The following is a 144,179-nucleotide window of genomic DNA, read 5'->3' as shown; positions in this document are numbered from 1 at the left end:
GGCATATGTCCAGTCATACCAAATACAGTAGTCTTTAAATAACGTTCATGTCCAGCTAAGTCAATAAAGGTAATTACTTTGGTTGATTTCTCACATATTTTTACCCAATCCAATGATCCATGTTCTGGTCTATTCACTACTTCCCCTGTGCTATCAAAACCAAGAATATCATTGCCTACAGAGCTTGTTCGTCCAGATTCCATTTCATGTTTGTGTCTAAATAGTTTTAACCTTGCATGGCCTCGACCATTATCTAATTCACCGTGAGTCAAAACTCCCAATAATGTTGATTTTCCAGCATCAACATTTCCTACAACCGCTACCCTAAATTAAAAATTACATGAATTTTTTATTCGTAAAATGTTTAATCACTAGTTACCGTATCTCAAGAAAGTCTTGGGATTCTAATCGTTTTCTAACGAGATACTGTGCAGTACTAGTTCCACCTTCTACTCTTTCTCTAAGAAGAACACAGTCTGCATCTTGAGTTGCTGCTAATGAATGTAGTGTAGCCACAGAAGCTTCAAACTCATCATTTGTTAAGCCGCTACCGTCGTCTCCAATACCTACATCATAAATAGTTTCGCCATGACCTTCTTCAATTAGCTCTTTGAGTCTATGCTGCAATGTTTCAAATTGCTCTTCTGACGGACTAACCAGACTTGACTAAAAATAGAAAATGGAAAAGGCGAAATCAATTTTTAATGCCATATTTTACTCATGAAATATAAATTATTAGATATATGCATTGTTAGAAATAAAAAATATAATTTATCTTTAATTATATAATAATAGTTTATTAATTATGATTAAAAAACATTAATATTGAATATTAATTTAAAAAAACAAAATTACCTTTCCTCGAACAATGGAATAATCAACTTTTTTTGTTTCCTTTTCATCTAATTGACATCCATTCAACAAGGAAATGGCTTTATCTGCTGTATTTGGAGTTTGTTCAACTATGTTCGCCATTTAAATGTGCTACAGTTGGACAATTGTTCTCAAGTATTATTTAGCAAATATAACGGACAGGAACGCCATTATAGGTCAAAATATCATTCTACAGCAAAAGCTGTTATTAGTAACAGTTATTTAAAAGTTATACAGTTATCAATTGAAAAAATATATAACTACTTCTTAATACAAAGTACCTCAAAATCGAATGACAGCCAATATTAACTTAGCAGATCCGAAACTAATGCAATAATTTACTGGCGTACAGCTACGATGGTCATTTGTCGTCAAACAAAATTAGTATTTACTATTTATCAAGAGTAAGTCATTCTAATTCTAAACATAAATATTTTAACACCTTGTCAGTTGTAACTATTATTATTATATATTATAAATATTATTATTATTATTGTCGAGTTGTTATCAAAACGTTGTTCGACGATGTAAACATTGTAAACGTATTAGTATTTGTCAGTGCAGGTCGCAATGAGTAGAAATAACGAAAGCTCCCCCACCTGTACACTAAAATTAAAATACTAAATTAATATAAATCTTTCGAGTTTCAAATGTCACGCTTTTTTTGGTTGCCAGTTTATTCTTTACTATCAATTTAGATGAAAATGTTCAACTGAGACTTGTTGTTGATATAATTACTAATTACTGTTCTCCGTTAGCGATTGAGAATAAAACCAAGTATTATAAAAATTATATAATCTATAAAAACATAAAAATTCAGTATTGAAAAAAAAAAATGGTAAGTTAAATTTATACCATTGATTATAGAATAGACTATAATATATATAGTCTATTCTATAATCAATGTTTATACCAATCATCGAATAATTTATAAATCAGTGTCACCACATTTAAAATAATATGTCTCTCATGTATTAAAGATTACGATGGGACAATTTCTGTAGTTCCACATAACATTTGTTCCAATAATCATATTTTGTTCTACAACACTAAAATCGATTTTTTTAAATTTATAAACAGTAGTTTTTAACGTGATAATAAGATAGGGTTTATTACTCTATGGTTTTAATCAGTAGTTGATAAGAATAAAGATTTGATAAAATTATATTTTGTTATAGGAGGGGATTGATATTGTTAAACGCATATTATAATCATTATTCATTTCTGAATTAGTTATTTCTATTTTCTAGTAACTTTTTATTTTGTTCACTATTAATTTGTCACTGATTAAATCTATTATTGTAACTGATTTTTTAATTAATTTCATTCATTATTAGTAGTTTTTTTTTTTTTCATGATAAAAGTATTTTGTAAATTGTAAAAATCGTGTGGATAAATATTTTGATCTTTATCATTTTCTGCTTTCGACTCGTAGTTCATACCTCGTGTAATGAAAATCCAAAATATTATTTCTCTATAGAAATGCAAATTTAATCCATCGACAATTTTGGTTAGCTCTAAGTGCTTGCACCCTGTTCTTGACAGTCAATCGTCTTTTAGTATATAATAGATTACCAATGGAGGAGTATTCCAAAGAAATCTTTTGCTGTTCTCAGTGGATCAAAAACGAAAAATTCGAAAAAGTAATTCAATCTGGACAGTTGTCCTGTAAACCTTATTCGTAACATTTCAATATGATAATATTATTCATGTTGTATTGCATATTATATAGGTATGCATTCAATTACCGGACTACATGTTGTGCAAAAGTGTATTTATTTCATCAGAATTTGAAAGGCTGCTGGATCGCCGTGTATATATACTTGGCGATACTTCTTATGGCAGGTGATCATTAATAATATTGCTGTTTATTCAAATACTATGATTATCCACATTAATACTAATGCTATTTACACTGGTAGTCTGATATGATTATATAGTTTTTTTCATAACAATTTCAGCTGTTGTGTCGATGAAACAGCTGCTCAACATATAGCTGCTGATTGTGTTGTTCATTTTGGACGGTCATGTCTAACACCAAATCGTCACCTTCCTGTTTATTACATTCTTCCTAAACAGCCCTTAGACTATATTCAATGTGCCAATTCGATAATTAAAACCTTTGAAACTAAAGAAGGACTGGTTTTGGTACTGTATGATGTGTCTTATCATCATATCCGCGGTAAATTCTTAATCAATATTATATTTTAGAATTTATTATAATATCCAATAATAATGATTTTTTTTTTTCATTCTAGACAATTTGGCCAAATCATTATCATCTAATAAGTCGATAATATTATCTGACTTAGATTTAAAAATACACAATACAACTAGTTATACTGTACCCGATGACCGTGAATATACAAGCATATTTGGAAGACGATTTCTTAACTTAAATTACAAAAATATTGTTTATATAATTAATGATAATTACATGAATAATGTCGATAGATTTATATTAGAGAACAAAGGTACAAGTATTAGGTTTTACTATGATATAGATAATTTACAATTATTTTATATGCATAAATTTGTTTTATAGAATGTCAAGTATATATTTATCAAAATAATTGTAATGTATTGACACAACGAACTTTAACATCAGTAATAAAAAAAAAAAATTTTATTAAAGAAAAGATTAAAGATTCTACTCATATTGGAATACTCATATGCAGTTTAAGCATCAAAGATTTAATCGAGCGTATTAATAAAGTTAAATGTTTATGCAAAAAGACGAACAAAAAATGTTATATTTTTTCTGTTGGACGTCCTAATGTTGCCAAATTAGCTAATTTTCCAGAAGTAATATATTTCATGCTAATGGTTAACTGTATGCAATGACTATTTATTTATACATTTATTTAGATCGAAATATTTGTGAATATTACTTGTGCAGAAGGAGTAATAGAAAATCAAAAAGAATATTTGCAACCAATTGTTAATATTGATGACATTGAATTAGCTTTGGGAACTGAAAACGCTAGCGGTACTTAATATTTATATACTGTTCTTATTCTTATATAGTAATTTAGTAATTTATTTATAACAATTTTATTTTATTTTAGATTCACCAGATATATCTTTAGTAACTAACAAATTAAGAAACATTACAATGCCTAAAGAGGAAATCGAGTTATCTTCAGCATTAAATTTCAGAAGAGATATGTCATTATCGATGGTCACTCAAAATAGAACATGGACGGGACTTAATCCACATGATGAACGACCGCCGGTTATAATAGCTACAGAAGGAAGAAAAGGCACTCCAAGTTCTGGATATATCACATCTGATTCAGAATATCGTAGTTAAAGAAAATTGTTTATGAATGTTTTTTCCAAAACATTAACATATTATTTCTATTTAGTTAAAGAACACAATGAAATAATATTGTTCAAATTATTGGTATAGGATTTGTTATTAGGCAATAATTATTGATAATAAAGTAATAATAATTTCTTACTTTCAAATTAAATATTTAATATATTTTTTTATTTATTTTATAAATAATTTATTAAATATATAAAAAATACTGCCATTTTATAATAGTTGATATTTATATGATTTTAATATACTAAGTTCAAAGTATCTTCTAGTCATTAAAAAGAATAATGTTTTAATTCTTTTCTTGTACATCAATGGCATTTTAATTGTTTATGAAATGTAGAAATTACTACTTATCTATTATTTAGTTTTTATTAAAATTGATTTTACGATTAAGAACTGAAAGTGTACAAATACAACTTTAATAGTTGTGTTAAGCTTTATTACTCTTTGTTTACGAGGAAACTATTTTATTTATTAAATGAGGTAATATTTAATAATTTATCATATTTCGACAGATGATCACATTAATTAAATAATATGATACATTTTATTTTTTCCTGGTAGGTATAATATTCCTCAGATATTTTTACACCTATAACTATTAACAAAAATTTAAGTTTTTTTCTTTTAGAAACCTCTCAGCTTTAAAAATATTCGGAAGAAAATATTCACACTATTTGGCAATTAAGAGTATTGATGTTGAATTATATGCAATATTTTTAGCGGAGTTGGTTCAACTTATTGAATTAAGCAAATAATAATTTTATAACAAAACAAAAACAATCCACATGGTAAAATATTTTTAATCTACTGTATTTTTCGTTCAAAATTGTTTTTTATGTTCAATAATTATTTATTATTAAATTCAAGTTTAACACATCTATTAATTAAGTATACAAAATATATTCAATCTATGCTTAGTTAATGACGAGATTCACTTGAACCCTATGAGAATACAATAGAGCATGATTATCGATCTTATTAATTTAGTCCTATGTGGTTAGGTGCTTAGATCCTTATTTCGTGAATCTTCTAGCAGTTCAGTCTATCATCAAGAAAAATTAAGATGTAAAAATATCCTACATTCCTATCAATTACAAAACAACGTCTATTATTTGTACACATTAACAATACAAAACTAATTTAATTAAAAAAAAATTAACTATTAAACTAGTTTATGTTAACTTTAGCACAATATACCTATTCAAAAAAGTGATAAAACTAATTATATATTTAATGTCAAACAAATGGTACCAAAATTAATTTAGAAAAATCACGTGTGATTAAAAGAAAAAAAATTATAATTTTGCAGTTACTTAATTAAATTCAATTACTTCCTACTTCCTTTACAAGTATATTATATTGCATAGCTACCATAATCGGAAATTTTGTGAAATTTCTGAAGAGACTGAGCAATGAGCATTATATACTCGTTACACATATAAGTAGATACGACTGTAAATACTAAAGCAACTCAAAATTATTAATTTCAACAATACAATTATTTATTACAAAACAAATCTTTAACCATAAATCATAATAAAGTACAAAAACAATTGGATGCCTTATCTGATATCTCAAATATTTCAAAAGTATTCTAAACAGAAATTATTAGGTAGTTAAATTATAACCAATTTAGTATCTGTTCAAACCAAAAATGCCAAGTTTATGACATAATAAGTATAATACGTTAATGTTTTATCAAAAAAATATCAACTTGGTATGTCATTATCATTTATATTATTTAATATTTATGACAGAAGGTCATAGAATCTATTTTCAACCACTGTAGATAGCATCCAAGTTTTTATTCTGTACATTACTGAAAAAGAGCGCTCATATGTGGCCGAACTAATTGATAAAGTTAAATTCACATAGGCGCAACTAAGATAAAAATTCTTGAGGGAAGGGGCAAACAAATTTATTCGCTTCCATTTTAAATGTCATATTATTTATTTATAGTCAAAAAATAAATACAAATAATAATTGTTATTCTATATTCGTTGGCTTTTTAATTTATTATATTTTTCTAATATGTCATTATTATTTATATTATTGGACTTATCTCTCTAAATAGTTATCATGACTAAATTTGAAAACCTATCTTGCACCATTTATATATAATATGTTTTTAACCAATTTTTAATAGGTCTCATACAAGAAAAGGATCGTTCGCACGTTGTCGAACTTATTGGTATGGTTAGAGCTATTTGTAACATGTATCCTTCTTCACAATTTATTTGATGGTGTCTAATTCAAAATCGTTTTTTAAACTTAATACACAATTTTTAGCAACGAGTATCTCCGCCTTTAAATCATCTAAAAAACACGAAATTTTCAATTAATATGAATTTTTATGTATTAAATAAATATTTTTAAATTTTCAAAATTTACCTGATATTGATTTATAAAATATTCACTGTTTTTTAAAATTTTAAATCCATTTTGAGAAAACTATTTAAAGAATTGGCTAATAATTAGCTTACAGTTGAAATAAAACACAATATGCAACATTAATAAAAGACATTTTTATGATCATTGATAACTTAACATTATTGATAAATTATCAACTAAATTTGAACAAAATAAATTAAAATCACATGACACTCAATGACAGAAAAACCGGGAGGCTATTTGGCAAACTAGGGGGACTAAGTCCAACTTACCCCCTAATTGCGCCTAGTAAGTCTACCTATAGAAGTTTGTTAGAAACTTTAACAAATTCCAGAAATTGTTCTGCAATATTAAGGCCAACAGTATATCTTACATATCAAAATACTTATTCTTGCTAAAAATACCTTAAATTAGTTTAATTAAAATAACGAAATCCAACTATAAAAATAGTCGACAATGAAAAATCATTGCCTTAGCCTTTGGGTTATAATCAAAATAATTGTTTTATCTTTATTAAATTGAATATTTTAGGTGTACTTGTAATTTACATTAGATTTTTACTTAACTTCATCATACATTATTATAAACACTTTTGTGTCTTTAATGTCTTTTGTAATTTTAAATATCTGATGTTCTCAGTATATCAACTAGTCAACTCATCTTGCACAGAAAAATTAGTGTGATTGGTAATATTTTGATACTTTTCTTCAAATTTCTTTAATATTTTTTGTGGCAAGAATTTTTAATATATGTCTAAAGTGGAAAACGTATCTGATATTTTAAAATTGATTGAAGTACCTATTAGATAACATTTTAACAATGAACAAATTGTAATTTAAAGTTATTATTTTATTATTTGTTTACATTTAATATGTTATACCTACACACTAATATTATTTGAATAAGTTACAGAATAACTGCCAACGAAACGATAGCTTGATTACCGAGAGCTACAATACCTGCAGCAATGACCTATTTTTTTCACTTTCAAACATTTATGCGATAATCTATCTTGTCAAAAAATAATAATTACATCATATTATATAAACGTGATTATCTGTTAGTAGGTATGAAATTTTTAAAATAGTATTAACAATATACCTAAATAATGCTTTTAAATAATCATACTTTTAATTAATTAACACTAATAAATAAATTATAATAAGATAGTATAGGTAGTCACATACCTTGGTAAATGTGTGAATTTCAAGTATAAAATATTAAAATAATAACAATTACTTTAAAGTTGCCATCACAATAAAGGTATAGTTACTCACCTATGTGACTATATTATACTTTTGATAACATATCTATTTATATAGTTTGATAACTATATAAAATAAAAAGGGTAAAGAGGTTATAATTTTGAATTGACAATTTAAATTTCAAACTATATAGTTCATATATTAGTATTTTATCTATCAAATAGAAATATTTTATCATATAGTACCTACCTAGTCATTACTCAGTACAAGTATGATACATTAAATTCACAGAGTATTTATGTTATCTTTACTAATTCACTTAAAAACAAATGCTGTTTTACCGATATATTTTTAGACTTATTAGCTTATTTTAAACAGTTTAGCTTGAAGGCCACCTATTTCAGTTCCAAAAATGTCTATCCCCATCGCTTTATCTTTTAATTAAAATATAGAAGTATCTTACAAAATGACACGGTTAAGAATTTGTTTTGTAACTTATCAATGGTATTCAAAAATTTTACTTTCACTTCTTCCGAATTACATCGTTGAAATGTCTTCATGACTTTTTTACTACAAACGAAATTATATCATTTTTTTATCATTAATATGCTTGTAAAACAATTTTAATCTTACTGAAAATTATTTGATATCCGAGTACATATCTAGTAGTAATTTTTCTTTTCCTTATAATTTTACATCTAATTATAAAAAAATGTGATAATGTCAATTGAAAAAGCAAGGTTGAGTATCCAATTTTTATAAGACAATCGGGGAATATTTTTTTTTCTTTTTAATTAATAAATTTATTATTTACTCCCCGAGAATAAAAAGCGTTTTAAAAATGCACTCCTATTTAACCAACGAACTTCTGTGAAATAAATAACATTATCATAATTAGCTTAAATTTTTTCCAAAAACTGTTGGAATTGTCGATGAGCCAACCCATTTTTTCTTAAATATAATTACGGTTGATACAACCATATCCATGATATTTTTCTAAGCCAAGACTTTGCAACATAGTGCCTCTTGGTGTATGATACACTGAAATAAGCATTTCGAATTTACTATCAATCATTTTAGTCTTGATTCTCCCAAAAAAGCCTTCATTTATGCTACTCATATTTTTTCCTCCGTCAGTAGTAATATTTATCAATGTTTTCAATGAAAGCCCTATTTTTCGAATGAGTTTTCGATGTATTTAAATATATATCTTCATCTGTTGTAGTATGCCTTTTATACTACACATATCGACTAACTCTTCATAAACATCAAACTCCTTATCAATACCACGTATAAAATATAAATATTAAAAATTAAGCTTAGCCCCCCAAATATTAAAAAATATTTTATTTTGGTTTTTCTTAATGCCTCGGTTAATTTTTCAAATTGTACGTTATGCTCATTTTCATAGTGTCACCTGATGTTTCTTTTCTCTCATTACCGTTATTGTTTTATTAGATACAATGTACAAATTAAACATAATGACTTACCACTGTGTTTGATAAAAAATGAAAATTTCGGTCCAATCTTCTTTGAAAATACGATGTTTATCGTTAATTTTTCGTTTTGGAGCCATAGCATTAATAAGTATAAAAATATCACACACACAGAGAATACTGTAGTCATATTTCATTGCGTATGCATACTTCATTTAATTTCAACAACAAAATTATCATAAAAAATATCAGTTTTTTATCAATAAATATAATGTATAGTATACAAGTGTGCAATATTTTAATATTAATTACAAATCGCTATCGCGAGCCGCGGGTTGATAACCCCTGCAGTTTTAGGATACTCGACCTTAAAAATTTATAAAATAATAATTTAAAAAAATTACCGAATTAACGAAAATATTTTCGTGTATCTTTAAAAAAAAGATGAACGTGAATTAATTCGTTTTTTACACATTGAACGTCTAAAAATATTCAATTTTCTAGTGCATTTTCCTAACACTACATCACGGCTAAAAATATTAAAACTAGATGTTGAGTATAGGTATTAAGTTTTTAACATTTCTATTACTTCCACTTCTAATGCAAGAGTATTTGGAAATTAATATTAGTTGAAATTGAGATTTACAACTATCAGTACTGATAGTTCAGCCAAATCTCTGTTTTCTATCTGAAAACGTGTAATAGATTAAAAATTAAAATACTAGTATGTATATCGTATATAGTTTCATAACTTTATGATATAGAATTATAAAACATATCCTTGAATTGAATTTTAACAATCAATTTTTTAATAAAAAAAAAATATATATATATAGTATACTTACGTGACTATATTGACTAAAAATGACTAAAATATTGATTAAATTTAAAAAAATATTGTTATGTATGTTAAAAATAATGTCGTTAAGTAGGTACCGTTCTGCTAAATATTATTGTCAATAAGTACCACCTATACTCAATTTAATGTTTCAATATGTTCAATATGACACTTATATTACTTATAATAATTTAAATATAACCTTTCCAAAATTAGTATATATCTAATTTAGATATACGGTATACCTGCATATTAAATTCTCAAGTTTTAAACTTAATTTTTCACAATTTTACTAAATTAATAGAAAAAATATTTTTTTAATGTGATATAGTTGTTATTCAAATAAAAAAAAATAAATACTAAGTATAATAACATTTTATTTGTGTAAAAATTTCTTAATGTTTTTAGAAGCTTTGGCTTTATAATACTCTGTTTTGATACTTACTATACTACAATTATATATTTTCTACAGAATTTCGTAAATTTGTATGTGAGTAGGTCTATACAAATTGAAGTGGAAGTATTATACTGACGCACTCCCCACCGAAGTTTTGATTACACGAGAAAAAAGATACATACAAATAAAAGTACAGACTACCGTTATTTTGATTTTGGATTATATAAGTACTCTCTATTTAACATGTTATTAAACTCTTTGTCTATAGTGAAAACAGTAATATTTTACTATAACTGCATGTCTGCTATATACATGATTACATGTTAGTAATTAGAGATATGTAAGGAACTAAGGAATATACGTTTCAAGGTATACCAAGTGTTGAAGTGTAGTAACACTAGTAACCAGTCTGTGCTCTCACCACTTGGTCGCTGCACGCTTCTTCTACTACGATGGCACGTAAACGTTACAGTGTCGGTTAAGGTTGAGGTTGATTAAGTTAACACAAAATTTATTTTTACAAAGGAATTACTTATTAAATTTAAGAATTACTGGGATAAAAATCTCTGAAGACCTATAAAACAGAGGTTTCTATTAACATGGAACATGCAGTGATTACAGAAGAGGATGATTAACGTAATTTAACATTTTGTTGTTGTGCTAACTAAACGTTAGCCAATGAGATGGTAGCATCAGTGGATTAATTCAATAATTAGGGTGTGATGTTGTTAAAGTCTTATACTTTAGACCTACGTTCTAAAACGCGGGTTTACCACACAAGAAAACAAAATACGGAAATAATTATATTGGATATAATATTAAACTCATATTAATTAGTTATAAATTACAATTAATTTAAATTTAAAACAATACGTCATTCATATAGTATAGTATTATAGGCATACACAGTATACATAAGGATTTCATCAAACACACTCATCCTCACCTTTTCATTTAATAATAAATTTATTCAAATTGTATTTTAAATCTTCAAATTTTATGTAAAAACGATATTTTATTTAAAGTATATTTAAAAATTACAAAAATCTTATTTTAAATAACTGAATTATTGAAGAAAAACAAGGGAGAATGCTTGGTGGATAACTTTGTATATTATTATATATGCTTTTGTAGTATTGTCGTGGTATATATAATTTAGTTGATTGCATAATTTTATAATTTTGTTTACTTGTCGTAGATATCTACATCACTAATAAATTGGAAACATGTGCATTGACCGGTTCAGTTAATGTTGTCAAGTAAACTAGTTCATAATGTTATGTCTGTTGATATAATAATAATCAATAATAATAACCAATGATAATAATATATAGTTAGGTACGCATTACATAATAGTCATAATATATACGACTATACATACTACTATATTATGTTTAGGTACTACCTATTCTATTACTAATTGTGTATTAAAAATTTAAATTTCGATTAAATTAATATTATAATGACTTAAACATTAGGTATTATTTATTTAACAAATAGTATTTGTATTACAATTACAGTATAATAAAATGTATATATTTATATTAAATACAGAATAGTGCTTATTTAGTACATTTTTTAAGAATTTTTTTTAATATTCTTGAATTTTAATGTTAGAGAGATTGGAGGTTATAGGAACCCTGAAGTTATTATAAAAAATTCTTACTACTTAGTTTATTCACACATTAACAATCACGAGAAATTAATCAATAAGAACAAATATTAATTAATAAATTATAAATTAAATATATGAGGTGTTACTGAGAACCAACTAAAAATTGGCATTCTCATAAGTAGGGCTCGGAAATTGGTACACTTAAAAAGTACTAAACATATATGCAACATGCATTTATGCGCGCGTAATAGTGCAATTAATATGCTTTAAAAATATGTACTTATTATTTTTCCTACTCACAATTTTCATAAGTAAAAATATTTTTATATTTTATAATTTTTTCTAAATATTTAATAAAAAAAAAGAAATTTTATATCAACTAAGGATTTAATAAACACGATACAATAATACTTAGTGAAAACCCTCAAAATTAAATATACATTATAAAGTATTTTTTTTTTTTTTTATTGTCAAATTTTCATATTATATTATAAATATATTATTATAATCATAGTTTATGATTCATAAAATACCTATACTTTGAAAAATGGTAAAATTGAAAAATATGCTCTTAAAATTAAAAAATCACTAAATATGCAAAAGTATACACTATAAACCTATGATACTATTATGTTAATAGAATCATAAAATTAATTTCAAGCTTACTTAGCAACAAATCTAATAACTCAAAAAAAAAAAAAAAACATGCAAATTCAATAATATCCGAACCATACCTACTAATAAGTAATATAGTAGTGGATAACAACATGCATTAAATGGCGTCATAATAGTATAAAAATAATATTGTAAATATTAATATTTTATTATGTATTACTTATTGTATTTAGTACATACCGCAATTTAACCATTGTCTAAAAATTGTAAATATTCCCAGGTATATAATAAATGAATTTTTCTTCAGCTTTTTTTTTTTAAATTATAATAAAATATTAAAATACGTTAATACGTTATTATAATTATTATTTATTATTATTGACTATAATAATTTTAAACATTAAAAAAAAGTTCGTCTTTCAAATTCGTTCGTTATTTTACACGTAAATATCGCACAATTCTCCAAAAAATACACCATTAAATAGGCAACGTACGCAGACTGTTAATACTGTAATAATAAAAAAAATAATAAATTAAATATATTATCAAATAGGCGTAAAACAAAAATTAGACAAGGTTCTATAAAATTCGTGATGTACTTTTTATACCATTTATCTAAACTTATCAAAAAATAAACTTTTTATAACATAATATTATAATTTATAAATATTTATATACATCAAAATGTTTATACAAATATTTTTATTAAAATCTATCAAATTATTCAATTAAAAATATAAATAATTAAAAAACAAGAAGTTAATTAAGTTATAGTGGTTTCACCAATAAAAATAAGGAAAATGTAATCAAATTTTGCAAAATATATATTTCGTGTTTATAGTTTACGTTACATAGGTGCTATTATTGAATTATTTGTATTATATTTATAATAATATATATTATAATCACGATATAAAATATGTATAATATATAATATTATATAATATGTACTTGCAGCCTGCAGGCTGTAGTTCGGACAATAGCTAATAATGTGACGATTGTCGAGCTTGCTGTCTTTGATATTTAATATTTTCACTGATACCTACAATATAATAATAATAATATGTATTATGTATAGCGTTTATTATAAGGTAGAACGTCTTATTACATATTATTATTTTTATTATTGTACGTATCTACTATTAGCACTATTATATTATGTATAACATTATCGCGTCGGTTATAGAAGTTTCTTTCTCTCTTTCTCCACGGGTGGTGACGACAACATGCTGCCAGATACTGAAGTTCGGTATGTAGTATGTACACTCTTCTACACTTGATCGAGACTGTGAAATTATTGCATATTATTTTTATGATTACGCATTACGCGACGATATTCAGTACGCTTATAATAATAATTATTATTATTATTGTATATTACTTATGTACTGGCTCTACTTACCATACCTACAGTATAGGTATAGTTGTTTATAAACACACGCCCCTCGAATACTAAACCACCTTGGCCCACAGACCCAGTAGGTCATACATCGAGCTCTAAACACAATATGCGCAGTGGACCGCAGACTCCATACCTATAATAGTGATTGCCTATGTTATATTGTTGTAGTATACCTATAGTGAAAATTTAATTCATTTAAATTTAAATTTTATAAATAAGAAAAAAAATTGGTAACTCGCCGTTCTGATCTATAGCAAATTTCGAGTAAACCTACTTTATTATTTAGTAGGTCACTATAAATAGATGTGTTAAATTTGAATCCAAATATCCCATGTAATAAATTATTGTACCTAAACAGATCCGAAAAAACGATTCTGAGCGAAAGAAATAGGAGGATTGACTAAAAACTGTTATTAGTTAATGTTATAGCTTATAATATTAATAACGATATTCACATTATCAAGCCACATAGCTTTATAATTAAATATCATCATAATATTACTTATTATTTCATCTTAATGCATAAGTAAATAACCATATCCATAAACAATATTATAAGTTATAACAATCAAAATTATATCATTAATATTTATATTTATAATTATACTATAAATTACAATAGTTAACAAATTACCAATAACACCTAATAAACACGTATACTTACGAACTACAATAATATATTAAAATAATTACCAAAAAATTAGTAATAATATAATATTAATTTTTTACGTAATTTGTATCATAAAAAACATGTTTTCATAATATAAATGTAGGTACTTACATAAAATAAACAATAACAAATTAAAACAGAACAACAAGTAAAAGATCAAGTCTATAAGTAGTATATCCATTCTGACATTCAAGTCAGTCAAGTTTCCATTAATAATTCTGTCACCACCGTGTAATCTATATTCAGCCATCAGCCTGTCTTCAGAGAAATACACCGTATTATTTTCAAAGGCAAGAAAATAATAATTTAACAGTCTAATTGATCTTTTATTAGCTGCAAAATTTTAAATTAATGTCATAAATCGTATTTGAATTATTGTTTTAATTTTGTTCATTTAATGTTTATTAAATTCACGTCTTAATCTTATTATCACCCGATCATCAACGCTTATCAGGTAAGAAAATATATCAATGGACTTTAATACATAAAGAGCAAAAATAAAATTATCATTAGAAGTAAAAATAATACACGTAGATACTCCGATGTTCCAATAAGAAAGTAAAAATAATCTATATTAATAAATCTGTATTCACAATCCCGAATAAAATCGTAATGATAATATATAGGCTCTAATAAATTATAAACGAAGAAGCAAAAGAACGTGCACACTCGTAGCTCCATCGTTTATGTTTGAAAGAATCTAACTATAAACATCTAAAAAGTTAATATATTATAATATATGATACATCTATGCAATATTTGAGATTATGAAAACGATAGCTAAAAAAAAAACAATATTATCCTTATATATTATTATTTATTTTTTTTTTTTTATTAAAATATTATTGTCAATTATATACCTAATTTTTATAATTCAACTTATTAGTTATAACCAACTTTTTTCCACTACGTAAGTTTTAATTTTAAATTTCTTCTTTCTTTTCCCGATACGACGACCCCACCGACCGTGAACGAGAAATACGAGGACAACGTTGCTATATAGGTAGAAATCGACGCGCCGTGTATCAAAAATTTCAAATCAGTGGCAGTAGTAACCAGACGCTCGTTGAAACGATTGCAAATTTGCGCGCGCGCGCCAATGGATTACCTAACATCAACTTACCTAAATAGTGATAATAACTTTATTGGCACCATAAATAATATTAAATGATATCGGGCAAAATATAAAACATCCACAGTCAACATTTTAAAATACGTTTTTTATTTTTTAAATTGAACAAATTTGAAGACCACCAATATGAATCGGTGGAAAGGCAAAGTGGCGTTAGTGACCGGCGCCAATGGAGGTATAGGCATGGCAATCACTAAGAGACTATTGGACTTGGACCTTGCAGTTGTAGCTATTGACAAGCAGACAGAACTCTTATTGGTAAATATCCACATAGATTAAACTGCAGTAGCTTATTGCTTGTTAATTTATGATGGAGTTTTTATATTTATATTATATACTAGTCACTATAGGTATACCGTATACAGTAGAATTTTTAACTTTTTCTGCCTAATTGGTAATGTTTATATACTAAATAATAAGTATAACCACAGGACTCTCACATTTATATTAATAAAAAATATGCCAGAATGTTAAATGTTTATCGTAACAATTAATATTTTATACTTATCGTTCACGCATAAGTTCCCAAAACATATGTCATCAAAAAATTTGAATTGGGTTGAAAAACTTTAAAGTCACTCTATGGCAAGAGCGGATCCCAAGAGCATTGGAGGAAAGTTCCAATCCCGTTGAAAAAAAATAATATTAAAATTTTTTATATTAGTGGGGGAGCTATATCTATATTATATATTTTTTCCTTTAAAGTGTCGGGACTATAAATATATGCTGGATCCACCCTTGCTCTGTGGATCTCTGAGTACCAATCAACAAACCATTAATTAAGTATATAATATATGTTTTTTGTTCGTTGTATTATAATATACTGTATACTTAACCTAACCTAACCTTTTCAGCTACGTGAAACAACACAGATAATGAATTGGGTCCGGTCAAAATAAATAATATAAGTTAACATTTATATTGCATGATTTTAGGTAAAACAATATTTTCATTAGTTTTGAAATCAGTAACATTACAAGACAATTGATAATAACATTATTTTTATAAATAATACAAGATACGAGTAGAAATAACATCGGTTTGTGATTTAGTATCTAGTAAATAAAAGTTAATTTAAAATATACATCCAAAATTAACGTCATTTCTCCAGTTTAATAATGCAGATATTGCAGATATTTTTATTGCCATATAATCATAATGCATTCCACTATAATCTATATTAAAATTCAAAACTATTTTTTTCTAATTTTTCTTAAAACAAGTAGGAATAATATACGTTTAAAATAATAAATAAAGCAAAGTATAGACATCAATATCTTTTAAATATTAATAAAATTATCAAAAAAATGAATACAAATAAAATTTGATAAAATTTTGAGTGCCAATACGAATAATAAATTATTTATTTTGTACTTGAATGTTTAAAACTTTTTACTGTTTAATATATTATTTAGCTCTGGGGTGCAACTAAAATATCCAATTTTAAACATATTCAAAAAAACAATCAAAAATTCTTCGTACCGTTTCAAAAGTTCTATTTTATATTTCCAACAAATCCCTCTTTTCTGACCTAAAAATACCAACTGCAGCCATTGAAATAGCTAAACTACATTATAAGCATTTCAATAGCTGTTTAATCAGTAATCACAATACCCAAAATCTCTTATAATTCAACTCTGATCCGCAACCATTCCAGGCAATTCTCAAAAGAGATTAAAAAGACAATGGTATCGTAATCTGCTAAGATAAATTAGAAGAAAAAAATTGAAAAAAAAACAAAAATAATATAGGTACTTTAATTTTTAACTTTTATCCCGACAAAGTATCTCCAAAGGGAAATCTTTTCATTCCTTTATTTTTGCAATTATTTAATAGTAACAATCAAGTTTATTATTCATTATTGTAACAGATTGCTGAATATAGAATTATACTAAAAAAAAATGTATTCATATATATTATTTAGAAATTATAAAATATCAACAGCTTCAAAATGTTTAATGAATTACATGTAACTTATTGATCTATCATACATTTATACTGTTTATTAAAATAAACAGCAATATTTAAAAATCATAAAAGTAATGGAAAGTGAAGACATAATAATTACATTATTTTTATAATTTGTTATCACTTATCATATAATTTTTATACGTAGGTACTATCAACACTTTACTGATATCTGTTATGACATCTTAATACTTACTCCTTCTTGTAGAATAACCGGTTAAACGCAATAGGTACATTTAAGTTAGGTACTACAATATTTCATCGCAACTATTTTGATTTACATACCAAATTGTTATTATGTCAAGAATAAAGACCAATAAAAAATCATTAATAAAACACACGTCAAATATGCATTTAGGGAGTAATATGAAATTCTAGCCCCCTGCGGCAATAGGGCTCACGCTCAAATGAACGGGTTTCTATATTTGTGTAGTTACGTAAGTCACGTATAATATTATGTGTGCATGCATCGTATGTACCGAGAAAAAGTAAAATCTGTCTTGAAAGAATCTGGTCCCGTCGCTCTTCTTCGTTTCATTTTTATAGTATATGGTGTGTTGTTTCAGTGTTTTTAAAATGTAAACAAGACATCTGTTACAGTTTTTACTACTTACTAGTTACTAGTTACTGTTAACAACCTATATGGCTTTTAGCTATTATAATATATATTATATTATTGATATATATTAAGCAAGAATATGTTCCTATATATATAAATATATATATAGATATATGTTGTGAAATCGCAATGTACATAACGAGTATAATAAATAGGTATACCGACATTAAATTAAATTAAATGGTTTAATGGTTTAATGAATTATATATTATTTTAATTTAAAAAAACAATTATCTTCTTAAAAATTGCAGTGATACAATGTACGTGATCATATAAATTAGTTGACTAGGTCAGTGGTCTTTAACCTTTTTGGACTCGCAACCCAATTTTTTAGGTCTGAATTTTTCGCGACCTACGTAAACTTTGTACAAAAACAAAAAAAAGCTACAATATCTTAGTAGTTTTTGTAATAGTACTATTTTAACTAAATAAATAAAAATTGCATTTTAGTAGGTAGAATATTTAATAATTATTAGTTGAAAATATATAAAATTCATTCGAAAAAATATAATAAAATAAAAATGAAATAAAATACTATACAACAAATTTAATGTGATAGTTGTCCTTGAGTTTTTTACATAATAAATTCCATCTTGGCTCAATTTGACTAAGTACAACCCGTAAATCATCTTCAGTTTCAACTTTCAAATTTATGTTGTTTTGACGTTTTTCAATTTGCCATTGTAGAAAACCATTTTTCACATAAATATGTTGTTGGAAATATTAATAAAATTGAGATGGCTATAGCTGCTAATTCTATGAAACTTTCCGTGCTCAAGTATGCCCAAAATATGTCTAATGAAGTTATAGCACTCATTTATTTAACATTTATTTCATCTATTAAACTAATTTTTATTTTAAAAAGAAGACTTATCACGACCCAGAAGTTGAAGACCACTGAACTAGGTAATAGTTAATAGGTATAATCCTTATATATAAAAGAACAGGCTTTTTTTATTTTTCATTTTGTGACGATACTATTTAACATTTTTCTAATTTTTTCACAGGGTTGTACCGAATACTCCTACGAGTGATCTATTATTCACAATTTAATTTTATTCATCATTAGTTTAAAGACCAAAATTATATGCACAAATAATTGAAAAATATGTTCAAATATGCATCATAAATTTATATTATTTTAAACAACTACAAACACTAGAACAAATAAAACAAATAAATATAACAAAATTAAGAATGTTGGACCTTTCAACATCTAAATATATAAACAAAAAAAATAAATATAAAAAAAACATCATTATATGTTTTTAAAACAATTTAAACAAATAAAATATATCAAAATTTGCAGTATTGCCAATAAATGAATGTTAAATTTTATCCCAACTTTAAAATTAATTTGATTTGTCAGATAATAGTTTATCAACACGGTATCAAACTAGAGAAAATAATAAAATTCTATACTGTGTTAGCGGTAATTGTTTTTACCAGTATGGCAGTATTTAAAAATTATAATTTCCAAAATAAAACATGAAATAATTTGAATATTTACTAAAATTGTAAAAAATATGCATTTTATATACATTTATGAAAAAATATGCCCCAACCTTCCAAATATGCCATTTTATGAAAAATTAAATTTGGTCTATGGAAATGGAATCAATTGGGTCTGAATCACCCACATTTCAAACCTTTGTAAAGTGCATAAACTCAATATTCTGAACATACAAATACATAAAATTCTGGTCTCTAGCATTCATTACAGTCATTTTGAGAAATCACAAATTACACATGGGCGAAGCTGGGTAATTCATCTAGTATTATATTTAATGTATAAATTAAATTGTTTATTTGTAGTTGACTGAAACTATTATATGACGAAAATTAGGTTAAAAATTGGTAAGATTTAATTATTTAAATATAACTATAGATACACAAGACACATTAACTTAGTACTACAGTAAATGTTCACTCAGTATTTAAGTTGGTACTTATTTATATTATATAGGTGTATTTTAGAATCTATTATTGTATCATTATGTATTTTATAGATTACATATTTACATATATAAAGGTACCTAAATTAACTGAATTAACAAATTAACTGTTGATTGATCACATTGCAAGTATCCAATAAATACCCATTATATATTTATATAGGTACTTTTATTAAATCCTAGTATAATATAGGTAATGGCAAGGGCATCCTCAAGGTGGGGGGCGAATGGAGCAGTCGCCCCCTCCATGACCTCTATTTTCTTTCTTAAAATGTTCATAATTTATATTAAAATATAGTAATTGGTGTATTTTCATATATATATATAGGTGATGTATGAAGTTCGCCCCCCCCCCTATAAAAGAGTCTAGGGATGCCACTGGGTAATGGTGTAAAATAAAATAATGAGTACACGATATGAACATAATATTATTTACTATTTATGTAACCATAATGGTTATTAATAAAATCAGTTTATTAACTAATTATAATAAATTATATGTATACTGTATAGATACTATATGTCTATATATATGATACACATCTAATTAACATGGTTTCAATCAGTGGTCTGCTGAAATAGACTTTTTTAAGGCAATTACCTTAAGACCAAAATGGGTGGGTGAGTATAGGTGGGTACTGATTTAGTGCGATAAAAAAGGTTTAAAAATAATATTTATGTTATAAAAAAAAAAAAAAATGTAAACTAAAAGCTGTTGGTGTATGGGTGGTGAAATGGTGTCTCTAGTCAGAAACAATAACGTTATTGGTTTCAATAGCTTCATATTAGATAGGTATGACATTAATTTTGTACGATGATGGTTGTTTTAAAAAAAATTAATTCAAAAATATTATTTAAGTATAATACTCATTGAACTTTATATAGCATATTATTTGGTAAATATGTTTATATTTAATTGTGTATAGGAACTGAAAGATGAAAAAAAAACGAAAAACCTCTACCCGTTAAACGTGGACCTATGTCATGAGGAAGAGATCATACGAGCGTTTCAATGGGTTGAAGAAACGTTCGGCGGCGTTGACGTACTCATAAACAACGCTGGCGTCGGCGGACAGTCTACACTCATAGGTAAATGCATACATTAACTATCAAACGATGTTAAATAAATAAACGTTGATACCTAGTTTATAGTTACCAGCAGCAATCGCTGTGTTCTAGCCGAACAGTGCTATCTCTGAAAATTCCGTCAGCAATTTAAAACATGAGTTTTGATAATAATATAAGTTCACTCTTATTTGTTAAACATTAATGTTTAAAAAAACTTTAATACGAGTAATACAATTAAAGCTGTATGCAATATATACTATATTGTATATTTGTATATGTATAGTAGGTACCAAAGTCGCCACTTATTGGACTCATAATGGACTTATTTGCCTATTGAACTCAAATAACTGCCTAGTCCCTATTTAAATATTACACGTATACATAGGAAAAAATCGGCTATTGAAATCATGACATTGATAAATGGGTCAATGTAAATTTTTTGTCCATCTTTCTGATTTTGTACATATTTTAAAATCAAATATAAAATAACACTTTTAAAGAAAAAAAATATTTTTTTTTTTATTTTAACTGTAATATATTTAATTTATTTTTCTTATATGAATGACAAAATACATTTAAAGTATATAAGTAAATAAATTTATATACATAATGAATATTTATTATCATTTATTAGGAGGTACATGGCCAAATTCAATTTTTTGTTACAATACATACCTAATGGATGTATATTTTTTACTCTTGGATTCTTTTCACCTTATTGACTTATTTAATTAGATTAAGTTTGGTTAAATAATAAATATCTATTCTGGACCCAAAATGAGTCCAACAATTAGAAAATACTACAAGTTTATGCTTGTATAGTATATACACTGTATACTAATTGTATTTTGTAAAAGTATATTTATGTAGAAGACAGAGCTAAATATTACCTATCACTATACTCCTGGTGAAATCGAAATACTTATAAATACAATAGTACAGAGTACCTAACAGTAATATGTATTTTACAATTATTTTATGTGTACTAAGTACCTACTACTTACACAATAGTATGATACAACATTTAATATTTCAAATTATTATTTATTACTCATTGTCACACTAGATTAAATATATAAAGGTTCCAATGGTACTATTACTATACAGACATACAGTGATAAATTTATTTAAAAACCATCGTTAAATGATGTGTTATATCACATTTTAAAATAGTATCCGTCCATCATGAGTGCCGGATAGGTATACAAATATTAAATAAAATAGACGAGGATATACCGATATACGACGACAAAACTCGTAGTTTGTAGGTACTGTAAATATATAATTTATATGTAATTAAATATTTCTGAAAAAAAATGTGCTATGTTTTGATTACCTATGGTATTTAATTAAGAATCTAAACTGAAAATTATAAACACCACAAATATTCATTGAATCATTTCTAATGATTGCAATTAACATCTAGAAAAGCACTGAAACCATGTGTTCATGATGTAAATAAATTAAAACGCATTGCCTAACAACAATGTTTATCCTCCACCTGATATATTATCATTACTTTCCACTTGGTACTGGCATGATCATATTAAATAAATTAAGTCCATATTAAAGTTAGTTATGCAAAATCAAATTGTTCAATTGTCAGAAAGAAAAAGCAAGATGATTGTGAAATATTGGTGACTGGTATGAGAGGGTACTTTAAATTCATTATTTTTTGCCCTACATTTAACCATTATGTATCTACGCATTATACTTTGGCGCCATCAATTTAACATCATATAATAATAAATGATACAATACCTATGTTATATTATTTTAATTCATTATATTGTAGGTTACCAGATCTCTATTTTATATATTAACTTTGTACCAACTGCAACCAATTTGGTAATTTTTGCGTCATAAAACGTTTCATAACTTGTTCTAATATAATATAAGCACTTAATAAATGTATTAGGTATAGTTAACAGTGTTAACACACACATATACATATATATATATATGTTACGGGTAATGTTAACATTCGGATAATGTCGACATTATCCGGCTAATGTCGACATTAGCCATCCATGTTGGCTAATGTGTAATTTTTCGTTTATAAACTTGAAATATCAACATTATCCGGATAATGTTAACCTTAGCCAGTCAATTTTGGATAATGTTAAAAGTTATGTACTATTTAATTTATTTAAGTTTCATCACTGCTTGGTATATTAATTTAACGTGACCACTGACCCCAGCTTATCTTACCGATAATCAATCGATAATAATAGAAAAAATTCTGAAATTTGTTTGATAAATCAAGCTGAAAAAATGAAATTTAGGTTTATCCATAAGTTTCCCCCAGCTAACGTCGGAGATAGTGTGAGAGTCACTTTACCCGATGTCGACAGAGGACGAGCAGACCCAAAAAATATTTTATTTGCAGTTGTGGCTATTGAGGACGAACAATATTATAAACTTGGTAATAAATATGGTACTTTGCCACAGTTATATACCAGAAACCAGTTTGGTGTTTGTCCGATATCATTAATACCGCTTGATGAGGTGGTACCTATAGAAAAATCATTGAGGGAAATTGCTGGTCTAATATCAGACGGTAGTGGTGGTCAAGGATACAAAAGGTGTTCATGCAAAGGTAAATGTGATACCAATCGTTGTAAGTGTAAATCATCTAATATTTTGTGTGATTCAAAATGTCATGGAAGTATGCCATGTAATAATAAATAATAACACATTCATTCTATTCTTAAATACTATTTAAAAAAAAATCTTAAAATATAAAATAAAATTTAATATTGTATTATTAGTAGATTAGGTTATTAAAAATGAAAAATAAGCTCATTTAAATTATACTCGTATTATGTATTTTATGGTAATTAGTAATTATTGTATCTTTTTTTTTTGGCATATGGTTAATTGTATCTAAAATATATTTAATATTGCTAATAATTTAAAATGATTTCCTATCATGCATGATGCAATTTTATAGTTGTTAAGACATTATCCATAAGTCCTTGGCTAATGTCATATTAACCGGTTAATGTTAACATTAGCCGGCATTTAATAATATTCATGGCGGGTAATGTTAACATATGGCTAATGTCGACATTAGCCGGATAATGTCGACATTATCCGAATGTTAACATTACCCGTGACATATATACATATGCCTTATGCTTCTAGTTAAATGACCATGAATAATTTACTGATGACCGGGAATAAAATTTGGAACCTTATAGGTGGGAACCGGAGGAATCTTGACGACCAACAAGCCAAGGAAAATACGTTTAAATGTAAAATACATTTTAATAAAAACTACAAATATTAGATACCTACTAACTTATACTATTATAATGAACAGAAGAACTTTGAAATACAAATTAAAATATTTGTAAGAATAACACTATAATAATACTAAGATAATAGGTAGGTATTATTGAATAACTAACTAAATATGTACCTAATTAAATATTAAGTAAATAATATAATTAAGGTACAGGTACCTTACCCATATTATTTTGATGACCGTTCAATTCTTGAAATTTCGCACGTTCAGCAATCCCGACAGCATTCAGCCCATCATGAAGTTTATTTAAATCCTAAAATCGTTATTTTTGTATAACTAGTTACATAACATCTGTATATTGTGCTAATATAATATAAAAAAAAAAACACTGGTAATTAGTATAAATGGTATATCTATCGATATGCTGATACTTTAAAATTTAAATTATTGACTATATAAAATATTAAAATATAAATAATGCATATAATTAGTCCATCGATGTAACTAAAGAGATAAATACTGGGGTGCTAAAATTATGGGTAGGTAGTAGGTAGTAGGTACCAATCAATTTTTAAAGCTATAGATACCAACCTAAAAGTATACATTTTAACATCGTTAAGTGTAGTTGGTCTAAATTATTAACTCTTATTTTTAATAATTATTTAATAATTAGATATTATTATCCAGAGGACACCACTTTAAAAATTCTCAGTACCTAATAAGTGGGCGACCAATGAAAGGTTAGCTAACCTAATAATAATAAACAGCGATATTTTGATTTTTGTTTGTTATTTAGTGTTACTAAAAAAAAAAAATAAATAATTAATACTATATAGACAAAAATATTATTAGCTTTTTTTTTTATTTCAAAATTATAGATATGTGTAACTATAAACTATTTTATCAATGATTAATTTTGTCTTTTTCTTACAGATGGTACAGTATCAGAATGGAAAAGAATATTGGACGTTAACGTTATAGCATTAAGTGTTTGCTCACGCGAGGCAGTGAGATCCATGAATAGTCGCAACTTAGAAGATGCTCACATTATTCATTTGAGCAGGTACAAAGAAAAAATATAAAAACAAACCATTAATTATACTTGTATACAGTTTATTTAATTTACTATTTTATACTGGCATATAGTAATCTAGCGCATTATGTTCCTTCATATGGTCCATTCCACTTCTATTCTGCGACCAAACATGCTGTAAGAGCGCTCACAGAAGGGTTGCGACAAGAATTAAGAGCATTGAAAAGTTCAATCAAGGTCACGTGTCTCAGTCCTGGTCTTGTGAAATCGTCAATTTTCAAGAACTCACTGGGAGAAAATTTTGATAAACATATATATGAAGCGTACCCCAGTATTTCTCCAGCAGATATAGCATCTACCATTGAATTTGTATTGGCCACTCCTCCACACGTACAAGTAATATCATTTATTACAAATTTATTTTTTATTAATACATTGTTTTTGAACAATACTAAAATCTTTTTATTTAAGTATACTCCTTATGTTCATAAGAATTTTTTTGATTATCATCAAATTATCAATACAACCATGCAATTCAGTTTATTTATTAATAAAACATTTGAAAAATGTATATTTTCAAATTATTTCCAGATATTTAAGTAAATATAGTTTATAAATTTAAAACAAATTATTTCAAGAAACTATTTTTATTTATTTTTATTTTGGCCTTATAAAATATAAGTATTCCATAAAAAGTACAATAGTCCTGGAATCAAACAACCTTCTCTTAACTGTTGCAATATAGGCTCATTAATTCTTAAAAACTAACATAATTTTCATACAATGGATTTAAAAATACATTTTACTTTTACTTATTCATATTTCGTATAGTGATATACAAAATGCTTCTATGTAATAATTGCAATCACTCAAAAATATATAATATACATACATATATATTATACATTATACAAAATACAAATAATGCAAAATAATAGCAAAAGAAACAACAATTATTTTAATAAATAAAAAAAAAAATAGTATAAAATGGTTTTCAGAGAAAAAAGTATGTATATATTTATATATATACACGAAATTATAAAAGAATAAAAATAATTCATAAAATAATATGTTAAAATGTAAGGAAAACAATACAATTAATGGATGATTACAATCTACAAATGTCTTCTGTACAGTGATTGATTTTAGTTAAGTAAAATGTAAATTTTAAGTGAAAATGTTTAACAATACAAGAATAAATCGTATACTATAAAATATAATATATAAATGTTATCACAGTCACAACACAGAAGACTAATAATTAACATGATATCTTGCAAACACATTAGTTGGCATACAAAAACATTTTACACATTAAAATACAAAGTTTTGATTTATCATCAAAATGTATATTAACTCTTAGAGAACCATTTTCTAAAATGTCATGTATTAGAAAATAATAAATATTCAATGTACAATTTTTTTTATAGTTTAATAGTTAAATAATTTGTTTCAGGTGCAAGATATAATCATCAAACCTATAGGTTCAGAGGCATGATTGAAATTATACTCAAATCACAAGCACAATGTCATAGATTTATCTCAAAATACAATAAAAATGTATTGGTAAATCATATTTTTCATTAAAATACAAAGTCTATGATTTATAAATATAAATATGTATATATAATACATACATAATTATATATATATATTTATAAGAAAAGGAAAAAACAATAATAAAATAATGATTCTTAATATTACAATATTTTACTTGATATTTACAAAAAAATTTAAATTAAAATTAAATCAATAGTTAGAAGAAAACAAAATAAACATTGATGTTCATTAGATAATTTAAATATGTAATACATAAAGTAAATCACAGTTACTAAACTCATTTGTGCTATTTAGTTAAGTTATTTTGTAAGTGATATCCTTAGATGTTAATGTTATATATAAAAATGTTTATTTTGTGTTTTATACAACAACCTAGAGTTCAATCACATTTATCCATTGGTTTTATTACCAGCTGTTATATAAATTATGCAATACATAAAATAAATATATGTATGCAAAAAATCTAAACAAAAATTAAGTTTGTTTTTTCTTTCTTTCTTGTTATTTTTTTTCTCGTTTCTTCAAGTTTACCATATTAATCCAATCAAATAATGAATAATCCTGTAATGAGCATATGACGATGCAATAAAAAATAGATGTAATATTAGGAACCGTACGCAATCCTGTTGGATAACAGCTGTTTGACGTGATCCTTTATGACTGGGGAATTCACCAGTAGAATAGAATGTCTCCAGAAGACGTTCTTTTTCTTCCCAGCGATCAAACAACCATTTAGTCATTTCTTCTTGTTCTCTAGGAACCTGAAAATTTTATTTTATTATGACTAATGCAATCAAAATGATATTTTTAAAAATCGACATACAAGTGAACTAGGAAATAATCTATAGTACATATGTGTACGGCAAGCTCTTCTTTGACCCATAATAATAGTGGGTAAATCTAAAGGTCTTCCTTCTGAATATGCAACTGTTATATCCAAAATCCATGCTAATTTGTCAGTATTTTCATCTATAATTAAGTATTAAAATGAAATTAAGAGTTAGTAAAAAAAAAATGTTATTCTATGTTGGTAAAAAACAATATTGCTTTCAACAATAATATTAATACATATTTATATAAAAATTATTATTGCTTACTGAATTCGGTATTATTGTTAGTCACACCACCATATTTTGTTTGTTTTGGTGAAAGTTCATCAATGATAGCTGAAAAAGCTCCTAATCTTGGTAATGTAACATGTTCTAATAAAGGTAAATTATTTTTCTGCGCATACCTTTAATTAATAATTATTAATCAATATTTATATGCTTAATAATCTAATTATTTAATTGATTTACCTTTGACTAGCTTCTCGTCTTTTTCTTAAAAATCCTCCTTCTGGAAATAAAATAATTAATTTTCGTTGACGAGGTAAATATGATCCACGGATATGAGTCCTTAATTCTTTAACAGCTTGTTCTCTTTGATCTTTACCCTAATAAAAATTAAATAGTGAACAATAGATTTTTGAAGTTAAAAAGAATAAAAAAAGCAATATTTACCGATAAGATAAAAAAATCCTGATGAATAATAGAAACAATACCAAAATTAGTAAACTTGAATATCCTGTCCATGATCCACATAATATTAGGTAACACTCCGGCCTTGGAATTGAAATTTGTCATTAGCATTGGCACATCTGCTGTAGACTGATGATTAACTAACACTAGAGTACGATCATTCAAACACAATCTAATATCATCACCCATTTCAACAACTATAAAAAAATTAAACATTAAATTTAAATATGTTTAATTAATTGAAATAAAAAACATATCATATTTTAAAAATCTAAAAATTAATCAATTTTAATAAAAGTTACTAAATAAAAGTTTTTATTAAAAAGAATATTTACAATCTATACCAAGGATAGGCATACAAAATACTAGAGGGCCAATTTTTAGAAAATTAAAATCTAGCAGGCTAAAATATAGAAAGCAAAAAAACAAGTTATTTAAAATATGCATTTTAATTAGCATTTATTATGTTAATAATGTAAATTTAATTTTTAACTTTAATATTGTATGATGTAATTTTAAAATGTAGCACGGGTCAGATAAAAGGCTCACAGGCCGCCTGGTGCCCACCCCTGATCTATACTGATATATGATAATGAAAAAATTAGAAAAATAATTAACTAAAAAAAATATGTATGAAGAGGGGACAACCCAGCATCTCTGAGATAATGAAAGCAAAATATAGAGCCAAAATTAGGGTATTCAAAAATAATGAAGTTTTATGTGAAATAGATAATAGAAGACATTACTTACTGTCATAACCAGCTGACCAAGACCACATAGAAACCATAGCTAATAACCAGTGGAAAAATAAGCCTTCAAGTTTCCAATATAGATTTGGATGAATTTTCCGCAAAGGGAAAAATATTATCATCCAAACACAGTATGTTGGTATACAATAAATATTGTTTATGAGTACAAATAATATGCGGATAATAACTTTGCAGGTTACTGTAGCTCTAAAAATAAAATAAAAATATTATAATTAAAAATAAAATATATATTTATAAAAATACTAAATTTCAACAATCAAAGGAATACATGATAAAAATAAAATGAGAAATAGCGAATAGATTAAAAATACAATATTTATCAGATAGAGTAGTATTAGTAAAGCAAGAATCAGTGAAGTATTTGACTTAATGAAAGGAGGTAGATGATATTTTGTTTGTGAACTATATGCAGTATAGTTTACTGAAATAATCTAAAAAACAACAATGGCATTCACAAAAGACTGGGGACTGTCTACCTTAATAAATGCTAGTTCATAAACAGATTCCAGAGCCCCAGCCTGGTAGGTGGTGATGGGGTTTTTTTTTTATATCTAGTGGCTAGTTTATATGGTTCAAGTAAATGAAGATTAGTAAATTACATAATAAGAATTTATTATAACAACATGTGTATTGTGTATAGTGTATATAGTAATGCAATAGTAAATATCTCATTGATAATTAAATGTATATGTACAGTTAATAATTATCTAGAAGTAACATTGAATATATTTTTATTTACCGAAAACTGGAAATGAAAAACAATACTAAGAATACTAATATGATAATTTCTAAACTATAATATCAAATACATAACATTATCGGTATAATGTTGATTTTAAAATAAATTTAAGAAAGTTACAACAATAATTATTTATCAAACATAAAAAAACAAATAGTAAATCAAAAGTTACAAATAAATAAAATTAACATTATATTCTGTTAAAGTAAGGAAACACCGTCAGAGACAACCAGTATTTTGGTGGACAGGGGGGGGATTAGACAACATATGTTTGTCTACACCTAACTTAGTCATCTATCATCTTAGTTGCTCACCAACTATGCTACTTAACTTAAACAAGGTATTTTTTTAACTATTTTATTTAGTTTTCAACAAATCGAACAGAGTATCAACAATGATAATTATTTTCACAACAATATTTTTTCATTTGTCATTTTACAAATAAACTATATTTACAACAGAAAGATTGTAAAAAAAAATACTAGATACTAACCATGAGTAATAAAATATATATATTATGTATTATATAATATATAATATATATTGAAGCTAGAGGATTTTATGTAAAATGCAAAATAATAGTAAATGACAATTTATTAATAATAATAAAATACCTTATATAATCTTATTTTAATCAGCCTTGGAAATAAAATAATTATTTAGATTATTTAGAAATATCTACTTAACATTATCCTCTAGAAAACATAAATATATTCATATAATATATAATTTATTTTTTAATTTAATTGTTTGATACAATATACTTCAAGGTTTGTTATGTTGTGGTAGGTATGTAAAACATTAAAAACAACTTCATATTTAGAGATTAGTTAGACGTGGACATTAATTGTTATGAAAGAATTATTAGATTAGGTACCTTTAAATTAAATTTCATGTATATATATATATATATATATATATAACATAAAAGGGGAATGAAATGTATTGAAAAACAAATTTATTTTATTTATTTTGAAGTGGAAATTATATAAAATTTAATGAATAGATAACGATAACATAAAATCTAGATATGAATTATTATAAAATAATTAAACAGGCAATTTTAGATATTATTAATAATATAATTTGAAACAAAGTAGTAAAAAAGGCTCTTTAAATATTAATTACTAAGTATACAATTTTTAGAAAATTGAATTACAGTTTGATTACTAAGAATCATTGTATTGATATAAATAAAGAATAAATTGTTAAGTATATTTCAAATTAGTACTATAAAAAAATCAGATAGTTAAATATCAACTATAGGGTATATAATACATAGTAACGGCTCTTAACCTTTTGTAGATCACGGACCCTTGATCAAAGATTTTCAGAAATCACAGACCTCCTTACCAACTTTTTTCGAATACTTTTCTTTTACAATATGTCATGTATTGACGTATGTTATATGTTAAGGCTGCTGCGGACTTCCAACATGGGTATCACAGAGCCCCAGGGGGCACGGACCACAGGTTTTAAGAACCGCTGATATATAGATTTTGACTGAAAGTGTGTAAAATATTTCGATAATAGGTACTTTAGGCAGAAATCTTAATTTCTTAATTAATTCTGTTATTTTACTCTGAAGTATTTATTCTGTTAATATATTTTATTTATAACCAATGAATATACAAATTGTAGATATAATTGTAAATTATAATAAACAAATTATTATTATTACCATAATAATTATATTTCTTTCTTTTCCAATCAATAAATAAATATAAAACAAGGGAATAAAATATAAAAAGTTATAGGTAAAAATGTATTTATATAGGGGATATGAATTTATTGATGTTATTTATTATTGGAGTAAATTGTATAGTTAATGCTTAAGTTTTCCAATTCCATAAAAATTTATATAAGTATACAAAGTTCAAGTTTAGTCAAGAAAATTATAACCTCTAAAGACTAACTAAAATTGTTATAAATAATACTTTTAGTATATGAATTCTGTATCATGTTTTGTCTTCTTACCTACCTTAATAAACTAAATTACCTACCAAAAGTGAACAAATTATAAATGTTAGTTATAAACATTAATTAAGTAGAAAATTTTTACAAGATTTAAAATGTTTCATGAATCACACAAAACATACAGTATTTTAATTATAATATGTACCCATAGCTCATTACTTTAAGATAAAATGTATATATACTGTGTACCAAAGATGTCTAGATTAAGATTCATTAATTGTATAATATAACAAAAAATATGTAAAAGCAAAGAGTAGGAAAATAAAGGAAAACAATTAAAACTTACAAAAGAAATCAATACATGACAAATATGTTAAGTTAAGTAAGATATTGTTAAGAATCAAAAAATAATTATATACTTAAATAATACATCAAAACACTATATTTTTTTCTATAAATTGTAGATAAAATTAGATAAATATTATATTTATATTTCTTTGAATACATATTTTTATTATGTTCAAATTATAATTTTATTAGTAAAAATGTTTTACATCTAATGATAGCACAATCCGCATGACTTTATGATGCAAGAAGCTGTAATTTGGTCTACCCAGCTATATAATATTACTAGTATAATAAAACAATATTGGCAGTTGTCCATAATTTTTAAGTTATTAAATTATATGAATATTGGTTATTATTTAATATTTAATTATATAATATTATATATATACATCAATACTAAAACGTTAACTTGTAGTATAAAGCAGATTATAATGTACTGAAAAATCATTAAATATACATTTAAAAATATCTATCGAAAAAGTTTAAGTGTTGTTTCTATGATAAAATTGACCAGAAAAAATATGCAAGTCTTCGCTCTACTTATAACTAATCTAGAAATAAAATTTAGATCTAAATTGTTTAATTGAAAAATACAAATTTCATATTTAAGTATTTTATTTTTATAATTATTTTATAATTTGACTGATAAATGCTAAAGACGAATTATGTTACATTAACACAAAGAATAGGCCGCCATGTTATCTTTATGGAAAAACATAGTGGCCAGTGGCCCACCTAACATAAAATTCATTTTTTATCAATTGTGTACTGTTATTCTATGTCTGAGAGATATTTGATCCTTACAATGAAAATATCTTCGATAACTCTATTCTTAAAATTATAAAAAATTGAAATAGATAAGAGATAATGCTCTCTCTTTAAGTTGGATAATAGGTCAATGTGCTCTAAAACTTAAGCAATAACACAACATTAGCTCGACATTAGTACTACCGAAAAGAAATTTTCTATGTTACATGTTTATAAAACGGAGATAAGACATGTGGGTGCAGAATTTTCTTAACAGACCACCAAGTATTTAACTTTCTTTAATATATAATAAATAATAATTTTAAGTATTTTTTATTAAGTTCCAAAAGAAACATAAATAAATGTAAATAAACATTAATACTAATTAAGTATGCACATGTATTGCAAAATAATAGGCAATAGATAATTATAAATAATAGTTAAAATACGTACCTAAACATAAATAATTAATAATCATGGGGTGCCAATTAAATTTAACAAAATTTAAAAAAAAAATAAACAATTAAAAGATTTATAGAACAGGCACATAACAATCAAATATGAAGAAGGTTATTAGTATTATTACATTTTGGTAAAGATAATTAACGTAACGTGCAAATTTTAATATAATTATTTGGCCTTGAAAATAACTATAATCCTACCAATAATTTTCCCATCAATTCAAATTATTGTAAATCCATGAAAACGTTGAAACTCAAATAAATTTCTACCACTTTTAAAATAATCATTTTGTATGTGTATTATTTAATAGTTTATACAACTTATTTAGATTGGTAAATTTATAGGAACAATTTAAAAGGATATGGTATCTAACACCTTTCTACCTAAAAAGCAATTATATACATTTGTCATGTTGTCATGTACCTAAGTAGATAGGAATACATACAGATATACATTTCAAATTTTACCTACCTAAAGTAAAAATATAAATAATTTACTTTAGCAAATTTCCTATAGAAATGTTTATCACGCTTACACCTACCTACACGACAATAAAAGGAATGATTTGGTAAATAAGAATAGATAAATAATTTCAATTTAAAGTATTAATGATGACTAATGATTAATAATAAACCAATAATTTTACTAATAAGTAATGCACAGTACAAAATAAAAGTATATTCAACTCTAGAACCTTTCCTGTGAAAAAATCAAATTCTAAATCATCGCTGCTTACGTACAGTTAATTTCTGTAAACTGAAACAACCAAAAACTATGTACAAACCTGTAACCAAATTTTTTCAGCCGTCCGTCTGGCATCTCTATGCTCAAGTCGGTTTTCATGTCAATTACAGCATGCGAAAAAAAATTTCAAGAAGTGTTAACTGAAAGTTAAATTGGATTTTCTGGATGTAGGTAGCACACACGTCGGTTCGTTTGGAATATTATTGTAATAAATATATAAAATACAAAGTCACTATAGCATCAGATACTGGGATAGGCGCGTGTACTAGCGCGAGGGGAGAGGCACTACCGCCCAACGAACAAAAAATTGGCTTGCCGATGGCCGCGGATCACATCATTTTCACTCTTCGTACGTCCGAAGTCTGCGGGTGGGAGGAATGACGAGCGGGTGGTAACGCGTGTCGGATAACGTGTCGTTTGACAAATTTTTCACGTTCTAGTGGCGAGACACGATTCAAACGTCTCGTGTCGAAAGGGCTGTTGAAAACTTTCGACAAGAAGAGCACTTTCGGATGTAATTCACTACTAATAAGTAATAACAGTACAAGAGCAGACTGGACTGACCACAAACTGACGAACGTTTTTATCAACGACGAGCACTGTGTGGCACGTACAGAACACTGAGTACTGACTAGTGACTACTGAGTAGTGAGTACCGACTATTGAGTAATGACTAATGAGTATTGAAAATAATTAAAACGTATTATCTACAAAATATAACATATAGGTACTACTAACTATGCAGACGAAAATAAATGACCTTAACGTTAACATTTAACACACTTTAACAACCGCGAGATGGGTATCTGATACCTACTACCATGGTAACCCACCAGGCAGCGGCAGCCGAATTTTTTATTGACGTAATCGTTGGTTGATCCGTTGGTTAATTATAAGTGATAACATGCACGACGCCGACATTGAACTCTATACCCTATACAAATACAATAATGTTATCAGAGTTCAATGGCGAATTGGCGACAATGACGGTTTAAACTTAAAAATTTACTTACATAGGATCTTTATTCTTTGCATACAGTTTTTAGTAATAAGTGTAGGCATTGGTTATTGAATAGTTTAATCGACTATCAATGGTATTAGTATCTAATATCTAATATCTATATGACTATTATATCTATGACATACATTGTATGTAGTAATTTTGGTATTTTAATGAATCTAGTGTCCATGTCTGTATATCAAATACTGATTTCTTCAAAAACAAAAAAAGTGCACGGTTATGTTAATAATTTGTAGATTGAATCTATCAACAGTAGTCAAACGTCAATAGTTCATAGAGTTTGGCCATTGTTCAGAGTGATTAGACTTGATGAAATGGTCAGACTTTATGGTAGGACTTTAGTCAATTGAATCTAGAATCCACTTTAGATTAAACTATAAATTATGAAGAGAAATTTTTAATTATTCTCAATTTTTACTTTAAAACCATATAATCTGAAAGTAACTTTATATTTTTTTTTAAACGGCTATCTAATATATCTTAGGTAGATATTATTTATAAGAACACACATTTCTGAGAACTTGAGTATTACCTGAAAAAATGAACATAATATGCTTTACAAATCAAAATAAAACAATAATTATAAACGAATACTTTAAATGAGTCATACTCATTAGGTATTTGCTTAATTTTATTCATCACTTATCAGTAACGAGTAATGACAATTGACTAAATGACCTCTTTATCATGGAAATACGATCACGCACATAATTCATATTATAATCATTTTATCAATGAATAATTATCATTATTCATTATTAAAAAATCAAAAGTAAATCAAATAACACATTTCTTTTATAGTACTAATAATTTAATATTTTAACTCGCTCATAAAAATGTTTTGGTTTGCATTAGAATATGCCCAACAAATTTGAAATTAATATTTTAAATATTAGTGTTCAATTATGTATTATTAAGGCATTTTTTATATTTTTAGGTTTATCAAAAAAATATTTTTTAATTTAACAATTTTCTTCCAAATTTAATTTCTTAATGTATTTAAAATATATTCACTATAGCTTTAAGTGTCAATGATTGATTGATTTAATATTTTTCTTTTAGAACAAAATCAAAATTTGTTACATAAATTCATATAGTGTCATACGATATACCATTTGTTTTATTTAGTTCCAATAATTATTGCACTCATAAGAATACATTTTTGGTTCTTAATTGTATTCTTATTAGAAAATATAGTTTACTAGCAAAAATGTTTTCACATTTAATTTTATGAGTCTTTTTCAAAGACAATTTATTATTAAATTATGAAATTCTGAGACTTTTAACTTATTACCAGAACTATTAAAAAATATTTTAATTTAAAATGACATTATTTAAGATATTACACAATAAATCAATAACCATTAACCAAACACTTTGTTAATGTGTTCAAAGCAGAGACAATGGTCGATCCCTCTTGTATCCTAGCAACCATTAAGAAGAAATAACAAACAATTATTTATTTAGAAATAAAAGTTAATTTAGTATTATTTTAAATATGGCTCCTTCTTTACATTACCAAGTTATTCTTTATTTTAATCGTTATTATTTTTTGTTGTATTACATTCTAGAAATGATAGTTTGTATTTTAAAATCTTATAAATTACCATATCCAACCAGGATAGCAGTTGTTGAATGGTTCATTCTTGCATTATTGTACCCAGTACAAAGAAGCCGTATAGCTTTGGGCAGCAAAGGAAACCTTACTGATAAAGCACCACCTATTGTTATATCATCAATACTTAACATTACAACCATCTTGGGTACACTATATTTAATTAGATGGCAAACATATGTAATTTATTTAGAAATAATTATTGGTTATATAGAATTAACTTTTGAGTCAATTTGTTTTGTATTAGGATTTATTCATTTATTAACTCAAAAATCTAATATGTATTGAAATATAAGTATTATACTTTATTGTTTTGTACAAAATAATTTTTTTTTTTTATGTAATTTGTATTAATAATTATACTTTAAAATTTAATTTAAATTTAAACATTCATCTTCTGATGAATCCATGGTTGATGAATTTGTGTCACAATCCATGGTAGATGAATTTGTGTCACTACTGTAGTATGAAGTACTAACACCACTATCTTCTACAATTTTATCAATAAATAATTCTTGTAATTTATCTATTTCTTCATTAGCCCGTCTATTATATGCATTTAAAATTGCGTGTAGTTCATAATTGGATCTTTTGACCAAGGCTGTATGTAGTGTGAGTAAATGGACTTTTTCAACTAAGCACTTATAATTAGGTCTATTAGAAGTAAAATCTCGTTCAAAGTCAGTTAATCCATCACAAGCAGTTTCCCAATTTATTTCAACTTTGCTTTTACGTAATTTCCTAAAAAAAAGATAAAATATGTAAGACAAAATAAACAGTAAAATATATTTATATTAGATATATACTCTTTCAAATGAATTTGTTCTTCTTGTTTACTAGATACCAATTTTGGATATTCTTGTTTGCGGCTTATCAATTTTTCAGTATATCTAAGGAATATGTTTACCGTTAAAAAAATACATAATAAATTTAAAACTTTTATAATAATCAATATGATATTTAATTTTTCACATTAATATTAGAAATATTATAAATCACTTGAAAATATAATTGTGTTTGTATTAAAATATATGCTTACATTATGGTCTTTCAGAAAGTATTAATTTTAACTTTTTCATTTAATATGACGTATGTGATACATACACTGTTGAATAGGTTTGTATAACATTATATTTTATTTCATGGTACAATGGAGTCTATTTTATTTTTTAAATTGAATAATAAAGCTCAAATTTCAAAAGTAAATCTTTAACTTTGTATTTTTTAAATAAAAAGTGAAATTTTTATTAGCTTTTAATGACATGTGCATTGTATTGTTTAATATTCATTATTGAATTAAATCAATTCAAAAATATTCTCTCTGAAAATGTTGTTAAGCTTATTACAATACTTACTATTCAACAAGTATAATAGTTTAATATTATTAAACATATTTTTGTACGTTCAGAAAAAAAAGATGTTTATCGATAAATAATTTCTAATTTTTTTCAATAAAATAGTTTAACTTTCTTAAATATTAAAATAATCTTTTTAATAAACTTCTGAAAATAAATAATTCTTAGGTTATTTTTAAAGAAATTATTTTGATTAAAATGAAATTTTGATAGTTTTTAGATTATTTAAACCCAGATCTACATTTTACCTATCAATTCCACATAGCGTTTCACAGCAAGTTAAGTCTCAATTTAATTTTTATAATAAGGAAAGCAATAATATTAACCAATTAGACTGAGGATTTTTAATATATATATAGAACACAAAATAACTTTGATAACATTGAATGTATACTATCATAAAATTATAGTTTTTGAAAATCATAGTTCAAAAACACCATACATTTTTACTATATAAAAAAATATATTAAAAGCATAGTTTCAAAGTATAAACTCACTCTTGTAATGCTTGTTTTCCTTGACCACCAAATAAACTTGAATTAAAAAATATATTTTCTTTTTCTTCATTTACCCAATATATATCCTTAAACAGTTCCAATTGTTTTTCAGGATTATCTGGAACAAAGATTTTATATTTTACTAAATAGGTAGTTAAAAACACAAGTATAATAATTATTGTAACAAAAAACACCTTCAACTGGTTTTGGGAAAAAACTAGAACGGCGTTTTCGTGTGTCAGACATTGTTTGATTATTTAAATATTTTTTACAGTCGACCAATACTACAGTATTCAATGCAATCAACTATATTATAGTTAATACCAATGAAACAATCTAATCAATTAATTAAAACAATACTTTGAAGCAATATTTATTATCAATCTTCGAATGTATAAAATGTAAATTCAAATTTAATAACACTGTTTTACCAAATTATTATTTACTTTGTCAATGTTAAACATCAATAACGATCATTATGAAGTTTTAATATAATACTAGATACTAAAAAAAAATAGTAGTTAGTAGTTTAAGGCCTTAAGAGTTAAGAGTGTTAAGAGTTATGACTAAATAGTTAGATCACTTTACAACATCTAAGTTTCAAACAATTCTAACTGAAATAGTATAATCAGTAACTGTTATCAGTTATCACCGTTTTTTTTGTAACGGTTGACGGAATAAAAATTAATAAATATTTTGTTTGAACCACGATAAACCGTCTATAACCGTGGTTTATACATTGAAAAAGATAAGAAACGACCAACGAAAAACAAATTTATTGTAAAATAATAAATACTTATAAAATACTTCTGGTGAGCAAAAAATAATCTGTATCTGTTTAGTATTATAATAAAATAAAAATAGGTACCTAGGTGTAAACTCAACCTAGTAACCTATAGAATTAGATTAAGTTTAAGTGCGTCATATAGGTACTGTTGTTTAATGTTTACGACATATTGATTCTAATGATGCTTTCAAATGATTTTAAATTACAAAAAAATCTTGTTTGTATGGTTGGTAGACCTCAACCTTTATGACTACACTATGGTACAGTTTGAAAATTGAAACTTTTTTAAACATTGAAGCTTACGAGAGAATTAATTGTTGAAATATAACTGTATCAGAATTAGAAGTAATAGAACAATCATCTAGATTCTCAGAATGCATAATTTGTTCATACATTTTTATAAATTTCATAAAAGGTTTAACGAAAAAATTAAATTTTTATTTTATGTGTCTGTCAACACATTTTCTCTTATAATTTTTTATTATTCAGAGACTCGACAGTTTAGTTTCAAAAAAAGTTTTCAAATCATGGCTGGTTATAAATTACCATATTTGTGTATGAAAAATTTGAGCCTGAAAACGTTAACCAATGTTATTTCTGCATTTCAAACCGTATAAGTTTATGTATAACATAGTTTAATATTATATATAGAATAAAACTTAAAAGTAAGTAGATATTGAAACACGTAACATAATATTTTTAATATTATTTTAATAAATTACCTAGTACCCTTAAACATTAATTTTTATTTGTATAATGTTTCTTTAATTGCTCAAGATGCTTAAGCTTTCAAAAGCGCTTAATACACTGTGCAAATATTTGTACCCTTAGCATTCTAACATTTCTAACGCTAAATGACGCTAAGTATTCTCGAAGTTGAGTTAGAAATAGAAGGTTTTATTGTTTAAGAAATCAGGCCTGTTGCTGACTTTCAGCTCACTGCGTTGAGTTTTGAACATCAGAAACCTAGGTCAGATCATTTGTAAAGTAATAGAAACGATGTTTACAATATTTTTATTATGGCAATCCGTTCAATACCATAACAGTCTAAAGTCTTAATTAAACTAATTATGTAGTAATAGTCAATAGAAAACTTCCGTACCTATTGTGATCAATTCTATTTTAAATGCTTAATCGTTCAATGGCTAATTTCATCAATGCCATGATTGCACCTAATTATATGCATTTAATTCATTCTGTACGAAAAACCAATCCGATTACTATAACCTTATGTTTATATATTAAGATGCTGTTTTAAATCCAATTTTAAATCTGATTTTGGTTAAAAAGGATGAAACTTAGAATAAAAAGATATTTGAAAAAAATTATAGTAAACTAAGGCTCTGTGCACGAGCACCAACTTCATCGTATATTAGTTCGTAACTCATATGTAGCATTTTTTTTATAATATTATAAACTTACTTATTTTTAGGTCCCCCTTCTAAAAAAAAAAAAAAAAATTAAAATTACGCTACTGTAACTACTTATATAACTATATTATTTTATAGTATTTTGTATTATGTATATAATATGAACTTTGCGTAGTTAGAAGTTTTTATACTTGAAACTTGAGTCTTAGACTCTTTTTTAAATTTTTAAAAATGTGATAAAAATAATAATAATTATTATCAATTGCGCACATACATTTTTAATACCTCTGATAAATGACCCAAACGTAGGATTCGTTTGCACTTTGCGTTCATAAACTATAGCAAAAGTCCACTAAAACTCAAAAGAACTTACAAAAATATAATGTTAACTTACTAACTTGCTTTGTAAGATTGTTTTCGAGCATCTTTCTTCTTACTTTTATAGACTTAGGACTAGGAGTTAGGACTATCTATACACAAAATGTCTTTTTTTTTTTTTTTTTTTATATATTTTAAATTAAATTTGTCATGTTATTTTATTAATTTAAAATTTAAATTTTGATTCTCATTGAATTTGTAATATTTTGTCTATAACTAGGTAGATGTTTGAATGTGACGAGTGAAATTAACTATTGTAATATTATAATATCTCCTATGAAACGTATCATAGTATGTACTATGCAGGCATGCGCTAAGAGTGGAGTTGAAGTTCTAGTGAAAAAAAAAATAATAATAACAACTTGTGTTCAATACTTGATATAGGTAATAAAAATATTGAGATAAGTCGATATCGGTCGGCGTCGCCGTGCCGAGTCGTTTTATCTTCAGTTTACCGTCAACTTTAGTGTAGACTCATTGTGGTGTTTTTTCAACTGTCAAATAGTAAATCCAAACCGTCTTTTGATTAAATATAACTGATGTGGTTAAAGTAAAAAAAATATATAAAAATAAAAAGGCATTGTGTGTACGAATCGTTAAAATACAATTTAAAATTTTTCTTTATTTTAACTAAATATTCTCACAAAGGTGCCTCGACAACTTGAGTATTGTCTTATGTATTTAAAAACTTAACGTACTAGTTAAAGCCATCTAAAACTCATACTATCTCTTCTTATTACTGTCCTCGCGATCTTTTACTATTAATAATGTCAAAAATTAATTCATTCATAATTCCGCCTCTCAGTCATAAATCTTAAGTCTTAACTTAACTATTTATGAAACGCAAAAATGTATAATACGTGAATTAAATTTTTAAGCATCAAAGATCAAAGGTTTATATTCATACTAAAAAGTTAAATACTTTAAAGAATCTAAAAAAGAACTTAAATCTTACCTGTATAAAGCTCGAAACCCTAATTTTATCGTTCCAATTATATTTTATACTAATACTAGTGACACCCTACAGCATTTTATTCACGAGACCACTTCTAAGGTTTTTTTTGCCAAATATGGTTTGTGGACCGTGGTCATGGGTTAAGCATCATATTTTTTTGCTCCTTATATACATATATTAACTAACCTATAGAAGTTTCTATAGAAACATACTAAACAGATAATGTAGGTAGGTAACTATACTATTTTTTATAATAATTCTCAAAAATTTTTTTTTATCAAAATTCAATAAAATAAATCAAAATGGGCTATTTTAATATAATTCCAAAGAAATCAAGTACGTTACTCAGTATAAAAAAGAAGATTCATGTAAATTCAATAGTTACATTGGTACGTTTTCTTACATAATAAAAATATTGTTATCAATTTATATCAGCGTAGTATTTGTTTTCTTTTTTCGACCAACGAGATACGCTAATACCTACATAACAATATTCTATTCACTACAACCAATATTGTGTTAAAAGTTGTTAACTTTAATATAAAAGTTTATTGACTTATCATCAAATATTATCTGTATTTTTATATTGATTTTTAACAATATTTAAATTTTTCTATGATTCATGAACATTTTTAGTTTTTTGATATTTTACTTTTACAACGTCTTATAATTTACATTTTTATATTTTATATATAGTGCCATTGTATTATTGTTTTCTTTTGGATTATTTGTACTAGTCCATGGCCGAGTGATTTTAGAGGTAATACTAACTTAATTTTAAAATACCAAAATTATTATTAATAATATTAATATACTATAGAGACTGAGTATTATTAAAATATTAATTTACTTTTTTTTTTTGCGTAAAAAATATAGATCACGGTTTTCACGTTTTACTAAATTTGTTGATATATTTATTTATTATTAATTTATTGAACTGTTTGTTCTTGTACGACGAAGTGAGTCAGTATCATAATAATTAATATTGTATTATATTTTTAATTGAATATTTAGTTGCTAAACTAAATGTATACGTATAAGTTATTATAGATATTTTGTTAGCTGAATTTTTTTTTTTCATAAATAAATTTAATCGTGTATAAAGCATGTAGAAAAAAAGAGTGAAAACGAAGAATATGGACCAACATTCAATTTATGTAAAACAATTAGACACATACTATTTTGGATACTTGGTGTCTATACGCATATATCGGTGATTAGAATTGGGCTGCACAAACTGAATATTGCGTAAGTTTAATTAAATAATTTAATGCATTTTTCAAGGGTGTAGGTTCATCTTGAACAGATCAAGTGTAATTTTTAGGTAAGAATTAGTGTTTTAAATTAAATATAAAAATTTGTGTAATTACTGGTTATTATAAAATCAACATTTTATTTTGTTAAAAAAATTATTTATGTAAGATGTATTTATATAATTCTATCAAGTTTTTAATTAATTTGATTTTAATGAAATTCTAAATATAAGATATATTATTGAGCACTGATAAATTGAATGCATGTGATTAATCAGTAGCGAATTTTGTTTGTTTCTAGGAGGGGGAGATAATATCCTTTTGGTCTAAAAATTATACTTCTAATTCTTTAACCATTTAGTCCAATATATAGAAGAAAAAACACGTATCCAATAGTAAAATTTGTAGATAAAAATTTAAAATAAATAGTTATATTAAACAATGAAAAAAAAAAATGTACAGTCGACTCTTGATAATTCAAATCTTCGATAATTTGAAATAAATTCTCGTTCTTTTGAAAATCTTGAGATAATTCAAATAAAAACTATTCATTTAAGTATGCTAGTAATTTGAAATCGACTTTTGGGAAAACTGGCCACTAAAACATTCGGTGATTCAAAGTTTATTCATCAAATTTATTTCTTATAATCTTTTTGATGATAATTTACTATACCGCCTGATTTGCTGAATTATTTAATAATTATGTAATATGTACAATAATAAAAAACAACATTTTTTCTCAAATCTCAGTAATTCGACTTTATTTTTTGCTCTCGATATTTCGAACTACTCAGCAATTCAAACTCTTAGTAATTCGAAATTTTTCAAAATTCTGCCAATTTCGAATTATCAAGATTTGACTCTATATGGTTTTTTACTTACAATATATAGATGCGCCCCCCTTTAACCTGCACCAGTGATCAATAGTTATGTTCTCTAATATTCTTATTAATTATACTTTTTGACATAACTATCGTATCAATCAATACTACATTAGAACAGCAGCTCAATGTCTCCAAAAATATTTAAATCTCATACATATCTAGAGTATAATAACTGGCTGATTAAAGTTATTGAACTAAAATTCTGTCAATTCACTTTGGTACTTAAGCCTGATATAATATATTAATCTTTAAAGAAACCAAGTACCTACATCTTTTTATAATTTTAGATAAGCGCCTAACTTAGGAATCTCGTCATATACAAAACAAAAGGAAACTTACTAATAGCAGTCTTCTAAAAGTAAATAAATAAATCTAAATTAACTTAATTTCAAAAAAAAAAACGATTAAATCTGATCAACACGGAATGGCGTATCTTTATTGCTTTTTTTTTAGATCATGTAATACCTACTAGATGTTTTAATATCATTATAAAGCACGCTTTTTGCGTAGGTATACCAAGAAAAGTTTACTAAAACCGTATTGACCATAATTTTATGTCAAAAATGTTTAATATTTACTAAAATGTTTCCTTCTATCACTAATCGAATTTTTGAACGGTTTAGTGTTTCTGGTACCTCCAATAATATATATCTTAATGATAATCTATTTTCTGTTTATTTTGATGTTGAATAAATTTCATATTCGTATAAATAAACAAACAACTAACAGTTGGCTTTCGTTACTTCAGCGAAAAATCGCTTGCTATTTATATTTTGTAATATTTCATTAATTATGTTAATAATTTAAAAATATATATATTAATAGCATAATTTAAAATATAATAATATATAGCTAGTTGGCTATAAGTTATAACAATAACTGAAGTTCTAAAAAAGAGGTATTGCTTTCAATAGTTCTCTCGATTACGCAGCTATGGTTTATCATTTTATCAACGTATGCAATGTGATAGGAACGTTCTTTTTTATTTAAAAGTAAACAGAATCTGTGTACTTTGATTTTTCTAATTCGACGGGTTTCTTGAAAATAAAAAATCGAGTTTTTAATTACACACATATTATAAAATTAATTATTATGATTTATGAGTGATGAAACGTGGGTATTTGAATGTGATTCTGAAACCAAAGTTAAATCGTATAATTCTAGAATTAAAATGAGAACATTCGTAATGTGATGTGATAGAATAACTAAAAAAAATACAAAAATATTTGCAAAAGTGGTAAAACCGCTGAAAGCACGCATGTATAAAAGCTAAATAACACTACTTTGAAGACGATCCATTTAAATAGAAACTGTAGTTTTTAAAAACAATTTTGTTTGTATATTAATTTAAAATACGCCTCATGCATTCAAATTGGCTTAAAAATAAACTTAAATATTAAATGGATATACTTATAAATTATTATACATACCTACGTACTATCCAGACTACTTATATCGATTGAGAATTTATGGGATTAGTATTGTTTTTAACGCATACCTATAATATTTATGATTATAATCTTTTACTAAAATATTGTACCTTATAAGGTATTCTTGTTTATTGTCCTAACTATACAAAACTAGTGGTATATTATAATTATAACTAGTCTAGACTTAAGAATACCTAGAATCTAAATAATGCTTTTATACATATTAATATATTATGTACCAGGGACACCTCCAGTAAATTCTCAATTAATACAAGAACTCATACTATATATTTTAGTTATAATTATTTTAAATGTATAATATATATAGTATTATATCGTATGTTTGAAATATATCATACTATAACATGTTTTTAATTCGATTTTTTAGTATCAAATTAGAATTGGTCAGATTATACGTACCACGAGTGTGTTTTTTAATTTGGAGTGTATTTTTTTTTTGTAAGTTTACACTTAATTGTAACATATACTCGTGAAATATAATTATCATTCTATCATATTACGAATAATAAATGTTCCATTATTCTACTTATATTATAGCCATTGACGTGTATTGGCTAATGAAAACATGTGTAGGTATATCATCAAATAACTAATGCGGAAATAGAAAATACAGATCAATATTTAATAACAGTCAAGTCAAATAAATGAAATATTGAATATTAAAACAATAATTTACCTATTACATTTATATATTTTAAGATTTTATACTTAAATTTTATTTTCATCATCAAGTAAAATATGTAAGTATTTTCTATGTACTTACATAAAAGTATATTATACTAATACTGCAAAACAGAGAAATGACTTATACATAAGCATTAAGCTGTATTTAATGTTAATAATAACAAACACTGTTCTTAAACCACCAGAACTATCAACTTTGATTTAAAAGTAGGTACAAAAGGATTTATAATACGTCGGATAAATTATAAATATTTAGAGTCTAAATATTAATGGTAAGTCTTATGCAATAATGTTTATGTTTATACTTTTGTAGTGAATTAGTGAAATATTAGTTCAACTTCTTGTCAATAAGTGGATTTTTCAGATTTTTGGTTAACCTGCAATTAAAATAATAACTATAATAAAGTTAATTTTAAAAAAGTATTTTTTTTTTTTAGTGTTTATTTAAGAGCATTCAGTATTGCTTTTGTTTTCAATATCAAAATAAACCTAATAAGATTTCATCAATATTGAAAAAATATTTTATAAATGTCTAATTAAGTTCAAAGCAAAGGGGATTTTAAGACTTAATATGGATATCTAATCTATACGAAGTTGAGTATCAATAATTACAAACAGTAAAGAAATTAATTTCTTTAGTACGCTGCAGTAAACATCTAATTTAAAAAATCTTTATATCAAAATAAAGGTAAATTTATAGTATTAAATAATAAAATACTATAGATGTTATAAAGTATAAATTATTAACAGCACTGAAGCGTTTGGAAAAATTTGTTGATACCATATCTTCCCAATTTCAATTAATAACAACCACTGAGACATATAATAATTATTTATTATTATACTCAATATTAATCATTCGTAAATCGTGTTTATTTATCTTTATTGATAGAATTTTTTAATCATAAAATGCTAGCTCATAGCCGAGATTCAGTACCTAATGGCGGGCCCTCCCACTTACAAAATCTACATTAATTATCACAGATAAATTGGGTTATCGGTGCCACTGTATATATTAAGTAGTAAATATAATTATATTTTAATTTAAATCTAATATTGCGTATATATATTATATTGTCTTACTTGACTTTTATATGAAATCCTTGAATACATAATAGAATAATCTATTTTTCTATAGTTTTATTTTTACAATACAGATCATTTAATACATCAGGTAAGGTTTTTGTTTGAAATAACTGCTTAAAAAACTGTAATGATTTTTTTGGATATCTAGAACGATTCTGATCGTTAAAATCAACTTTGTATATTCCAAACTTTTCCCTAAAACAATAAAGTATTTATACAAATATTATGTTTTAAATATTATAATATTATTGTAATTTATAACAATTTAGATCCCATAATTTGTATGGTAAATTGATTTTTTTATATTACATTCTGAATAAAGCTCACTGTATTGATTTTACAATGTGTTTTGCTTTTAGTCTGTCATCACCTTTAGTAGCAGTAAAAATGCTTAGATTTTCAACTTGGAAGGTAGTTTCCGGTAGAAAATTGAATTAAATTGGTACTTAAAGGACAGGGGTAAAAATCAAAAAGCCTTAATCCTTAATAACCGGAAAAAAAAATAAAAACAAGAATTTTTACACTTAACCAGTTTTTGATAAAACTGATTTCATTTAAAGAAATAACCGTAGAAACTTGTAATTTTCAGTGTTTTTAACATTATTTCTCATAAATGAAATAATTTTCAAAATATTTTGATTATTTTTACCTTTATAAATAAACAATTCGATTTAAAAAATTTTTCTATAAATGCTGATAAATAATTTATGAATGAGTGAAACTGCTTTAAAATTTAATACAAGATCCTTTAAACAATGTTTATTTACTAACTACCAAACATCAACAATTAAGGAATACAATATATTTTAATATAAGCGTTTAAAGTTAAAATGTTGATAAAATCTCGAAAATAACGAATAATTTCGTTTAATTATATTGTATAAATATATTTAATGAATTAATTATAACCGTTTGACCTTTAAAGTTCAAATGTTTACCCGTATAACAACTATTTACACAAAATTCGTTATAAAATCACAATTTATTTTATAGTTAACAATTCATAATTTTTTTTTTTTTTGTTTTGTATCAACGTTTTAAAAATTGAATACAACAATTAGTTCATACTGAAACTATAAAAATCTATAAAATATATAAAAGGTAATTATCTAATCGACATCTAACATACAGTAGAGCGATACTTACTTGCCTATTTTTTTTTTAAATGAATTTAATAACTTTACCTGTATCCAAAAAACCACTCTAATGAATCCAAAAATGACCAAACTTCATAACCAATCACATTACATCCATCCTCGTATATTGCATTGAGAACAGCACTTAAATAGCCCTAAAAATTCAATATTTTCATTTTATTTAGTAAGTAACTATAATACATTTAGGCGTATATAACATTTTTTTATCTGAAGTATATTTATCTAAGCAATTAACTTATTTTTAAATGACAATTAAACACATTTGTATTACAAAATGTAAACAACTAAATTTTTTTTTTTAATTTGAATAAAATACTTCAATGTATTTTTACATAATGATATCTTATTTTAATAAATGTATCCTCATCTTCGTTTCGTCCTTTGGTTGAAACGCCGTTTTCAGTAATAATAATCTTAGGATTTCCATATGTATCTCTAATCCAACACAATAAATTACGCATGCCTTTGGGAGTTTCCTAAATAAATATTCACAAAGGAATAAAATAAAATCATACATTTTCAATTTGGATACTTACTTTTATCCACATGGGATCTGAATACGGAAATTCTTTAATTAATGATAACTCAAAATTAGAATCTAAAGTCTTTAGTGGTTGATTCTGGGTTGATTGTAACTTTGTTGCGCACACCGAAAAATAATGATTGATACCCAAAAAATCTAATGTTCCTAAGAATAAGATAAAATATTATTTGAATTAATATAATAATTTTCTAATCAAATCTCAAAATCAAACTAACAATAGATATTTTTTAATCTCATAGACTATTATAATATATTTAAAGTAATTAATAGACTACTTTAAAATATGTTAAATTAATGAGTTAAACTAAACTAAATTATTACAGATGCTCTGTAATTTATATTAATATTAAGGAATCAGAAAAGATTTTGTTGACTGTACTCAAATTTAACCAGTTCAAAAATTATAAATGTTCTTATTAAGTGAAAAAAAATTGTATACTAATTTACTGTATTTGTGATATTTATTTATAGCAAACAAGTATAGTAAAAACGAATACAGAAATCATGCAGGTAAATTTTATACGTAAACCGTATTATTAAATATCCATATTATGCGTATTAAATACCTTTGATTTTATGTTTTTCGTTCTCACTAAAATCAAGCAGTCGTTTCAATGATATCCCATTAGATTTATTAATTTCCTTAACTCCTTGTTTTATATCTTCTGGATAGTCTCCGAAAAATAACGGATGAGCAAACACTCCAAACTGCCACATACGAGCTCTGTGTGCAGCGTAATGATCTTCTAAGGAACTTACATTTTTCGGATAATACCACTCCATGTTTAAGCTTATACCTATTTGACCTACAATGCCATTCTAGTTAATAATTTTGAATAAACATAAAATTGTTGGTATATAAGATAATTAAAATACCCTAGTCGTATATACATGATGAATAGTGATATTTCTTTCCTGGGTAGAAAATTCCTAAATACAGCCTGATTATAATTATATCTTTTTATACTTTAAAAGAAGACTTTAGTTTTGAGTCATTAAAAAATAAAGTTGATTAGATCTAATAACCTTCTAGAACATCAAAACTGCATGCATTTTTAATGTGACCAAGGTAAAAAACAATAACCAGTTTGGCCAATTAACTAGGTAGTTTTGTTCCATGTTAATTGCAGGTCATCGTCTTAACTTGGTCGGATTATAGTTTGATGGATTTTAAATTTTAAAACGGAGTTATCAATTAATTTTATTATTATTATAAAACGAACAGTTTTGAAAATATTTAAAATTAATTTTTTAACACAATGAACTTTTTAAAGAATTAAAATCTTTTTAACAAAATTCTATAGTTTTGTCTAATTTTCCGATATTATATTTTGTATTTTTATACCACTTCAAATACCTAGTTAAAAAATAGACGCAATATTGACTATAATATCAATAATTAGCATATGCCTGTACAAATGGTATTTAACTGATTAAAAACAAACAATGTATTTATACGAATGATATAATTTTTAAATTAGACTCACAAGGAGACATACATTAATATTAATTTAATTATCGGTTGTCATAGCTGACGAGCGACAAAATTATAAATCACCAAAATTATACCATATCAATTTGCCTATATTTGGCTTCTGTAAACACAACCGATTTCAGTCACCCTCTCCTCTTAGTCAGGATACTAACCATTTTGTAATGGTCTAAATTCTCGATTGTATGTATGATAAGCAGTGGCGTGTGCTAATATTGTATGATGTATGGCTAAGTAATCGCCAAAACCACTTTTGCTTAATGCAGGTGCTCCGCTTATATTTCCATAACTTTCTGATACCAAGTAAGGTTCATTGATAGTTATCCAGTATTTCACCTAAAATAAATTATGTTTATTAATAATTAGAAAAATAATTTTTAACCGTAGGTACTTATTAATAAAAAATGTTTTTTACATACACGATCGCCGAACGTTCTGAAAACCACTCGAACATAAAGAGTGAAGAACTCTACTATTTGTTTGTTACACCATCCTCCCAAATCTTGTATACACTGAGGTAAGTCCCAATGATAAATGGTCACCTGAAATTTCATGGTATTTACATAATTGTAACTCTTGTTACAATTAATAGTTCTAGAGATATTACCTATATTCCTGATCTACTTCTACCAAAACAGACAGTAAAAAAGAACGATATAAATTACGAATTCTATAAAAGGTAAGAGATATTTATTTAGTAAATATCATAAAATACTTTATTTTATATTAAAATAAAATAAAATTAATAAAAACTCCTGTACTCACTCCCCAATAAATTGTCAAATCAAATTACTAAATAGGTATGTTAAGTATATGGTGTTATAAATTTAAGTTTATATAAATATATTTTAAATTCTAAAATATAACTTTATTAAATCACTTTGTTAAAATAATTAATTATTTCCTCATCCATCTCATTTACCCTGTTTTTCTCTCGTTACCATATTTGAGAGCATTTTATGTATTTAAACTTTAAAGTTACTTGTGTGCTTATTATTTATAATACTCATAAAAGCGGTTATGTTGACTTTAGTTTTTAAAGATTTTCACTTTAGATAATTTTCTAGATATTAATGTGTTGAACTTTGATTTAAATAGAGTTTTTATATTATTTTTTAATAAATTCATAAATTCAAAATGTCTAGCAATAAATTAAGTGATAGGAATACATAGGACAAAAAAATGATATAAGCTTATAGGAAATGTAAAAAAAATAATAATTTTAATTTATAAAATTTATTTATTTTATTTATTTATCTTATAAATAATTTTATAATAAAAATATAATATGTAAGCAATAATATTTAATAAGTAATGTTGTTCTTTTATAATCTTACTTTTTACGTAACATTAATTATGTTAAGAATGTTGTACTTACAATGGGTGTTATATTGTTCTCAATCAATTTATCAATAAGCCGATTATAATATTCAATACCAGCAACATTTACGTAACTATCTTCGCCTCTTGGTAAAATACGTGGCCAACTTAATGAAAATCGATATGATTGTACCTAATAAATACATAATTCAAATTTATAAAACCAATGGGAACATGATATACAAAGGTGTATCATTAGTGTAATTTCAGATTTTACTAAACAGAAGCAATATTTTGACCAGCTCTTTTATAAATAATAAATATTTGTTCCTCCTTTATATTTTTATTTTAAAATATAGATAATTCTCGGTCTCCGAAAGATAGAAACTATACCTGTTTTAATGAATTAACGTAGTAACAACTGTCATTATTTAAATAAGTTAAAGTTCTGATGCACAGATAATATTTAAGACACAAGTTAGATGATTTATACAAAAGGCAAAAAAATTGTGAAATGTACAAGAGGATAGAGAAATAAAAATTTAATAGTCTGTACATTTATGGTAAACGAACGAATGTTTAATAAAAACAATAATGATTTAAACTTTAGATGGAAGACTCATGTATGAAGTTAGCATTCCTTCCCAACTATTAATTAAATAACTTATAGTCACAGTCAGGAATAAATTAAATAAATCAAGTTACAAATATTTTGTGGAAGTAGTGTGGTGAAGTAGAGCCAGTAGAGGGATAACTTTACACACGTAAGAAAGTCTACGAAGATGGTATTAACTATGTATATGTTATGTCAGTATCATAAGAATATAAAATAAATTCAAAATTGGTAAATAGCTTATTATAAAAATAGATGGGAGAAAATAATTTTGTTTTATCAAAATATTACCTATAGAGTTTCAAAACTCTAAATGCATCTCTTAATGCATTATACATAAAACTTTTAATTGTTGTTCAAAAAAATAAACAAACAATTTATCAGTCATCAATAGTAAACTGATCAAACCGAGTTCAATGAGTTTAGATGCCTAAATAAAAACGCCATGGCTTACAAAAAACACAATATTATTTTAAAGGAAAATGTACACGGAAGTAGTAGTAATATGAAAATATATTATAACTTCAAGCTCTTTAAATGAAATTTATTAGAATACTTAAATAATTACTTTAATAATAATTTAACTCTGCAATGTCAACTAATAGAAAAATACTTTTACTTTCTAGGACAGTAGGACGGGTAGGTAATATCCGTGACCATAACAAGTTCCCCGCTATTGAGAGTTTTCATATTCAGTATTGGAAATAACGATAATAATTTAGATATTATTCAAGAATACTTACGATAATATTTTAATAAAATATTAAATTGACAGTTTGTACTGTTATCAACATATTTATCTAATAATTATTATTTATAATTGATGAAATACTTACCTTGAGTTCTTTAAGAAGCTTAACGTCTTCATCAACTTTATAATAACTATTACAAGCAATATCTCCAGTAATTTCTGTACGGTCTTGTTTATATTTTACTCTGTACATAGGTATTCCTTTTGATAAATACAAAAATGTATTTTCTGAGATCATATCTACTTTTGAAAAATTTGTTTCATTCAACTCAAATTCGTTCATAAATAATTCTTGTTTAGTGTGAGCTATACGATCCCATATGCTTTCGGTTTTTCCTTTAAGAGTATATTATAAAATTAATCATCTTAATGAAATAATGAATATTTTATCTAGATTGTAGCATAGAATTTGGTAAAAAAAATTAAAAATTACGATGAAAACCTTTAAAACCGATCTTTAAGAAACTTTGTATTTTTTACACATAGTAAATAATAGTATAACTTGTATATTAACATTCTATACGTCATACAATATTCATTTAAGATTTTAAGCGATTCAAAAAACCTATATTGTTTCATGACAAAATAAAATATTTTACTCTTAAATTATTGATGTATTTTTTTTTTTTTAATACAAAAATATAACATACCATCATCATTCCATGCACCTTCGATTTGATATGCTGAAGAAGCAGTACCAAGCATAAATTCTCCAGGAAATAGGTTGTATTTACATTTAAAATGTTCTAATGAGAATCCTAATAAAATAAGTAAATATGTAATATTATATATATATAATTAATATACCTAATTTGTACTTTAAAACACTACATTTTTGGTGGTACTACTGCAATACCGAATTAACCTATAATGAAAAAGAAGCAAGCCCTATAATTTTCAAAGTTTATGAAATTAGTTTAATACTTGAATGCTTCTAAGAAAGATTTATAAATAAACAGAAAAAAAACAAATAAATAAAATACAAGAGAATGGGAATTTACTGTTAAAACAAGTTTTTAACAAAAAAAAAAAAAAAATAATAATAATAAGAAAATAAATTACAAAATGTTCATCCAATTTTTATATTAGCATTTTCTACACAAGTTTTAATTTTTGGTTTATTTTGAATTATGTTATACAATTTTTATAGAATTAAACAAAATTAAATCCAATGTTCCATTTATTAATTTTGTTATCAGTCATCCATGTCTCTAACATCCTGATTAGATTTCACAATACTTTTCTGATTTCGAGGGTGTCTAGGGCGTATGGCATATACTCAATCGTCATGCAAAAATAAATAATAAGGATATTATTTTATACTAATATATACTAATACTTCATAGGTAACACTGTCTTTTATAAAATATAATATAATTATTTGTTGGTAAATAACAATTAAAATAATTGTTTTATAATAATTACACAAAATACACAATAAAAATATTGTCCATTTCATGAAATGGATATCTATATAATGTTTCTTTGGCAAAATTCATGATTTGGACAAATTTCACTATCTAGATATCCAGTTCATGAAATGAGTAATTTCACTATATGAATGCGACATATACATAATATATAGGTAGGTACACTTCAAAATTAGCCATTTTATTTTTTGAAAATTGAATATAATTTGCAGGTATATTTTGTTAACATTATTACATTTAATATTATTAGTTGGTCACACATTGAACCAAAAAATGTCAGTATTTCCATTTTTTCTCGTCCTCAAAATTCATAGTTAAATTTGAGTTAAGTGTACTTTTCAAACCATATATGGAATCACGACTTATGAAGTATAACATAAAATATTGGGTATTTTTGTTACATATGGTAGGTAATTACTAATTAGTAATCATAATTTCTTAAACTATATTTTAATTATCATATTATAACTATTATATGTGTGTATCGTCTTATAAGTAAACTTATTAAGTATCACCTAAGAATTAAAAATTACATATAATTATAAGTTATAGAATATTTTATTTTCGACATTGAAAATTCTTAATAGCTGCAGTTATAGTCATACGCATTTATGTACTCACATAAATCATTATAAATTTAGTAAGTATTTGTAAAATAAAAACTAGATGTAATTATGTAAGCATATACACTGATGACTTAAAATAGTATACTATTGTACCTATCGTCAGAGTAATACCACTACTTTTACTATATTGAATTTTTTATATTTTTAAACCAATTGAACTTCGCCTACACATGCATAACGCCATAACAGTAAACAATTTAAAATTCTCAAAAAATAGTATTTTTATATTAAAATCAACAATAATATACTTACTATCAAATTGAAAGTTTTGATCGACCATTTTTCACATCTAATAAGTAGACAGCTAAGTTGAGCAACAATTAAATAATCTGAGAAACTGATTATTGTTATTTATAACATTTATTCCTAACTATCCTTGATAATCCCATACAGATATGGTCACATGGACGACAGTTTTAGATTTTTTATCAAAGTAGATCAAATGATCAACTTTAATGTAGCAAGTATAATACGAGCGCAGACGCGCAGTCCTTGAATTATAACCCTAAACTAGTTAAATTAATTTAATTACTTATTTAATAGTTTTTTCTTGGGTTTCTCGTGTCTCAGAGGTTATCTATCTACTTTCTTGATTTTCTCATTGTTTTTATGATTTATTGATACGCAACCTTCTATAAAAAGTAATACATTTAAGTATTTAATTTAAATACTGATTTAGTAATAAGTTTATATTGATGTTAAATAAATGGTAAAAATATATAATGTTAAGTCTTTATAATTAATTATTTAAAAACACATAATTTCCAAAAATACTACACGAAGCACCAATATTAGATTTCCCAAATTAACTTAAATATTTACATTTTAATTTAAAAATATTTATCAAACATAAAACAACCAGTAATAACTTATCATATTTGTAAGTCTAAGGTATATTTGTAAATACTCCTTAGGTACATTAAAACTAAATTAATTCAAATAGCAAGAAAATAATAAAATATAATACTAGCCAGAAATCAATTTAATTATTTTTTTCATAATCTACCTTGAAAGTCTTGTTTAAAATCATTATTAATTTAAAAGGACAGTGACAATCTAATTTAGCCTTAATAAGAAAATTTCTTTAATTAAGTAAATACATTACCTATTGGTAATATAACGACATCCTTAATCGTTATGGTTGCCATATTATAATTATAGTAATGAGATTATAACTTACAGCACAAATGGTTGTGAAAAACAAATATGAACAAAAGAACTAATTTACAATTTATAAGAAATATAATTGATTTACTAGTAAACTCTTAACTAATGTGTGTTTTTATATTTCTTTAATGGATTGTTCAAGAATTTAAATCTGTATGTGAATCAAAGATAGATTAATAATAATTGGTTAGGTTAGTGGCGTGTTTACGAGGAGGATATTTTTATTAGTTTATATCACGGACTAAGATATATCTTGATCCATAGGTTAAATTTAATGCATTTTATAGGTATAAGGTATATATGGTTATTTATAGTTATGTTGATTCATTTGTCACTTTATCAGTAGATAACAAAATTCTGGGTTGTTAAATGTTATCACGACAACCGTAAGAATTTGAATGTGCGTTGCGTTGGTACAACGAAGGCGTTGGACTAATATTGGAGTCTAATGAGTCTATATTTGGTTGTCTTGGAAGTTAAATAGTAATTTAATGGTAATTTTTCGGTATCTATTGCACACTAATAATTCTGAAGATAATAGAGTCGCTTTCTACAAGTTAGTTTAGTTTTACTAGCCTGAAATTAACAGCCAAGCGATTGCCGAACTAAAAATGCGGAGAGTCAAACTTACTAAGAAAAATATAAATATAAAATCAAAACTTGACACGCTTAGTTATATTCAAGAAAAAGTTATATCCACATATTCATTTCTTTTATAAAATTGTATGTACATTACTAGTGTCTAATCTACCTCAACGCACATTTTCATGTTTGATAATTCAAAAATATATTTTAAAAAATCTGTAAAGGAAGTAAATATATTCCCTATTCATACTAATGAAATATGTGTTGTATTTATTAATTGTTTAAATATTATTTTAATTTTAGACCAGGTTGAATGGGTTTGCAATGCTTTACATTCATAACATAAGATTGGATGATGGAGAAATTATTGACGAAATAGCAAAAAAACCTAGAACACTAGAATTTGTTTTGTAAATGATAAATAAATAAATGATTCATTTTTTAATATATATTAGATATGTAGTTATAATAATTAATAGTGTTTTCATGTATTTCAAGTAGAAGGAGAAAAATTATTTTAGTCACATCTCCCCCATCAAATATGTTCTAAATATACCACTGTAAAATTATCACCGATATAATAATAAATAATAAATACTAATAATTAAATCATAAAATATTATTAATATGATATTTGATATAATTAGATTATTTTTATCATTTTTTTTTTTTACAAGGAATTGTAAATTATTAACAAAAATAAGCAATACTTAAGTCAATGAAAAAATACAATAAATTATTCATGAGAATATTCATAAATTATATTTATGTTATCTAAATGTATCCTTCTGAATTTTAAACTAATATAAAAGAAATCTACTAATTACTTTTAATAAAACTATAATTTAAATTCTTGGTTTCATACACTATTTTAATAAAAATAACTGAATATATTATAAAAATCAATAGCTCATAACTATTAGTTTTTTATATAACTTGAAAAAAAACAATTTAAATGTTAACATATTTCTTACAAAATGAATATTTCTTAGTTGTAAAAAGGATTTAAAAAAAAATAATTTTTTATTGGTCTATTCTAATTTTATTCATTAAGTTTTGGTTTGGCTACAGAAAGAAGATTTATTAGGTACATTACAATAATTGTTATTTAAGTCACTCAGACAGTATAAATAATAATTTGGCATGCAACAGTTATTTACTTATTTTAGATTATAAACACATTAAATAAAAATAATAAAATATTAAAAGCATAAAAAGTTATGCCACCATAAAACACACAACGTATACATTGATAATTCTTACCCTGTATCAAAAAACAAAAAATGTCTTCATATCGAAAAACTTATATAAACATAAAAATAAAGCAATTAACCAAATTTAAAAACTGATTTTGGATTATTTTATCACAGTCTTATATTGTAACAGTAAAATATGTGTTAAACTTAAATGCTAATAAAAAAAAAAGTATATATCAATACAGTTAATGTACTTGACAAGTATGAAGAATAAACTAGTGAATAGGTTCCACAAAATTATTTATCAGATACTAGATTTTATGTATATCAAAAGTAAACAATTGACTGATCATAATTTGTTATCAAATTTTATCTTTAAATAATATTTTATAGTTAAAAATATGTTAGGCTGTTCACTGTTAACTAAGTTGCTATAGCTAATAGAAAAAATATTTACAATCTTATAACCACGATAACAGAAATAAAATAAGTGTGTAACCTTTAATGTCTGAAATATTATTATGCAATTATTGTTTAAATAAAAATATGACAGCTAAAGAGAAGAAGCAATTATTGTAATTCTTGTTAAATACGATATATTAAACAAAACCAAATACTTAAAAATATTAGTTTAAAAAAAAAAATAACATTGTTAAAATAATACCTTGATAAGACAAAATTGTTCTTCCCCATATAAAAAAAAGTAAAAATAATTACGATTAGTTTCTTTAAAATCATATCTTAGTAAGATAATTGTTAATTGTTATAAGATAATAAGAATGAAAAACCGAATTGACATAACAATGATTCTTATAAATTAAAATTTACCATTTTAACCCAATTTTAGTTTGCATATTAAACAAATATGAATTTAATATTTAAGTTTAAGGGTGATTGAAAAAGGTTACAAATAGAAAATGTGATTAGTATATTCAACAGATATTTTTTAAGTGGTTGCACCTTGTCTATGTACATATATTATGACCTTTACAAATGCAATTTAGTTTTGACATACAAATTGTTTCTGAGATTTTATAAGAAATGATTTTTTTTTTAAATTTAATTTCAAATTTCAAATATATAAATTTATAATGTTTTATTATTATAAGTAATAATTTATTAGGTTAGAAGGAAAAATTTAAGGGGTAAAAAAGTTGACAATAAATAAACATTTTGACAAATTCCGATTTATATAAAGAATTCTTACCCTATCATTGGATCAACTGATATATTAGATCAAACATTGTTAATTTTAATAAAAAAAAAGACAGTTTCCACTTTTTTTAAATAAAACTCCATAAATGGAAAAATTTGATTTTTGTGAAAATACATTATTTCTGAATGATTTTTCTTAAATTATAAATATTTAAAATACTAAAATCATTTTTTTGAATATTAACCAGATGCCATAAGATAAATAATTAATTTTGATAATTTAAGAACATTTTATCATAAATCATAGTTATTTACTCAGTGGTACCTTATATTGTTATATTATTTTCTATAAGCATCAATTTATAAATGTTTAATTAGTTCTTAACTTAATTGGTCATATACTATTGAAATTTTGAAATATTTTAAAAAAGGTGTTAGAATTTTTATCTATTGATTTATCTATAAGAATAATTCAATTATGTTTTTGTTACAAAAAATAAACATAATAAAAATAAAATACAATTAAACAGATCTTAATAAAAAAAAAATCAATTGAATTCATTAAAAACTTTTGTCTACAAAAAATATATAGTAAAATTAAAAAACTAATATTCAATTTATTGAACATAAAAATTATCTAGATTAATTATAAAAAAAAAAAAACAAAAATATAACTTGAACATGGCAATAATAAACAATATTGATTTATTTTTATCATATATTTGTAATGAGAAAATAATGTTTAATTATTATTGAATTTTTTAAAAAACATGAAGGAGAAATGCGAATAAAACATTGAAACTAGTGTATATTATACAATTTAAATCCTTAACATAAATTGTTTTAATTTACGCTGTTTTTATAATCAAAATTTACATTACGTCTACAAAGAACTCACAAGGATTTCCCATTGCCATGCGGAATGATTGTTGACTAGCTGAAAGATCAGTAGGTACATTTGGTGGAGCCATCACTTGAGATTTTTCTGAGCCACTAGATTTATCTACAGTTGATGGAGCGGCAACTGAATTCTGTTGAGCTGTACCGCCACTATGGTCACTCATGGCTAACCCTATCATATTTTGTTTCATTACATCTGAACCAGACCTACTACCACCTATAAAATAAATAATAAAATATATTATTGATAACTATAAATACAGAGAATATGTTTAACAAAATACAATAATTTTTGTGGATGAAATAAAAATTACCTGAACCACTTTCATCTTTATCAAACAAATAACGTGGAGGTTCACCCGGGTAATTAAATGGCATTGGTGAAGAATTTGGATTAAAAGTTCCCGAGTATGGCATATCCCAAGCACCTCGACTAGTAACACCAACATTATCAGTTGGTTCACCTTCTATTTTTATTTGTTCCATACCTAAATTAAACATTTAATTTATTGCTACAGCATTTAATCAGTAATAAAATATTTATAATAAAAATATACCTGCAGAGAGTAAGTCACCAAAAACGTAATAACATTGTTCAGAAAATGTGGTTTTATTAACAGTATGTTTGATATAACCAGCTTTGAGCATGTGTGATGCATATTTCCTTGCTTCTCTACGATCCTGAAATCCATCGACATGTGTCTCTAACCATTCAACTACATCAACACCTAAAATAAAATATTTATTATTAAGTAAACTAAACAGTTTAATTTAACATTTTATAATTCTACAAACCAATGAAAGAGTTAGGAATAACAATTTTAAGCCACATTCTATCCCTGATCTCTAAACCCGAATCAAGTCTAGCCATAGCTCTAACAATACTCAACATATCAGTGGTACGAACGTCTAACTGAAGATCTTTGAATGCACTAGTTGAAACAGCATTTACTGCAAAAAAAAAAAAAAAAGATTAATAATGTTTTTAATTAAAGTCAAAATAAAAAACAAAGATAAAATCATTAACACACTTTCTGTTTCTGCCATGGTTGACACTAGAGAAGAACTAGTGGATGTAACTGTTGATACAGATGGTGGCCGTAAAGGATAAGTTTCGCCTAAAATTATAAATCAATAAAATGCCTTTAAATATAAACAATATAGTATAATATTATACCTCTCATTGCAGCAGTATGAGCTACCCATGCACCAGGATCAATAGGTCGAACAGGTTCAGTTCGAGGAATAGTGAAATATGATTTTGGATTTGGATCCCAACATTTTGCAACAACTAATTTAATTGGCCTAAACCATAATACAAACATATTACAAATTTTATTCATATTTTATGTAAGAAAAAGTAGAAATTAATTGTATTATATCACAAATGTAATTTATTAATGTAGTAATGTTATTTATTTACCCAGGAGTTTGCACCACATCTCTTAAGACACGAACAGCTTGATCATTTGACATATTTTCAAAATTTATATCATTAACTTGTAATATCATATCACCAGGTTCAATTCTACCATCCAGAGCTACTGCACCACTAAAATTAAAATAAACAGTGTATTATGGATTAATAATTAATACCATATTATAATTTTCCGACATTTATAAGTATCTTTTTTCCTGTTTACTATTTAAAATTTAAGAAAATTTACTAAATAATAAATAATAAGCATTAATTATTTAATAATTTTTAAATTTTACCCTTTCATGATAGATCCGACATAAATGCCACCATCTCCACCATTATTACTTTGTCCAACAATAGATATTCCCAAAAAGTTAACAGAATCCATATTTAAAGTCACAGTAATAATATTCAATGACATGCTAGAGTCGGTAACTGATGAAAATGAAGATGTACGACACATTCCTCCTGGACCAGCAGGTCTTTGGTGACGTTTGCGTCGTTGTTGAGTTCGACGACGACCACTACCTGCTAAACGCTGCCATTCTATAAAAAAAATAATTTTGAAAATAAGATCAATGCTTAAAGTGAAAATTAAAAAAAATATATTAATTTCTCATGTCTGACCTTTTTTAATTAATTAATATTAATTATAAAGTATTCTTAATTAATTATTTTGATGCAAATACTTAAAATCAAATTTTTATTTGAAAATTTGTAACATATATGATATATATTACATAATATTCTATATATATTTTGATTCAGTTCAAGACAGTTTACTTTATTATTATTGTTGTTATTTATATTCTAAGCATAAACATTACTGCATTAGCTAAAGATTTATAAAACGTTATTTTTTGCATACTTTATGTATTTTAAAACCCATTTTTATTTATTTAAAATGCAAATATAAAATTTAAATGTGTGTTTTATAGTAAAAAAGCTTAGATTTTCAACTTTAAAGGTGGTTCCTGGTAGAATATTGAATCTAGTTGATATCTAATTTTTAAAATATTTAGTACTTCAAATTTAACACATCCTTTATAGTGATTTACTCAACATCTACTAGCAGTGCAATAATCGCTTGCCTTTTTTAAAATTATTTTTGTATTTTTAACTATTATATCAAAATAATGTAATTAATTAAAAAATTCATAAAACGTAAAATAAGGGTATCTATTTTATAAAATAGATCAAATAAATGTTCATTTTATAAAAAATATTATCATACTAAATAAATACTACATTTATATCATATAAAAATGAAGAATTTTTGTTATACTGAAAAATTTTTTTGATAGAAAAAATACACATAACTTGTTAAAGCACAACAATATTAATCTTATTTGAAAATATTTTGTTTACATAAAGCTACTACAAACAAAATTTTTTTTCATTATTTAAGTTTTTAACTTTTTTAAATAACAACACAAATTTAGAATTTAATATTTCAAAACAAAATAAAATGCAATTAAATTTGATAAGAGTATTTAAAAGGTAATAAATATCAATAAAAATTTTAAGTTTAAAATTCCTATGCCATTGTACTCTGCTCATATAAACTTTAAACAATTAAATCTAATTAAATACATATCCAAGATTCAATGTTTTATTTTACCAACAAATTAAGTTTTAAAAAAATAATAGTTTTTGGAATAAGGAGTGTTCTTTAATAAAAGAACCATCTTTTATAATTATTACATTATTTGTAAAAAAAATAAAAATCATGATAATTTACCACTTGAAATGTTAGTAGCTCGACCTGTTGTTGTGGTAATTCGACTTGAAGCATCATCCTCATCTGATTCTAAAAAGCTTGTAGTTTCTAATTCTGAACTCAGCATAGACGATGAACCATAAGGTCTGTGTTGTTTGGGATGGCCATTCATACCTAACCCATTATATTTAAGAAACTTTGGATTTGCTAACCGATGGTGATTTTCACGAGGCATGTGATGATGTCCAGGACGTATTGAACTTGATATTGATGATTCTGTATCAGTACATGTTCCAATATCTTCTTGATGTATTCTAGATACTGCTTTACCAGCTCTAATAATTATAAATAAGGATCAATTTAAATAAATTGTAATAGGTAATTAAAAAAAAAAAATACATAAAAACATATATAAATACTTTAAGTATATTTTTATTGCATTACATAACTTTGTTTGTAAAATATAATAAATACAAGAAAAGTATATAATTTTTTATTATACTAACTGATTATCGCCTTGTGTCCTATGTGTATGATGCCCAGAATCAGTGCCTTGGGATGTTCCATCAGAAATATTACTACCTTCAGCAGCAACCAACTGAAATTAAATGTAAAATAAGAACTTTAAGAACTAGATTAATATATTTGTATACAAATTTAAATACATCAATTATAACAATATGTACCTACAAAATAACAATAATAACAAATGATAAAATTAAATATAAACCTACCCATGAAACAACACGACCATTAAAGCATGGTAATGGAGAATCATCTTCAACAATTTCTTCTTTCACCACTCTGGAATAAAATTTAAGAAAAAGTCAGTGAAATAAACATAGATGTATAATAATTATTAAACAGTAAAAATAAAAAAAACTACTAAGATCTACTAAAAATAAATTTTAATAGTAAGTAAGTGTAAGTATTAATTTTTTATTTCAGTAAACGTAAATCAAATAAATTGTGTAATAAATCAAATAATTTCAATTTCAAAGGCTTAATAATAATTGTATAAAATAATTTAAGTACAATTTATAATAAAGAATAATAGTGAATGATGGAATCAGGAATATGAATCAGGAATGATTACATATGTTATAATAGTGATAAAACTATAAAAATAAATTTGATTCCTATCACATTTCAACAGCTAAACCTTTATATACCTATTATATAGAACTCAGTGCTACTTAATTACAGTTGAAGTTGAAGGGACCAGAAAAAAGTTTGAATTATCCAAAGTAAAAACTTTTAATGCAGTACAAATTATATTAATTCCTATGTATTTATTATAAATAAAGTAATGCAATAAAAAATATTTTCTAGGTTATTTATACATGAATATGAATTATTTATATGTAATTTTAAAAAGGTATGTATGCATAAACAATGAGGTTAGAAAATTATTTAAAAAAGGTATTTATTTTTGTTTGAGTTTTGCTGTTGATCGCAATGTTTGTAGTGAATCGTTCTAAACCACTTATCAGTAACAATAACACTAATAAGTAATGATCTTATTTTTGATATTAAAATATACACATAGGCATATGAGGGAAATATCACAATTTTATAATTTTAATAAAACTCAAAACTTCGAGTTATCCACAAACATATTCAAGTTAAACAAAATTTTTTGACTTTGTTTAAATAGGAAATTCTAAGGACCAGAGAAAAAGTTTGAAGTATTGATGATTTCAAGTTGAAGAAGTTTAACTGTACTTGTATAACACAAAACTGGATAGTTTTTAATTTTTTTAACAAGACTTAAGTTAAATTACAATAACATAAAGAATAAGTTAAAATATAAATTAAATCCTGCAATTTCCCAAATTCTAACTTAGTAGTTAATTGGTAAAAATAACTATTTAAGAATTTATTTGTTCAAATACTTTATTAAATGAGTATTTCGGTTCTAAATAAATATTTTAAATATCATAATACATAACTGTGGTATTAACCATGCTTTACAATATAAGGGACTAATAGAAAATAATAGTATAATGTATTAATCTATTATCAAAAATTACTAAATATTCGTTATCAAATACTATTCAGTTGGCATATAACAGTTTTATGTTTCATGTTCTCAAAGTATTGAGAATTTTGAAGTAAAAAAATTTTCATGAAAATAACAAGTCATTTTTTGTCTTAAACACAATAGATTAGATAACTATAAATAATGAATTCAACTCATTAGGTTTATAAGTTATAGTCAATTAAAACCAACCAGTTAGGTGAGAACTTTTACTTTAAAAGTAGCTTTCTAATTAATTTGTTCCCAGCTTTAGTGATAAGGTTGAGAAACCTAAGTAAGAAAAAAAAATGCAAGATTTTTTTCATAAAACAAATTAGGAATGGGGGATTGTAATTCTGGTCGCCGATGTTTTGTTATGGCAAGTACAGTAGTTCACACAAAAAAACATAAGTATGACTTAACCAAAGCCGAAACACTGAGTAGAATTTTTAACAGAGTATTGGCAACTATTCGTAGGATGGGTATCACGATAATGGATTATAATGACGGAGAAATCGTCAAATATAGAGTAGTGAAATAATACTACTATTATATTATACAATTGTGACGGTCAGCGCTCATTAAACGACTAGCAAAGCAACAATAACACGGTTGGTCCTTATCACTGACCCAAAGTCGTCGTCCATAGACTTGAAGAAAAACTTGTAGTTGGGCCGATTGAGGACGTTTTTGAAATCGGCTAACGTAACCTTGTCAGCCGCAATCGGCAGCTTGACGAGGTACGGCGTGTCCTCGTCATCGATGTGATAGATCACTTTGGTCTCTTCCATTGTCGGTCCGCGGACCCGGACCGCAATACGCAGCAAACGCACACACGCGCACACACTCGCAACGCACAAACACACACGACACACGCACTCGGCGGCGTTATCAGCGCAGATCCACCGCGGTCGACTTTGGCCCGTGTACGTAAATCGTCGTTCGCGGCGCCATCATAAAACGCGATCGAGCAGCCCGATCCGCACCCGGGAACGGCGAGCACACGACGTCTCGTTTGTTATTGTTGTGTTTTCACTCGGAGCGAACAACGCACAAGCACACGCACGCACGAACGAACGGGAAGACGGACGGGACGGGAACGACGGTCGACGACACATAAATAATCTTTAATAAAGCACTGGGAGCTCTGGACCTAACCCCCCTCCCACGACCCGCAACCGCGCCCACAGCTGCAGTCGGCAGTCGGCACCGTCAACCCCCACCGACGCGGCTGTGCTGCTCCCGGTATGCGGTCCGCGAGTCGCCGCGCGCCGCCGGAATTGATTAGCCGACTCCGGCGAAGAGTCGAAACTCGAAAGCAATTGCGATCGCCGTCGTCGACGGGTACGGACTGCCGCCGAGTCAACCGCGCTCGACCGGCCCGCCATGTTGCCTTGCCTACCAATTTATTACGGCTGGGTCTACGACTTACTACTCGCGGCTGAATTGAATTGAACGTCGTGCAGAGAATAGGAAATGGGATCCGGGAGGTACATGATCTCGTAAATTGTACGATCTAAACTTTAGATTATTAATCATAGTGAAGTGATGCTGATTACGGTAGTCTTCGATCGCATTCGTTAACGATTCGAGTAATCTCGTCAGTGGGATGTCAAACTGTCTTGTACCGCGGTCATGTCGGGGGAATTTAGACGTCTTGAAGGGGTTCGAAAATTCATAACGTGCCGTCGGGCTCTCGTATTATATTTATTAAATTTTATTTTATTATTTTTTTTATGTATATATATATATATATAGATGTGTGTATACTTAATTTGGACTAAATACATTTTATAAATCCATAATATGAGAAGCTGATATGATTGTTCAGTATAAAAATAAAAAATATAAATGGAGCCAATGGAGGGTACTAAGACGTAACTATTATCGATTGGCGATTACTAATTACTAATCCGATTTGATGTACTATAAAATAATAATATTCAAGAGTAAACCAGAGCTCAGAGTTGACTTGAGAAATTAAAATTATTTTAAAGAACTAAGTCCCTTAAGAAACACTTAGTAAATTAATTATAATTTAATTTTGTTCACAGTTATAAAATAATATATTTATAAATATTGCTATTTAATTTGTATTATGCATTTTTGGATAAATAAATTTATTTAGATTTGGCAGATTCGGAATCATGTGTTGTAGTATGAAAATCTGAATATTTTAGGGGCTGGTTAATAGTCAACAAACTCGATCGTTTCGAGCCACAGCACCTAACTTGTGAATGATGCCAATGTGATTACGTATTATTTCTTTTACTGCTTGACGCTATAGATTATTATATTTCAATGTTTGTTTTTAATTATTTTAATTATGATTGGAATAAAAAAAAATTTAAGTGGATATCAAAATCGTGAACAAACTTTGTTAAAACACAAAAAACAAGTTATGTAATAAACTAATAAATAATAAGCTGAGTTCAAGTGACATACATTCAAATATGTCTTTGCGGAGGGAGATCATGCAATTTGCAATTATTTAACATTTTTTTTAAAAAAAAAGCACTCGTTATTCTTTTTTTTTTTGTTCAAAATCTTAAATATTAATTTATTTCCTATATTTTCCGTGTGTATACACTTTAGGGGGACGCCAACTATTTTTTGTGACGAATCATAAAATTTCTTAATGCGGCACTGAGTAAGTTTCAATAATCTTATAACATGGACAACATGTACGAGTAATTAGAATTAAAGTAATTCTAGTAGTGATATCAAAAATCCGTATTCAAAATTTAATAACCGAATACCTAATCCGAATAATTCAAATTTTCTAGGGGCGTAAAATTTGAATCAAACTATTATTTTAAGTTTTATCGACTTAAATAAAACACAGTCTAAAACCTATAAATTAAATAACAAATATTTATATTTTTAATTATTAAGCAACAAGTTTTAAATATCCAGATTATTCAGATAATTTGGATATTATTCAGATTCGGATATCCGGATCCGGATTATTTGAATAGTATTGGAAATTATTTGGAATCCGAATATTCATGTTAGTAATATACCAACACCACTAGTAATGGGTATATACCGATTTTCGATGTCCTAATTTCACAGATCATCCAAAAAATTTGTTATCCAATTGAAAATAAAAAGTAACTACTAAGTGGTATTATTATTTTCAATATTTTTTTACATTAAATTAAAAATGATTATTATTTATTAGTATCAGAAAAAAAAAACAAATTTATAAATCCGGATATTTGAATTTCAATAATTTCATGTACACTATTACAATAAGAATCAGTCTAAAAAAAATACTTATATTTGCCATTTGGTTTTTCTAAGGAATAATAATTTAATCATGGTTCATAATACGCGGACTAATTTGGTTTTTATCAGTTTTTATTATTATCAGTTATCACACAACCAATGGACAAATAGCTAATTGATAATCTTAAATATTTTATTTATTTTGTACAGTATATTCTACAATAGATATCAAAATAATTAAGCTACTAACTATTAACTTTAGTTTTTAGTTATACTTTTACATTAGTTAATTATTTATAAGCTCTATGTTCATTAAATTAATTTATAACAGTTATAGTCTGTAGTTATTAACTATCATCATAAAATTTTATTGAAGTATCCATGACAAATTTGATCATTCAAGTATTTTTATTATAGTATTTATGTTATTCTTGTTACTTTTATGTATATCACCAACAAATTTAATAAAATATGTCTGTTGTGTCGTTTATATCCAGTTACTAATTTTGCCTGCCGTATTTCCACAACAATCATGCAGTAAGCTTCTATTATTTTTAAAAACATTTATCTACTATCTCATTTAGAAATAAAAATTTTTCAGACTTTAACATGAAGGACTACATGAATTACATTAGACCTTTGGTGCATCACCAAAATTATAACAGGTTACAACAATTAGTCTTTAATATTTTTTAACTTTTTTTTTATTTTTCAGACAGGTACAAGACTTTTAATTTTAGTTTGTTATCATATAATGTACTAGCTCAAGATTTAATAGAAAAAAATGCATTTCTATATGATTGGTCAGATAGGAAAGTGTTGGAATGGAACTATCGAAGACACCTTTTGTTAAACGAAATTAAACAATTTAATGCAGATGTAAGTATTATTTTATAGTTATAAGACATAGTTTTATATTTTTTTCATAAGTTATTATGTTATACATAAAAATATATAATATCACATAACATATGTACATTGACAATTCACTAGTAATTCTTATCAATGACAAAAAAGGCCATCACCCCAATCATATCTTATATCTTTATTAAAATGTTAGTAATTTATGATTCATTTTTCTGTTACTGAAATGTTTCAGTATAAATTATTATTAATACAATGTTATATAAATTTCTTGTGCATAATATTTAGCAATAATAAGTAAATAAATTAAATAGTTACATTTTATTAAATTTATATTATATTTTGTTGCCTTATAATATGGTTAACCATATATAATAGTATTTCCATAACCTTTTAAGGCACTTTTGTACCATAATGTGTTTTTTCTGTCCGATAAATACATATTATAGCTAATCTATATTCAGAATTATATATTTTAATTTTATTGTAAATTAACCTATTCTTACAACATTTAAAAGTAAAAATATTATTTTTGGTCTCATGTAATAATTTATTGACATTTAAATTTTAAACAACAAGTTATGAATATTTCAAAAATGTAATTTTTTTGTTAATTTTGAAATAGTCATATGTTGCCTCCTAATTTAAATATCAAAATATGATTATAAGAAATCTTTGATAATAATTTTACCTTTAAATTGTATAATAGATCAATTCACTTTAAGATTAAAAATAATAAAGTTAAATAGTTAAATCTAGATGTAAAATTTGTTATGTTTTACACAAAGTCAAAGAACATGTGATTGTATATTTTCCTCTTAAAAGATACTTATAAAAAAAAATTTATGTATTTTATAATAACTAATAAGAAATTTAAAAATTATATGCTAAGTTGCAAATTTTAATCTTTTATCCTTCCTTATATAAATGATAATGATACCACTAATTTTCACAAAGTTATTGTGGTAATTAGGCTATTATAATTTATATTTGATGTATCAAGTATTACAAATAAAAGGTTCTTCTTTAAAAAATTAAAAATTATTAATCTAATACTTACCATAAACATATATTTGTAATAACTTTAAATCAATACACAAAATATTATATATTTATATTACAACAACAATATATATTTATATAAATTTATGTATTTACCGATAATTAATAAAAATAAATAAATATATTTAATGTATTAAAAATAATTGTCATAAAATCATAACTTAAATTATACATTTTTTTTCAGATCATTTGCTTTCAAGAAGTTCAAGAATCTCATCTAAATTGGTTTTTTGATCAATTATCAAATTTAGGTAAATTATTTATTATAACAAATCTAAAAACAATGAAGTTTGATATAAATGCCAATCAAATCAATTTATAAAACTTAATTATTTCTATTTAGGATATAATGGTGTTTATAAAAAACGTACTCGTATTCATTCTGATGGATGTGCAATTTATTACAAAAATAACAAGTTTACATTAAAAGAAAAGGTTACTGTTGAATACAACCAACCAGGAGTAAATATATTAGATAGAGACAATGTTGGTATTGTGTTGAGATTGTCACCCCGAAAATATGATGAAGAAAATATAATTATTTCAACTACACATATTTTGTACAACAAAAAAAGACATGATATTAAATTGGCACAAGTTCATTTATTACTAGCTGAAATTGAACGTGTTTCTTTTAAAGGGTAAAGAACATAGTGTAAATTCTCACTATTTATTTTGATTCTGATAAATAATAATCATTATATTTTTTTAATTACTTTTGTAGAGTTGGTGATTATAATATTCCTGAATACCATCCAATAATATTGACTGGAGATTTTAACTTGGAACCTAATACTGCTGTGTATAAATTTTTAATTAATGGTGCTCTATATTATAGTAAGTTACATAAACCCACACTTGGATCTCAAAATAATCAAAGTGGAAGATGTGACATGGGTAATGAACTTATTCCAAAAAGTTTGGGAATCAATGAATATAGTCAACATTCAGATGTTTTAGAATTAAGAAAAAAAAATAATCATAAACGACAAATTAATGACGGTCTTTATTCAAAGGTAACTTAAATATATTATTTAAAAAATAAATAAATAATTTCATTATTACTTAGAAATTATATTATATTTTTTATTTATTCAAATTTTATTTATTTGGGAAATGCAGTTACATCATAGTGAAAAAAAAAATGATCAACTTTTATCATCATCTTCGTCAGAATTCAAGTATTCAAACTTAATTTTTAATATTTTAATAGTTTAAATTTATAATTTACATTTTATTTAATTTTAATAAAAAAATATTTTTAGATCAGGGACTGGAAATCTGTATCATAATCTTAAGTTTTCTTCTGTGTACAATAACAATGATAGCTGTTCCACTTATCATGACCGATGGACTATTGTAGATTACATATTTTACACGTAAGATAGTAATACATTTATGACATTTAAAACAATTAATTTAATTTATGAATGGTTATAGCAATAACAATTTAAAACTGAAAACAATTATGAAGCTTCCAAATGTTGTCGAATGCCAGCCAATATTGACCATGCCAAACAGAGTATCTCCATCTGATCATCTACCACTGTTTGCTAAATTTAGCTATCAAATAAAATGATTTTTTATAACTGGATCTCCAGTGTGTGATGTTGTTTTTATTTTTCATATATATGTTTTACAATCCCTGAATTTATTTCATAATTATTCATTACAATAATCCTATTTATGTGTGGTATTTAGTTAATTACTGTTTTTTATTTGAGTTTGATTATTAATTAAAATCATACATAAAGAGAAAATATATTTTTTTTAAAGCTGTCTTGAATAATAATTGTTATAAGAATTTGTAATTTTATTTTCATGATTAAGAGTATATTTTAACTGTGTGTGTTATCTCCGTCTTACTAATGTACAAAAAAATGTGCATTTGGCAGATTTTATGTTGAGCCGTTAGCTTTTATAATAACTTATTATAAATCTTAAAGATAGGATTGATAAGAATATTATCTAGATTCTAGGCATATCATCAGCTTTTATTGATATTTTCATTTTAAAGTGAGTTTAAGCTATGTAAAATATTAGAGCTTAAAAATGCTTATAACTCTCTTTAAAACTGTATTTTTAATAAAATTCCATAAAATTCCCTGGATAATATAAATTTCTTTATGACTTTGTAACTAAAATTAACAAATTTGTTATGTTGTAAGTTAGTAAAACCGAAACAACATATGCAAATATGACGTCCTCTCAATAAATAGAATAGCAACAAAATTGCAGATTACTAAGCGTTTACTAATTTATAAAACCATTATTTGTTTTTAATTTGCAAGATTTTTTAAAAACTAAAAAAATTAAAAACATTTTAATGGTGTAATTAACAAAAATATTTTGAATTTCATTTTTTAAAGTAAAATATTATTTTTAAGTGTTCCAGTATATAAAAATCAAATTTCAGATAAGTATCTTCTTGATTGAAGTATGGATTTTTAGTGTATATTGTGTAGTTATAAAATTTGTGGGATTTGTTCAATACTGTATTTATAGGAAAAAGTTGTATTTGAAGTTTGAGAATACTTAGTTAGGAGTAGAGAATATTTAGCTTAATCACTCCATCTTATAGTATTTTATAAATTGTAAGTAAAAACTACTAATATACTTAAATTTGCAATAATTATTGTAATTTTAGATTCTCGGCAAAGCAATAAATGTATAAGTATTGATATCATTTTACAAATTATTCATTTAAATTTTGTATGCATAAAAAAAATTTTAGAAAAATGATTTTTATTTTTAACATTTAGAGTTGTTTATGTTAACAAATTTGATTTATAAAAAAAATAATTCATAGGAAAAAACTTTAATTTTTACGAAAATTTTTAATTTCTAAGGTGTGTAAAACTAATAACTATAAAAATATTTATTATAGTATTTTCCATACATAAAAAAATCTTATAAAATGTTAAGTTTATATGTTATTGTAAGACATTTGGTATTATTTCATTTTTTAGTTTACTTATGTTTTATTGAGATTAATACAATTTTTCATTAAATAAAAACAACTGCATAAAAGTATTGTGATGTTTATCATAAATTGAATGGTACTATTGCTTTTTAAAGATACTAATGACCTGTATTAATTTTTTTATAAGCATTTGAAGTTCAATTGTCGATAAAATTACGAAAATTTGTTAATTATTTTGTAATACAAGTTTCAAATTATTAATTTATTTTACGTTTTAAATGAACAAATATTTTTCACGGATGCTGATAACCAAGAATAAAAATCTGATTACTAAAATATAACCAATTTAAATGTTTTTTTTTTTTTATATATAAGCTATGTAGATGTGATAGCTGTTTATATTTAAAAAAATGTATATTATTAAATTTGAAAAAAAAAATTAACATTTTGTAATATGGTATTGTTAGAATTATTTGAACACTGGCGGGAACGCATAGTTTGTATTCCATGACAAACATCGTTGATTCTTTGGTGGTGGTAATCACACCAAAATATCGCCGACTTATCGTTTGTCTCTTTTTTGCTGTTGTGTCGCCCAAACTAAAGGCTCAGTACTTTTTTTGAATTAAAAAAGAATTCTAAGCTTTTTTGTACTTCTTTTTTTAACTTATATTATTAAGTAGTATAGTTCATTTTGTTATTCGTTTTGTTAACAAAGTAAGTAAAACGTATTAACATCTTACGTGTTTATTTCTGTAAATTGATTGTTTTGTTAAACAAATCATCTCACGAGGTTTTTTAGGTTAAATTCTGTTAACAGGATGTCATCAATACTTACATACTGCTGACTGCAGTTCATGACTGAATAATTTTTCAAACGAATTTTACACTGTGTAATTTAGAGTTCTTTGTGTTTTGTAGTTCTAATTTGAATAATGGCTGACATTGAAGATACTCACTTTGATACCGGAGATTCTGGTGCTTCGACCACATACCCCATGCAATGTTCAGCTTTACGAAAGAATGGTTTCGTTATGTTAAAAGTAATGTTTAACATCGCACAAACTATGTATTATTATATATTTTTTTTATTTACTGGGTGAATGATTTATTTGTTAAATTATTTTATAAAAGCTATTTATTAATTTTTTTAATAAATTCGTTTATTAACAAAATTAGTTTTTACCTCATGTAATGCTTTCACTTAATTATACTGCTTTTTATTTCCACAATATTTATTTATATGATTTAAATTGTTTTAAAGGCTCGCCCGTGCAAAATTGTGGATATGTCCACATCTAAGACTGGTAAGCATGGTCACGCTAAAGTCCATTTAGTTGGCCTAGATATATTTTCTGGTAAGAAATATGAAGATATATGCCCATCAACTCACAACATGGATGTTCCATTTGTTAAACGTGAAGATTATCAGGTAATTAATTTTTCCATATTAATTCAACTGCTGTGTGTTAATATTAATAGTTGGTTAAGTATATAAATAAAACTAGGACAATTAAAAACTTATAAAAGTGATCAATGAAGCATTTAATAATGCTTTCTTTTATGTATGTATTTTAATAATTTTTTTAGGATATTTCACCATTGTTTATATTTAAATTATCTATTAAGAATTGATTTAAATGATAAGTTTTAAATAAGTGAATTTAAAAGAGATGATTTTTGTATTTGAATATTTTAAAAACACTTAAGTAATGTACAGTTTTTAGTTTTGGATTTGTGTAATGTTAAGTTTAATATTTAAGGAAGGCATTAGTATTAGCAATAATTTAAAATATTGTATTTTATTTGTAATTGATTATTTCACATTCTCTACAGTTAATATTAAAATCAATTATTATTAAATCTTTACATGTGACTTTTATTATAAGTAAAAGAAAACATATAATAATTAAATAGTAAATATTTGATTAAAGTCAAACTATTCAAATATTAAAACATCTAATGTATTTGAAACATTACTTTAAACTAGCTAACATCTGTAATAAAATATTTTGAGAATTTCTTTAGTTTGCTAAAATTTGAATGTTCTTCAAATAAAGTTAAAACACAAGGATTACTTACTTGGTTAAACTATTAAACTTGTCACAAAAATATATTCCCTTCTATTCAAGTTTAAAATCTAAAATTAATATATTTCAACAACTATTAACGTTTACAATATAAAAAATGTGTTTTAAAATATATTCTTTTATTGTAATTAGTTGACCGACATATCAGATGATGGCTATTTATGTTTGATGTCTGATAATGGTGATTTGCGTGAAGACTTAAAGATTCCTGAAGCTGAAATTGGTGTACAATTGAAAAATGAATATGATGCTGGAAAAGAGCTTTTGGTAAGTAGACAATCGTTTTGCACATGTTCAAAATCATTTTATTCTATTTATTATTTACAAGTAGCCTTCAGTAATTATCATTCTCGAGGTACATTGCATAGTTAACAAAATGTTGTAATGACTTGTAAAGAAACTAATCTGCAGAGACACTTATTAGAGCTATAGCAGTACTTCTCTTGTTTTTTAATCTGTACACATCAGATCAACCCACCACCAACTGTATCACCACTGATGACTTCACTTAGTCATCTTAACCCTCCATCAAGGCCCTCTTGATGCATTTTATAGGATTCAAACCTACCTTGATATGTTCTCAGCATAATACAAAGTGTGAGGATTCAAACTCAGTGAATCCAATCCGTTCACTTGCATTTACATTTGAACCCATAAACTGTCCTCTATCACACTTGACTACCAACCTCTACAATCGCCCTAAATATTTATTACCTAGGTTTATACTTACATAGCTGACTCGCGTAGACTGCCCACAAACATTAAATAATTAGTTCTCAACAATCGTCAAAGATAGCTTGCCCCCTCTCGTCAAAACATGTTACACTTTATAATATAATTTTTATATTCAAGCTATTTCTCAAACTTATTTGGTTCTATGAAATCCAACTCTGAGGATCAGCTAAAGACTCAAATATAAACAGAATCCAAATGCCTCTAACAAATAACCAAAGTTCCTATTTATGTATCGATTAATACTTTCCATAGTGATCTCTTTATTCTTACTGTTAAAAACGTTAGAATTCCATACAAATGCTTTCATCTTAAATTAATTAGCAACTCGCCAACAAACCCTTCTCATGGTGACCCTAACTGACGTTTAATGCGTAGCTGGTGCCTTGACTTTCTAGTTGACTAACCACTACTACCCACACCATGAAGTACTATTGAATAGCTTCTTCAATCAAGCCAACTAAGCCCTCTAATGTTAACTCCTCTATTGTACTTATTGTAAATGTAAAATAAAATGAATATGTTAAAAAAAAAAGTTAATTGTTAATAATTTTCTAAGTATATGTTATGAATTTTTTATTAATAATGTATATTCTTTGATTTCAGTGTACTGTCTTGAAATCCTGTGGTGAAGAATGTGTGATTGCCATTAAGACAAACACTGCTTTGGACAAATAATGCTCACAAATGACCAAATGTCATACGAGCAGAACATTTCTTTTAATATATTATTTTTTTTTCTTAGTGGCTAAATTTTCAAATTCTCTTTTTAATTATTAAACCCTAGGAAAATGATAATTACTTGTAAACTGTTTTAATAATGTAATTAAACAATCTATCAGTCTTCAGATTATTTACACTATGATTAAAAGATTAAGGTATTTATATCAAAGGAAAATAAACATTGTTTTTACTTTTTAAAAAGTTGTTAAAGTATGAACTATGGGTTGAACCAGATTTTGAAATATAAACAACCAAGTCACTAATGTTAATTATTGAATTGTAGTTACATTTTATTGTTTTCCTTTTTCCTTCCTCATTCATTAATAATTCTTATTAAAGAAACATTTTTTTTTTACTTTATAAAAGTTAATACTCAGTTTGAATTTGCTAACAAATAATTTATAAGTTTTAAATATTAAATAATTAATTACATAACTTTTAATATTAATTCAAATATATTTTCAAAAGTGGAAGATCAATAAATTAAAACAGTAGTTTCAATATATTCAATTTAGTATTTTTAAAACCTTATGTTAATAAATAATAACTGGATATTTAATTATGTATAAATGAAATAGAAATTTAAAATCCAATATGGCACTACCTATTAAACTAAAATCTTTTGAAGTGTTGATTAAATTTTTAAAATTAAATAGTATTCACAATATGAATTTTAATATTACAAATTATTGATTACTGATAAAACTTGTAGATTATTTATTGAAATTTAAATATTTTTAATGAGATTTAAGACTTCACTCTGAAGGTTATAAATTATAATGTATTATTATGTAATCTAGTTATGGTATATAAGAATAAACTGATAATATTATGGTACATTCATAGTAAGCTAAGAATAAAGTGCTAAAATATATTAAAATTATTTTAGTATTAATTTAACATCAAAACTTGTATATATAATATTTATCATGTACCTAAATTCTTTACTTAAATACTTAATTTTTTTTGCTAAAAAAAATATTAAAATAATAAATCAATATTTTATTAGGAACGAATTGCATTTATATATATATAAATTAATAATTACTAATTATTAACAAAATAAAACTTTTACTTGTTAGTAAAATTATATCAGCTATTATAATTTGTATAATGTCTAGGATATTTTTATCTTTTTAAACTACTTATGAGGATATTACTAAGCTATCTCTTTTTAGCTTATTGTTTGTCAAGTAATTTTAAAAAAATTTTTGTATCCTATCACTTTCAAAATCTTAAAAGAAAATTTTTTTGATTTCTTTTGTGTTTTTTTTCACCCGTTTTCATTTAATTGATCTGCATATACATTTACAAAGGGTACTAAATTTTGAAACCTCTTAACCCCAGCATAATTATAATTATATAATCACTTATAGTATATTGTTAGTTCTACATTTTAGCCTTTTAAATATTTTAAGTAGGATACCTAAAATTTTAAGTTATAATATATCATTGTTTATTATGAAGTACCTATTATTATACCTAATAATTACTAATTGTAATTTGTAAGGTAACATAATAAGTAGTGATATTCAGTGTCACCCAGCCCAAAATCATGTTAAAAAATGAATTTTTATAATTCCTACTACAATTTTACAAACACACATAATCATGGATGTAGCTTGAGGGGCATTCCCCGCGACTCAAATTAAATTCTATTTCTTATACCTATCAAACGTATAAGTTTTACTAAAAAATCGAAAAAGAAAAAAAAAAAATAAGGTCATCAACCTGCCCCCTCCCCCCTTAAAATCCTAGCTAGTAGCTACGATTATGTATATAATAGAAGGTGGCCAATATTAATTGTTAATAAGAATTTGTGTACATATTGATATTACCATCTATCATAATTAATATGAATTAATTATTAATTGATCGTAATCTAATGTGGATATAAAAAATTTTAAATGTTTTACGTTTTTAGTCGGAATTTACTATTGTAACGTGTTAAATCAATACAATTTGTTATTTTAGAACAACGATATCATGCAAATACTCGACTTCAAGCTTCAGCGTAATCGCACTATTGGAGTTATTCTACGAGTGGGTATACTGACGAATTTGGATTCTTTTTTACAATACCCGTTAGAACATCGAGCGGAAGAAGGTTGGATTGTGGGAATGTAAATGAATTTTGTTTTTTGCGTTCAGTAGTCAGTCGCCAATTGCCATGCATCTAATATTAACGCCCGCCCACGACTTTGCAAATATTATAATACGTGGTCCGCATCCCACCGATCGAGGCGATGACTAATGGTATACTATTATTATTGTATAATTTATTTTTCTGTATTTTATATACGGCCATAAATCATTAAAATATTTTTATTTAATAGTATTAAATCATCTATGTTTGTACACCGACCAAATTTGTATGATTACTGCTGCTGACCTATTTGTTTATAAAAAAATTTTACCTTACATTTCACATGCAATAATACTAAATATAAATATTGTAATATTTAGGTACCTCTTAAAGCCTAAGCACGTGTTAGAATAGTTTAATTAAATTACATAATATGAAAAGAAAAAATATACAGTTCAGATAAATTCAATTGACGAAAAAAATAACAAGTCGTAAAAGAGTTATCTTTTGCCTACCCATTACAAAATTAACACAACAATTACGATTGATTTTTATTCAATCCTATAATTTAATATTTATAGTTATTTACCGAATGGCGAATAGTATGTTTGGCATATTAATATTGGAACTTAAACTGCAGTCTGCAGGTGTGCAGCTTACATGCAGTAAATACTAAATAATATTGTTGGGCGATAAATCTCAATTATTTATGGGGGAAAAAACCAGAACCTAGGTTATAGGTTTCAATAGATAACATTATAATGATTATTGATTGCAGTTTAATCATTACAAAGGTTTAAAATAAACTGTTGACCATGTTTAGCACAAAATACAAATAAATTCCTAAATTCAATTGTTCAAAACTGTAATATTATTTTTATCATATCAATCTATTTACTGTCTACGCCCACAGTTAGATTTGCGTAGGTTACTTTAATAATTATTAAAAAATTGTTAATAACAATTATATCCTTATTTGGATTTGTAGAATTCAGTATCCACGTAAAAGTACTCTACATTTCTGTTTTATGAGGTTTTAATAACAAATAATTTTTTTATTTAAGTACTTTTTAAAGAGTCCCTGGTCACATAGATTAAGTATACATAAAAAGTATATTTAATCTATGCTAGTCATCATTACAAAAATAGGATTTAAGAATTCGATAAAAATATATCATATTTTGACTTTAGTATGATGTATAGATGTATAAAGACCACAACATACATGCCATTCTCAATACATAATAATGAAAACTAGTAATTATTATGATTTAGTTCATGTAAACATAATATATTTATTGGAAAATAAGAACCAACACAAAATATTAAAATGACATTAATAACCAGGAATAAAATGATTATATTTAATTATACATTCAGTAAAATGGGACACAGTTAATAAAATACTTATAAGATTTAAAAATACTTCAAATATTAATGTATTAATTTTAACTAAGGTACATCAACTGCGAACAACGGTGATATTAGACAGATTAATAAAGTTTATTAATTACCAATAAACGTGATAAACAATGTTTTACTTTTTTTAATCAAAGTTTGTTAATAAATTAATAGTTAACACAGGAGCAGGAAAAATAATGAAACATAATATTCCTATATTGTTCTAGTAAATTTGTTTTTTCCATCTATTAAACTGTAATACATAATGTTGCTTACAAAATTATTTCATATTTGTGAATACAAACATATAAATATAAAGGTGGCATAGTTTTGAAATAAAAAAAATTAAACATATTAAACAATAGAAAAAAAAAAAGTGTTAAAAGTAACATTCTTAAGCGTCTTTACCATTTTCAACTGGTTGTTCAGTTTCCATTGGTTCAGGTTCTTTTTTTTCTTCTTCCTTTGGTGGTGGGGGTTCCACTTTAGGTGGTGCAGGCTTTGGTTTGTATAAAACTTTGTTTATACTTTCTTCTATACTATGTTTCTCTCTAACAAATTCATCTAACTTGATCGGAATGTCTTTGTATAATGGAGATGCAATTACTTTGGCTGTCTTTTCTTCCAACCAACTTTTAGCATTATTAAGAGTTTCAGCCAACTTATCAACTTCAGCGCTGTCTAAGTGGTTGAACTGCTCACTTCCTTTGTGAAATGCATCAATATCTCTTTCAGCTTTTGAAATTAATTGGACAGCTTGATCTTTAATAGATGGGAAAGTTGTATACTCTACTTTACGTCTCTTGATGGGTTCACCAACCATTTTTAACAAATCCAATTTCTCTGAGTAAATATTTTTAATACATTCTTCACCTTCTTCGTATAACCAAGTTTCCAGTTCTTCCAATTGTTGAACAATTTTTTGTTTATCAGCATCAACTATATAGGAAGCTAAATCCTCTTCACTAGAAACTCTACTTCTCATGTCATAAATGTATTCTTCAAGGCTATTACGAACATCAATTCTTTCTTTTTCTTGACGATCAGATGCAACCATTTTACCTTCTTGCTCAATATAATTATTTAAATCCATAGTCGAATATCCATGAGTCAAAGATTCAATACGCAAATCAATGGTTTTTGTAACAGATTTTTTCTTTTCTTCTTTCTTCTCTTCAGGTTCAGTTGGCTGGGGCTCGTTCTCATTTGGTTCCATAGGTTCAGAAGGTGGAGTTTCTTCCAGTAATTCAGCTTTCTCTAAAAGTGTAGCACTACTTATGCTAAATATACCATGTAAATTAATCCTGGCTTTTACTTTGACTTTTTGACTAGCCCCATCAGCTGTAGGTTTGACATCACGAACAGTGAATTGACCAATATAACTATCTGCATAAGGAATAGGACCAGAGTAATGAGCTTTTACAGTAAATGGAGCTAATCTATAGAATGACAACATTTTTGAAAAAGGAACAGCATGATTTTTGGGGAAAACTTCTGCACGGCCTTCATCAGAGTTATCAGCTGGATCCCATAAGAGTTCAATAGGAAAACTTTGAATATCAGTAACACTGAAATCTCTTACTCGTACAGCTGGTGAAAGCATTGCACATTGTAAAGCACATCCTCGCGCCACAGCTTCATCTTGGTTCAAAGTAGTACTAGGTGTTTTGCCAAAAATTTTTTCTATTAGGTTCTTAATGTATGGAATACGACTGGAGCCTCCAACAATTTCCACAGAATAAATGTCATCTTTACTCAGCTTGGAATCCTTAAGGCACTGTTCTAATGTGGTCTCAACTCTATTGAACAAATGCATGGCTAGTTCTTCAAATTCTGATCTTTTAATATCCGCATGCACATCTTTGTCATCCATGAAACACTCAATGTTCATTGGTAATTTGGTGGAATTAGCAGACATCTGTTTCTTTATCTTTTCGACTTCTGTTAATAATCTCAAAAAAGCCCTGGCATTAGTTCTTGGATCAATATTATAACGGGACTTGAAGTCTTTACTGAAATGTTCGGCTAGAATATAATCAAATTCTCTACCACCCAATTGAGAGTCAAATGTACTGGCCAACATTTTCAGCTTGCCTTTGTTAAATGCACATATGAAAACTTGAAGGGAAGTGTATCCGCAGTCAACAAATACAACATTACGTGGCTTTTCTTCGGGATTAGGAAGATCTTGTTTGTAGATACCATAGGACAGTGCTGTTGCAGAGGTTTCGTTGAACAGGCGCAGGACGTTGAGTCCAGCAATGGACGCAGAGTCAAGCAGTGCCTTGCGCTCAGCATTTGTAAAATAAGAAGGAACTGAAATGACACAATCGTTTACCTTGGTCTTGAGCGATAACTCAGATATCTCTTTGAGTTTGGTCAGTAACATGCCAGTGATCTGCTCCACGCTGAATGTCTGTTGTTCATTAAGATAGTTGACGTTAATACCTATCTTGTTGTTGTCGCACTTGACCACGCCGAACTGCAGGTGCTTGAGCTCTTGTTTGACGAACGGGTCGTCAATGGACCGGCCTAGCAATCGCTTGAAACCGTACACGGTGTTCTTCATGTTGGTGACCATTTGATTCTTGGCGGCCACACCGATGATGCGGTTCCTGGGACTGAAGGCCACGCACGACGGTGTTGCTCGCAGACTGTAATCGTTGGCGATCGTTTCGATGCCGCCGGCACGGGCCACGGCCACATAACACGATTCATTTCCGAAGTCTATACCTATTACGGACATTGCTGCCATTGACTAGTGGAAATTGTTAGGTAAGGAATTATCACGTGGATGTGTCGATCGGTAGGTGTGTGCGCGTCGTTTATGAGAAACACAAAAAAAAAAAAAACGAACAGCTTTTGAACAATTCGCGGTACTTTGAACGCGGTCGAAAAAAGAATGAATTGATAACCAGGTAAGCCGACGGAATGCTTGGCACAGCACACGCGATTCGTAGAGCCGGCAAACGTGAATCGATCAGGGAATGTTCTAGAACGTTCTACTCGTCGGATGACAAACAGTTTTGTGCCGGATGGTGGGGATGTATTGTACGACCCATATAGTCGCTTCGACGCAGGGAGGCAAACGTCCCGCCAATGGATAATGAAAAATAAATTACACAAATACGATAGTAATATATTGAAACAAAAACCATCGATGCATATTAATTAAAACCATCAAATTTGACGTAATTTGGCTTAAAATATTTTTAAATTTTTTAAATTTTCTAATTAAAAAAATTTTACAATTTTAATTCTAAGGTTATCAGCTCTTCTTCTCTTTAATCACAGAACAACGAATGTTATCATGGCTCACATATAATTTGTTATAATTATTACTTACTGATAATCACAGTAATGATAATTAATAATTAATATTCAATATTAATAAATAATAATTTAATTTAAATAAAAGTTAATAACCATAAAACATAAGTATTCTAAATTACTAAACTAATACAAATTTAAACATCGAATTCAAAAAAATTAGTAATTTCTCAAATTATGATCTTTTTTAAATTATATTGATTTATTTAATAAATTTAAACTAAAAGCAATGCCTTTGCCTCCAGCTTTGGCCAAAAAGTTGGCTACCCGAGGAATACTTACAGAAAACGAAGGTAAACTGTATGCAAAACATACATTGATATTTTATACAACCAATTTTTGGTATTTTTCGAAAAATTACAATCTATATGTTTGTACAATAAGTAATATAGATCATTTACACAACTATTGGACGAATTTTTTTTAAATGAAAAGGAAAACATGTTTGAAACATCTCTTAATATTTTAAATGCTTAAACCTTACGTTTTAAAGATGTGAAACTTGCTCTTTTTGAGACGTCTGGATTTTTAGGGTGTGTAAGTGATGCTAGCTCATTGATCAGTTGTATGGTATTATTTAATATCTTACAGTTGGGCATACACGTTTTTATAGAAGAGAGCAGCTGTTTTGTTAATTTAAAGTAATTTGAAAAATAATTTGAGACAAAGTATAGTTATTTTATTTTAAATTTTAGTAATAGGTACCATGTAATATAACAATACCATGAGCTCGCAGTAGTTAAAATACAGTTTTGTATAAAATAATTTTGTTTGGTAAGGTTAAGTTTGAACAAAATAATGCCGTCAGTAGATGAAGTCTGGAATTTTGTTTTTCGCTTGTCTTTAAGATGAGGAGACTGTCTAATGTAAGACCCAGGTACTTTTGTTAAATGAGAAATAGCAATGTTGGTTGTTGATTAATACAAGTCGACTGTTATAAAGTCAAAGTATGAAAGTGATAACATAAAAGAGTGCTTGATCTCGTTAATTTTGATTTTCCAGTTAATGAATCATTATGAAAGAGTATTCAGGTGAGTTTCTAAGTGAAAATACGCAATAGTATGGTTGGAAGATAAGGTGATATCATCAGAATATGTTCAAATTATAATATTTTCTGATATGAACACGTCTTACTAAGTATAGTAAATAAGAATGATGTGATATCATTGCCTCAAAGAACTCTTACAAACCTTTGTTTAAATATTTCTTTTCTGAAATATATGAATTATGTTTATTAGGATAGTTTAAGGAAAGTTATAAAAATTTATCAAGACATAATTTCAAACAAAAATTTTAGTTTCCCAACAAAATAATATTAATCTTTTTTGGTTTTTATAATTTAAGTACTCATAACTCAATTATATATTTTTTGTTTCCTTGTAAAAGAATGTATTATTAAATTTTAAATTTGTTTTACTATAACTTCAAAATTTAATTTAAGTCTAATTAAATTATATAAATGTCAAAATTTATAATTATATTATATGACATTTTTAAATATTATATACCTATGTAGTTCATATAGACTTTGTTATTAATATTTTTTTCATACTTTAGCAAAGAGTAATGCAAAAGAAGTTGAAGAAGAAGTAATTGCAGAATGTTATGACGATATTGATGATACAAATGATAACTCAGGTTCAGATTCACAAGATAGTGATGAAGAAAATGATAAACCAGATCCTAAAGTCTTAGATAAATTTAAAGTAATTTTTGATAATTTTATAGTGAAAAATAATTATATGCGTACTGATCAATGTAATATATCTAATGATATGTGATAGGGTCATCATGGTTGTCCAAACAAGTCAAACGTTTATCATGAATGCACTAAATTTTGTGAACAGCGGTGGAAAAATGGTATTAAACGACCAAAAAATGGATATTTAAAATCTAGAAATGCTATGTTAGAAAAGTTTCCTTTACCTAAAAATTGGCATGAAGTTTATGATCCTGGAACGTAAGAAATATTTATTTAATTTACTTCTTACTATCAATATACTTTAAGATCAATGATTCCTATATTATTATATGTATATAGGCACATGAGTATAAATAAAAATATGCGTGATCTAATTAATCAAGTAGTTATAATTTGCTTAATGGTTTATATATATATTAATGTATATATATTTAAAACATTAATTATTAATTGTACTAAAAATTGGTACTGGCCTGTTATAGCCCTGCCGCAGTGAGTGAAGACTTTATAGCTTCGCTATCCATATAGTTATAAACACATCATATAAATATAAAATAATGAGTTTGTTTATTGATATTTATTAATCTAATAATTCAATGATATGATAAAAAAAAAAAATTTAAAAATATGATAATGTTAAAAATGTATAAATAATATATTATATAAAAATGTTTATGGTTTTGATCATCTTATAAATTTTGCCATGTAAAAGTCTAAAAAAATTCTGTCTGTTCCTCTACATTTTTTGTTGCCCCATTTGGCTGATTGACAATTATTAGGTACCTAATAATAATGGTACATATTTTACGTCAAATTATTTTATATCGGTGATATTAAGCCAACTATGGCATCTATTTCAATAAATTAATATTATGTTATTGATTATTAGGTACCTAATAGTAATGCTATGTAATATGTAATATATGTATTTTCCATTGAATTATTTTATATTTGAAAGACATGTTTATTGTTATATATACGGTGGCACTATAACAAATCAGTACCTAAAGATTATTTATTTTAAACATTCAATTAATTTTTTTTTTTTTTATCTAAGTATAATCGATACTTTAATAATTTTCATAATTTAAATGATCAAATGTATCTTCATTCTGGCAATGTTCAATTTATAACTCTTTAGTTAGATAATTTAATTAGTTTAGTATAAACTAGTAATGTATTAATTATTACTAAAAATAATGTGTATAATTTATATCTGAAACTTTACAATAAGTATTTGAGATTTTTATTAATTTTAAATAATTGATCAATTTAAAAAAAAAAAAATGAATATTAATACATTTGGTATTTATTGTTCAATAATTCAGTATTTTTTCATAATACAGTTTATTAAATTAATAATATTAATTATTTTTTTTAGTGGCAGATTTTATTACTGGGATGTAGTGAATGATTCAGTTTGTTGGCTACCTCCTAGCCACCCTCGTTCAATTGTTACTGATTCAGTTGCACAGTTTCGGTTTGAACGTCATGCTATAATGCAAAATATGGATAAAAAGAATTCAGACTCAGAGGTAATCAATTAAATTATTAATAACTGTTGTAGTCTTTCATGTTTTTTTTTTATGTTACTATATAAATATCAATCAAGCAACTATTTCAGAAAGTATTAAATTAGTTGAGGCTTTTACTTTTGTAATTTTATAAATATGTAAATATTAGGTTTTTTTTTTAAGTATTACTTAATATGATTATAGAGTAGTAGTGATGATAGTGAAGATGAACGGCAAAAAAGAAAAAAAAATCCTATGCCACCACCTGTTCAAGAAATCCGCGCTAAAGAAGTGAGATATGATCGTGAACCAAAACGTAAAGATCCTCCAAGAAGAGTAACAAAACACAATGATCTCGATCCTATGGATCCAGCTGCATATTCAGATATTTCCAGGTAACATTAAACTTCAATGAAGTATACGTATGTACTGTTAATCTGTTAAATGTTATTAGTTATTGCATAAAGTGTATTCATTAGATTAATTAATAGGATTTTGATGAAATTCTTAATATTTATATATTATGTATTATTTGTGCATACATAATATACATATTTTATCCACTATTTAATTATAGGGGTTCTTGGAGTGATGGACTAACTGTGGAAGCGAAATCTGGGGTGGACACGACTGCTTCTGGACCATTATTTCAAATGCGACCATATCCTAGTCCTGGTGCAGTCTTACGAGCTACTTCTGGCCAAGCTAAGCGTAAATAAAATAAAAATAATTGTATTTATTGTCTTTAATTTTTATATTTTATTTAAATTTTCAAACTCAAATTATAAGTATAAATTAAATAAATGTAATAATTAATACAATCATCATACATTAATCATTACTACTTAGTACGACTCATCAGTTTCAAATTTAACAAAAGTTTATTTTGTTATTTTAAATGTTTAAGAATTACTATCTTTTATTTCAAGAATGACACATGGAGTCAATTCTAAAAATGATGAACAAATTAGAGATAAAATTTTTTGATTAATGAGATTTTCAAATATATGATTATTTAGTTTATGTATTACAAATGTTGGGTGCCACTGATCCTTCTTGATCAACATTTTTATTTTTGTAAGTCCTTTTTCCAAATTTTGATATGAAAAATGGTCTTTTATATTATTGTTTGTGATTATAACAAATATATAAGCTTCTATTGTGTTGTAATGTAAGCACTGGCCAACTTCAAGATCCACCTGATAGTCTTTATAGTATTGTGACTTAAAGCAGTATTTTTCATTGACAGATTGAAAATGTTGATCCCAATATACTGGTAAAGTAGTTGTCCGAGAATATAAAATAATATTCAGTTTTTCAAATTCACGTTTTTCTATATCTTTGATATTTTGATGAACTTTTATAGTACTTGGATGTTCAATCCGGAGTGATTCTGATTCTTTTGACATGTTCTGTAAAAAATTAAAATATGAGAAACGATTTCATACAATTGCATATCATTAAAAAAACTGAATTATAAAAAATTACACGTGTAAAATGACAAACTTTGATAGCACACCCTGCGTTTTGAAATACATTTTCAATAATGCCTCTTACTATTGACCAGTCTAATTTGTCTAAACCACAACCAATACGTGGTATGGCTAATTTTTTGATACCATGTTTTACAATAAAGTCACGTAATTTTGTAATGGCTGCAGTTATACTTCTATATGTTGGTTTATTATAGCTATATTCCTTTGTAATTAAATAGTAAATAAATCGATCATTTTGTTGTAAATATGCTACTGAACCAACATCAGGTCTTTGATCCATCAGTTCACCAACTCTTCCAAAAATCTTCCTAAATCATATTAAATAAATATATAAATTAAAAATATTTATCACAGATGATATTATTTTATCATTAAAATTATTATTCAATAACTTGAAATGTATGGCGATACCAGCACTCATACGCATATCTTTGGCCACACAATGTCCTAAAGAATAATCTTCAGGCATATCAAATAAAAATATATCAACTTCTTCAATAATTTTTTTTCTGACAATTTCTGATTTGAGTTCCATGGATATGAATTTCAAATATTTTTTTTTTTTAGTTTTTCTTCTGTAACATTATATTACTAAAATTAATATAATGTATTATATTTTTATAGTGTCAGTCTGGTTTATGGTCCTTAAAAAAACGACAAGCATTGTAATAGAATAAATTGATTTAAATTCCTTTATGTAAATGAAAAATCATACAGTTGCTGATATTTACTGAGTAGATGGTTGAACCAAACCGACAGTACCTAATAAGTATATTTTTTATACTAGATTAAAAATTAGTTTTGTTAAATAGTTACTCAATTTTATATCATGATACTAGTATGATGTAAAATAAAGGTAAATTTCCAAAATAAAATAAAGTATAAATATTAATGAAATATTTTACATCCCTATTCATTAGAAGTGTTTTTTTAATTTTTTAACAAATTTAATGCATAATATTAGTTACATAACACAATGTCACAATACATTATCTATGCGATTGATATATTAATAAAAACTATAATAGGTGCTAATTGTATAAGATTAAAATATGTCAATTATTTAATTGTTGTAGCTTCTTAAAGGTATTGCTCTTATAATAAATTACAAATAATTATTAGCAATTATAGTGATCTTCGTTTAATAATTTATTATTCACTATAATAATTGATGATAAATTAAAAAATTTTAGGTACATACCTTATTTAACTTGGAGATTGAAAATGATGACGATGAAAACAATTGTTTCACGGACTAACAGTATAAGTAGATTGATAATAAATAGAAACGAAAATGTTTTAGACAATTAATAGGTTTAATAGGTACACAATTGACTTTACAGGGTACTATTAAATAATAAATAGTATCGTAGAAAATAATAATTATTTAGATATTACTGAATCTGATATTGGTGATTGACGATTGTACAATTTGTACCAAGTAATGTATAACTTGTCTGAAAATTAAAATAAGCAACAGCTTACGGCATAAGTTGTTATCAATTTCACCTTAAAATAGCAGAATCAGTAAACACTAAATACCAACAACTCACCGTCTCAACAATACTAACCGTTGGAAATGGAAAAATTTATTACACTAACTATAGATTTAGATTAGTATCTTTGAAAATTCTCAGTAATCATTAGGTTTTACCGGTTATCATGGGACACGGACTAAACGTCCAAATTTTACAATTTTATTTTATATTATGATGAAAAAAATTTATGTAATTCATCAAGTCTATTATAGGAAAGAAAAGATATTAGAGAAACGTATTTGAAATTGAAATAAACCAAATGTGATAAATTTCGGTACACGTGTAATATATTCGTATGCTATCTATACAAAAAAGAAAATGTATCCTAAAGTTACCTAAATATTTTATTGGAGCTTTTAGTTTTACAATTGTAATAGAAATTATAATCTTAAATTACAAATGTATCTCTTACGTCTCCGAAAAAATTTCTTAACACATCAGTCGGATGAAATGAACGTTTTAATGCTTCCCCTAATTTCCTTTGGAGTAGGTTTGTTTCTTCAAGTGATTGTATGTATACTTTATTTTACTTTACTTGTCTCCCTAAACATTCAATTGTATGTGTTAGAGCACTTTTATGTGGGTTATTTAATTAAACTAACTAAATTTAAGTAACATAAATTATTTAAAAAACATGTTATTCCTTATATATTAATAGATATCAAAACCATTTCATACTTTAGATGCGGCGTTTAGTGGAGCACGTCCCCTTAGAATCTACACTTCATATGTTACCTACAAATAATTATTTCTTTTACAAATTTGTATAGAAGTTCATAAATATATAATTAATTGATTTGCATCGATGAATAAAAGAAATACACGTTTTTTTTTGTAATTTTAATGTAACTATTTAACCTACATTTTTACTTACACATTTTGGCATTGCTCGGATTCGCTTCTACAATCATATAGGTTATAGGTATGTTAATATATATACCACATATCCAAACAATAAAAAAAAAAAAATAATAATAACAATAAAAGATAAAATTGTCCCGAATATAATTTGTTGTACACGATAGTTTAATATTTTTCACCTATACTTGTTATATATAGGTACTGCTACAGAAACATTACAATGCCATAAGTGAGGTAGTGAAATAGTAAACGCTAGAAAACGCGATCGCCGGGATGATTTTTATCCTGTTATAAGGTGCAAAAAAGGTGTCAGATCTTGTGTACAACAAGGAAATAAGTTTTTTTTCTCCAAGAGGACTTGACAAAAATTATGAAATTGATGAGGCACAACCATGAAAACGCATCTCGACCATTATAGTTGGAAAGTTGCTAGTAAAAAATGACCCGATGTCTTGATTTATTTATAGCATTTTAAAGGACATTAAGCAGTTTATCGTTAAGGTTTTTACATTATTATGTTAAATATTTGTTTAAATTGTAATACTGAAAAATAATATGTAGACTGTACATCTGAACAAAAGAATTTTGGTAGATTGCAAATCCGAAAAGCACTCAGATTTTACTACTGAATCATGCTTTTCCTAGTTATTAGCCCAAATGGGTAAAGAATTAAAAGTACAACTTTATGACTAAAAAGATAATATCCCTCGTGGAAGACAAATCAAATCTCTTACTGATTTAGAATGGGTGAGTCTGTAGATTTTAATATTTGTTTAAAGGTTTTGGAAAACTGCGTGTAAGTCGGATGTGGTTTATCATATTCAATAACACAAAAAGGATTAAAATAAAAAAAAATAGTGAAAACAAATTAGTCATTGTAATGGTTTGGTTTTTAAAGGAGTTGAATATAGGCAACACGAACCAACGTGCATTCAATTTCGTAAGAAAAATCTATACAACATAAAACGTCTACAGATACATCACGAGACGGCAATAACAGTCTTTAATTGTACCTTTGGCTTACAGAAATGATCTAATTATCTGATGAGTAAATTCTAATCAATAAGATAATTAAAAATTACAGCATGTACTAGAACAAACATATTTACTCTATACTACAATATGCAGTAACTGAATTTTTTCGTTTTAAATTACAAATATTATTCATTTTTTATGAACATATTATAATCTCAATAGTACGCATATCACAAGTGTATAATTTATGTCGTACATAAAATATCAACTTCATTTAGTATTTGTTAATTTTTAGTTAATATTAACAATTTATGATAATCCGAGTTAATATCATTCACTAACAAATAACAATTAAATGAAAAACATTTGTTTTTTTTTTTTTAATTGATGAGTTATTTGTATAGGCATTATAAAATAACTTTAAATAATATTAATTATAATATATAAGTGGAGCTCATTATTTTATGAATTCTAGTCTGTTCACATAACTTATTACAAAATTATAACCAGTTGAATGGAATCACTTACACAGGATAAATAGGAAAAGATAAAAAGATTTTTAAGACTAAATATTAACTAGTGGTATAAAAAAATTGAACTAAACAATTAAAACAAACTGTTTTATTTAACCATCAGTTTCTGAAATACAAAAAACAGCCAGGAGAATCTGAAAAAAATTTCAATATTAATATAAAATATGTATGTATTTACTTCACTGCTTAATACAAATAATTATACTTAATAAATGTAATACCTTATTGACAAAAGTATATTATAATATCATGTCATAAATTATATGAAATCTAATATAGATGTTCACATTTGCCTAACATTGACAATATATGTGTATAAAGACAATCTCAAATCAAATGATAATTTCTTTTGCACACCCTTAGGAAGGTTTATGTTAATAATACTACAATAACCTGCTGGAGTTTGCACTTTTCATTAAATTTTAATATTTTACTTTTAGAAAAGCATTGGAATTTAAATGCATGATAAAATCTATTGTCAGAACCTTATAAATTAATTTTAAGACAACACTAATATATCAGAAATAAGCAAATCTGATACCTACCAAAAACAAGATAATTACGTAATTGAGAGTATTTATAAAAGTTTATTATTTTATAGTTTAATGAATGTACACATTTGCCTAATACAGCTAATATATATATTTAAATAAGCTATCTCAAATCAAATGTATATTTTCTTTAGCACACCCTTAGGAAGGTTCATGTTATAAAACAATAACCCGCTGGAGCCTGCATTACTTTAATTTACATACTAGGCATTAAAATGCAATATAGGTTTAATATTTACATCTTGATCTTAGTTGAACAGTCCAAAGCCCATATCATCATCAGATTCATTGTCGGATTCTTCTTTCTTTTCTTCTTTCTTGTCAGCAAAAATAAAATTAAGTGAAAAACTATATGATAAAACAACTAATAAAAAAATAATCTTACCTTTTTCCTCAGAAGCTGCTGGTGCTGCTCCTCCAGCTCCAGCAGATGTGGCTACGGCAGCACCAGTTGGTACACTTGCCAATTTAGACCTGCCTATATACAATAAAGCAAATTATTAAACACTGTAAGTAAAATATCTAATTATAATTTAAAATTAGTTAAAAAACATTCCACAAAAAAATAATTCAAATTTAGTATAACAAAATGCATACTAATAATAGATTTGTTTTCAATACATTTTTATTTTATTATTAACATATGAATAATATATTTACCACTCTCGATAACTTCATCGACGTTTTTGCCCTTCAGTTCTTTGAGAACTAGACTAGCTTTAGCTGTGTCAGATTCAATACCGACAGAACTTAGGATCTTTTCAATTTCATCATTGGATGGTTCTTTTCCACTGAGGGAAGCTAACAGGTAGGCAGCCACGTAACGCATTCTATAATTTAATTAGAATTAAAATTAGCCAATAGAAATGTCAATATTATAATATTTAAAAGTATCAAAGAATAATTTATTTGCATTCAGATAATATTGATCTTCAATATAAGATCAGTCGAAAGATGGTATTGAAATTATTCATCATAAGCAATAACTGACCAGTTTTATATTCAAGTCATATAAGACTCTTATTAAATAAATATATATTTTTTAATATTAAATAAGATAAATTATAAATATGTTTAGTGTACAGATGGGCTTGAAGGCTTGTTGCTATAAAGCAATGTCCCCGGACATCCGTTTTATATACTGTTGCAGTAAGTTACCAATTTCTGATCAGAAATATTTATATTGAAATATTCAATCAGATCAATCTGCCAAACATGAAGAATGACAATATTTAACATGAAAATTAGTTTAAATACCAATATTTAATCTAAGTGGAAATAGATATTAAAATACTTATAATTTAAAGTAGTTTCAGAAAATATAATTCATCAATTTGTATCAGCCGAAAGATGGTATTAAAATTATTCATCATAAGTAAAAATCAATCCATAATTTGGTATTATGAGATGTTTTTCATATTTATTAAAATACAAAATAAAATGTAATGTACAGATGGGCTTGAAGGCTTGTTGCTATAAAGCAATGTCCCCGGACATCCGTTTAATGTACTGTTGCAGTAAGTTACCAATTTCTGATCAGATATTTATACTGAAATATTCAATCAGATCAATCTGCCAAACATGAAAATTATTTTTAACACCAATACTTAATTAAGTGGAAATAGGTAGTTCAACACTTATGATTTATAGTTTCAGAAAATAAAATTCATCAATTTATATCAGCCGAAAGATGGTATTGGAATTATTCATCATAAGTAAAAATCAATGTATAATTTAGTATTGTGAGATGTTAGTTATATTTATTAGAATATAAAATGAATTGTAATGTACAGATGGGCTTGAAGGCTTGTTGCTATAAAGCAATGTCCCCGGACATCCGTTAAATATACTGTTGCAGTAAGTTACCAATTTCTGATCAGTGATATTTATATTGAAATAGTCAATCAGAGAAATCTGCCAAATATTCTATTATTTCATTATAAAAAGGATATGTACAAAATATTTATAACCCTTAAAATTACTTAATAAATAAGGTATAGGTAAACATTATTATACAAAAAATAGTTAACTATTATTCAATTCATGCATATTGAATTTGAATAAGAATATTGAAAATAAATTAACAGAAATGTAGACTTAAAATTAAATCATTTTGAAAAATTTTTTAAACACATGAATCAGTTGACACATTAGCATCAGGTTTCAGACCCGAAAGATGGTAATAAATTAATGTGAATCATCATAAAAATATTTATAATCTTGTCATTTGACAATGTGATTTAACTATAATCGGTCTATATACCAATAAATTTCAGTAAACACATTAGCATCAGGTTTCAGACCCGAAAGATGGTAATAAAGTATTGTGAATCATCATAAAAATATTTACAATTCGTCATTACACAATATGATTTAGCTAAAAATCGGTCTACATATCAATAAATCTCAGAAAACACATTAGCATCTAGTTTCAAACCCAAAAGATGGTATAAAATAATTGTAATAAGTTTTAGGCATATTAAAATACTATTATCAGGGATAAAGTTAACATCAGAATTCAGACCCGAAAGATGGTAAATAAATATAATCTCATCACTTAATAGCATTAAAAAAAAACATTATTATTTTTAGTACCTTATAATTACATAATCAATTATCTTCCTAAATTATTGTTCTTTTTAAGAGTAATGTCATCAGAATAAAAAAATGTTATCATCATAAACTTTCAGCCGAAAGATGGTGATATTATATCATCACAGACATCTTAAGTTATTAACTATGCAAGATAGCATCTTAACATTTATATAAATTTGATGTTATAATTTAATAGGTTGAGATTAACAAAATTACATTGAATTTAGAGTTATTTATTAATTAAAGATATTAATAAATTATTTGTAAAAAAAAATAACATTGCGAAAGAAGTTACCACACTATACAACTAGAAATAGAAGCAGGACACGCAAATGATTGGTTTCACAATAACGTGTTTTAATTGAACCCGTCAAAATGCACAGTGCGATGCAAACGAAAAATAATAAAATAACCACTAACTTACAAGACTAACAGCCAAATATTACATTCTACGTTATCGAGCCATCAAGGTGGTACATATTATTATTAAATTAACATTCATATTGAACGTTTGTGAATAGATTAAACTTGAGCTAAAATAATATTTATAAGCTTTTAGAGTTCAAAATCAGATTTATGTATTCTGTCAAACAAAATTAAGTGATCCTTCACACGTGGTATTCGAGTTTGTCGCATCGACGATTTTAGGAGCGTGAAAGTGGGACGGAAAGAAAATAATACGTTAATACGATAGAAAAAATCAAAGTAAATAAAACACTTAGATTATTAAAAAAAACATACTTACTTAAGTCTGTTGGACACGAAACGTGAACTGGCTGCTGGCAAAAAAGTGGAAAACGAAGTGTCTAAACTAAGATGCTATAGACATAGAGTAGAGAGATTTTGGAGTTAGGATTTGTAAAAAAATAAGTAGAACCATGTATGCAAACCATGTACAATTATACCAGTGTTGCCAAACAGTAGTAAAAGTTATAAAACACTACCAACTTAAATAAGGAATAGCTCTTTGTCCAACATAGTACATACCAAATACCAATGATAATGATAAATGACTGCAGTTTTAAATTCAAACATTTCAAACTATGATTTAAAATTTTAAGTTCACTAAAATATATCAATTACAATAAATAATCAAAAATTGCAAATTTGCAAGCCGTTGTGGACTTGTATTTTATTTTGTATATTCTACATTTCTACGACATATGAATACCTTCTATTCAAATAATGAATTTTAATCAAAATAATTTGAAATATTTACTTTTATAATAAATAAAAATAAAATCAATCATTTTTTAGTCCATGGCAATTACCAGAATTTATCATTTATTCTTACAGCTTGATTAAATTTATTCTATAGATGTCAGTGATGTCACTGACATCTACGGTTCGGGATTTCATGAAAATATATCACAGAATATTCTGGGGTTATATTAATACATGTGCAACTTACACGCGGTAAATTCGATAATTCGTGATAACACTGATAACAGTAGAACACAGTACACTTAGTACAATAATCACAATACACAGGGGCATACATCATGAATTAAAATTTATTTTTAAAATTTTTAATTGTGCCATTCATGTCAATACAGACTGTTATATACAATTCAAATTTTTATTTATTTGCGTTTAAACGTTAAATAATTTACTTGTATTGATATTCGTATTTATTTAGTTATGATTTGATTTGTAGTTTAGTTATTAATTACTAGTGTTAATAGTTGAAAATATTTATAAATCAAATTTACAATGAAACAGTTAACAGATGACCGAATGAAAGTATTTTTCGAAAAATTGTCTAAATAGTAAGTTAATTGATTTGTTTATATGTTTTAATTAAGTTTATTGTACTTAATACCTATTACTTTGAATACATTTTTAAATAAAATATCAAGTTTTAGAATGATTTACTTAAACATAAATAAGTTCAAAAATTATTATAAAACTTTGTGTATGCACTTTTTTTTTTTGAATTTAGCATTGGCTCAAATATTAAATTATTAATTGATCGTTCAGATGGAAAATATTGTTTTCGAGAAAAGAAAGATCGAGTTTATTATGTATCTGAAAAAGTATTGAATATGGGATCCATGATGAATCCTGATAACATAATTAGTATAGGAACATGTTTTGGAAAATTTACTAAGTCTGGAAAATTCAGAATACATATAACATCTTTAGATTATTTAGCTCCATATGCTCAGGTAAAATATTTATTTGTTTATTTATTTACTTAGTGAAATTATATGGATTGCTTTTATTATACTGAATTATGCTTTTAGCACAAAATGTGGATAAAACCTGCAGCTGAACAACAGTTTCTTTACGGTCATAATGTTTTAAAGTCTGGTCTTGGGCGAATTACAGAAAGTACTACTCAATATCAAGGAGTTATAGTATTCTCAATGAGTGATGTTCCTTTGGTAATTATAATTGTAATCTATATTATATTTGTATATTTTTTCATTATTGAGGTAATCTTTAAACCATTATCATTGTGATTTTAAACAAATTGAGTTATGATTAAATGATTTATTTACTTTTTTTATCTTCAAACAAAACGTTAAACTACATTTTCTAATTATAACTACTTTCAAATGAGACATACAGACTTTGAATAACAATAACTATGAGTGTATTTATATTCCTTGAGACTCTGGGAGTCTGTTCAGGTAATTTTCATCAATACAGGTGGATAAAAAATGGATCTCATACAAATTTTAATAAAATTTAATATTTTTTTTTTATTTATAGAATATGTTATCATTTTTAAAAAAATAGTTGGACAAAAAATTTATAAAATTTAAAGTTAAGTATTATAAAAAATTTACTATTTTAAAATGCTTGTAATTAACTGTTAAGTTAATAATTCTAAAAAAACTCTGAATTGCCCTAAAAAAATTAAACATAACAAACTAAAATGGATTCTTCTGAATGTTAAAATATTCTATGTTATACATTCATAGAATAAAGACAATACATGTTGGTATAATGCTCCTTTTAACAGACATAAAATAAATATCTAATGAGTATCTAAAATTGAGAACATTGCCATAACTACATATTTTTAAAATTGTATGAACATTTAAAACAAATCCAAAAATCCTAATGTAATCACTAATGAATTGTTAATTTATCGATAATAATATATAGCTAAACTGTTGTACCTATTATATCATAGTATTAAGAAGAAATTTCATTTGAAATATTTTAAAATTATTCAAGTTCTTCGAAAATAAGATATTTTTCATATTTTATTTGAATTAAGTGGATGAAATACCCATGTTATTTGTTATTTATTTTGTTAAATATAATAAATTAAATTCAAATATTTATTTTTTTTATTTTAGGGTTTTGGCGTCGCAGCAAAAAATACTACTGAATGTAAGCACACAGATCCACTATCAGTAGTTTGTTTTAATCAAGCTGATATTGGTGAATTTATTCGATGTGAAGATGATTTAATATAAAACATTATTATTAAGTATTTTACATATTTTTAATAAACAACTTATTGACGTTCTTAATTAAAGTTCTTTTATGTTAAAATATATTTACTATCTGTTTCATATAAACATTAAATAGCAGATGAGAAAATAAAACAACATTTGTGAGTTGCATAATAAGGAGACCATCCAGTAACAGAAACTTAAAATATCAAAGTTAAAATTATGTTTAACTTTGAGGTAATAATTATTTATCTAAGTTTTAAATTAATTTTTCAAATCCAGTTTGTCTTATGGTATTAAAGTGATAAAAACTAATACCTTAAAGATAGCCTATAAACTGTTATTTGTTTATTGATCATTAACTGATTAGCCATTTATTTCTGTACAATAATTAATTATCTCTTTTATTTTGGATGCTGGCTTCATTATTTAATATGTATAATAATGTTTAATGTATAATGTTGTTTTATGTATTACAGCTGTAAATGTCGAGCTATCATAGTTGTATACTAATAGCTAATAAAAATAAAAAAAAAAAATTTCTGTACAATCTGTTAAAAAAAAAAAAAAAAAAAATAGAGATAGATACTGTCTATACAACAAAAACGACAGCTACGACAGTTCTTATTAGCATTACTCTCTCTACTATCATGGTCTCAACAAATTCTGCCAGCTTTAACAACTAACTATGAGATATACTTATAATTTAAAAGAAATATAAAAGTTTAGTAAGTTATAAAATATAAATGGTATATATGATATAATGTTCTTATGAATGATGATGAAATATATAAATAGCTACATAATGAACATTTTTAATTATCAAAAAAACTTCAATTATTCAATTCAAATTCTTTTTTCAACTGAATAATGAAATACTAATTAGCTTCCAACAATGTGAAGCACTTTTTTTTTGTTCATGCTTTATAATCTTTTAGCATGTAATTGGAAAATATTGAATATGCGATACAAAAGTGTACACAACATTTATGTACCTGAAGTTTTCAATGTTTTTTTTATCAGAATATAATGAAAAGAAGTATGTTTAAATATTTTTAAAAAAAGAAGAAAAGACATTATTCCTTTCAATTCAAGTACTGTTTATAACTTGATGATAGGTGAGTACTCCTCACGGATTAGTCTCGGTAGTATTTATCTTTAACATATATTTCATGTTAATATGTAACAGTCAACAGATAGGATCAAATAAAAGTTCAATAATCACACCTAACTTCGTCTCCAATGGCCATAATACATAACGGTAAATCGATTATATTGAATTGGAAGTTTAACAACCAAATTTTAAATATTAATTCTTGTCTTTTAAAAAAGTACAATCTGGATAAAACAAACTTAAGATCATTTTCATGTAATTAATAAAACTAATAGATCAAGCCGTTGAGGAATTTGTTCTGTTATATTTTAGGTTGGTAAGTAGATCAGTACATGAATGTGTCAAATTTTAATTTAATGATCAATCATTATTTTCAAAAAAAAATTTTAATTATTAATGATTTGTCTACTGCATATAATAATTTTAATATTTCTAAGAATATTTTATAATATTTAGGTTCCACTAATACCACAAAAACATTGTCAAAATCTATAATTTTGTGTAAAAATACCTACCGTTTTTCATCAATTTTTGGGCGTTTTATTTTTCCAATTATTTCGAAAATATTTTATTCTCAAAAGTACAATTAGATCTCTAATTTGTTTTTGTCTCCGAAATATTCAAAAAAGTATTTTATTCATAGTTTTACAAAGTATAAACTAAATTAATTTTTTAGCAGAAATCAGAAAAGGTGAATGATGTAATATATACTTATACAAGATACAACGATAAAGTATAATGACGATTGAAATTTTGTAGTTAATTAATTTGAATATTTAGTAACAGTGAATTTTTTTAACTGTGTCTAATAATTTCAATTTTTGAATAGTCTTTAATTTAATGTTAAATAATCTATTTCTTTTTACATAACTATTAACTTGTGAAAACTGTGAATTGATATTTTATCAAACAATTAAGAAATTTTAGAAGGTGGTATAATGTATACTGTTGTAGTAAGTCATTTTTTATTGCGTTAATAATATAATGTCTATTTAACGTAAATACAATTAAAGGTGATATTAGGCTGGATAGAATACTTAACTTTTAAAATATTTTCAAACTTTAGTTTTTAACAGACATTTTTATGAATTTCCAGCTATAAAATAAATAGTAATATTCAAGACTTGGTCAAAAATCAAAATTTAAATGTTTATAAAAAAAAAATTCTGACTATAAATATTTCATATTTTTTAATTGGAAATGAACTACTTAATTGAAACTATTTATTAAATTTTCAGTCATTTTTCTTATTCGTAAACTGTTTATCAACATTTATAGAAAAAACACATACAGTTTTTTTTAAATATTTTGGAAATTTCTATATAGGAAAGTGATAATGAAAATACTTTGTGGAAATGTTGTGTTTTTTTCTGGTCATTTTATGCGTTTATTTTGATGGTTATCATTATATGAATAATAAATCTGAGTAGTAATTGTCTCTCCCAGCACGAACTAAGTTAGGTAACCCAATTTGGTTCGTGTACTCCAGCCTATATTACTACAGAATGGATTAAATACAATTGATTAATGATATTACCGATGGTTTTTTTAATTAATAATTATTACTAAGTGAATTTTATGAATTATGATATATTTCTATTGCTATTAAAGTAATTTATTTTAATAGGTACACATAATGAATAATTTACTATTATTAAGAATTTATAAAATATAAAATATATTATTTACTTTTCAATTTTCATAGAATCTGACACATGTCATACTACATTACTACAGTCTACATTCTAAAACTACATTCTACAACACCATAAGTCTTTTCTTTTTAATTTTGTCGTACATTCTTATCTATAACCGTTACGCTATGTATTTCTTTGGAAAGTAATTTGAATTCTTGCATTGTTATCAAAACTAGTTGTAGTTATCAGTTTATTGTTAAAGTGAGTCGTAATAAATGGCCGTTATTTAAAAACCGAGTTTAATCGTATTAGTGTATTACTGAGTAGTGAGTTGATTTAATTTAAATAAAAACGTCGAATGGTGAATAGGATGGTTATTGCTAATCGGTAGTCAGTACTTACTGCCTTATCTGGTTGTCACCAAAGTTATTTTGTAAGTTTTTATTTTTATTTTTTTCATAAACATTATATATATAAGCATTCATCTTTTTAAATATACCATTTTACTACCAGTATGTATTCCCTTAATGATACATGAAAAAAATAAATATTTTTATCAGATTTACCTTCAATAAGTTTAATATCATCAATAAAATTAGCTGTTAATTATTAGGTAATTTACTATTTATAAAATATTTTGTAATTATGCACTGTTATGGTAATAATAAAAGATAATCAATATTGTATCTAATTTATATTTACTTGACTTCTACACATTTTTTAAATATTTTCTAATTGATGTAATTATACTTAATTAATTTTTGGTTTGAAGACAAACATTTAATATTGTTTAAGTAATATTAAGTTTTATACTAATTTATGTTTAATATTTTTTTTTTTTTTTAGATAATGGGTGAATTAAAGAAAATTTTTCTTCTAATACAAAATGATATTAACCAAGATAATTTGAAAGAAGCTCTTGACACCTTTAATATTCATTACAATAATATCAAAGACATTAAAGGATTTCAAAATTGTACAGTTGGCATTGTAAGTGTTTTGGCACAAAAACTTCAATCTGAGTTTAATTTTACCAATGAAATTAAGCAATTTGGAAAAAATACAAATGATGTCATTCAGTTTGCTGATCGTTGCTTCAAAACAATCAATCTATCTCAATTACAACCATTACAAAATAGTTTATATGTTATTGTCAAGTATTTACTTATGAATAATCATGTGGCCGAAGCTGTCCATTTTGGTAATTATCTTTTAAATAATTTATCTCCACCATGTGAAATATTGAAATATTTAGTTCAGTTATTTGCACATCATATTCATAAGACATGTCCTATTGATGATGATTTGAAAAAGTTAAATGTTATACTTATGTGGGATGCTGTGTTAAACTTAGTTAAGCGTCATACCGGAAAAGAAATTGAGTATGCATTATCTTCATTATTAACACTTGTGAAAAATATGAATGGATTAATATTACATGAAGGGTGTACTATGGATGTAGTTATCTTAGATATGACTTTAGAATCAGTGTTATCTTCTAGTGGTATTCGGAAAAAAAATGATCAAGAAAGTATGATGAATTTATACTTTATGTTAATTGAAAACATTGTAGCTGTAATGCAAAATATGATGCGTCACAGACAGATGAATATTCATCATTTAATCAAACATATCAAATTAATGATTGATGTTTGTTGTTTGAATAAAATTGAAAAAGAATCATTGTCATTTTTGATTTCATTATTCAAGTTTATTGACAACTCTATTAAAAATGGTCTTGATTCCAATTTTGAACTTAGGAAAATGATAACATTTGTTGAAAGTTATGAACCAACAATGATATTACCAAACACAATGTTATATCATGTGTTCAAGGCTGCCATTGTTACAATTACAAAATTAAAAAACTTTTGGTATGAAGGATTGATTATTAATTCTTCTGAAACAATTTCACAAATGCTTGTATTATTACACCGTTTAGTTTATATAAGCAAACACAGTTCAATTAGTCAGATATGTTGTAAAAGCAAGAATTGCGATCTCAATGAAGATTCAACATCAGAAATGAGTTTAATTAACATAGTGTTTATTATGATGAGACACATAATTAGTACTAATCACACATTTTTAAATTCCGAAGATGTTTTAAAGTGGATTGAATTGTTCACCTCTTTGTTTGAAAGAGTAAATAAATCAAACTGTTCAAATAAAATTGCTTTCATTGAATTTTCATTAACAAGTGCTTATAACCTTTGTATTTGTACAACATCTGGCAAGTTCACAGATTTATGGTTGGATTTTCTTGAACATTTATACTTAATACTTGATCCTTCTGGAATTGATTCAGAACTTGTTGCTCGTGTTGCAATTCTTCTGAGTCGGTGTTTGTACAATAAAAATAAAAATGACGAAGCTTTAAAGTGTATTGCATATTGGTGTGTGCGTACTCATTCTGAACTTGCTGCCCAACAATGGGTTTATCTTAAATGTAAGGAGGAGAGAAATAATGTTATTATTAAAGATACAATTTTAAAAACATTTGAAAATGATATTAATCTGAAAAAAAAATGGCCCGATTACAGTTTGACAAAATCTGATTGCACTGAAATAATGTGGTTAGAATTAAAGGCTCATAATCATCAAAATAAAATTAAACAAGATACTACTGCTGTATTAGAATTATTTGAAGAATTAATGTGTCATAAACTATCTAGAGAGTTTAAGTGTCGTGTCATAATTACCACTGCATACATAATACTACATTCAAGTAGTATAAATGGTTTAAAAAGAGTAATTGATGTATTAGAGGACTACATTCGTAAATTGGAAGTTGAAACATCTATGGAGAAAAAAAGTATGCCATTAATGTTAGGTAATTTATATTATGCAAATTACTTGTGCTTATTAAAACATCTACAGAACCTTGTCAGCAAAGAATTGGATTCGTATACTGAAGAGAGGTTAGAACGTGGTATGGAGCAACAAAATATTATTCAATATGAACCTATTTCTTGGATATTACCATTAAAAATAAAACCTAAACTTTTTAACTGTTTGAATTGGGCTGTTAAGAATTGGTCTGCTTTAACTAATGATACAATTAAAGATGAACACGATGTCAAATTACTTTTTAGAAGTCTTCAAGAAGTTGCTTTTATATTTAAACTGCATGGTGACTCAAAAGAAGTTGAAGTATGGAAACTATTATACAAATTAGCTTCTAATAAGAAATGTCACAAACATACTTTTATAGCACTTATGGAATTATCAAAAATTAGCGAGGTAGATGTTTTAGAATTATCTAATTTAGCTAAACACTTGCCTAAAATGGCTATTGATTATAAATTGGCATTAGCAACTTCTCTTTTAAACCAATCAAAATTTAATGATGCACAAGTACTGCTAGAGAGTATCAATGATAAAGAATTGAACAATAATATTATATTAATGGCAGAGTATTCTTATCTTAAAAGCCGCTTGTGCTTTGAATCTAGAAATTTCGACAAAAATGTGTGTCTTTCTTTTTTCATTGATGCTTATAATCTTGCACATGGTCTTATCAAAAGGCTCGATTATTTCTATGAATATTTAGCTATGCATTTTGTAATATTAAGCATATGTTCGTATTTGAATTTAATTTATATAAATAGTTTCAAACCTGTTGAAGCTCGCTGTTTTTTGAAAGTTCAAATGAATATTGTTCTAAAATCTGTTCTAACTAAAAGAGCGTTAAATGTATTTTTAATGAATTGCTGGAATGAATTAATGTGTTGTAATTTTGAAAACGCTAATGGACAGTTGGAGCATATAATGACTTTACTAGATTTTAAAGAAGAAGAGTTAAATTTTAAAATGCAAAAATTAACTGTAAATTATTCTCCAAATAAATATTCCTCTCCTCTGTCAGATTACAGGTGCTCCCAAATCCCTAGAATAAATAAAATGGCATCACCTTCCTTAAAACGGTTAAACAATAAACGTACACAAATGAATATTACTGAATATTGCGATGAAGCTATCAATAGCAAAGAACCTTTAGATCCAATTATTATTCATTCTGTTATTGAAGCATGTCTTCTTAAAGCTGTCTACTGTTCTAAAGCTAATCAGCAAAAATTAGCTGAACATTATTTTAAACGTACATTTAAATTACTGGAATTGTCTATACCAAAATTTAATAAAAATGAAGTATATAACATCTTAACAGTTAGACAAAAAACTTTAGCCAAGTATCATTATGCAGAACACCTAGTTCTTTACAATGATCCATCTAAGTCTTTAGTTTATCTTGAAAAGGCTAAAGAATCTTCCCATGATGAATGGTTGTCAATGTATGTGAATGAATTAATTATTTCACTTAAAGTTGATAACATCATGAGTTATGCAATCTCTAATGTTATTCATTCACCTGTGGTAGAAACACACGTACAAGCATTAAAAACGCCAATGACTAGTAAACTACGAGTGAATACAAAATCACAAGGAGTTCCTAGATTTGTTACTCCAGCTGTCAGAAAATTAAAATTGACTTTAGAAAGTCCAAATTCAAGACAAAATAAAATAAAATCACCTCTGATAAAAGGGACTGAAAAAATTAAAAATGATTCAACTGTTAAGAAGAAAATTGGAAAAGAAAACATTATTAAATCTACAACAAAACAAGATAATGAAATAAAAGTTAGAGAAAAAAGAAGTACAAGAAAAAAAGAAACCACTGAACAACCACCATCATTAATTATTAAAAGACGTGCTAATAGATTAAATATTTAGATTTAATTGTAAATTTTGTTCCATGTACTATTTGTAATTTTTATTTAAAAATAATAAGTTTTAGAGTTATTATAATGTGAATTTAAAGTGCAAATATTGGTAATTTAATTAGTAAATATTTTTTTAATGTATTAAATTTGAATTTGAAATAAAAATAACATTAACTATGTGTCTTAATAATAAAGGATTAATATTTGTATGATATAACAGTTATTGAAAATATTATACATTTTATCATTAAGCTGTGATTTTGTTATACTAAATTTTGAGGTTTACTTAAGTTAAATATTCCAAAATGAATTCTAAAGATGACATTCGCATTCAAAATGTTATATACAAAACTATAAATATTACGGTTTATTAAATGTATATTTTGATTAAGTTGTATCATCATTCAAAACCTCTAACTATAGGTTTATATTGTAGGAATAATATAAAATGGTTATTTTTTTAACAGTTGTATGTTCTCTTTACATGATTCTTTTTAATTCTTCCTTAACCTACCCTAGTTTATGGAAGAGTAAAATGTATGTTACCTTGCCTAAAAAAACTTATTGGTACTATAGTTATATTCTGTTTTTCTACTTTCAATCAAATTATAGAATACTTTTATACCGCTTATTTTTGTCTTATTATGTACTGCAAACTATGCTGAAATAAGCCATTATTATAAATGACAAAATAAAAAAACTAATTAATTACTTTTTTTTTTTCTTTTGGAATTTATAAATTGTAATGTTCTTACATATATATTATTATTATAATATATTAACAATTTATTGTTTTATTTTTCTGATTTATTAAGATACATTTGATAAAAATTTTGTGATTACTGAAAAATAATTATAGTTAATACTGTTGAAAGTAATTTACAAATATTCTATTGTCTTCTATGTCTATTTCTAGTTGATCTTAAACTAATGGATAGTTTTTTGAATAGAATGAAGTCTTGCATATTTAAAATGTATTTCCATAAGTAAAAAATATTTAATAGATATTAATATTAAATAGTTTTTCAACTCGATAATTTAAAACAATGTAATAGAAGTAGTATTACTTAAAGCAGTATTATGATATAAGTAGTTTAAACCAAAATACCTTTTTATGAAATATAAAATATAGCATGGTAATAACTAATAACTAATCAAATTTTAATTTTTTCACACTCTTTAGTTTCAATTAATTTATAGTTATTTATTGTTTTTTTCTTATTACTTAAAAAAAAAGAAAAATACTAAGACTTATTAATTATTACTTTTGATCTCAACTAAATTATATATTCTGTAGAAAGTAGAAGCCATATTCATTGTTGAAGATAAAAGAAGTATTTACTTTATACAGAACATTCATTAATTTATCTCCGCTTCATAACTATTTGTTATAAATTTTACTTTTACTATTTGCTTGTTTTATTTACTTAAGCTTTATTCATTTGTTCAGCGCATATTTAACAATATTTTTAATTTTTGAGTCAAAAATGTTGACGTATAACTGTAATAAATAAATATTGATAACTTTTAAGGGTATTTATCTTTGTGACGACACACAAATAAAAATAACTATACAACTTTTATAGACCAATAGATTCATCAAATTGATCACAGTTAAAATTTATAGGCAAAAGGTAATAATATGAACTGATTACAGAATGTACATTAGTCGAACCAAAACAGGCTAGACAATTTTTATTAATCTTTGAAAATGTGATATAAAATATAATATTCTATCTGAATTTTTCAAAACCTATTATGTATAATTTATAATTAAATGTATGTTTATTATGTCTTTAGTACCTACTATACAATCAACTATTTCTAATTTAATTATTTGAATGTACATAATTAGTTAAAACCTTCAGATTCTTGACGATCCATAGCTTCTTTGCTAATTCTGTGATGGTTAGCAGAGATAGGTCTATAATAAAATGATTTATAGTCTGATCTATCCTTCATCATTTCATTAATTTTGTTGGCTACCATTCTGAAAAATTATATAAATAATAAAAAAAAAATACAATTAGAAAAGTTTATTTCTATTATTTAATACTTAAAAAAATGATTAAAAAGATTGCTCAATACAATTGCAGAAATTAAAAATTGTTTTATGATAAATAATAAAAATTTCAAAAATACTTTCATATTAATTTAAAGGATTGAATTATCCAGTTTTGAAAATGATAAATTATACAATCACCATTATTTTATACAAAGGATAATAATATTTTTCTAATAAGATTAAAAATAAGAAAATTGTACATTAATGCAATTAATTAGTAGGTGGTATTTAAAATTTTAAATGACATAATAATTTTAATGAGTAAATTATCTATAAGACAAAAGACCTATTTTTAACTTTTTATTAATATATCAAAATTATTATAATTTTATGTTTAACATCATATACTTTTAAACTAATGCCTTTTACACACAAGGTAATTCTTTTATCATAAACCACTCATTATTTCAAAAACTATTTTATATTCTGAAGCAGACACAAAAAATCAAAATTCGGATGAGTAATTTAACAGTTATAACTTTATAAATATTTGAAGTTGTGTTGAGCTTAGTAGGCCAAAATCTTGCAGGGTATTCCCATACTCTATTGCTCACCAATATTTTGCATACATAACTCATAAATTAGTCATCCTAAATTTATGTATCAAAATATTTAAAAAAATATTCTGTTTTAGAATATGAAGTTAAAAATGTATGTTGTTTTTGAAAAAAGTAAAAACTTTAAAAAATATAGATATTTTTTTTTAAATATATAAAAATTACTCTGTATATATATTTTTTTATTATTTGAATTTTAATGAATTCCAATAAACTATTAAAAATTTTTACCTGACTTTAAATTTTTCATCTTCTTCATATAATGTGTGTAGATACTTTTCATACTGCTGTTGTGGACTGGGATAAATATAACGTGCCATCCACCGAGTGATTGGATGCTAAATAATCAGATTTTAATTATATATTATGATAAAACTAAAATAAGTTATATTTATTTTAAATAATGTAAGAATTGATAGGTAAATTAACTATAGTCATAAATTAAAAGAAAAACTTCATGAGAAAGCATTTATGATCCTAATTTTCCTGTTGAAATAAGATTTTATTGAGGTCTGCATAAGCGGCAGTAAAATTCTATTGTCTTGATGGTGTCGCAATAAAGGTAGTCAGTGTCCAGCTGCATTATTATAACTATATATAGTCATCAAATGGCTATACATGAAATTTCATGTACTAATTACTAAGATCACATACAAATTACAAAATGGTTTTTAGGTTTCCTACAGGATTGAAGCATTATAAATATTTAAAATATGTTATGGGTTAAATAATTTTATGTTTTATATATTTACCTATTTGGCTATATGTATAATTATAATTAATAATACAATTTATAAATATAAATGATCAACTAACCCGATAGTATTCCCAATGTGCAGGTCTATAACCTTCAGGAATCGGAGCCAATTTAGCTGGTCCAATAAAAACATTAACACCAGTGATAAGTAATGTTAAAGGAATAACGCCAACCAAAACATAATAATGAATTAAATCTTTGAACTTTGTCCATTGCCAGCGAGTTTCCTTAATACTCATTAGATGATGACCACTCATGTCACGAGACGGTATAAGAGCTAAAATGGCATACAAAATAATTATTTTAATATTTTAATTCTAGAATATGTAGTAAAAATATTAAAGTTTTAAGAGAGAAAAACTTAAAATAATGGTAATAAAATAAATTCTTAAAAAAAAAAAAATGAGTAAAATTAAAAGTAAGTTAAATACAAGATATTGGGTGGTGTCAAGGGGATCTTATTCTTGAATGTAAAATTTAAATCTAATCATAATAAATTATAGTAAAAATATTACAAAAATCGTTAAACTTAAGTACGTCAAAGAAAAAATAGTATTAGATATTTTGTTAAATAAATACCTATAATAGAATGATTAACTAAATAACTTAAATTCTCACCAGATGATTTTAATACGTCGGTTTTCTTCGTGAATTTGGTGATCACCGATCCCAATTTTAGTGAACTCCAAATAGCCATTTTACCGGCGTTAGTTCAACCAATTCTACAAAAAAAGGGAAAGAATACTGATTACAATTGAATAAAGCAGAGAGCACAGTAATACAGTATTAACTTCTTACATGCTTCTTCAGGATTTTTACTACGTAAAATATCACGGGCTTATGAAAATTGTACTAGTGATAAGAGAGTAAAGACGAATAGAATCGATCGACTGACCGCTGAAATTATCACATATCAAATCGTTTAACGTGCCCTTCAGATAGGACACACAACATGTAAGTTAAGCAGTAAGCACTTTCTCTCGTTACGAAAAAACTCCTAGCGCAGTCTTGTTTATTATATACATACTAATTCCCACGCATTTTTAATTTATGATTATAGTAAGTATGTTGAATAAAATTGTTGAACCATTGATATTTATTATAAATATTAAATACCATAGTCGGCATAGTCCATAATCAATGGTTCAATGATATACCATACTGCCTTATTATTTTTTAAATTTATTTATTTAAAGATAATTTTTAATCTTTTTACAAATTATTACAATTGGCAAGTTTGATATTAACAATAACATAAATAACACGTTGAAGAAGAAACCTATGGGTAATACCTCTTTAACTAATTTTGTAGATCTTTACACAATTTACGTTTTAATTTGCGTAACCGTTGACTGATTTTTTGGAAAAGTGACGGAGGACATAATATGTGATATTAGTATTAAATGTTAGTGGAAACGTTTGTACTTTATTTTGGTTAATTCGGTGGCATTATTTATTTTTAAGTCGTTGTGTAGGGAAATTATATAAAAGAAATATTTTCAATAACGTTATGGATTAAAAAAATAGAATAATGGTTTCTGATAATATAATCATCCCACATATTTCGTCTTTATTTAAGTAGAGATATCTGTTAAACAATTTAAGTGACTTATTTAATAATAAATCCAACAACAAAACACTGCATAAGTAGGTACAGAGCAATAAAAATTTTGAATGTAAGTTTTAAATATTTAATGTAGATTATTCAAGTGGCTATATTAAACAATATAATATGTTGTACATTTGTAGTTACCTATTTAACTACCTTAACTTTTCAACTCATCTATAAATAATTATATTCTCTCTGCTTTCGGATTAAAGATATATTATGTTCCAGTTCAAGGGATAGCTACAAAAAAAAAAAAAAATATATATATATATAAATATAATGATTTATTGAATCAAAAACAGTAATTTAACTACATAGTGTACATAAGTAAATTTATACTGTGTATCGAAACAAACGTTATTGCTCTACAACGTAGAGTTGTATAAGTATTAAGTACAAACCATTACAAATTTAAATCATTTAATACATTTTTTTTTAATATAACTTGAAATAGATACTATAATGGTACAAAAGATGTTCAATTTTTTTTCTTAAGTTGACAGTCCATAACAATACAACAGCAAACACGATTTTTAAATTTTTAATATTTTTATGTATCGGTAGACGAATTTTTGAGTTCAAAGGGAAACATTTTGATGAAACTTTTCAAAATAACACCAATATATATTTAAATAATAAATTACATTAATATTGATTAGAATTTATAAATTATATAAGTTATAAGAATTTAAAATCAATGATATTATTATTATTAATATTGTGTACTATAATATTATAATTTATAATATATTAAAAAATAAATAACATGGAGCTTGATAATGACGTTTGAGCTAAAGATAACAGATCGGCAATACCGCGACGAAATGTTTTGATTGGTTGCGCGTAGGCATGTCGTATTTCAAGAGACCGTTCGTACTGACGCTACCCCGCCAACATGGTAGCGATGCATTTATTCTAATATGTGGTCACACTGTTGCCAAAATGGGAATACGTCAACAGAAAATCAATTGGTAGGTAGTGTATACTCCAGTGACAATATAAAATAATAACTCATAACGTACTACACTGCAATTGCCAGAGAGCCGTCGCCTGTTAAATGTTAATGTTGGATGTTTGATTCCTACTACCGTTACCGACACCACAGTATTATTAGTCACCGTCGTTACCGCACACGAATTTTTATTGTTCGGTCGGCGAGTGGCTAAACGTTATCTGCATATACTAATCGTCGCCCGTCCGATTGTATTAAATTAATACGTTCTGCGATCTTCGATCTCTGCGATTAGTATTTACTATTTAGTATGTCGATCCATTCTCTAGACTTAACTCGTTGTCCGTCAAAGTCCGTTTGATGCGTTATCTAACATAAGCAAATCATACGTTACTAGTACCTACGTAGTTAGTCCACGTATTACTAAATAAATAAATTAATCGTTACGTATTGTACGCGTCAATCAAACGGAAACGAAAAAAAATGTTCCAGTGAGTAACTCAAAACTTCAACTGCTACTAACTGCTAATTGACAACTACGCATCGACGACTGTCTTCGAAGCCGAATTAAAACTTTAATCGTCATCAAAAGCTGTGAGTAATTATTCTGCGAGTTAATAACTACAATATATAAATATATTAATAGTTACCCATCTGAGATACATGGTTTTTACCTACTTATATGTTGATTTAACAATTTAGACAAAAGGCTATTAGAGGATAATCGGTGTAAAACATCTTATTTTTTTTTGTGATATTGTGATTTGAGTTAATTTTAAAAAATTCATAATAAAACCAGTAAAATATATTTTGTCTGTTCGCCTTTAGGGAAAGAATTATTTATTTAAAGAATGAACTTATCTATGTGTTTAACTAAATATTCTTACATTTCTAGTTGTCTAAAAAATATAGGCATTTAGGTATTTACAGCCCTTTTTAAAGTTTATTTTAACTAAATAAAAGCCAATTTATTTATAAATATTATTAGTATAGGCTTTTAGATTTAAACATAATTGTTTATTTTATCTTGCATTATTAAAAAATGTACTTTAGTGGTATTCTTTCTATTGTAAACTAATAACTAATTTTTTGTTGGTGAGTTGCAAATTTACTTACCTCCTGCTGTCTGGCAATCCATTATTAGTTGTGGATCCCCACAGTTACATTATCATGGATTCTTTGTCCTTTTATTATAATGTATTATACAATTCTAAATATTTCTTACAATATAATAATATTCTATAATAAATATATAATGCCATTTTACTATTAGAACTTTTGAATTAGTTTCATACAGTTTTTGAATAATGTTATTATTATTCAAAAAATCAAATTCTCATTAAATAATTTTAAATTAATTTAAACATTGCAAATATTTTAATAGTTATTTTTTATCTTAAAATATAAAAGCTATTTAGAGGTACACTAATATATTTAAACATTTACTATAAGATAATAATCCTAATATACAAAATAATTTATTTTTTTTAACTTAAAATATAAAATTATTATTTGAGGTGTAGGCAATTTAATAATATATTTATACATTGATTGTTTTTATTTTATTTTACATTAATAATTTTAAAAAACTTTGTACACCTTTATAATAAACATTTTTTTTTTTATATATATAGTTTATCTTTTGTATATTTGAACTAAATGAAGTTAGAATAAGCCCATGTATAGTATTTATTTAATACTAATAGCTACCTATAAAATAAACTTGTTCTTTGATAAAAGTAACTTTTATTTATATTAAATGTGTTAACATATATTCATAATATACCTAATATTATGAATACCTACTTAATATCTATTATTTTAGATCAATAAAAAAAATGTTCACATAATTAGTATACAATTGTAAATATCTCTTTTTCAATTTAAATTAAATATCTTGTTTTTTATAATTAAATTTTATTTTTTTCTTTCTATTAGTTATTTAATCTTAAAGAAAAAAATTAAATGAGACTATATGTACCTAATTAAAAATGTTAATACACATGTTTTTAGTAATTTTTAAATGTTTTTTAAGTACTGGAAAAAAAAATATTGATAAAATTGTATTCAATATTTATATTTTTAATGACTTGTTATCAATTATTTCCATCTTCTAAAATCAACATTAAATTTTAGTAATTTTTAAGTGTTAAATTTTTGGATACCTAATTTAGGAATTTAATTATATATTTGTTAATATTTATTTTAAAATTAAATATAATGGTAATACTACATGTATACCTTTAGTTAATTGGCTATAAATACATATCAATTGAGGATTATTATAATTAGTAGATCATTTTACTGAGAAGTTATTTTTTATAAGGTAACTTCAGTTATCTTGAACTAGTAGTTAATTAATTATTAATAGGTTTACAGAATATTAAATTGAAATTTTATAGGTACTGTTTATTATTGATTATTCTAATCACCTTAGTATAAATTCTTTTAGGCAAATATTAAATTAGATAATTGTATAAATTAGTTTAATTTACTTAGTAAAACTCATTTAAAAGATTTTCATTTATTGAGTGTTTTTGTATAATATTTAGTTCATTTTTATATTCTACCAATAATTAATCATATTCATAATTAAATTTTGAAAATCTATTTAAATCTACTTTAATTTTGTAATTTATTTAGACTGATTGGGATTGATTAACCTTCTATAATATTATAATAAATTTAATGATCTGTAGATAAGTGATTTTGAAATCTTGCTAATAGCCTTGATGTCAATATGTTGTAAATATATATAAGTAGATAATAATGTCTGTAGTAATTTAAAATATAATTTAAACTATCTTTTAATTTAAAAATCAAACAACTTTTAAAAATTTGATTCTCAAATGGAATTTATTATTTAAGTTATATATAATTTTATTTTAACAATCTATAATTATATCCTATATTTGAACATAATATTATTTTAATTTTGCTTATCTTGGAACTTCATAATTTTAACATTATTATTTATTTGAAAATGCGCCTGTACGTTTTATTATACTATTAAACTATTTTGTTGTTCATGCCATTTTAAAACCAAATGTTCTCATAATAAAAAATTAATGAATGATAAGAAGTCAGGAAAACTAAAAAATAATATTAATAATATAGAAACAAAATCTGAAATAAGATATGAATAATTTAAAGATAAATAAATAATATTTATTATTATAATAATTTCTTTGAATTATAATTATAATTTTAAAAGCCAATTAAATAGCATATTAACCTCTATATATTTTAGATTCTAAAAAAGCAAGAAATGTTCCTATTGAACTTTTTTTTAGTATCTAATCACTATTTAGGATAGTAATGGAATTTTAAAATTTTATATATCTATTCAATTGATTATAATAGGTACTATGTGATATCTAAAAGTATTAACTATAAATTTTAGAAATTCAAAGTGTTTTTGACTTAACAGTTAATACAAAATTTTATATCAAGTATGAAATTTCTAATTTTTTTTCTCAAACTTAAAATTTTTATATGACATAAGTTCATAAAAACATGTTATTATAATTATAAATAAAATATTTTAATTTTAATAAAAACATTAATTTTTACAATATATATGTTATATATCAGATTTAAAAAATTTGTTATGTGTATGTTTTATTTACACATATGATAATTATCTTAATTATAAAACTAAAAAGTTAGATCGCTGTATAATCTGAAAATAAGGATTTAATGTAAAGATATGGTATTTTTTATATATTTTTTTATACCTACTTTTTATTCCCTACTTTTTTTGTAATGATGATAAATTAATTAAAAAAGTAAATATAGCAAAAGACTATAGTAGCTATTTTAAATTAATATTTTTAGCTAAGAATTTTTGATAATTAATAAAATATAAAAAAAAAATAGGGATATGTCTCAAAAACAAAATATTAACTACTTTTATAATATGTAAAGAAAATTTAACTGGTTATATTTATAATGAATTAATATTGAACCATTAAGTAAAGTGTAAAATATTTTAAAATAATGAGTTACATATAAAAAATATGTTTAATTGTGCCGTATTTTACAATACACATACATATATATCTAATATATTACTTATACTTACACCTTATATATATTATTTAAAAAAAATTAAATAATAAGCAAATGTGTAAAAATATTTTTAGAATCTTTTCACTTTATATCTAAACATTTAATATTTTGGCAATCGTGAGACAAAAACTTTTTTATTAGGTACAAAATACCACCAATAATACTATAATTTTCTGTTTAAATTTAATATTAATGAAGTAAAATCAATTAATATATTTAGTAGTTGTTTGATATTTAGCTTTTAAATGATTAATTTTTTGTTATTTTTTGATAAACATAAATGTAAAACTATATATATTGATAAGATAATTTATTTAAGACTTATTATTACATTTTTGGGAACTTATATGGTATTGGAATTTATTTGTTAGGCATATATAAACACACAGAAATGGATGAAGGAATGGATCCGACATTTGCAATGAGACTGAGGGCGCAGTTGTCAAGGAGTCCCGACTATGTTGTTTTGAAAAACCGTCAAATGCAAGTAGCAGCAGAATCCAAGTCACAATCTGTAGAGAAAGAAAATACATTATTGGGTTTTAAAAGACTTGAGGAAATGGAAGTTGATGATGATCAAAATCAATTAAAATCTTTTAAGAAATTAAAAACTGATCAACCATGTTCATCTGTTCAAACTTATGATCAATTTAATGGTTTCCGAGCTGATCGGTTTATACCTTATCGAGAGGCACATAACCTTGCAGCAAGGTTTAATATTATATCAGACATTAGATATGGCTTAGATTATGGTAAGAAAGATTTTCAAAGTGAATCAGCTAATAAAGATAATGCATACAAAGCCATTCTTCACAATGAGTTGCTTGGATCTAGTGTTGGTGAAATAAGTATTCAAGATAAAAACCGTGATCGTTTAGCCACCAAACGAAATTTGTTTCAATACTATTCCTCCAGTCCTGAACAAGTTGATAATATTCAATCACGAGTTCCTTATTCTTTATCTCCTCTTGGCTCTAAAAGTCAGGAAATTTTACGATCGCCACGTAAAATACCTCGAAAAATTTCTAGAGTACCTTACAAAGTCCTTGATGCCCCTGAACTGCAAGACGACTTTTATTTAAATTTAGTTGATTGGTCATCTTCAAACTTACTTGCTGTCGGGTTAGGAAGTTGTGTTTATTTATGGTCTGCAACTACAAGTAAAGTCACAAGGATTAGTGATTTGTCATCTGATGGTAATGTTGTTACTTCAGTTGCTTGGAATGACAAAGGCAATTATTTAGCCTTTGGTACTCAAGAAGGATCTGTAGAAGTATGGGATATTGCTGCAGAAAAGCAAGTCAACAGTTTAACTGGACATGCAGGCAGAGTTGGTGCTATTGCATGGAATGGCGATGTTGTATCATCAGGAAGTCGAGATCGAAACATATTTTTAAGAGATATGAGAGGTCCAAGTTTATCCACCTGTAGGAGATATGCTGGTCATCGGCAAGAGGTATGTGGACTAAAATGGTCTCCAGATAATAGATACCTAGCATCTGGAGGAAATGATAATAGATTATATGTATGGAATACACATGCATACACTCCACAATTGACATATCATCAACATACTGCTGCAGTGAAAGCAATTGCTTGGTCACCTCATCAAAGAGGTTTATTGACTAGTGGTGGAGGTACCGCTGACAAATGTATACGTTTTTGGAATACATTAACTGGACAACCAATGCAATGTATTGACACTGGATCACAAGTGTGCAATCTTGCTTGGTCTAGGAATACTCAAGAGTTAGTTAGTACACATGGATATTCTCAAAATCAAATAGTTGTTTGGAAATATCCTTCGATGAGTCAAATTGCTAAACTCACAGGTCATACATTCAGGGTATTATATTTGTCCATGTCCCCAGACGGAGAATCCATAGTAACAGGAGCTGGAGATGAGACATTAAGATTTTGGAATATATTTTCAAAAGCTCGTTCACATAAAGAACCCAAGTCAAAACTAAACCTTTTTACAAACATTCGATAAGTAGTGTGTATTATTATAATTGATCCAAAAATTTAATCATGTCTTGATCTCTCTTTCTTATATATTTTATGTTTTGTTTGCCTTTTAGCCATTTTTCAGTTTGTTACCCATTGAACAAACTTAACTATTTTTTTTTTTTAATTGTAAACAATTTAATTTTGTTTTGATTTTGGTTTTGCGATATTTTCTTTTTATTTTTTTTTAAACAATTAAGCAATTTTGAGAACTATTTAACTATATTAATGTATTTTTTTTTTTATTTTGAAGTGTACAAGTGATAACTTTTAATAAATAGTTTAATAAAGTAGGTATGTATTAAAACCCATAGGAATAATAAAAAATAAAATGTGATAAATTAATGTCTATTTATAGTTGAGATTTGTTAGTTATTTTTAATGCCATTAAAATGTTGATAAAAAATTTTTATTTATATTATGTATTGAACAATTCTGATATCCTAATTTTTTTATCAAGCATATTTTGAAACATTTAATTACACGTTTTAATTTTAATCATCCAATATTAAAATTTGATTATTTTACAATTCTACAGAAATAATCATAAATAATATACTAAAATGGTTGAATTACTATTTTGTTCGCAGTATTATTATAATTACCATGTTGAAACACATTGATTAATCTTAAAATAATCTAAATAATTTTTAAAATTGGTAATGTTAATAATTATTACACTTAGGTACTTAGATGTTTCAAAACTGCATGTTAATTAAGAAAAAAATCTGCTTTCCTAACTAACCTTAACTATCTCATATTCTATTCTATTGATATTTAAAGAGACCAGTATTTAAAATAACTTCAAAAATTATCCATTGTTATCATTTTTATTATAAAATGTTAGCATTAATGTATAATTTAAAGAATTATTATTCGTGACAGATTCTAGAGTTCATTTTAATTATTTTTATTGAACAACAAAAAATCCATTTAGGTAGTTCATAAAATTTAATTAAATTTTAAGATTTTTACCAAATATTTTTATTTTTAGTTATTATTTTTACGGTGTACCTACCTAAATAACTAATATTTTGTTTTCTTATTATAATAATGTATAATATAAAATTAAAATAATGTGTTCACATCTCATTTTCCTTTTGTAAGTAAATAGGTACATAATGGTACTTTATAGTCATATTTTGATACACTTGTAAATAATGTTAAGATAAATAAATAAAATATTGTTATTTTATTAATATACCAATCAATTGATCTAACAAGTAAATCACTATTGTTAGATCAATGGATTGAAGTATAATTGTTTATTATTGTGCACAAATGTTATCAAGTATTTATTTTGTAAAGAGTATACATTTATTATTTTGGGTGATTAAATAAAATTTTAACTAAATGTTTATTTTTGTATTTATTATATACCTAATATTTATTTATTACACTGATTCAATTGTATCTTGGTTTTGATCATTTTCAAATATCAAATGTTCATGTTTTTACTATTAAAGAAATATGGTTTATAGTATAATTTAGTTAGTATACAACGTGAATGCTACACCAAAACAGTTGGTAAATTTGTTACTAAACGTTCTTCATTTTAATTTATATTTATTTATGTAGAATTAAATTTAAACCAGTTTTATTATTATAAATATGAGTTACATAATATTTTCTAGTATGTGCATTTTACAACTCCAGCACACTGCGCCTTGTCTCTTTCAACAGTCGATGAATCCATTACTTCATCTTCCTTTCTGTAAAAATGGTATACTTTGGTTTTTTTTTAATTCATTATAAATATATTCAAAACATTATTTTTAGGATAACTAATTCTATGCAACATCATAAGTAACTGAATTTAATTTAATTAATATACTATACTTTAGTTAAGAAAATGACTTGGCAGTTAACTTGTGCGTGTGGGCATGACTTAACTACACAACGTACGTACAAATGGTTGACTTAGTGGGGGTGACAAATAAGTACTAGGTTAGTTTATTAACTTGTATAAAGTTATAATGATAAATAAGAATTATAGTTTTTGATAATGTGCATGCAATAACAATGCTATTTAATGTATTTTTTTAATGAATCATGTTAAATTCCATAAAATTTAGAGGTGTATGTTTTATGTAATTATATTTTCCTTTAAGAAATAATTCAGATCAACACTTATTGTGTTAAATTAAACGCAGTTTTTGCATTTTGTTTCTGCGTTTTTAATAAAAAATAATCCTAAATAAGTAATATTTTATATATAATATAATTTTATTCCTGGTAAAATAACAGCTGCCCATTAAAGTTAAATTTTCATTATATGTAAATTTATATTAGGTTCTAAAACTTTTAACCACTTACAGAATAGCTTAGAAATATAAGTAGTTTTAACTATTCAAACGCTTAGTTTAATAGTTAAGTAATAATATTGACTATGTACCAAATGTCGATACCTACATTTATCTAATTATATTATCTATCTTCAATTATTTTGCAATTACTTGGTTTGATTTTTATGGTTGTATTATTGTATTATAATATATAAATTGTATAGTATTACAGTACTTAAATACCTACACCAGTTAATTTACACGCATAAAATGACTTAATAAAAAGCATTAATGAGCATACAAATTACAAATTAGATAGGTAGCTGCTGCTTCTTCAATACTTGTATGACAATGTGCAGTCAATATTTTCTGTAAATCTTCAGAGATATTATAGAAGATCGACGTCAGTATGACCCATAGACAGATATTGACAGATCAAATACACTTTATTATATGTTTAATAACACTTGTACGGCGGTGTATCAGAGTATCAGACGTACATATTATTATGTTAAACAGCCAGAATAAAATACTGTAGTTTATTTTCATGCATTATGTACGGCCAATGTATGTGGGTAGGAAGTTACACGTACCGCGTACCAATTTGGACTTTAGAGTGACTCCTAGTTGTGCATCGAGATGTACGCTGTTGACCGCTCGCTTCTGTGTGATAAATGATAATAAATGCCGTGTATGTATGTCGTGCTGACCTGTCCAAAGTACAATTTGTTAGCAAATTGCTCCCGGAAACGTGGTAGATAATATAAGGATTAATCATAGGATCGCATCATTCCTTTCACCATAAAACAAACACGTTAAAATAACAAGAACAACGATGTTTAAAATAAAAGCTCTCGTGCATAACCGTCACTAAATAAAATTACCATTCTCTGTCACACTCAAATGCGCCACTTTAGCACCGCAGAGGCAGAACCTACATACAATTAGGTTGACACTTCTGTCACTTCGATAATTGTATACGTCCAAGTAATTGGGTTAATATTAATACAACTCAATCGTGCAGCTGTTTTTAAGACTTGGGTACTTGTATAGTTATTAGTTGGTGTACCCGAGTACTTACTATTTATCGCCTATAGATAAGTAATAGCCATCATGAATAGGTATAGAAATAGTGTCGACCGCTGTCCACTCACTAGCAAGCCATTTATCGTGTATTCGTACCTATTCGTCGTGTTTTAAATATCGTATGCATACCAATGACTAATGAGTAATCGTGTGTTGAGCGTCGTTCGAGAATATTATAATATTTTGAATTCGTCGATCGTAATTCCTTATATAGTTGTTAATTGTTATCGACTCATCGTACAGGTTTAATATTATGATGACATTGCGATTAATTACCGATGCGAACAAGTATATTATATACGCATTTGTTTATTCTTATTATTGTCTTTGGAACGTGCACAATCGAAAACGATCATAATCATTATTTATTTATCTGCCATCTGGTATAAGGTTATCGAACCCGATCATTATTAGTAAAGTAGTAAGTAATAAAGTGTAGTACCTACTACATACCTAATATATTATGTACGACAAACCGTCGGGAGAATATTATATTTTCATTTTCGCGTTTGTACTGTCTTCTGATAAACGATAAACGCAATTACATCAAATATTTTTTGATCGCAGATACACTTATAGTATCCTAATCACGTGCAACAGGTAGGTAACAACTTTATTATTAATAGTATTTGGTATAGCTGCAGTTTCTAATCGGAATAATCAGGTTTAAAAATATTATAGGTAAACACAAAACGAATGGGAGCCATTACACACGAATACCGGGAAATATCTGATTTATGTTGTAAGGTATACTATTTTTATTTTCTCGCGCTGTTTTTGGTGTATATTTAAAAGAAATTAAAATTATTTAATTTTAAAGTCTTATGTAAATGACTAATCAATTTATTACGCGTCATAACGCCAACTGCCGTAGTCAAGCTATAAATAAAACATTTAAATACGCACTCATTCGTATTTAAAATGTCTTAAGTTATTTTAATCGAATCGAAAAATCCATAAAACTCGTTACAGATGCAGATTTTACGTTGCTATATTATTTATTATTTATGTAATTATTATAATACTTATAAGTTATAACCTAACCGATTATTTCTGCTGCGTACGTACGACGAGGATAATGACACTTATTGCACAGGTCATGGATATTATAATGTATGTAAAATTATTCGGTCGAATAATTGCAAATTAGCTTACCAATGTAACAGTACTGTAAAATAATAAATTATCTATCTAAACCCAACTATCGTAATGTAGCTAGGTATTATAGTTATTAGATCCACGTAATCATTGTAGGTAATAATATTCTAAGTGATGAATATTAACTAATAAGTAACATTTAACATTACTTGCGAGCTATTCAATGCCCGTTTTAAAAAATTAACAAAATTGTATCAGTTTTAATGTTAACGTAACATTTTTGCTTGTGCAATATTATGAGTATTTGAATTATGTTATTCGGTTATCGTGATTCATAATAAGTCTTAAGTAATTTAATATCTTCCAACACCAACCTAGGCAGCGATGTCATTTAAGTTTTTTTATAATTGGTGAAACATTTTTGCAGGCCATTTAAAAAATCATTTCAAGTCAAAATCATGAGGATTTTTTTTCTTTGGGAGGGAGGAGTCAAGGGAGAACATACTTCTTCTGTTTTCTTCTGTGCTTTCTCTGCCAACTATATAGAGTTGGCCATAATTTATTGTCCTCACCACCATAGTGTTCTATTGACTGTTCCCTACCTCTCCTTAATTTGCACCAGTTATTTTCATACCGTTCTCTATTCTTTCGAATCATTTTTCTTTGATTTTCCTCTCCCTGTCTCCCTCACTTTCTTTCAAAATTAATTTACATACCCACTCTGTAGAATTTAAAAAATAGTAGAATATTGTGAAATTTATTTAAGATAATGTTGCTTATATTAATATGAAAATATTACCATTATTATTCGTTTAATTACGTGTATTTTTAACGTATTTATATATTTATATTTATTTTGTGACTTCCAGTGGTATTTAAACTCGATAAATAAATGTATGTGTACCTTCATTATAAAATATCTAACCTAATTTTAAACAATTTTCACTCTGCACTAGAAATTTATAATATAACTATAGCTAAATAAAACTTAAAATTTATTTTGTGGACACCCTTGTTCATAATGATACAATATTAGTTCACATAGACATAATTCATAATTCTTTAATTTTTAATTTAATAACAAATTAAGTTATGACAAGTAAAACATTTATTATCTTATAACAGTATTAAGACTTAATACTTGATTAAAAACATTTAAGTATATTTAATTTTGGCAGGCCAAAGAAGGTTGATGCAAATGCACACCTTGTACCACCCCTCGCACTCCGTACACAATGACGCCCTTGAACCTTAGTATTCAGCGTCTTAAGAATACGCCATCTAGTTTGTGTTTATATCTACTTATAACGTTTATATAGTATTAATATAATACGATGCGACATGCATACATTATTATAATGTACCGTACTTATATAGTATATTACACATTATACATAATATTTGTATGGACATGTATGGTAATTGGCATAAACAAATGACACAAAATATATTTCTTTATTTATATATATATATATATGAAAACGAATTAAAATGTTTAAAAAATAAATATACCTTGTAGAAGATATTGCTTAACTGTTAAAATCTTAACATTTTTCATTCCCCACATAATATTGTTAATATATTTTTTTAATTAGACGACTAGTATTTTAAACAAAAGTCTGAGTAAGATTTTGTAATAGTAATTTAAATTTAAAAATTGGTGATTCTATTCCCCAACTTGGTTACTGGATAAGTCACCGTTATTTGATGTAATATTTTGAAAAATGCTCATTCTATTATATGTAAATTGTAAAGTAGAAATTGGAATATACTATTGATTAGAATTTAGTAATTTAATATATTTTTTCCCCTAAATTATATTTGTATACCGAGTGATTCATTTAATATAAGACATACATTATTTTGAAAGCTATCTAATAAAGTTTTTGAAAATATTTTTTTACATAATCTTAAAGGGTTAAAAAACATTTTTCTAGATAATTTTACGGTAATTCTTACTATTTTTTATCTTTATAATTTTTGTTTTATTTTTTTTTTTTTTAACTATAAAACGCATTTTTGTATAAAAATTGAACTTTAGGTGAATATTTTATAATTTACAAGTGTTAAAAAATTTTTTTGAGCTGATTGGAACTGCCATGGTACTGCAATGCAGGAATATCCTGAAAAATGTTGGGTCACTACGTTATCTAAACTTTAAAATATACTAAAATACCTATAAGCTATATTATATTACTTATAATTATAATTAATAACTAATAAAATTAAATATTTTGAAATTTAACTTTAGGGTAATCCAAATACTTTGAATAATTTTCTACTTTGAAATACATGAAATTAAATATGTATGTTGTTGTAAAAAAGAGTAAAAGCTTAAAAATTCTTTTGATTTTTCACGTGTCATCATTGTTGTTTTTGAAAAATTATTAAGATTAAATTGAGAATGGCCGAGATATACCTACTTTAATTTTATTCATATATAGTTAACAATTTCTCTTAAAATATTTTCTAAGGACTTGTCATGTATTCATCTGTATTCATCTTGTAATCATATACAAAAAAAAAAAAAAATTATAATAATAGGTACTATTAATGTATTTTATAATACAATAACATTGTATTATTTATTTATTATTCTATTTATGCATAAAATGTAAATTTGTAATACCCTATGATGATAACAAAAAAATCCATTAGCTTACAAACTTTAATCCATGTAAAAAAGTCAATCAGCTATTTTTGAATTCTTTTAGTTCTAGTTATAAATTATAATAGTTTATTGTTATTTTTAACCTTGTACTCAATTTCCCGGTTGTATGAATAGAAATTAGAATTAAATAATATTATATACCTAAATAAAATAAAATTTGCAAAATATAAAACTGAAAAAATCTACTTACGTTTATTTTACCTATTTTACCGAAATTATATCAAAAAATTTTAACGTTTTTCACTCATAAGAATTATTAATTAAGTACCTAACTTATCTATTGATTATTTACCCTTGGCATCAGTTGGACTTGAGCTATTGGCGAAATTCCAATATGTAGATATGCATTTTATTTTTAAGATGTAAAAAAATAAATAAATATAATTCATAATTGTTTACTTAAACTCATCATTTTTAATAACCAATAATTTTAAGTATTTATAATATATTTTTTGATATTTTGACTATTTTTTTATTTCTGAAAGAAATCTACAATAAAACTATAAAGTTATCTGTAACCATCTCATTGACGTAACTACTAGCAGGAAGGCAACATACAACTATGTCCCGAGTCCCGGACTTAGAAGACTGAAGAACCCTCGATCTTCGTAAATACAATTTGTTCACCCAAAAAATTTGTATTTTGTTTTAACATTCAGGACATATTTTTAAAAAGACTAAAAAAACGCAAATAATATCATATTTCATATAAGAGTACGGGCTGGGCTGGATTTTTACATCATTAATTGAAATAAATGTAGGTAGATGACAAAAAATAAATCAAAGAGTTATAATAAACTTTATTTTATCAGTACGAGTGTATGACAGTATTGTGGAACATAATATATATAATGTAAAATTGGATAAATTAAATAAACTATAGTTATTATTTTTAATTTAAAAATTGAAGAATTTTGTTAGCTTAAATAGATGGTGGCCAACTTATCTGATACTGTCCTGATGACTTAAATTTTAAGTTACGCCTCAGAACTACCAATTTAAATGTATAATAATAAATTATGTAAAATGTATAAATTTTTTTTTTTTATGTGAAATAGTACAAACTGTTAATCTAATTTTTCTATCTACAGTATATATTACAACCGTTTTGATGATTTCATAGGTAATATCATTGATTATAAATATTATTTTTAATAAATGGTAATATTATGACTTCAATAATTATCAAAACTTGTCCGGTTTTCCAATACTTAATTTTTTTTCGTGAAGAATTAATCTCATTGTTGATATCAATTTGTATTTATCATCGACTAATAAATATAATGTATTATACATAGAATCTTTAGCCCATACTATATTGATTATATTGTGATATTCACTTATACTATTTTAGTTAAAATAATACTGGATTGCATATTTTAATTTTCTAATAAATATTTTATTTTTATGAGAACTTACCAACCAAATCATTCAAATTGAAATCGATACTGCTTAATGAATACATGATTATCATATATTTCCTCTATTATATAATCAAATTATTTATTAATAGAATTTTCAGAAAATTTCATTTTCTGTAATACGTATATTATTATCTAATACAATTTTTAAAACTTCTTTTAAATTTTTTATTTTTACGCATTGACTCATCAATTCACCATCATACAATTTTTAAAGTAGCAAATATCAAATCAACTGATTACAATTCTAGAAAAGCATCAGACAAGCATATTGTACTTCGTAGTCTAGTATAGAATAGAAATACTATAGAATAGTCACTTTGTCTGTACAATTTATTATTTTTTTATAGGCACCTATTCAATTGCCATCAAAATGTTATCGGTCTGTCGCGTCAGCGTCCATCGACCGTCGTCAATTATTATTTTCATTGTAATGAAAATGCTTGTTATAGAATTTTGTATAAACCTTAGTGATATAGTAACAATTGAATAATAGTAATAATAAGTAATACCATGGACTATGAACATGTATACGTGTAGGTACCTATATGAATATTATGTACATTATACTGCCTATACTGAAATAAAACATGAAAATGGAATGAACATAGTCGATGGTCAAATTATAGAAATATAGAATCCATCAAATTTCATGTAATTTTTTCTGTGGGTGAATTTATTCGTCAGTTACATACTTAATAGCACTTTTATTAAAATGTCTGAGTAATCAAAATTACTAATTAATAATTATAACCACACAAACAAAAATACATTTTACACACTATTTATTGTTACAAATTACAATTTAATTGTTATTTTATTTGATTCCATTTCAATATTCATAGGTTTGCTACCTACACAAAACTGTTTAAGATCAGCTTATATAATATTATAATACAAATTGAATAAGTTAAATTGAATAAAATTATACTTACTTGGATGAATTATTTCAATTATTGATGGTTGAAATGTTAATGCAAATTATGCATTTATATGCATAGTAATGAAAAATACATCCCATATTCTTGTTTAACTGGTCAACAGAGTATATTATTAAATTAATAAAAATTATACTACAACCAGTATTACATATATTTTGAACCGGTGTCACAACAAATTTCCTTATTTTATAGCAGTATTATTTTAATAGAAAAAAAGTATACTGAACTAAGCGAATACATTTCTAGAACACATGTAAAATTGAGTGTCTATAATTTCTTATTTGAAACACACAATCTATGTATAAAAAGTGTATAATATGTTTTTATACTAAGAATAGATATAAACATTGATTATAATTAATGGTATAAATATGAAAAGGGGTAATTAAGGTATTAACCATTAGTGATATTTAGCTAGAATAATAGAATTTTTTTTTTTAATTTCAATTTATTTTGTTAGATTAAATATTATTGTGTTTGTAATTGTAAAAGGTCGCAACATAATTTTCTTTCAGATTTTTTCACCTTTTTAAAGTATTTTATTACAATGTTTAATAATGCTTGGGTTGAGTTTGGAAAAACTTAGGTATACTGAAACTATGTATAAAATTTCTTGAAATTACTTTTTATAAAGATATAGAAATATAGAAATTATTATCTACATTATATTATGTATTTTTTAGTTCAAAATGTCGATACGTGATTTAGTTGAAGGTGATTGTGGTGGATCTAATTCTTTAGTTAAATTATCTACGCATTTCGTACAAGATCATGCATTTAAGGATCAAGACCTTAAACAATCAATACAAACTGCTGAAAGCAACGATCAACGTTTTTTAGAATCAAGCACAGGAGAGGTAATTTAAATATTATTGGTAAATTGAAGACTATTTTGTATAATTGTTTGTTTTTAGTTGGCAGATCAATTTTTTAGTTCCATGGAAAATGATACTTTCAAAATGGACGACCTTTTAGCTAACATGAGAAGCATCGAAGGTTGTAGCAGTGAAGATGGCTGGCCAACACAATTTACAAAAAGAATTGAAAAACAGGTATCAATCTTAAATGATTAATTTGAATGACTATCTAAAATAAGTGTTTAGAAAAAAATAAATTATTAAAAATATTGTACATTACTGTGTATATAAGATGTTTCTTATAATATAAGTTATAATTATCTCAACGACTATTAATTACTATTATTAAAATGCCACAGATCAATAAAATTAACGTTGATTGATTTAAAATTGCATATAAAAATAATCTCAATTATTAATTTATCTATAAATTAGCTAATTATTATTACATACTACAGCTGTTGATGTTAATTATTATGTACCGATGGCAACATGGTTGAATACAATATTATACAATTATAATTCATGTATCATGTATTAGTAATCCTGTACCTTGATAATTATTTTTAAATTGTGGTTGTATTGTAGGACCGAATGTTCGATCCAAATATTTGGAGTTCTAAAGACAATAAAATGTTGATTAAAGACGAAGTTGATGATTTGGGTTATAATACTGAATGGGTAAAAGAAATTGAGCAATCTTATCAAAACCAAGAGTAAGTTATTTATTTTAATCATCAAATTTACGAATATATTTTTTTTATTGTTTTTTAATTTCAGGATTAACGTTATGAAATCTCGTTTTGATTTCGATAAGAGTAAAGAAAATACGAACGTCTTGGATGATATCAATTCTGTATCAAACCACAATTTTATGGTAATTTGTTAATAGTACCTACACCACACAAATTTAACCTAATCTTGTTAAAAAGAAAACAAATTTTTATTATTAAATTAGAAGAACTTCAACACAGTTGTTATTTTTTTCAAAATTACAAATACTAAAAAAAAAAAATATTTAAACAATAGTGTGCACAGTTAAAATATTTTATTTTTTATTATAAATTTGGTTTCTTATTTAAAACTGAAGCCAAGTTGGTTATATTATTAAGTATGTTTCTCTACATATAATTTCATAATTACTCAACAATATATCATAGTTATACTAACTAACTACTCATTACTGATGATTTATAACTCATAAGTTACTTTTAAGTTTTAATCAGTTGTACCTACTTATTTAAATTATAAAAAATTGCCTAACTTCAGCCCCTTAAAATACAAATGTTCGTCCTTTTTATAATTAATAAATAATATTGTACATACAATACAATGTTGAGCTTTACTTAAATCTTTTAAGTTAAATTCAAATACTTTATTCTAATTATTTTTATAAGTATTCAAAACATAAAATAGAGATTAAAGATTATGGTTATACTTAGTATAATTATATAAAAAATATATTAATATTATTATTTGCCTTTTATTAGGTATATAATATATTTGATTATTTTTATTATATTACATTATTTTATTTTATGCTTGTATAAATTTTTAATTTATCTGTGTACTCATAAAATATGGAATTAAAATTAATTTAATTTTTATTTGGTTTTATAATTTTTATTAGGATTTTGTAAATATCCAAGTATTTATTTTGTAATTGATGTAACCTATACTTAAATATGACAAAACTTAATATAAAAAAACCTTTAAAATAATAAATTGTAGTATAACTTATAATTATATTATTAAATACTTATACCTACTATTATTTTCAGGAATTGCAAAATAAAATGTCTTTTGAAAATAGTGTTAGTATGCCATTCGATAATTTTGGAATTGAGTTGTATGAGAACCCATTACTTGCCAATCAAAATTTTCAGCAGTTTAGGGGATTTGATCAAGGATTGGAAATGAATAATTTATTGAATACAATGATACCTAGTACATCAGGAAGAGACAAACTAATTACGATTGCAGAAGAATCTTTGAGTTTGACTGATCAAGGAGTTAAAGTTAACAAAACTGAAAGTGATATCGAAGTTGGAAATGACCAGTCTGACTTCCAAACATGGTATTCTGAATTTGAAGAAATGAAAAATGCTGAAAGAAAAAAAGTAAACATACATATATTTTTAAATCTTAATTAAAATATTTCATTGTTTACTCTTTAAAACTTATAAGGTATCATGCTTGTTATTAAACAGGAATATAGTTTCACACCAGATAATGAGATGGACTCATTACAAAATCCATTAATTGAGGGAAAACGTCGTTTAGAAAATGGTGAAGTACCATTTGCCGTTTTGTGCTTTGAAGCAGCTGTTAAACATGATCCTTCCAATGCAGAAGCTTGGCAACTTTTAGGTACTACTCAAGCTGAAAACGAACAAGTAAATTCATATTTAAGTATAGTTTAAACTAAATATTAAATAAATATAAATTCTTATTTACTTGAAAAATGAATATGAAATATTAACCTAACTATGTGTGTACACGTATTCCAATTTCTAATCTATTTTTAAAATCAAACTTTTTTCACTAAAAGAAGGTTTATGTTAATATTAGTTAGCTACATCCAGGGCCGGACTGTCAAAAATGTCTACCGGGAAAATAAAAAAAATCAGCCCACTTAAGAAAACCTATAAAAACAACCTAAAAAAAAATAAACATATATTTTTATATAAAATGATAGTATATTATTTTGAGAATTTGAACTCTTAAAATTGTTATTATTAAAAAAAAAAAATGGTTAGTACAAAGAAATGTTATCATTTTTATTTAAAATACATAGTTTAGACTCCAGAATACACATATTAATATATATTAAGCACTTTGTTAAAGTTTAAACTCTTTTGCGAAATTGTGTCGATTATGATTTCATTATTCAACGTCATCAAAATATTAAATTCAGCTGATATAAGCATAAATGATTCCAAATGATCTTGACTTACGAGCCTCCACTGGACAGTTTTTTAATACAATCGCATTAGAAAATGCGTCTATGTCTGTCGATAGAATGAGCTTTAACCAATAAATCTAAAAAAAAGTCCCTATACGACTTATGAGTATAAGCAGCCCACCAGGAAACTCCCGGTATCCCGCCTATCCAGTCCGGCCCTGGCTACATCATACCAGTATAATATTAATTTATATTATAATGTACAGAAATTTAAACTTTGAAGTTATTCCTACATTTTCTGTACATTTTCTTGGTTTTTTTTATGTAAAATAACATATAATATACGTTTTATTAAATCTTACTTTTTATATTACTAATTTGTAAGTAATTAATTAAATTTTAATTATATATTATATTATTATATTAAATATAATATGATAATTATTATCATCAACTATATGTGTTATATTTTTAACTATTGTTATTAAATATGTATAAATATATATTTTAGGATCAACTAGCTATAAACGCATTAAACAAATGTCTTGATCTTCAACCAGAAAATTTGACTGCTGTACACTGTTTAGCGGCTTGTTACACAAATGAAAGTTGCAATTTACAAGCTTGTCGAATGCTTATGGTAATATCTTTAGTTACAATTTAAAATAAATATTGAAATCTAATTTGTAAAGATGAACACATTTGTTTTAAGGAATGGTTGAATCAAAATCCCAAATACTCAGACATTGTAAAATCAAAACCAAAACTAGAAGGAGATTCGAAACTTATGGAATATTTGTTTACTACGTAGGTATTTTTTATTGAATGATTTATTTATATTTTTTAAAGTTGATTTTTATTTGGAAGATATTTAAAAAATGAAAAGTATTATATTTTTGATTAAATGTATTACAATTTTATTGTAACAGCTCAAATCGTTCACATTAATAAGATTATACATTTTTTACATTTTTAGAAAATTATATGAATCTGTAAAGGACATGTACATAGAAGCAGCTCAAAGGAGTTTAGAATTAGGAGATATAGATGTAGATGTCCAAAATGGATTGGGTGTATTGCTTAATCTTAATAATGAGAACGATAAAGCAGCTGATTGTTTTAAAGTTGCTCTACAAATTAGACCTAAAGTGAGTTATTCCTTATTATTAATTATATTTTAAGAATAAAGAATTAGTATAAAATAATGTAAAATAAGAATTCTATTACCTATTTATATTATTTTTAAACATATTACATTGTACAGGATGCTCGTTTATGGAATCGTTTGGGTGCAACTATAGCTAATGCTGGTAAATGTGAAGAAGCTATAGAAGCATATCACAATGCTTTACAATTGTGTCCTGGTTTTGTAAGGGCTCGTTACAATCTAGGAATTACTTGTATTCATCTTGATATGTACAGGTTATTTATTTATTTAGCTTAATATTTCCGTTTAATATTTGTTATTTGTGAATTTTTAGCGCTTCCAACAATATGTAATTGTGTTGAAAATTATTTTTTACATTATTATTATTATTTGAAATACAAATACATGTGTTTATATTATATGATAGGGAAGCAATAGACCATTTGTTAGAAGCGCTGAACCAACAAGCATCAGCTGTGAGTACAAATTTTCAAAGTCCAGCCTTATCTGATACTATTTGGAGTACATTACGTTTAGCTATTTCGATGGCAGAACGTCCCGAACTATTTAAAGCTGTTAATGAAAGGTAAACATACTATATAAATATATAATTAAATAATATACGTTTGAGGTGGCCCAATAGTTGATTGTACACAGATATTTTATAATTTTAATAGCTTATAACGTTATAACATTCCATTTATTTAAATAATTCTTTTGAAGTTAGTAGCACAACCTTAAAAGACGCGTATAAAATATATCCAACAAATTTTTTGGTAATTTATTGTACATTGTTAAATTACCCATAAAATTCGTTAAACTGGATTTTCACAAGGAGACCTTTTTTTTTTAAGGTTGTGCACCAAGTTACAGTATAACTTTATGCGTGATAACTTTTATTCAATTAAAAAATGTTAGCCTAAATTGTTGGATACTATTAAACAACTCAAAGATATTGTTGGACTTTATTTTAGTTTATATTGTAATAACACTAACCTAGAAATTTTAATGGTGAAAACAAAGTCCTACAAAATCTTTGAGTAATTTAACAGTTTCCAACAAAACGAGCTTGGCATTTTTACTTTGAAAATATTTTATTAACATAAAGTTGTGCTATAGAAGTATCGAGTATAGTTAGCAACACAGAAGTTTTAAAAGCTTTCTTAGAAAAAAAACAAAGTCTAACAATGTTCAATAAGTTACAAATATATTTGTTGGATATATTTCATATATTGTGTTTGTTATGGCTATGTTGCATACTTTGTGAAAATGGAAATTATGAAGTAATTTAAAAGTTAAAATCTTAATCATTATTAATTATATATTTTATTTTATTTCATTAAATACATAAGTCTAAGTGATTTAATTATATATTTTATTAATTTGATCATTTTATGTTTTAGAAATTTAGATTTATTAAATGAAGAGTTCCGTGATAAAGAATTATACCAAAATATCTAATATTTTAAATTTAAATTAAATACACAAGAAATGGTATGTTTGTTTTTGTTGATTTTAAACAGAGGTTGTCATTTTTTTTTTTTTTTAATTATAAAAATGTATTTGATTTTTCTCCACATTTCTATCTTAAGTATGGGAATGGTTATTAAAATGTTATATTTTATCTTCTATATTATTATAAAATTTAATGAGTATCTATTAATAATAATAATAATAAACATTTTGTATTATCATTAATATTATAATTGGCTCAACTACAAAATTAATTTAATTTATTTTGTGGTTCAGCTAATAATAATAATAATAATAATAAATAATTCATGTTTGATATTTATGTCGACATATTTGTTAAATTTATTGCTCAAAAATATGTTATACTTTTATAATAATTTAATTTGCTTATAGTTTTCAATGTGTCTACCAGAGTAATAATTAAATAAAAAGCAAGATATTATGTATTAACGATTTTATATTTTTATTACCTAATAATAATTATTATAATACTTTGTAAAAATACATGTTAAATGTGTTTAATAATTCATAAAATTAAAATTAAATACGTAATAAAAATATTTACGATAATATTCAATTGGTAAAGACGTGATTATTATTAGTATTTCTAAAAAAATTAAGGAAAAACTGGAATTCAATTAAAATCGATTTTGTTTTTTTTATTGTACCTAATTAAAAAATAAGTACCTATCTAGTAGATACTCATAATTTTTACTGAATGTTTGTTACAATTTTTTGAACATATTATTTAAATATTAAAATACTATGACAGAATATTTTTTTATATACATTTGAATTTCAAATTTGGACGAAATTACATGTTTGAATAACAATGTTTATTATTTTTTATACTTCAAAAGCATTATTCACAGGGATTTAAAACTTTTACTTTATTATAAATTTTAATTAGGCAGTGACATATTAGAATGTATTTTATTATTTTACTATACTTACAAGAATATGCTATTAAATTTTGAATTATATAAGTTGATATTATTATGTGATATAAATATTTATTATTATAAACATTAGATATTAATAATATGAATACAATATTTTTGGAATAAAATATATTAAGATTAGGTATTTTAAAGTAAATTGGGAAGAAGGGAAGTCCGTGTCTGTGATATCAAAGTTTAAGTTACACTGATAGTAATAAAAAATACTGTATACAGTATATACTATATACCATATCACGGATGTCTTTAGGTTATTTAGTGGACAATTTATTTTAAATTGCAGATTGCAAAGAATAAAAATTTTAAACACACTTCTGATTATATAATTCATTCAACTACATATACAAATTTAATGTGTTTATCTTTGTATACATTTAAAATCTGCACGCGCAAAGGTATACCAAACCTGACAAAGGTTTTACCCACCTTTTGTAGTCTGTCTAAATTAAAAAAATATATTTTATCTAAGCATTATGTAACATAAAATTTAATAACCCAACTACAATAAAAACAATTTATCGCTCCCTTGTACGATCTGTTCTTGAATATGCATCACTTATTTGGAGTCAATCGTTATCCAGTCATATTCATGGTCTTGATAATATTCAATTTAAATTCTTAAAAAGAATTGCCCATATGAAAAAAATACCCATTTCTAAAGATTCTCTTATGCCAATTCAAAAATGAGTAAACATAGACTCCCTCCAACTAAGACGTCAACTATTTGATATCATGTTCGTATACGACTTGCTAAACTATATTGTTGTAAGCTCTGAGCTTCTAGCTCAGATCAATTTCCGTATTTCCTCCTTCCACTCAAGAAATCATGAACTTTTTGTAATCCCATTTTTCAAATCCAAATCAAGTAATGACTCATTCTTTGTTAGAGCTCTGAAAATTGCTAATTTAGTCTCCATCTCCTTAGATTTTTTCAATACTCCTCGTGATACTTTCAGTTTTAAGCCAATTATGTTTTTACAAGAAACCTTATAATTTTAATTTTAATATTAGTCCTCGTCAATCAGTGATTTCTTTATTGTTTCTTATTGTTATTATGTATTTTATACTTTTAATTATTTGTATACTTATATTTATACGTTTCAATATTATTTAATGTTGTATTTAATAATTGTTATTTTCTGTAATTAATTTTTCTATACACTATTGGTCTATCTACCACTTTCAATTTTGTAAAAGGGCTAGTCCCGTTGAATTCTAAATAAATAAATAAATAACTATTTATATAATAATCAATTAAATTATTTTTGTATTTTAGTTATAACGTGTATTAATTTCGGATATTTTCATCAAGTTTTTAAAAAACGCGAAAACGTCAAATTAAATTGTTTTACTATGACTTTAGGTAAAAACCAAAGATTGTTATAATTTAAAATAACTATGGATCTATTTTTTGGTGCTGTACGAATTGCAAAATAATAATACCAATAACCAAGTAGCAATAAATAAGTTGGAATTTCTGAAAAAGTAATTATAGTTTCGTCCAGAATTGCGACACTATAAAATGTGCGAATTACCGAAAAGTAAAGAAGTAATTATTAGAAAAAAAGAAGTGAGTAGTAAATTGTATGTCCATTATATAATATATTTATGTTCATAGTTCATATACGTATTATGTAGTATGTACGGTGTTGTATAAGCTTCGTACATACATTACACGTGGAAATTATAATACACCAATAACAACAACCTACCCTGGCCCCCGAGGGTGGTTCTCCGCGCTCGGTTAACCATCATGCACCCATATAATAATATAATAATCATAATACAATACCACGGCGGCGATTATTTGTAGGCACAAGACGTGTAGTTGTACAACATCTGTCCGATTATTCGGTGTTTCAATAAAATATACAGTCTGGAAGCTATAATATGATGCGGACAATGATAATAATAATAGTATGTATAAATATACCTTTAACGACAAATAGTAGGGCCGAGGTGAAACTAACAAACGGAAGAAAATAACAATAACATACATATTATTATAACGAACGCCCGCGCACAACGTTACAACAACACGGTTTCGTACTTTCGTGTATTACAATGATATTGATTAATTAGCGGGCATGCATCGTGCAGGTTTATTATATAGGTGTACATGGAAAAGAGATTGTAGCAGACGAACGTACGATAATTGTTGCCTACAACGTGCGCCGTACGACGGTGGAGCAGCTGCTGCTGCGGCAAACGATATTGTAACAATCATAATAATATTATTATTACACGATGTCGTTTATAATAATGTGGTTATTATCAGCTCCCGCTCTGCTTGCCGTTCGACGAGAGGTGGTTTGTGTAAGTTTGTTTTACGGAATCTATTTTGTTCTCCGTGTTGCAGACTGTTCACGGACCACTGTCGAGTGTTCGCACGGGATAGGTAATCGAGATCCGAATAACAATAACTCACGTTTTGTATACCGTTTACGAAATGTATATGCTTTATAGGCAGAAGGCACCTACCGTAGAGGTGGACTACACCGATGACATAATCAAGAATTTTTCCGGTAGTGGGTAACGAGCTGTTCATGTATAAGAGAGATATATTTTTGTTTATGGCTTTGGAGAAATGTTTAATGAAAAGTTTGATGCTGAATAAAATTAATAAAAAATTTGTAAGACGTGATGTTTATTATTTTTAAAATATGAATTATTTTGTTTATTTATTCGTATTTTTAGAGGAATATGTTCGATTAAACTTCAAAATAAGCATGCATTTTACTCAAAAGAAATCACTAAATTTATCGAACGTACATGAATTTTGGATGCACATCGAATGTTAAATAATTCATGGTTATAAGAAGTGTATTATAAATTTGTAACCAAACAAATAATGAAAAAAACTTGGGGACTGCAACTTTTATGGCAATAGAAATGCTTCGATTTGAATTTTATGGTTTCTAGTAATAAATCGAGTTGGTACTTTGGGAGTCAAAAGTAAAAAAAAAAATGGTGTTGAGCATATTTAGTGAATCACTCTGAATATCTACAATTTAATAAGTAAACTATAAATTATACATATATGGGTTATTTTATTACCTACCATATATTTATACTTAAAAATGTAAAATTGTTAATTGTCGATGAAAGTTTGTTTGTATTTAAGTTTTACAACGTATGGTGAGTCTTGGCTGAGACAATTGTAGATATTTAGAGGTAATTAATGAATATGTCGTTTAATGAATATTTTACTATTTTATAGTTATAAACTTATAGTGTTTCGTAAATCAAACTAAAAAATTAAACTTTGGTATCAATAATGAACCAATAGATATTATGTATCTAAGACCGATAATTTTGTCTAATTATTAGTAGAATTAAAATAATTTAAGTAATACGCAATGGTCGTTGGTCTGCACTCTACGTACAGGTAATAGATATTCTCGTATAAATTAAAATTGTAAATTTATAATAGTTTTTAATTATTAACAACTATATACGATTGATAGCACTAAAGTAGTGATATGACAATTGGGTTAGTTGTGAAGATTATATAATAGATGTTTAAAAATAATATAATATTTATATATACCTACATATATATATTTACTACACGTTAATATTCGTACAGTGTTGGTTTTAGAGGTAGAATACATTTATCAATTGTTTAAATGTTAAATATTGTTATTATTTTATCAATAAGTTTAATGGCCATGTATATTGTATATCAAAAATACTTTATAATATATGTAAAAAAAAAAGTGGTGAAAACGATTGCGCCCTCCCTACCTTTTTTACATGTAAAAAACGCAACACGATTGCGCACAATAAATATGCACGATTACGCCCGTTTTACCATTTTACCTACAAAAAACGCAACACGATTGCGCTCCGTGAAATATAGGTATACACTATTTAAAAATACAGTCGAAATGGTAAACTCAAAGTTGAAGTTAAAAGTTCGAGTTAACCAAATTCGACTGTATTAATATATTTTATAAATTTTACAATTTTCTTTCCTAATTTTACAGGCTTAGAACTGACGGCAAAATTAAATTATTGGCTTGGATAAAAATTGTTTCTTACTGATACATTAGTATACACTATTAAATAGTAATACATTTAGGTACCTACATATAAAAATAAATAAATTTATAAATTTTTACATGTAAAAATATTCAATAAAATTACGAAAGCTATTACATTTTTTTGTTTTATAATAATTAATATTATATGTCCAAATATACATACTAAGTATGTGAGTAATAAACAATCAACTGCAGCTCAAATGGAAAATTCGGTTAGAGTCTACAACAGTATCGCTTGACACATAAGATAAGATTAACAATAAAATATTATCTTGATTATTGCCTTTATTTGAACGCTTACTAGTTATTACTATATATTATATAGACGAAAAATTAAAGTAGTTATCGTAGTAACGTATAAAACGTTTTATACGCGCATATTAACCCTGGTTTATATTATTAACTTATCATTATTACTTACTTATCTTTGCTATAACTATTTTAGTTGAATGTTCCAGTACTGCTCAACTATGAAAATTTGTTTTAATGATTCATTAAAATTTTAAAATCTCATATTTTTGTATATTTGTATTTTATATTACATATTTAATTTGTTCAATGGCATATTTTGATATTTATTGGGCATATTTACATGCATTTTTTTTAATGCTTTCAAGGTCATAAACAATTTTTAATCTTTTAAAATTAGGAAAGATAATTGTAAAATTTATGATATGTATTAATACAGTCGAATTTGATTAACTCGAATTTTTAACTTCAACTTTGAGTTTATCATTTTGACTGTATTTTTAAATAGTGTATACCTATATATTTCACGGAGTGCAATCGTGTTGCGTTTTTTTGTAGGTAAAATAGTAAAACGGGCGTAATCGTGTTACAGCCAAAAAAAAGAGGTAAAATGGGGTTTTTACTATTTTTATATAAATAAGACAATTTGTCAATTGACGAGGAAAACGAAAAATTCTAATCTATAACGATTAACGATTATCGATTAACGGCCGATCGAAATTCAAAATACCTCTAGTAAATCTATTTAGAAAAATTAAGGGCAACAATAGTGGTTATTGTTTGCTGCTCCGGGTGCCAAATTCACTAAACTTTAATACAATTATGCAGCGATGTAACACTGCATGATGCGTGTTAACATAGCATGCATTCTAATTATTGTTTATCAAATCGTATCGTCGAGCCCTTAAGCGCATGTGTAATATTGCGAATACCAATTTCCATTACTATAAAAATTATATATAATGATACGTTTAAGTAAACGCTATAAGTTAATAACGCATTTATTAAGTAGGTTTTTGATATTTCATTAAAAATATTGCGAATACCTATAAATTATTATAACTATAGGTAATTTGAATCGTCAGTATTACAATTATTTTAAAGACTTGAACGCGTTTAATATGCGCTTAAAAAGTACTGTTCAAACATTTTGAAATAAATTGATTTATTATTTTATATGAAATTTTTGTAAACATAAAATACGCATTATAGATACATATATATATATATTATAATCATAATAGTTAAATTATTTACAATATAAAAATGAATATGGCCATATGGGTACTTAAGCCCCCGTGTTATTTAAGGAGAATTTCGACGCACTATTTATTCTATATTTCTGATTCACGTGTAGCATGGCAAATTATCTAGGAATTAACTTACCTTACTTATCTATTAAACTTAAAATTTAGAGTATTATCTGTGTTCGTCGATTGGTTTTTAATTATATAACAACTTTCTGTAATATAAAAAAACATTTTTATTTTGTTATGTTCGATTCTGAGCGAAACAATGAAACGATGAAAGTATTAATATAAGATGATTTTTTTGTGTGTACGTATGTATATAAAAAAATAGTATGCATATACAATATACCTAAAAACATCAGAACTAGCTACACTAAGTAATTAAAAATGTTTTGATCTATAATCTTAAAGGTTTTTTTCTGATATGAAAGTGAATAGTAGATTGGTTTGTATTTTTATAAGGTCAAAATTGAAAACTCTGTATATTTTTCAAAATAATCGAGGAAAAGATTAAAAAGTAAAGGGAAAACGGAATTTTACGCAAATCTAGTTTTCAATTTTTTTTTATTGGTCAAAAATCTTAAAAATGTAATACAAGGTTTCTCAAAAATTGTTCATATGCCAAAAAAAAAAAAAAAAACAATCAACATTATAATATATTCACAATTTTTGTTAATTAGTAATTGGTGTTAAAATGTTTAAAACATTACATATTTAAATGGAGAATTATAATTTTAGCCATTTTGTTGTAATTCAAAAAAATATATATATTATATTATACTTTGTATAAAAAATGTCATAATGACATTTTTAAAACATATTTCATAGGTATGTGCATTGTGATAGGAAAAAAAATTGCTGTATACCAATTAATATTAATTATTATGTATTTCAATTTTCAAGTGAAATATTGTTTTACAAAAAGAAAAAGAAACATCGACAACAATAAAATTAAGTGTACTTCAAATTATGTAAAAAATATTTTCAACAACTTTAGATGTGATGAGTTGAGAAAATAGTAGATAATTATAATGTCAAAATATATGCGTAATCAAATTGGAGAAATGGACTAAAAAACGTGGAAATATGATGTACCATTTACTAGCGTATAGTGAGTCTGATTGTCTATAGACAATTTTTTTTTGTTAATATAATACGTTTAAATCGAGACTAGGCTGTTTAAATGTAATAGACAAATGTGTCTATATTAAATGTGAGTCCAGTAAACGTTGGCTTTTTTAAGCGGTATTGGATACTTGTTAATAACAAATTGATTGACTTTGATGTCCAAAGAATGCTTATGAAATGTTTTTTTTTTAATCTATGCGATCGTGGCTCGTAGATCATAATATTATAGACTTTTATAAAATATAATGTTTGTTATAACTATAATAAACCTATACCAAATACCAATACTTATACTCGTTCGGTTTCCACACTATACGGTATACTGTATACAATATACATTCGTGTAAATTTTAAATTATATGTATCATGTATGTATATAGCATACCAGTTATATGCACATTGTGTACTATAATATTATGTATATTATGCTAGTGCAGGATCGTACGTACGGCGAGTGGTATCTATATGCAGGTATATAGATATCCAATACGATATAATAGTAGTAATATTCGAATAGCCCGAAACCGTGTTTTACGAGTTCAGATATTAAGAAAAGATAATACAAATAGTATAATATATATCCTTTCACAACTGCAGTACTTCGTACGCCCACGACTGTATACGACTGTACACACGCGTATGTATTGCACTTAAAACCATGACACATTTTTTTTTTCTTCTGTTGACTGAGTAATAATGATTTATTAGCTATTATTTTTTGTATCTATATAATAAATGTGTGTGTGTGTGTGTATGTATTTAATATTATTTTTTTATTCGACATATTTCAGCAAAGAGTGGAATTATACATGTATCACTATTCGATATTCATATTATTATACATACATACGTGCATTACATCATCACTAAATACTGAAATCTATATCCTAAACATATTTTCGTTTTGTCAAAATTAAGATTTTGATGTCTGATACTGAGAAACAGTAGGTATAGATAGAAGAGTTGATTTTTAAGCTAAAAATACTAATAATTCGACATTTTATTGTATCATATTTTTTTGTTATGTGATAGAATTATAATAACGTTAGAATTAAAAAGAGTATATATGTTATAATAATTTTATTCCGTTAAACCAACTACACTTTTGGTGTTTCGTATCATGTCTGATTTTAGTTCTATTTATTATCTGTTGGAATAATGTTTATTATAGATTATTATTTACAAATATAATATGGAACAGCTATAATGGGTGCGATATGCGTAACACTTATCTGCTGTTCATTTAACGAAGTTTCGTTATGGGTTGCGTCGGTTACGATTATTGCGAAATATTGCGATGCGACGTCGAGCATCAATAGTGATGATCATTCCCTGTAATATACACAATCGACAACAATATCTATGAATTAAGCTTATCCTTTTTATATATTATTATAACTTAATGAAACTCGATTAGTTTGGCTCTATTTGGGAGTGAAAAAGTCATTACGCCTTCTGAACACGCTACTTTATCATGATATAGCTGACAATGGTAATCGAAATATATATATATATA

At 25.4% G+C, this 144,179-nt stretch overlaps 19 protein-coding genes across 29 annotated transcripts in view; 9 read left to right on the top strand and 10 right to left on the bottom strand.

Annotated features, from left to right (window-relative positions):
• Window positions 1-1,647, bottom strand: part of LOC112601262 (GTP-binding protein 1) — a 3,219-nt gene extending 1,572 nt beyond the window's left edge. The window contains exons 1-4 of one of the 3 annotated variants that reach the window (XM_025348770.1): window positions 1,138-1,647; window positions 856-1,063; window positions 380-666; window positions 1-324 (exon numbers count right to left, since the gene is read on the bottom strand). The exon at window positions 1-324 is cut by the window's left edge and continues 19 nt beyond it. In XM_025348770.1, the coding sequence (XP_025204555.1) occupies window positions 1-324; window positions 380-666; window positions 856-975 (731 nt within the window). In that variant the 5' untranslated portion in view covers window positions 976-1,063; window positions 1,138-1,647. Of the gene's footprint in view, window positions 325-379; window positions 667-855; window positions 1,076-1,137 lie in introns of all 3 variants that reach the window. The other 2 variants (XM_025348769.1, XM_025348768.1) reach the window with 2 other exon arrangements.
• Window positions 1-9,401, bottom strand: part of LOC112601263 (leucine-rich repeat-containing protein 70-like) — a 22,534-nt gene extending 13,133 nt beyond the window's left edge. The window contains exon 1 of the mRNA XM_025348771.1: window positions 9,291-9,401. Coding sequence (XP_025204556.1) covers window positions 9,291-9,376 — 86 coding nt within the window. The 5' untranslated portion in view covers window positions 9,377-9,401. The remainder of the gene's footprint in view (window positions 1-9,290) is intronic.
• LOC112601264 (2-(3-amino-3-carboxypropyl)histidine synthase subunit 2) lies at window positions 2,207-4,317 on the top strand. Its single transcript, XM_025348772.1, has 7 exons — window positions 2,207-2,516; window positions 2,606-2,718; window positions 2,835-3,055; window positions 3,132-3,347; window positions 3,419-3,678; window positions 3,742-3,862; window positions 3,942-4,317. The coding sequence occupies exons 1-7, from the start codon at window positions 2,451-2,453 to the stop codon at window positions 4,184-4,186; spliced, it is 1,242 nt and encodes a 413-aa protein (XP_025204557.1). The 5' UTR covers window positions 2,207-2,450; the 3' UTR covers window positions 4,187-4,317.
• Window positions 9,402-15,808: 6,407 nt separating the features above from the next.
• On the top strand, window positions 15,809-27,417 carry LOC112601252 (dehydrogenase/reductase SDR family member 11-like). Of its 3 annotated transcripts, XM_025348752.1 has the most exons (5): window positions 15,809-16,163; window positions 21,374-21,536; window positions 25,699-25,828; window positions 25,912-26,194; window positions 27,255-27,417. In XM_025348752.1, exons 1-5 carry the CDS (start codon window positions 16,032-16,034, stop codon window positions 27,294-27,296), a joined length of 750 nt encoding a protein of 249 aa, XP_025204537.1. In that variant the 5' UTR covers window positions 15,809-16,031; the 3' UTR covers window positions 27,297-27,417. The 3 variants fall into 3 exon arrangements, with proteins under 3 accessions (XP_025204537.1, XP_025204535.1, XP_025204536.1); XM_025348750.1 differs by lacking the exons at window positions 15,809-16,163; window positions 21,374-21,536 and adding an exon at window positions 23,528-24,135; XM_025348751.1 differs by lacking the exons at window positions 15,809-16,163; window positions 21,374-21,536 and adding an exon at window positions 23,530-24,114.
• A 145-nt stretch (window positions 27,418-27,562) lies between these two features.
• LOC112601245 (acyl-CoA:lysophosphatidylglycerol acyltransferase 1-like) lies at window positions 27,563-34,704 on the bottom strand. The gene is made up of 7 exons (XM_025348738.1): window positions 34,646-34,704; window positions 29,629-29,834; window positions 28,861-29,075; window positions 28,657-28,793; window positions 28,456-28,592; window positions 28,182-28,327; window positions 27,563-28,119 (listed from the first exon to the last, which is right to left on the bottom strand). The coding sequence occupies exons 1-7, from the start codon at window positions 34,702-34,704 to the stop codon at window positions 27,886-27,888; spliced, it is 1,134 nt and encodes a 377-aa protein (XP_025204523.1). The 3' UTR covers window positions 27,563-27,885.
• Window positions 34,705-37,557: 2,853 nt separating this feature from the next.
• On the bottom strand, window positions 37,558-39,472 carry LOC112601236. Its single transcript, XM_025348723.1, has 4 exons — window positions 39,288-39,472; window positions 39,094-39,211; window positions 38,048-38,131; window positions 37,558-37,982 (listed from the first exon to the last, which is right to left on the bottom strand). Exons 1-4 carry the CDS (start codon window positions 39,337-39,339, stop codon window positions 37,613-37,615), a joined length of 624 nt encoding a protein of 207 aa, XP_025204508.1. The 5' UTR covers window positions 39,340-39,472; the 3' UTR covers window positions 37,558-37,612.
• A 7,556-nt stretch (window positions 39,473-47,028) lies between these two features.
• LOC112601238 (myrosinase 1-like) lies at window positions 47,029-56,280 on the bottom strand. Its single transcript, XM_025348725.1, has 12 exons — window positions 56,127-56,280; window positions 54,469-54,576; window positions 53,904-54,154; window positions 52,513-52,647; window positions 51,554-51,676; window positions 51,290-51,470; window positions 50,209-50,448; window positions 49,635-49,786; window positions 49,431-49,574; window positions 49,126-49,232; window positions 47,939-48,136; window positions 47,029-47,232 (listed from the first exon to the last, which is right to left on the bottom strand). Exons 1-11 carry the CDS (start codon window positions 56,152-56,154, stop codon window positions 47,980-47,982), a joined length of 1,626 nt encoding a protein of 541 aa, XP_025204510.1. The 5' UTR covers window positions 56,155-56,280; the 3' UTR covers window positions 47,029-47,232; window positions 47,939-47,979.
• A 4,410-nt stretch (window positions 56,281-60,690) lies between these two features.
• On the bottom strand, window positions 60,691-67,166 carry LOC112601237 (segment polarity protein dishevelled homolog DVL-3). Its single transcript, XM_025348724.1, has 12 exons — window positions 66,668-67,166; window positions 64,752-64,821; window positions 64,524-64,615; window positions 64,039-64,352; window positions 62,594-62,843; window positions 62,301-62,429; window positions 62,055-62,182; window positions 61,909-61,995; window positions 61,673-61,828; window positions 61,435-61,605; window positions 61,192-61,365; window positions 60,691-61,094 (listed from the first exon to the last, which is right to left on the bottom strand). Exons 1-12 carry the CDS (start codon window positions 66,826-66,828, stop codon window positions 60,850-60,852), a joined length of 1,977 nt encoding a protein of 658 aa, XP_025204509.1. The 5' UTR covers window positions 66,829-67,166; the 3' UTR covers window positions 60,691-60,849.
• A 2,377-nt stretch (window positions 67,167-69,543) lies between these two features.
• LOC112601225 (protein angel homolog 2) lies at window positions 69,544-72,788 on the top strand. 2 transcript variants are annotated; one of them, XM_025348710.1, is made up of 9 exons: window positions 69,544-69,805; window positions 69,870-69,933; window positions 69,988-70,147; window positions 71,379-71,445; window positions 71,538-71,835; window positions 71,919-72,210; window positions 72,317-72,375; window positions 72,460-72,573; window positions 72,635-72,788. In XM_025348710.1, exons 1-9 carry the CDS (start codon window positions 69,691-69,693, stop codon window positions 72,771-72,773), a joined length of 1,308 nt encoding a protein of 435 aa, XP_025204495.1. In that variant the 5' UTR covers window positions 69,544-69,690; the 3' UTR covers window positions 72,774-72,788. The 2 variants fall into 2 exon arrangements, with proteins under 2 accessions (XP_025204495.1, XP_025204496.1); XM_025348711.1 differs by having other exon boundaries at window positions 69,545-69,805; window positions 69,853-69,933.
• A 1,901-nt stretch (window positions 72,789-74,689) lies between these two features.
• LOC112601217 (eukaryotic translation initiation factor 5A) lies at window positions 74,690-77,863 on the top strand. The gene is made up of 5 exons (XM_025348697.1): window positions 74,690-74,834; window positions 75,039-75,160; window positions 75,382-75,549; window positions 76,340-76,474; window positions 77,546-77,863. The coding sequence occupies exons 2-5, from the start codon at window positions 75,053-75,055 to the stop codon at window positions 77,615-77,617; spliced, it is 483 nt and encodes a 160-aa protein (XP_025204482.1). The 5' UTR covers window positions 74,690-74,834; window positions 75,039-75,052; the 3' UTR covers window positions 77,618-77,863.
• Window positions 77,864-81,457: 3,594 nt separating this feature from the next.
• Window positions 81,458-84,166, bottom strand: LOC112601231 (heat shock 70 kDa protein 4). Its single transcript, XM_025348717.1, has one exon. It carries the CDS (start codon window positions 83,902-83,904, stop codon window positions 81,544-81,546), a length of 2,361 nt encoding a protein of 786 aa, XP_025204502.1. The 5' UTR covers window positions 83,905-84,166; the 3' UTR covers window positions 81,458-81,543.
• Window positions 84,167-84,708: 542 nt separating this feature from the next.
• LOC112601224 (polyglutamine-binding protein 1) lies at window positions 84,709-88,482 on the top strand. Its single transcript, XM_025348709.1, has 6 exons — window positions 84,709-84,772; window positions 86,037-86,185; window positions 86,264-86,439; window positions 87,563-87,716; window positions 87,900-88,090; window positions 88,273-88,482. Exons 1-6 carry the CDS (start codon window positions 84,709-84,711, stop codon window positions 88,412-88,414), a joined length of 876 nt encoding a protein of 291 aa, XP_025204494.1. The 3' UTR covers window positions 88,415-88,482.
• Window positions 88,483-88,500: 18 nt separating this feature from the next.
• LOC112601223 lies at window positions 88,501-91,727 on the bottom strand. 4 transcript variants are annotated; one of them, XM_025348706.1, is made up of 5 exons: window positions 91,408-91,727; window positions 90,393-91,272; window positions 89,584-89,766; window positions 89,184-89,499; window positions 88,501-89,107 (listed from the first exon to the last, which is right to left on the bottom strand). In XM_025348706.1, the coding sequence occupies exons 3-5, from the start codon at window positions 89,724-89,726 to the stop codon at window positions 88,598-88,600; spliced, it is 969 nt and encodes a 322-aa protein (XP_025204491.1). In that variant the 5' UTR covers window positions 89,727-89,766; window positions 90,393-91,272; window positions 91,408-91,727; the 3' UTR covers window positions 88,501-88,597. The 4 variants fall into 4 exon arrangements, with proteins under 4 accessions (XP_025204491.1, XP_025204490.1, XP_025204492.1 ...); XM_025348705.1 differs by having other exon boundaries at window positions 90,393-91,727; XM_025348707.1 differs by having other exon boundaries at window positions 91,142-91,727.
• Window positions 91,728-93,192: 1,465 nt separating this feature from the next.
• Window positions 93,193-97,114, bottom strand: LOC112601244 (60S acidic ribosomal protein P2-like). 3 transcript variants are annotated; one of them, XM_025348737.1, is made up of 5 exons: window positions 96,990-97,106; window positions 94,310-94,479; window positions 94,035-94,127; window positions 93,889-93,974; window positions 93,193-93,232 (listed from the first exon to the last, which is right to left on the bottom strand). In XM_025348737.1, exons 2-4 carry the CDS (start codon window positions 94,476-94,478, stop codon window positions 93,898-93,900), a joined length of 339 nt encoding a protein of 112 aa, XP_025204522.1. In that variant the 5' UTR covers window position 94,479; window positions 96,990-97,106; the 3' UTR covers window positions 93,193-93,232; window positions 93,889-93,897. The 3 variants fall into 3 exon arrangements, with proteins under 3 accessions (XP_025204522.1, XP_025204521.1, XP_025204520.1); XM_025348736.1 differs by having other exon boundaries at window positions 93,889-94,127; window positions 96,986-97,114; XM_025348735.1 differs by having other exon boundaries at window positions 93,889-94,127; window positions 96,990-97,112.
• Window positions 97,115-97,881: 767 nt separating this feature from the next.
• LOC112601232 (60S ribosome subunit biogenesis protein NIP7 homolog) lies at window positions 97,882-99,735 on the top strand. The gene is made up of 4 exons (XM_025348718.1): window positions 97,882-98,013; window positions 98,187-98,412; window positions 98,491-98,631; window positions 99,559-99,735. Exons 1-4 carry the CDS (start codon window positions 97,958-97,960, stop codon window positions 99,676-99,678), a joined length of 543 nt encoding a protein of 180 aa, XP_025204503.1. The 5' UTR covers window positions 97,882-97,957; the 3' UTR covers window positions 99,679-99,735.
• A 2,943-nt stretch (window positions 99,736-102,678) lies between these two features.
• On the top strand, window positions 102,679-107,139 carry LOC112601222. The gene is made up of 2 exons (XM_025348704.1): window positions 102,679-102,841; window positions 103,255-107,139. The coding sequence occupies exon 2, from the start codon at window positions 103,258-103,260 to the stop codon at window positions 107,137-107,139; it is 3,882 nt and encodes a 1,293-aa protein (XP_025204489.1). The 5' UTR covers window positions 102,679-102,841; window positions 103,255-103,257.
• A 1,775-nt stretch (window positions 107,140-108,914) lies between these two features.
• Window positions 108,915-111,418, bottom strand: LOC112601229 (NADH dehydrogenase [ubiquinone] 1 beta subcomplex subunit 5, mitochondrial). Its single transcript, XM_025348715.1, has 5 exons — window positions 111,307-111,418; window positions 111,127-111,230; window positions 110,568-110,785; window positions 109,983-110,089; window positions 108,915-109,119 (listed from the first exon to the last, which is right to left on the bottom strand). The coding sequence occupies exons 2-5, from the start codon at window positions 111,203-111,205 to the stop codon at window positions 108,981-108,983; spliced, it is 543 nt and encodes a 180-aa protein (XP_025204500.1). The 5' UTR covers window positions 111,206-111,230; window positions 111,307-111,418; the 3' UTR covers window positions 108,915-108,980.
• Window positions 111,419-113,144: 1,726 nt separating this feature from the next.
• Window positions 113,145-119,311, top strand: LOC112601198 (fizzy-related protein homolog). The gene is made up of 2 exons (XM_025348674.1): window positions 113,145-113,663; window positions 117,512-119,311. Exon 2 carries the CDS (start codon window positions 117,532-117,534, stop codon window positions 119,131-119,133), a length of 1,602 nt encoding a protein of 533 aa, XP_025204459.1. The 5' UTR covers window positions 113,145-113,663; window positions 117,512-117,531; the 3' UTR covers window positions 119,134-119,311.
• A 3,649-nt stretch (window positions 119,312-122,960) lies between these two features.
• LOC112601216 (peroxisomal targeting signal 1 receptor) lies at window positions 122,961-135,019 on the top strand. Its single transcript, XM_025348696.1, has 14 exons — window positions 122,961-123,118; window positions 123,200-123,265; window positions 129,333-129,506; window positions 129,564-129,701; window positions 130,095-130,222; window positions 130,287-130,383; window positions 131,288-131,626; window positions 131,717-131,902; window positions 132,923-133,051; window positions 133,124-133,218; window positions 133,388-133,559; window positions 133,676-133,833; window positions 133,986-134,144; window positions 134,962-135,019. The coding sequence occupies exons 2-14, from the start codon at window positions 123,215-123,217 to the stop codon at window positions 135,017-135,019; spliced, it is 1,884 nt and encodes a 627-aa protein (XP_025204481.1). The 5' UTR covers window positions 122,961-123,118; window positions 123,200-123,214.
• The last annotated feature ends 9,160 nt before the right edge of the window (window positions 135,020-144,179 follow it).

This window comes from Melanaphis sacchari, unplaced genomic scaffold, assembly GCF_002803265.2.
Source record: "Melanaphis sacchari strain LSU unplaced genomic scaffold, SCAv2.0 Contig76_pilon_pilon, whole genome shotgun sequence".
In the NCBI taxonomy this organism is placed as follows: domain Eukaryota; kingdom Metazoa; phylum Arthropoda; class Insecta; order Hemiptera; family Aphididae; genus Melanaphis; species Melanaphis sacchari.
The sequence above is the reverse complement of the archived record's forward strand: the minus strand, read 5'-3'. Positions and strand labels throughout refer to the sequence as shown.

What these genes read in the sequence shown, in the direction of transcription:
- LOC112601264 (XM_025348772.1), top strand. Translation starts at nt 2,451, where the DNA reads ATGGAGGAGTATTCCAAAGAAATCTTTTGCTGTTCTCAGTGGATCAAA. An exon ending in GGCGATACTTCTTATGGCAG is followed by an intron (nt 2,719 to 2,834) that starts GTGATCATTAAT and finishes TAACAATTTCAG; the next exon opens with CTGTTGTGTCGATGAAACAG. An exon ending in ATTTATATTAGAGAACAAAG is followed by an intron (nt 3,348 to 3,418) that starts GTACAAGTATTA and finishes TTTGTTTTATAG; the next exon opens with AATGTCAAGTATATATTTAT.
- LOC112601252 (XM_025348750.1), top strand. Translation starts at nt 23,790, where the DNA reads ATGAAATTTAGGTTTATCCATAAGTTTCCCCCAGCTAACGTCGGAGAT. An exon ending in TAAATGTGATACCAATCGTT is followed by an intron (nt 24,136 to 25,698) that starts GTAAGTGTAAAT and finishes TTTTTCTTACAG; the next exon opens with ATGGTACAGTATCAGAATGG. An exon ending in CACATTATTCATTTGAGCAG is followed by an intron (nt 25,829 to 25,911) that starts GTACAAAGAAAA and finishes ACTGGCATATAG; the next exon opens with TAATCTAGCGCATTATGTTC.
- LOC112601245 (XM_025348738.1), bottom strand. Translation starts at nt 34,704, where the DNA reads ATGAAAACCGACTTGAGCATAGAGATGCCAGACGGACGGCTGAAAAAA. An exon ending in CTGAAAAAATTTGGTTACAG is followed by an intron (nt 29,835 to 34,645) that starts GTTTGTACATAG and finishes TTTTATTTTTAG; the next exon opens with AGCTACAGTAACCTGCAAAG. An exon ending in TTGGTCAGCTGGTTATGACA is followed by an intron (nt 29,076 to 29,628) that starts GTAAGTAATGTC and finishes ATTTTTTTATAG; the next exon opens with TTGTTGAAATGGGTGATGAT.
- LOC112601236 (XM_025348723.1), bottom strand. Translation starts at nt 39,339, where the DNA reads ATGTCTGACACACGAAAACGCCGTTCTAGTTTTTTCCCAAAACCAGTT. An exon ending in TTTCCCAAAACCAGTTGAAG is followed by an intron (nt 39,212 to 39,287) that starts GTGTTTTTTGTT and finishes TCTTTGTTCCAG; the next exon opens with ATAATCCTGAAAAACAATTG. An exon ending in GAACAAATTCATTTGAAAGA is followed by an intron (nt 37,983 to 38,047) that starts GTATATATCTAA and finishes TCTTTTTTTTAG; the next exon opens with GAAATTACGTAAAAGCAAAG.
- LOC112601238 (XM_025348725.1), bottom strand. Translation starts at nt 56,154, where the DNA reads ATGGTCGATCAAAACTTTCAATTTGATA. An exon ending in CGAAAAACATAAAATCAAAG is followed by an intron (nt 49,787 to 50,208) that starts GTATTTAATACG and finishes TCTTATTCTTAG; the next exon opens with GAACATTAGATTTTTTGGGT. An exon ending in CAGATCCCATGTGGATAAAA is followed by an intron (nt 49,575 to 49,634) that starts GTAAGTATCCAA and finishes ATATTTATTTAG; the next exon opens with GAAACTCCCAAAGGCATGCG.
- LOC112601237 (XM_025348724.1), bottom strand. Translation starts at nt 66,828, where the DNA reads ATGGAAGAGACCAAAGTGATCTATCACATCGATGACGAGGACACGCCG. An exon ending in AGGACACAAGGCGATAATCA is followed by an intron (nt 64,353 to 64,523) that starts GTTAGTATAATA and finishes TATAATTATTAG; the next exon opens with AGCTGGTAAAGCAGTATCTA. An exon ending in TAAAGATGAAAGTGGTTCAG is followed by an intron (nt 61,095 to 61,191) that starts GTAATTTTTATT and finishes TTTATTTTATAG; the next exon opens with GTGGTAGTAGGTCTGGTTCA.
- LOC112601225 (XM_025348710.1), top strand. Translation starts at nt 69,691, where the DNA reads ATGTTATTCTTGTTACTTTTATGTATATCACCAACAAATTTAATAAAA. An exon ending in GAACGTGTTTCTTTTAAAGG is followed by an intron (nt 71,836 to 71,918) that starts GTAAAGAACATA and finishes TTACTTTTGTAG; the next exon opens with AGTTGGTGATTATAATATTC. An exon ending in ATGACGGTCTTTATTCAAAG is followed by an intron (nt 72,211 to 72,316) that starts GTAACTTAAATA and finishes TGGGAAATGCAG; the next exon opens with TTACATCATAGTGAAAAAAA.
- LOC112601217 (XM_025348697.1), top strand. Translation starts at nt 75,053, where the DNA reads ATGGCTGACATTGAAGATACTCACTTTGATACCGGAGATTCTGGTGCT. An exon ending in ATGGTTTCGTTATGTTAAAA is followed by an intron (nt 75,161 to 75,381) that starts GTAATGTTTAAC and finishes ATTGTTTTAAAG; the next exon opens with GCTCGCCCGTGCAAAATTGT. An exon ending in TTAAACGTGAAGATTATCAG is followed by an intron (nt 75,550 to 76,339) that starts GTAATTAATTTT and finishes TATTGTAATTAG; the next exon opens with TTGACCGACATATCAGATGA.
- LOC112601231 (XM_025348717.1), bottom strand. Translation starts at nt 83,904, where the DNA reads ATGGCAGCAATGTCCGTAATAGGTATAGACTTCGGAAATGAATCGTGT.
- LOC112601224 (XM_025348709.1), top strand. Translation starts at nt 84,709, where the DNA reads ATGCCTTTGCCTCCAGCTTTGGCCAAAAAGTTGGCTACCCGAGGAATA. An exon ending in AATACTTACAGAAAACGAAG is followed by an intron (nt 84,773 to 86,036) that starts GTAAACTGTATG and finishes TTCATACTTTAG; the next exon opens with CAAAGAGTAATGCAAAAGAA. An exon ending in GCATATTCAGATATTTCCAG is followed by an intron (nt 88,091 to 88,272) that starts GTAACATTAAAC and finishes ATTTAATTATAG; the next exon opens with GGGTTCTTGGAGTGATGGAC.
- LOC112601223 (XM_025348705.1), bottom strand. Translation starts at nt 89,726, where the DNA reads ATGGAACTCAAATCAGAAATTGTCAGAAAAAAAATTATTGAAGAAGTT. An exon ending in GGTATCGCCATACATTTCAA is followed by an intron (nt 89,500 to 89,583) that starts GTTATTGAATAA and finishes AATATGATTTAG; the next exon opens with GAAGATTTTTGGAAGAGTTG. An exon ending in AAGTTTGTCATTTTACACGT is followed by an intron (nt 89,108 to 89,183) that starts GTAATTTTTTAT and finishes AATTTTTTACAG; the next exon opens with AACATGTCAAAAGAATCAGA.
- LOC112601244 (XM_025348736.1), bottom strand. Translation starts at nt 94,478, where the DNA reads ATGCGTTACGTGGCTGCCTACCTGTTAGCTTCCCTCAGTGGAAAAGAA. An exon ending in CGATGAAGTTATCGAGAGTG is followed by an intron (nt 94,128 to 94,309) that starts GTAAATATATTA and finishes TATTGTATATAG; the next exon opens with GCAGGTCTAAATTGGCAAGT.
- LOC112601232 (XM_025348718.1), top strand. Translation starts at nt 97,958, where the DNA reads ATGAAACAGTTAACAGATGACCGAATGAAAGTATTTTTCGAAAAATTG. An exon ending in ATTTAGCTCCATATGCTCAG is followed by an intron (nt 98,413 to 98,490) that starts GTAAAATATTTA and finishes TTATGCTTTTAG; the next exon opens with CACAAAATGTGGATAAAACC. An exon ending in CAATGAGTGATGTTCCTTTG is followed by an intron (nt 98,632 to 99,558) that starts GTAATTATAATT and finishes TTTTTATTTTAG; the next exon opens with GGTTTTGGCGTCGCAGCAAA.
- LOC112601222 (XM_025348704.1), top strand. Translation starts at nt 103,258, where the DNA reads ATGGGTGAATTAAAGAAAATTTTTCTTCTAATACAAAATGATATTAAC.
- LOC112601229 (XM_025348715.1), bottom strand. Translation starts at nt 111,205, where the DNA reads ATGGCTATTTGGAGTTCACTAAAATTGGGATCGGTGATCACCAAATTC. An exon ending in CGACGTATTAAAATCATCTG is followed by an intron (nt 110,786 to 111,126) that starts GTGAGAATTTAA and finishes ATGCCATTTTAG; the next exon opens with CTCTTATACCGTCTCGTGAC. An exon ending in CACATTGGGAATACTATCGG is followed by an intron (nt 110,090 to 110,567) that starts GTTAGTTGATCA and finishes CTGATTATTTAG; the next exon opens with CATCCAATCACTCGGTGGAT.
- LOC112601198 (XM_025348674.1), top strand. Translation starts at nt 117,532, where the DNA reads ATGGATGAAGGAATGGATCCGACATTTGCAATGAGACTGAGGGCGCAG.
- LOC112601216 (XM_025348696.1), top strand. Translation starts at nt 123,215, where the DNA reads ATGGGAGCCATTACACACGAATACCGGGAAATATCTGATTTATGTTGT. An exon ending in TATCAAACCACAATTTTATG is followed by an intron (nt 130,384 to 131,287) that starts GTAATTTGTTAA and finishes TATTATTTTCAG; the next exon opens with GAATTGCAAAATAAAATGTC. An exon ending in AAAATGCTGAAAGAAAAAAA is followed by an intron (nt 131,627 to 131,716) that starts GTAAACATACAT and finishes GTTATTAAACAG; the next exon opens with GAATATAGTTTCACACCAGA.